The sequence below is a fragment of the Podarcis vaucheri genome (assembly GCF_965113315.1).
Source record: "Podarcis vaucheri genome assembly, chromosome: 4".
Lineage (NCBI taxonomy): Eukaryota > Metazoa > Chordata > Lepidosauria > Squamata > Lacertidae > Podarcis > Podarcis vaucheri.
In genome coordinates this window covers 10390099-10533579 of record NC_138762.1, presented here as the reverse complement: position 1 = coordinate 10533579, position 143481 = coordinate 10390099, and the positions used below count along the sequence as shown (strand labels likewise).

Genomic DNA, 143481 nt, shown 5'->3' with positions numbered 1-143481 from the left:
TACAAAAGAATGGCCAGGCTCCCCAGGAAATCCAATCAAGTAACCTGCCAGACAGGAGATAAACAACATTCAAAATTTCTGTTTTAGACTGCCTTTTCTGTGATGTAGGTGTGATTTATCTGAGGGGTGGTCTTAGGTCACACCCCTTCTGTGATGTATGTATGATGTTTCTGGGGGTGGTCTTGATCTACAGGGTGGCAATTTCAAAAGTCTTTATAAGGCCTTGCGCGCCATTTTTCTGGGTTCCTCCTCTCTCCTGCGTGTGAGGGGAGCACCCTGTTGCAACAGATCAATAAAGATCAGGCTTACTAGCTGCTTTGCTTCTCAATATTCTCTGGTTGGCTTCTGTCATTTTCTCCTACCAATAGGGAACCTATGTAAGGACTCTATATGGGCTCTTGGATACCCCATAAGGGAAAAGGGCAATTTTTGTTTACAACAGGAGGAAGGGCATATCTGGCTGGCTGGCTAGAATTCTGGACAAGGCAAATTTCTTTCTTTCTTTCTTTCTTTCTTTCTTTCTTTCTTTCTTTCTTTCTTTCTTTCTTGAATTTTATTGAGCTCTCCCCATAATACAATGATATTACAGCTGTCTAAATACAAAACAAGATAAAGAAAGCAAAGGAAAAGGGACAATAGAGATAAAGAGAGAGAAAAGGAGGGGGGAATCAAAGAAAGCAGAAACAGAGAAACATTAGGGAAAAACTACAAAAGAGAGGCTTCTGAATTTCCATCATCTGGTCACGTATCAGAAGAAAGTATAATGATTTAAAACATTTCCAGAAGGCACCCTGGCGATCGTCACAGGGACATGCCTGGGCAAAGATGCTTCAGACTGGCACATCCTTTTGAGGATTGCCGTGGAATTTGGGGCAATTGAAAATATTGGGAGGGGCCTCATTCCCCACCCACCCCTAGATGGGGCCCCTGCCATTAGCCAGGTTTCATCTGAAGGAGCGTCTCCACTGCCCAGACACTGAGGTCCAGCGCTGAGGGCCTTCTGGCGGTTCCCTCCCTGTGAGAAGTGAGGTTGCAGGGAACCAGGCAGAGGGCCTTTTCGGTGGTGGCACCTGCCCTGTGGAATGCGCTCCCATCCGATGTCAAGGAAATAAACAACTACAGTGGTTATGTACTTAATTTGTTCCGGAGGTCCATACTTAACCTGAAACTGTTCTCAACCTGAAGCACCACTTTAGCTAATGGGGCCTCCTGCTGCAGCCGTGCTGCTGCCGCTCAATTTCTGTTCTCATCCTGAAGCAAAGTTCTTAACCTGAGGTACTATTTCTGGGTTAGCGGAGTCTGTAACCTGAAGCGTATGTAACCTGAAGTGTATGTAACCCAAGGTACCACTGTATCTGACTTTTAGAAGACATCTGAAGGCAGCCCTGTTTAGGGAAGCTTTTAATGACTGATGTTTTAATGTACAGTGGTACCTCTGGTTACAAACACTTCGGGTTACAGACTCCGCTAACCCAGAAGTAGTACCTCGGGTTAAGAACTTTACCTCAGGATGAGAACAGAAATCGTGCAGCAGTGGGAAGCCCCATTAGCTAAAATGGTACCTCAGGTTAAGAATGGTTTCAGGTTAAGAACAGACCTGCAGAACTAATTAAGTTCGTAACCAGAGGTACCACTGTATTTTAAATCTCTTGTTGGAAGCCGCCCAGAGTGGCTGGGGAAACCCAGCCGGATGGGCGGGATATAAGTAATTATAAGTAATAAATAATAACAATAATAATAACAATAATAATAATAATAATAATAATAATAATAATAATAATAATAATATCTTCCCTGGACCACCTAACCTTATCTTCTGATGCGAAAGAACTGCCACACCCTCAGACGGGATATGGAGTAATATAGACCACACAGGTCTGTCCTAGTGCATTGGTGGAGAAGGGATCACTTTCACAAGAAAAATAATAGAATCATAGAGTTGGAAGAGACCACAAGGGCCATCGAGTCCAACCCCCTGCCAAGCAGGAAACACCATCAGAGCACTCCTGACATATGGTTGTCAAGCCTCTGCTTAAAGACCTCCAAAGTAGGAGACTCCACCACGCTCCTTGGCAGCAAATTCCACTGTCGAACAGCTCTTACTGTCAGGAAGTTCTTCCTGATGTTTAGGTGGAATCTTCTTTCTTGTAGTTTGGATCCATTGCTCTGTGTCCGATTCTCTGGAGCAGCAGAAAACAACCTTTCTCCCTCCTCTATGTGACATCCTTTTATATCTTTGAACATGGCTATCATATCACCCCTTAACCTCCTCTTCTCCAGGCTAAACATGCCCAGCTCCCTTAGCCGTTCCTCATAAGGCATCGTTTCCAGGCCTTTGACCATTTTGGTTGCCCTCCTCTGGACACGTTCCAGTTTGTCAGTGTCCTTCTTGAACTGTGGTGCCCAGAACTGGACACAGTACTCCAGGTGAGGTCTGACCAGAGCAGAATACAGTGGCACTATTACTTCCCTTGATCTAGATGCTATACTCCTATTGATGCAGCCCAGAATTGCATTGGCTTTTTTAGCTGCCGCGTCACACTGTTGGCTCATGTCAAGTTTGTGGTCAACCAAGACTCCTAGATCTTTTTCACAGGTACTGCTCTCAAGCCAGGTGTCACCCATCTTGTATTTGTGCCTCTCATTTTTTTTGCCCAAGAGCAATACTTTACATTTCTCCCTGTTAAAATTCATCTTGTTTGTTTTTGCCCAGTTCTCTAATCTGTCAAGGTCGTTTTGAAGTGTGATCCTGTCCTCTGGGGTGTTAGCCACCCCTCCCAGTTTGGTGTCATCTGCAAATTTGATCAGGATGCCCTTGAGTCCATCATCCAAGTCGTTGATAAAGATGTTGAATAAAACAGAACCCTGTGGCACCCCACTAGTCACTCTTCTCCAGGATGAAGAGGAACCATTGATGAGCACCCTTTGGGTTCGGTCAGTCAGTCAGCCAGCCAGTAATAATGAGCCATCCCTCCATGAACTTATGAATTGCGAGTCATTCCAGTTTTGGGAATTACGTGAAGTAGAGATCGGAGGCCTCTCTCGTTATACCAGCAGGCTGACACTGTGGTTTTGGTGCTCTGTGTACATGGGGCCTGTGGCTGGTTGAGGGAAAGTACTCATGTCTTTGGGGGGTTCAGTGATCCAAAAACAATGACAAATTGGTCCTTAATGAGATGCTGTGCATCAGTCTGCAGGGAAATAAATAAGTCATGTCGGACTAACCTGATCTCATTTTTTGACAGAATTACAAGCCTGGTAGATGAAGGGAACACAGTGGATGTAGCCTACCTTGATTTCAGCAAGGCATTTGACAAGGTGCCCCATGATATTCTTGTATTTTTTATTTTTTATTTTTTAAAATATTTTTATTACATTTTTCCAGATAAAGGCATACATTCAATTCAACAGCAAAAGAATAGAAAAAAGAAAAAGAAAAAAGAAAATATAGATCTTTTCAAAACTTGTTTCAATTTCCTGTTGGACTTCCCCACATCCCCTTCACAATGCATTCTTTACAATAAAAATATCAACAAATTATAATCTTGTTTCATGCGTTTCATTTTACTTTCATAAGCTTACGTTTTAGTTTAAATTACTTATTTTCAATTTAATCTAAAAAAAAAAAGCGAATATAATGTCATTTGCCACATTTAAACATTGGTTCAATCATTAATTTTTGTTTAATTTCATAAGTCCTCCACTCTCTTTGCTGGTGCTAATCTTTCCAGATCGTGCGGATTTTTATAGTTCATATAATTTGTAAAACTTTTGCAAATAGTCCTTAAATTTTTTCCAATCCTCCTCCATCGCTTCTTCCCCCAAGTCACGGATCCTGGCAGTCATCTCGGCTAATTCCATGTAGTCCATCAGCTGCGTTTGCCACTCTTCCAGTGTGGGCAAATCTTGAGTCTTCCAGTATTTGGCAATCAGAATCCTTGCTGCAGTGGTTGCATACATAAAAAAAGTTCTATCCTTCTTTAACACCTTTTGGCCGACAATGCCCAATAGGAAGGCCTCTGGTTTCTTAGGAAAGGTGTACTTAAACACCTTTTTAAACTCATTATATATCATTTCCCAGAATGCCTTCACTTTAGGGCACGTCCACCACAGGTGAAAGAATGTCCCTTCGGCCTCTTTACATTTCCAACATCTATTATCAGTCAAATGGTATATCTTTGCTAGTTTGGCTGGGGTCATGTACCACCTATATATCATTTTCATAATGTTTTCTTTCAAGGCATTACATGCCGTAAATTTCATACCGGTGGTCCATAACCTTTCCCAGTCTTCAAACATGATGTTGTACCCAATGTCTTGAGCCCACTTTATCATGGCCGATTTAACTGTCTCATCCTGAGTATTCCATTTAAGCAGCAAGTTGTACATTCTTGATAATAACTTAGTCTTTGGTTCTAACAATTCTGTCTCTAATTTCGATTTTTCCACCTGGAAGCCTGTTTTTTTTTTATCCATCTTAAATACCTCTTGAATCTGGGCATAATGAAACCAATCTTGCACCTTGTCCTTTAATTTTTCATAACTCTGTAACCTCCAATTATCTCCAATTTTTTCTATTATTTCCCCATATGTCGGCCAACCGACCTCCATATTGGGTCTTTTCCGCGCCTTGGCCTCCACTGGTGATAGCCACCTCGGGGTCTTATTTTCTAGCAAGTCCTTATATTTTGTCCAGACTATAAAGATTGCTTTTCTGACAATATGGTTTTTAAACATTTTGTGCGTTTTTACCTTGTCGTACCACAGATACGCATGCCATCCTAAAGAGTTGTTAAACCCTTCCAGATCTAGGACATCAGTGTTCTTAAGCAAGAACCAATCTTTCATCCAGCAGAAGGCGGCAGCTTCATAATATAGTCTTAAGTCTGGCAGGGCAAACCCCCCTCTTTCTTTTGCGTCAGTTAGTATTTTAAACTTTATTCGGGGCTTTTTGCCCTGCCAAACAAACTTTGAGATATCCTTCTGCCACTTTCCAAAACATTCCACTCTGTCCACGATCTGCAAGGTTTGAAACAAAAATAACATCTTTGGCAAAACATTCATTTTTATAGCTGCTATTCGGCCCAACAAGGAAAGTTTCAATCTTGACCAAATTTCTAAATCTTTTTTCACTTCTGTCCAACATTTTTCATAATTATCTTTGAATAAATTCAAATTTTTGGAAGACAAGTTTACCCCCAGGTATTTCACTTTTTTCACCACATTTAACTCTGTTTCCCTCTGAAACCCATCTGTTTCTAAAGATGTCAAGTTTTCACCCAATACCTTAGTTTTTTGTTTATTCAACTTAAAACCCGCCACCCGACCAAACTCCTGAATCAGTTCAAGAACTCTTTTTGTACTAGATTCTGGCTCCTGTAATGTCAAAACCAGGTCATCTGCAAAGGCTTTCAGTTTATATTGTTTCACTCCGACCTGTACTCCTTGTACCTGCTGGTCCTTCCTAATCATATTCAAGAGCACCTCCAGGACCGAAATAAATAGTAAGGGGGAGAGAGGGCACCCTTGGCGTGTCCCTTTTTCAATTTGAAACTCTTCTGTCACCACATTGTTCACTATCAATTTAGCTTTCTGTTCTGAATAGATTGCCTCTAAACCATTTTCAAACCCCCGTCCCACTCCCATCCCTTTCAAGTTCTTCTTCATAAACTTCCAGGAAATATTGTCAAAGGCCTTCTCCGCATCTATAAAAATTAACACTGCTTTAGTGTTAATATTAGTTTGCAAAAATTCCAAAATATCAATGATGTTCCTAGTATTGTCAAACAAATGTCTGCCCGGGAGAAAGCCTGCCTGGTCCTTATGAATTACTTCATTCAATACCTTTTTAAATCTATTTGCCAAAATGTCTGCAAATATTTTGTAATCCACATTAAGGAGTGAGATGGGACGGTAGTTCTTTAGTTGAGTCTTTTCAGTTTCCACCTTGGGTATCAATGTAATGAAAGCTTCTTTCCACGTTTCTGGTGCTCTCCCTCCATCCATAATCTGGTTACAAACCTCCATTAATGGTTGTATCAAATAGTCTTTTAATGTCTTATAATATTTGGAGGTAAGTCCATCCGGGCCTGGAGATTTGCCCAACTGCATATTCTGAATGGCAGCCTCAATTTCCTGTTGTGTTATTCTGTGGTTCAAGATTGATCTCTTTTCCTGAGAAAGTTCTGGTAGGCCATTAAGTTTCAAAAATTGGTCCATCTCAAACACTTCCTCGGGCCCTTGCGTATACAGTTTTTTAAAATATTTCTGGAAACACTTTCTAATTTCGCCTGGTTTCTGAATGTTTTTCCCTTCAACCTCTAGATTGGTAACATAGTTCAATTTTTGTCTTTTCTTCAACTGCCATGCTAGCAGTTTTCCACATTTATTTGCTGATTCAAAAGATCTTTGTTTCATTTGTTTTATTTTCCATTCCACTTCTTGATTTATCAATTTCGTATATTGTGATTGGTGGAATTTAATTTCTCTCAAAGTCTCTTTTGATTTTGGATTTAATCTCAATTTCTTCTCTCCATCTTTTATCTTCTCTAATATCTTATCCTTTTTTCCATTCCAGAGTTTTTTCTTTATTGTGTTCTGTTGTATCAGAAACCCTCTCATTACTGCTTTACTTGCGTCCCAGATTGTTCTCTTTTCCACCGAGGTGTTCAAGTTAATCTCAAAATAGTCCTTTAAAGCTTTTTGGCCCTTCTTTACAATCTCTTGATCTCTTAACAGGTTGTCATTCATTCTCCATCTGAAGGAACCAGCTGGAGTAAGTCTTAATTCCATTTTCAGAGCATTATGGTCGGAGCAAGTCTTTGGGCAGATTTCCACTCTTACCATCTTAGGTGCCAGTCCTCTAGTTACCCAAATCTGGTCGATTCTTGTCCATGACAGATGGGCCTCAGAGAAGAATGTTCCCTCCTTACCTAGGGGGTTCCTTGTCCTCCAAGTGTCAATCAAATCCATATTGTCAGTCAGTTCAAAAAAGGTTTTAGGTAGTCTGCCATCCTTAGTCAAATTTTGATTCTGGGACTTGTCCATTAGGGTAGAGACTACCCCATTCATGTCTCCCATCATAATGATGTTAGTATAGTCCAGATAATCAAGCAATATCTCATGCAGTTTCTTGTAAAATTCCGATTTCCCCTCATTTGGTGCATAAATTCCTAATATCAACACTTTTTCTCCTTGAATTTGTATTTCAATTGCCAAAATTCGTCCATGTTCATCTTTAAACAAAAGTTTTGGTGACAAATTCTCCTTTGCATAGATCACCACGCCTCTTTTCTTGACCCTGTCTGATGAAATAAATTCTTGGCCTAATCTTTTATTAATTAAAACTTTCCTTTGGAGTCTTGTCACGTGTGTTTCCTGCAGACAAATTATATCCAGATGTTCTTTTTTCAAAATATGGAAAATCCTTCTCCTTTTCTCCGGGGAATTTGCGCCGTTAATATTCCAACTATATAGCTGCAGAGACATCCTTGGTTATTCTGTTGCTACTCTATGATGGGGTGTCCTCTTTTTCCTCCGTAGCCGAGGCGGTAGGCGATGGTCCTGCTCCAGACAGTGGTTGTGGCCAGGGAGCTGCTATCCCTTTCTGTAAATCCTCTCCGTGGTCGTGCAGAAACTTCTGGCAGTCTTCTTGTATTTTGATTTTAATTTTCTTTCCTTTATATGTAAAAGATAGCCCTTGAGGGAACTCCCACCTGTAAGGTATCCCGTTGCCTCTCAATAGTCTCGCTAAGTCCGTATACACAGCTCTGAGGTCCAAGAGTTGTTTTGGTATATCCTTGTAAATTTCCACTCTCTTATTTTGGAACTCAAGTGATTTCTTAAAATGTAGGTCCAATATCTTGTCTCTCTCCTGTTTAGATCTCAAGATAATCAAACAGTCCCTGGGTCTGTCCTTCCTTGTCACTCTTCCCAATCTAAATGCTGTTGTTATTTTAAAATCTCGATCCCCATGATATTCTTGTAAAGAAGCTGGTAAAATGCAGTCTTGACTATGCTACCACTCAGTGGATTTGTAACTGGCTGACTGACCGAACCCAAAGGGTTCTCATCAATGGTTCCTCTTCATCCTGGAGAAGAGTGACTAGTGGGGTGCCACAGGGTTCTGTCTTGGGCCCGGTCTTATTCAACATCTTTATCAACGACTTGGATGATGGACTCAAGGGCATCCTGATCAAATTTGCAGATGACACCAAACTGGGAGGGGTGGCTAACACCCCAGAGGACAGGATCACACTTCAAAACGACCTTGACAGATTAGAGAACTGGGCCAAAACAAACAAGATGAATTTTAACAGGGAGAAATGTAAAGTATTGCACTTGGGCAAAAAAAATGAGAGGCACAAATACAAGATGGGTGACACCTGGCTTGAGAGCAGTACATGTGAAAAGGATCTAGGAGTCTTGGTTGACCACAAACTTGACATGAGCCAACAGTGTGACGCGGCAGCTAAAAAAGCCAATGCAATTCTGGGATGCATCAATAGGAGTATAGCATCTAGATCAAGGGAAGTAATAGTGCCACTGTATTCTGCTCTGGTCAGACCACACCTGGAGTACTGTGTCCAGTTCTGGGCACCACAATTCAAGAAGGACACTGACAAACTGGAACGTGTCCAGAGGAGGGCAACCAAAATGGTCAAAGGCCTGGAAACGATGCCTTATGAGGAACGGCTAAGGGAGCTGGGCATGTTTAGCCTGGAGAAGAGGAAGTTAAGGGGTGATATGATAGCCGTGTTCAAATATATAAAAGGATGTCACATAGAGGAGGGAGAAGGGTTGTTTTCTGCTGCTCCAGAGAAGCGAACACGGAGCAATGGATCCAAACTACAAGAAAGAAGATTCCACCTAAACATTAGGAAGAACTTCCTGACAGTAAGAGCTGTTTGACAGTGGAATTTGCTGCCAAGGAGTGTGGTGGAGTCTCCTACTTTGGAGGTCTTTAAGCAGAGGCTTGACCACCATATGTCAGGAGTGCTCTGATGGTGTTTCCTGCTTGGCAGGGGGTTGGACTCGATGGCCCTTGTGGTCTCTTCCAACTCTATGATTCTATGATTCTATGATTCTAAATCTATGAGGGCTGTTGGTTAGTCTTTCGTTGCTCCACGTCTCTGTCACACTAGAGACAGGGGCTTGAACTCAGAGACCTTTCTCTTGTCCCAACCCTTTTCTAAAGCAAACAAACCAACCCAGTGATTATTGAAGAAGGAATTCTCTCCCCTCATTGCGTCTCTCTGTTTCATCCTTTTGACCACTTCCCATATTGCAGCTACCCAATCTTCCAATATTGGTGCTTTCCAATTACTGCTAATTGCCATAAGAGCTGCCGTGAATAAATGAATTATCGTGTCTCTATCCCCAAGGAAGGCCCTTCATAGCTCAGTCGGTAGAGATTCTTAATCAGGGGTCAGCAAACTTTTTCAGCAGGGGGCCGGTCCACTGTCCCTCAGGCCTTGTGGGGGGCCGGACTATATTTTGGAAAAAGGAAAAAAGAGAATGAATTCCTATGTCCCACAAATAACCCAGAGATGCATTTTAAATTAAAGGACGCATTCTACTGTTATAAACAAAAATTGCCCTTTTCCCTTGTGGGGTATCCAAGAGCCCATATAGAGTCCTTACATAGGTTCCCTATTGGTAGGAGAGAATAACAGAGGCCAACCAGAGAATATTGAGAAGCAAAGCAGCTAGTAAGCCTGATCTTTATTGATCTGCTGCAACAGGGTGCTGCCCTCACCCGCAGGAGAGAGGAGGGACCCAGAACAATGGCGTGCAAGGCCTTATAAAGACTTTTGAAATTGCCACCCTGTAGATCAAGACCACCCCCAGAAACATCATACCTACATCACAGAAAAGGCGGTCTTAAAACAGAAATTTGAATGTTGTTTTTCTCCTGTCGTTGTTTATCTCCTGTCTGGCAGGTTACTTGATTGGATTTCCTGGGGAGCCTGGCTAGTCTTTTGTAATGATAAATACTTCGTTCCATAGGCTCACAACCTATTCAAACACAGACATACCCTTTCCCCCCCAATTCTTTTTATTAATTTTCAGTAACCAAACAACAAAAAAAGAAAAACAAATACACACACCAAAGAAAAAAGAAAGCATCAATCAAAACAGAAAGCATAAACAGACCAAAAGACAGACATTAATTAACAACAAATAATGGCTGACTTCCCTCCATCTTGGTTTTAGGTTATGTAAAATAATAGTTCCATTCTGCAGTTTTCAATTTATATCATCTACACATCGCAAGGATTAGGTTAGTGTCCCATTCTAATAACTGATTATACATTTTAGATAGGAGTTTGGTTTTACTTTCTATTATCTCTACCTGGAACCTAGATTTTTTCTCACAAAAAATAAATAAATCTGAGAATGAGACACCCTTAAGACAGGATTTGTGAAGGAAAAGACAATGGGGAGGCTTTTCCATTTTCCTTTGACCTTTCAGAGAAAACATTTGGTCAGTTTGGGACAGTTTGGGAATCAAAATGGTCCAGGTCGGTCTTCCTGTGCTGATCTGTGTATGTGCTTGGTTGGTACACTTATGAACATTTAACATATATCTAAGACCATAAAATTCCTATCACACTACTCATGTAAAAACATACTGATTCCCGGACCATCCTCAGGCCAGATTGATAAGGCAATTGGGCAGGATCCGACCCCCGGGCCTTAGTTTGCCTACCCATGCTCTTAATCCCAGGGTTGTGGGTTCGAGTTCTGTTTTGGGCAAAAGATTCCAGCATTGCAGAGGGTTGGACTAGATGACCCTCGCGGTTCCTTCCAACTCTACAATTCTGGGACCGTGATGTGGCACAAGAGGTTAACTAGCAGGTAGAAGAGCACAACAAATCCTGTAATACTCAGTTTTATCTGTTAACGTGCTCCAAAAGATAAAAACCGGCCTTATCTTTCCCAAAAGTGATTAGTGGGGAGCCATGATTTTTTCCAGTTGCTGCTTATGTTTTTTCTTGGAAGGAGAGACCCTGCTTTGCTTACAGGAATGCAAAAGCGAGTCTGAGGGATGATTTACAAGGTGCTTGAGAAGTGACCGGTGGTCTAACCCCTGAGCATTTTCCTTCTCGCCTTTAAGCCGGTCAGAATTCAAGGAATTCCAGCAGACACTCAGCTCCGAGGTGTTGCTTGGAAAAATGAACAAGAGATTTATTGTCAGTTGCATCAAATCTGAGACGCACCTCTCTGAGATACATTGGCATGTAATCGCAGGATTTTAAAAGCCGCAGTCCCAAGCATCCTTAACAGGAAAACCAGGAAAGATACTTTGGATGCCTGCCTGCCTTCCATAGAGTCTGACAATTTTCCCACTTAGACCAGTGCTTCCTACACTGATTGGCAGCTGCAGAAGTTCTCCCATGTTTCAGGAAGCAGACATTCCAGCTTTTCCTGGTCCAGGATTGAACCAAGGCCCTTCAGGAGGCAAAGCAGATGCTACTGAAAATGTTGACTCAGTGTGTGGCAGGTGAACTCAGTGTGTGACAATAGGAAAAAGGATTGAAAATAAAACAGACAATATGGTTTTCCCAGTAGTGATGTATGGAAATGAGTGCTGGACCATAAAGAAGGCTGATCGCCGAAGAATGGATGCTTTTGAATTCTGGTGCTGGAGGAGACTCTTGAGAGTCCCGTGGACTGCAAGAAGATCAAACGGATCCATTCTGAAGGAAATCAGCCCTGAATGCTCACTGGAAGGACAGATCCTGAAGCTGAGACTCCAATACTTTGGCCACCTCATGAGAAGAGAAGACTCCCTGGAAAAGACCCTGGTGTTGGGAAAGATGGAGGGCACAAGGAGAAGGGGACGACAGAGGACGAGATGGTTGGACAGTGTTCTCGAAGCTACCAACATGAGTTTGACCAAACTGTGGGAGGCAGTGGAAGACAGGAGTGCCTGGCGTGCTCTGGTCCATGGGGTCACGAAGAGTCGGACATGACTAAACAACCAAACAACAACAACAACATAATATAAATATACTGTATTTTTCAGTGTATAAGATGAGCTTTTTTGACCCAAAAATGAGGTTCAATATTTAGGCTCATCTTATACATGGGAAGCGCTGAGGGGGGACAGTTTTTTGGTGCGAGCCCGAGATTGTAAGTGGCGACCGGTCGCTTGATTGTTGGGGGGAGAATGCCGAAAATTGCTAACCCGCCAAAACAACCGCTTGCGTCACTTACGATTGCTGCTTCCAATCTCGGGCTTGCACTTCGTTCCGGCGGGTGAGCGATTTTCTGCATTCCCCCCAAATAACCTTCCCCCAAAGCTCAATCCCCCCGTTTTCTAAATTTTGAGGCCCCCCAAAATAAGGGTCGTCTTATACCTGGGGGAAGGGACGCGGGTGGCACTGGGTTTAGTATCGAATGACATCCCTAAGGATGCTGTCTGAGATCTTATCTCTCGTTTCCTACAAGCTCACTCGCCCCCCTTGGGAAAACATTGCAAGAATCTGCTCTCTCTTTGGCAGGGTTTCGTAATATATCCATTTATCCTTTTTCCTGGGCCTACAAGAGAGGGGAAGCATGCACACATCCTGGTTACTGACCCGTCCCCCCCCCTGCAAGCTCACACAGCAGACTAAAACAGGCATAGGCAAACTGGGCCCTCCAGATGTTTTGGGACTACAATTCCCATCATCCCTGACCACTGGTCCTGTTAGCTAGGGATGATGGGAGTTGTAGTCCCAAAACATCTGGAGGGCCCAGTTTGCCTATGCCTGGACTAAACTGTTCTCAGCCATTGCATTGGGACTGAGGCCAAGCTAAAGCCATTAGACTCGCAGGACTTAGATGATGGCACAACCCCTTTAAGAGCCTGCAGGATCCAGCCAATGGCCCATTAGTCCAGCATCCTGTTCTCGCAGTAGCCAACCCGATGTTTGTAGGAACCCTGGAAGCAGGACCTGAGCACAACACTACAGCGGTACCTCAGGTTACATATGCTTCAGGTTACATACGCTTCAGGAAACACACTCCGCTAACCCAGAAATAGTACCTCGGGTTAAGAACTTTGCTTCAGGATAAGAACAGAAATCGTACTCCGGCAGCGCGGCGGCAGCAGGAGGCCCCATTAGCTAAAGTGGTGCTTCAGGTTAAGAACAGTTTCAGGTTAAGAACGGACCTCCGGAACGAATTAAGTACTTAACCCGTATTCACTGTATTCTCCCCTCCTGAAATTTCAACTTTGGCTGAGATCCCTGCATTGCAGGGGGTTGGTCTAGATGACTTGATGGGTCCCTTCCAACTCTATGATTCTGTGATCTCCCAAATGGCAGCCGCTCCCCTCCAGGGAAGAAGGGGTGAGGGAAGATCTACACCGGGAACGAGGGGGAAGGAAGACCAACATTGGGATCTGTTGCTCCAGGAAATCCTGCTGCCCCAGGAAGCTGACTCCCCTTGATCATTTGAGTGGACTGGCCCAGTTTACAATGTCCCTTTTGAGGTGCAGGGATCAGAACCCTACACTTTATTCCAAGTGTGGTCGCACAATAGATTTACCATACTTTTCCGTCAATAGGACGCCCCCATGTATAAAAGGTAAAGGGACCCCTGACGATTAGGTCTAGTCATGGCCGACTCTGGGGTTGCGGTGCTTATCTTGCTTTATTGGCCGAGGGAGCCGGCGTATAGCTTCTGGGTCATGTGGCCAGCATGACTAAGCCACTTCTGGCGAACCAGAGCAGCGCACAGAAACGCCGTTTACCTTCCCGCCAGAGCGGTACCTATTTATCTACTTGCACTTTGACGTGCTTTCAAACTGATAGGTTGGCAGGAGCAGGGACTGAGCAACGGGAGCTCACCCCATCGTGGGGATTCGAACCACCGACCAACTGATCAGCAAGTCCTAGGCTCTGTGGTTTAACCCACAGCGCCACCCGCATCCTGCAAAGAATGTATCTTATGTGAATAAAACAATAAAGGATTTGGAAAGGGGGTGGGGGAGAATCTCAGACACCATCCCCACCTCATCGGAAAGGGACACGTTGTTAAAGCAAACCGTCGTTCTGCACAAATCCTTTCACGTTCCAGAAAAGGCAGACTCCTTCAGGGCCGGGCAAGAGACACTTCTCCACTGGCAAAACTCGTCAGCAAGCAATAGAGAGCTCACATCCTGTGGGGGCACATCTGGTTCTAGTAATGGAAAAAGATGGTACTCGGGAGCAGGACGCGTGAGTCAGCAGACGACTCAGCGAGAAAGCAGGGACAGGGAAAGGCTGCGGAGGACTCAGAGAAAGCGCAGTCGCTCCAGCCAAAAAGCGACTAAGAGGCAACATGATACAAGCTCATAAAATTCCTCCTCCTCTCTCGACGCTAGAACTCGTTGACCTCTCACAAAGCGGAACGTTGCAAGATTCAGGTCCATAGCTGTCAACCGTCCCTTATTTGGCGGGAAACTCCCTTATCCCAGCGCTGGGTCCCACTGCTGTCCCTTAAATTTCCCAGGTTTCAAAGGAAGCAGCTCCTCTCCCTCCCTCCCTGCCAGCCAGGGAGGAGGGAGGCTCCAACTGTGTTGCTTGGCTGCGTTGCTCACCCAACAAGGAGTCTAAGAACAACTGGGGGGGGGTGAAGCTTGCATGCCTTGTGCCTATCAAATCGGCCGCATTGCCTGGGGACTCGCCTTTGCTCAGCGCTTCCCAGCGGAGAGGTGACGATGGTTTTCTTTGCTGCATCCCCTTTGCCGGGTTGCTGCGCTGTGGGAACCACCGCTTGAGGCTTCGTTTGGCTGCTGGCTGGGCTTTCTGCCTTTGGTTCGGAGGGGCTCAGAAGTTGAACATACCTGTGCTCTGAAAATCCCTTATTTTGGCTGCTGATCCCTTATTTTCAAGGCTGCAGATCCCTTATTTTCAAGGCTGCAGATCCCTTATTTTCAAGACTGCTAGTCCCTTATTTTCAAATCTGTAAGTTGACAGCTATGTTCAGGTCAGGTAAAGGATAGCAATCCTTCACACAAAGTGGTGTTAATCTATGGAACTCACCGCCACAGGAGGCAGCGCCTGCCACCAACCTAGATGGTTTTGGAAGGATATGAGACAAATGCATGGAGGAGATGAGTGCTATGGAGGAGAGAGACTTTTATCTCTTCACTTTCTCCATCCCAAACAGAATTTTATAAACTTGTATCATGCCATGAAAATGTCCTGAATGTTGCGACCTTTGGGGAGTCGCTCCATCCTCTTCAACCAAACACTGGTGGAGATGGGCCTTTAAACGTTACAGCAATGCTGTGAGGTGACCCCATTAAACCATTAAAGAATATATATATATATATATATATATATATATATATATATATATATATATATATGCAGGTTTTGGTGTCTTCGGGTGTCTTCCCGTGTAAGAGTCGGGGTGTCTGTGCGACGTTTCGACGAGGTCTCACTCGTCATCTTCAGGCTGGTGCTTTCGGCTTCTTGTTACTGGAACAGAGCAGAGTCTGGTGTTTGAGTTCCTATAAATACTGTTGACCAACCACTGCCTAACCAACACGTACTTCATCCACAATGGACAAAGATACAAACAGATAGAAGGAGCACCCATGGGATTAATTACTTGAGGGATATCTTGGGTGATTTCATGAGTGATATTCTGGGTCTATGAAATACCCTGCAAAGTCTGCCCAGCCACGTACATTGGACAAACAAACAGACGAATAAATGCACGTATCGCAGAACACAAGAATGCCGTCAAAAAAGAAGAAAAAACTTCCTCTCTTTTCCAACACATGAAAGAAACAGGACACGAAATTAATTTTGCAGATTCCAAATTGCTCTTTAACATGGAACATCACCACAAGAGAATAATCATGGAAGCCATTGAGATAGAGAAACACCCTCACAACATGAACAAGCGTGACGACACGTCCCGCCTGCCAGACATCTGGAAATTAGCCCTCCCCACAAAAACCGACACCAGAACCAGAGGCACACAGAACGCCGTCACCAATCAACCACACCAGACCCAAACCCAGACCCTCTCCACAGACATATTACAGACTCCATCCAGCAACCAAACTATAGTGGCACCTCCGGATGCTGCACCCCCCTGCAATCCCTACACAGATCTGGCTGGCACAAGGCACAAAACCATAGCTCGCCCCTATACACGAAGCCAAGCCAGAGCACAACTAAATGCAGCACAGCCATCTTCTCAGAAAAACTCTTCACAAGCTCAAGAGGTCAAGACACGAGAGCTTTAGCAACTAATCTACACTTAATGACCCACCCAGTGATATTCAGAATATCACTCATGAAATCACCCAAGATATCCCTCAAGTAATTAATGACCCACCCAGTGATATTCAGAATATCACTCATGAAATCACCCAAGATATCCCTCAAGTAATTAAGGAACAAAAGAAGAAAAGGCACACTAATCTAGGAACTTCCTCTCTACCCAGAACGTTGGAGGCTATACACCACACCCCTCAACAGTATTTATAGGAACTCAAACACCAGACTCTGCTCTGTTCCAGTAACAAGAAGCCGAAAGCACCAGCCTGAAGATGACGAGTGAGACCTCGTCGAAACGTCGCACAGACACCCCGACTCTTACACGGGAAGACACCCGAAGACACCAAAACCTGCATATATATATATATATATATATGCTTTCGTAGATTTTCACGGGTACAGGAATGCAGGTTTTGGTGTCTTCGGGTGTCTTCCCGTGTAAGAGTCGGGGTGTCTGTGCGACGTTTCGACGAGGTCTCACTCGTCATCTTCAGGCTGGTGCTTTCGGCTTCTTGTTACTGGAACAGAGCAGAGTCTGGTGTTTGAGTTCCTATAAATACTGTTGAGGGGTGTGGTGTATAGCCTCCAACGTTCTGGGCAGAGAGGAAGTTCCTAGATTAGTGTGCCTTTTCTTCTTTTGTTCCTTAATTACTTGAGGGATATCTTGGGTGATTTCATGAGTGATATTCTGAATACCACTGGGTGGGTCATTAAGTGTAGATTAGTTGCTAAAGCTTTCGTGTCTTGACCTCTTGAGCTTGTGAAGAGTTTTTCTGAGAAGATGGCTGTGCTGCATTTAGTTGTGCTCTGGCTTGGCTTCGTGTATAGGGGCGAGCTATGGTTTTGTGCCTTGTACCAGCCAGATCTGTGTAGGGATTGCAGGGGGGTGCAGCATCCGGAGGTGCCACTATAGTTTGGCTACTGGATGGAGTCTGTAATATGTCTGTGGAGAGGGTCTGGGTTTGGGTCTGGTGTGGTTGATTGGTGACGGCGTTCTGTGTGCCTCTGGTTCTGGTGTCGGTTTTTGTGGGGAGGGCTAATTTCCAGATGTCTGGCAGGCGGGACGTGTCGTCACGCTTGTTCATGTTGTGAGGGTGTTTCTCTATCTCGATGGCTTCCATGATTATTCTCTTGTGGTGATGTTCCATGTTAAAGAGCAATTTGGAATTGGCTCAGATATGTTGACGACACCTTTGTAATTTGGCCACACGGGAAAGAAAAACTAGATAGCTTCCTCACACATCTCAACAGCCTACACCCCAAAATACAATTCACTATGGAAATAGAAGACAACAACCAACTCCCCTTTCTTGACGTCCTAATCTACAAAAAACCTGATGGCTCCCTAGGACACACTATCTACCGGAAAAAAACACACACCAACCGCTACTTACATGCACAATCACACCACCACCCTGCACAAATAAACTCCGTAGCCAAGACTCTCATCTCCAGAACCAAACGCCTGGCTGACAAAGACCACTTGACAACTGAGTTACAGAATCTCTCAAATGTGTTAATCGCCAATGGATACCAGAAAAACAGGGTTACGAAGCTAATCCAAAAAGAAACACCCCCCAAAAACCAAGACACAGAAGAAAACAATGGCATGGCCCTCCTTCCTTATATCAAGGGCACTACAGACAAAATCAGCAAAATCCTCCATAAACACAATATCAAAACAGCCTTCTGCACCAACCAAAAAATAGCCAATATCCTCAGAAACCCAAAAGACAAAATCCAGCTGGAAAACCAAGGGGTCTATGAAATACCCTGCAAAGTCTGCCCAGCCACGTACATTGGACAAACAAACAGACGAATAAATGCACGTATCGCAGAACACAAGAATGCCGTCAAAAAAGAAGAAAAAACTTCCTCTCTTTTCCAACACATGAAAGAAACAGGACACGAAATTAATTTTGCAGATTCCAAATTGCTCTTTAACATGGAACATCACCACAAGAGAATAATCATGGAAGCCATCGAGATAGAGAAACACCCTCACAACATGAACAAGCGTGACGACACGTCCCGCCTGCCAGACATCTGGAAATTAGCCCTCCCCACAAAAACCGACACCAGAACCAGAGGCACACAGAACGCCGTCACCAATCAACCACACCAGACCCAAACCCAGACCCTCTCCACAGACATATTACAGACTCCATCCAGTAGCCAAACTATAGTGGCACCTCCGGATGCTGCACCCCCCTGCAATCCCTACACAGATCTGGCTGGCACAAGACACAAAACCACAGCTCGCCCCTATACACGAAGCCAAGCCAGAGCACAACTAAATGCAGCACAGCCATCTTCTCAGAAAAACTCTTCACAAGCTCAAGAGGTCAAGACACGAAAGCTTTAGCAACTAATCTACACTTAATGACCCACCCAGTGGTATTCAGAATATCACTCATGAAATCACCCAAGATATCCCTCAAGTAATTAAGGAACAAAAGAAGAAAAGGCACACTAATCTAGGAACTTCCTCTCTGCCCAGAACGTTGGAGGCTATACACCACACCCCTCAACAGTATTTATAGGAACTCAAACACCAGACTCTGCTCTGTTCCAGTAACAAGAAGCCGAAAGCACCAGCCTGAAGATGACGAGTGAGACCTCGTCGAAACGTCGCACAGACACCCCGACTCTTACACGGGAAGACACCCGAAGACACCAAAACCTGCATATATATATATATATATATATATACACACACACACACCCACACACACACACCCACACACACACCCACACACCTATGGAGGCCATCAATGCCTTCGGTGGAAGCGAGTTCCACTTGTAATTTGCTGCCAACGGGCTGCATTTGTTATGTGTCGTTGCAGCCTTGGCCAAGCTGCCATTCTCCAGACGTTGTTGGACTACAACTCCCATCAGTGCTTGGGGATGGGCTGATGGGAGTTGTAGTGCAGCTACCTCTGGAGGTTGGTAGAGAAGGCTGTTTTTATAGCATTTCTCTAGCTGCTCAAGTCCCACTGGCGGAAAGGCAGGATACATGTCTGCATCTTGGAGAACATCATCTGAACAAAGCTTTAAAACCAGCACTGGAAACCCATTGACTGCACTGTAACTAGGAGTGTGAACACAGCAGCAGTTAGTTAAAATGGAGAGGGAAATGCAAGAACCAGGAGTTGTCTTTTTTCGGAGTCTTCCTTCATGCATGAAGCCCAAGAAATGAATCATTAGAACCAAAAAATGAAATTAACATCCCAGGCATGGAAGCCCAATAGGCTTGCATGTGCGTTAAGGGAGAAAAGTAAACGCACATATCCCTTTTGGAATTGCAAGATCTGAGAACAGCAAACGTCTCTCAAAATAAACACAGTCAGCCTGGGAAATTGGACATCAAAACAGGAATTTGGCTTCCCATCGCAATGCTCGTCGTCTGCTTTGAAGACAAGAAGCAAAGTTTATTTATTGGCTGTGGATAGACTGCTGAAGCTATTTCTGCAACCTATTTTGGACATTATCCTTTAAGTGGGGGATGGGGGAGAAATGCGGTTCAGTCTGCGTTGAACAGAGAACCGGCTTCATTTGCACTTCCCAGAACGAGACACAAATTGAAACACAGCCACCCCTTGAAAATTGCACTCCTCTGAATTTTGCACAGCTCAGTTCCCCGGCCTAGTAATGTGTTCTGATACGCACAGGCTAGGGAAAGGCACACCTATACCAGCAAAAATAATGATCAAAAATTAATTGTGTTAGGGAAACTTGTGTTGAATGGTCTCTTTAAATGTGAAGGTTCATTATTGTTCCACAAGATGTGTATGTCTTTAAGGGCCAGAGCAAATAACGAGACCCACTTTTACAGCTGTGAAACAGTATAGCAGGTGCTACTAAGTTGTGTTAATTAAGCTGTGTCAGCAATTGGGGATAGTATATAAAGAGCAGCACCTAGCTTTCTCAGTACCCTGGTGGATGGGTCATGCTTGTTGATATATTTAATGTAAAATGAGTTTTTGTTCTTCTTATTAAAACCTGGTTAAAGTTATTTTTGAGTTCCTTGTAATGCGTGGTCTCCCCAGCAAGCTTTCTGCAGCGCAACTAAACTGCAAATAGCCAACAACTTGCACACAAAAAGGTATGTAACAGAGACATTCTCAATCTGCAAAATGAACACAAAATTGGGAAAATGCAAAACAGAGTAACCGAAATCAACAAATTCACCCAATCCTTAGCTTCAACCCATGGCAGAAAGTTCTAGAAAAGCAAGGCTGTTTTCAGGTGTCACAAGAAACCACGGTTTGCTGTAAAAAGAACAATGTTTGATATTGAAAACACCGTATTTACCGGAACCTAGGAAGGTGTCTAATGGGTCAGACAACTGGTCCATTAAGCTCAGTACTGTCTACACTGGTGGACAGAAGCTTTTCATGGTTTCAGGGAGGGGGCATTGCCAGGCCTAACTGGAGATGCAGGAATTGAACCTGCAACCTTCTGCATGCAATGCAGGGTCTCTGCCACTGAGCTATAGCCTGTGAAAATGACAAGAAAGTACTATGTGCTGGTAAAAAGGTAAAGGGGCCCCTGACCATTAGGTCCAGTCGTGACCGACTCTGGGGTTGCAGCGCTCATCTCGCATTACTGGCCGAGGGAGCCGGCGTACAGCTTCCGGGTAATGTGGCCAGCATGACTAAGCCGCTTCTGGCGAACCAGAGCAGCGCACGGAAACACCGTTTTCCTTCCCGCTGGAGTGGTACCTATTTCTCTACTTGCACTTTGACGTGCTTTCGAATTGCTAGGTTGGCAGGAGCAGGGACCGGGAAACGGGAGCTCACCCCGTCGCGGGGATTCGAACCGCCGACCTTCTGATCTGCAAGTCCTAGGCTCTGTGGTTTAACCCACAGCGCCACCCGCGTCCCACTATGTGCTGGGACAGTGCCCCAGATGTAGTCACTTTACTGCTGCAAGAATATGGATTGTTTGCAAACAGATTATTTCTGGAACCAACTAACACGAAAATGAGCTCAAACAAAATATGGATATTAACCATCAGGGAAATGTCAAGGAAATGGAATAAACTGTCGTGGGAATGGAGCCACAGTGCATCCTGTAAGCCTGGGATCTGCCTGCCCTTGGTTTACAGTACACCGAATGACAGCAGCTGTCCGGGGCCTTTCCCAGTGCTAAGCAGAGAAGGCAAGACTGGAACTCAAGACCCTCTGCATGCAAAGCAATGTCTGCCTCTGGCAGGGGTGCAGACACATAAAAGTGTAGAATAATCTTGTTGATAACCACACTCCTTCCTTTAGCTTGTTGTTGTCATGAGGTTAATTGGGTTGTCTTCGCTTTTGAAATCCCATCCAAGCCTTCGAGCTGCAAAGCCCATAAAAACGACCAAGCCGAAGAGATTGTTTAGACTCCATATAAATGCAAACCATTTGTTCCAGGCATGTGATCCTCCTGTTTGTTAACCAGAGTGAAGCATTCCCCCTGCTCCGCTCCTAATCTCTGTGCGCTGCAAGACCCCCAGTCTTTGCAAAAAAAGATGCGATTTTTAGCTAAGCTTGGGCATATATCTGATAAGGTTTCTCCAACAGCCCCCCATTAAGTAGATCAAAAAGCTTCTGTTTCCCCAGAGATGAAGGCTCTTTAAGAAAAGATTCATGACTTAAACATCACTTTTCCCAAACGGAACAGCCGATGCAAAAGTTCTCCCAGATGTGCAATTTTCACAAATAAGAAACGAAGTGCTGTTTTGACAACAGACTCCCCCCAAAGTGTTACAATCCACTTCAATATATATTCAAAAGGCATGGGGAGGGGAGGAAGGAGTTTTCCAGGTATAAATGGATCAAAGCTGCCAACATGAGGATGGGTTGTATGTTGTTGGCACCTGTCTTGAGAGACAATGGAGTGTGTTTCCAAGGGTGAACTCAGACTGCAGCACTGAAGGTGCAAGTCTGGATGTCATGGGTCTAGCTAGCATGAGAATTGGGGTGAGTGAACCTCTCAACTTCGGTTTCTCAGTTTCTACATTTTTGCAACCGCAAAGTTCGGTTCCCCACAATTCCACGTCATTTTGTGTTTTCAAAATTATTTTAAAGCGCTCGCAGAAGTCCATCAGATTTTAAGTGTGAATTTCTCCTAACATATACGTTTTTGCAAACCATTTTTCCTAATGTATTTTCACGTTACTTTCACCAACGTATGAAAGTATGCCTTTTAAAAAGCACACCTGTGGCTCCTCAGATGTTCTTAAACTACAACTCCCATCACCCCTAGCTAGCAAGGCCAAAGCTCAGGGATGATGGGAGTTGTAGTCCATCAATGTCTGGGGACCCACAGGTTTGAGAACCGCTGCCCTAGAACATGGGTAGGCAAACTAAGGCTTGGGGGCTGGATCTGGCCCAATTGCCTTCTAAATCCTGCCCGCGGACAGTCCGGGAATCAGCGTGTTTTTACATGAGTAGAATGTGTGCTTTTATTTAAAATGCATCTCTGGGTTATTTGTGGGGCATAGGAATTTGTTTTTTTTTTCTTTTCAAAATATAGTCTGGCCCCCCACAAAGTCTGAGGGACAGTGGACTGGCCCCCTGCTGAAAACATTTGCTGACCCCTGCCCTAGAATATGCCGGTTTGTACACATCACCGGTTGCAGAACTGTACTGCAAAATTTGAAGGATGTCTGTATTCTGTCTTCTACCCAAGTTTGCTTCAATTTTTGCAAGCTTCCTCGAGTCCGGATTCTGGGGAGAAGGGCAGGGTATAAATAAACTAGGGTCGCCATACATTTCCAGGATTTCAAAGACGGAATTGATGTCTGGGGGGAATTCCCAAAAGGTGGCACTCTGTCCTGGATCTTAGGCAGGTCAATCTATTTTTTTCCCCTGGCGTTTTTGTAAAAAAAAAAACAGCTCAACAGCTCTCATGTTTTCCTTTTAAAAAAAACTCAACCATTTTGGGGGTTCCTTTAAAAAGTCCAACAATTTCGGGGGCTTCCTAAAAAAAAAGTTCAACAATTTTCGGGGTGTCCTGGCTTTTACTTTTTGAAATGTGGAAAAATAGGAAAAGGAGGAGGGAGATTTAAAGTTCTGTATCATTTGGGGAAAGGGACGCGGGTGGCACTGTTGGTTAAACCACAGAGCCCAGGACTTGCCGATCAGAAGGTCAGCGGTTCGAATCCCCACGACAGGGTGAGCTCCCGTTTCTCGGTCCCTGCTCCTGCCAATCTAGCAGTTTGAAAGCACGTCAAAGTGCAAGTAGATAAATAGGTACCGCTCCGGCAGGAAGGCAAACGGCGTTTCCGTGCACTGCTCTGGTTCGCCAGAAGCGGCTTAGTCATGCTGGCCACATGCCCCAGAAGCTGTACGCCGGCTCCCTCAGCCACTAAAGCGAGATGAGCGCCGCAACCCCAGAGTCGTCCACGACTGGACCTAATGGTCAGGGGTCCCTTTACCTTTATCATTTGGGGAAATGTGACTGAGGCAGGCTCACTTCTAAACATTAAGCGAACAGAATCCCCCACCCCGGGGGTGTCGAAAGATGTCAAACCTGTGACAGCCCCGCTGCACAATCAAGAGGGTGAGAGGAAGAGCAGAAATGAAAGCCAAGCGAGCATATGAGGCTACTTCAGCGGAGGCTGAAGGAAGGCTTGGAGAAAGTGAAAGCAGCCCATGCTGTCAGCCAGATATGGACCCCTAAAATGTGACAACGCCATAAGGCCCAGGGAGGAAATTGCAGCGGCTGCTATAATTAGATGCATAGCTGTCAACTTTTCCCTTTACTTCTGAGGAATCCTATTCAGAATAGGGGAATTTCTCTTTAAAAAGGGGAAACGTTGACAGCTATTATTAGATGCTGCGGAGGGGATGCAGTTTGTCAAATTAGGAACCATGCGACTGAAAGCTCTCTGTGGCGGGGGGAAATAATGTTGGATTTCCCCCAAAAGGGACCAATGGTTCCATGTGGCAGAAATTCCCTGCAGTTAAGGGTTTGCCACCTTTCCTGCTGGCCCTGTAACGGCGGCCTGACAGCCAGAAATCGAACGCAAAGCTTTTCCTTCCTCGCTTTTTACCCGCCGCAGGTGAAAAGCACCGGCAGTCTGATTTCTTTGCAGGAATCTGGTGGGGTTGTTCTAGGGCAAAACAAACCGACAGAGATGGGGCTCTGCAAATATAAGTAACACAAGACAAAGGTTTCAGGAAACGAAGCAACAACGAAATGATACAGAATAGGATGGCTATTTAAGCACGAACATCTAAGTGCATGTGCACGGAATTGCAAAACGCAAATGACAAAATACATTTGCTCCAAACCACAGCCACAATGTGGAGGACTATAGATCAATTTGCATGCAGAAGGTTCAATCCTCTAGCACCCCTTGGGAATGCCTAAAATCCTGGACAGTTGTTGCCAATCGGTGTAGACAATACTAAGGTAGATGGATCAATGGTCTGCCTCGACTTCCTGTGTTTCTATGACCACATTCACATCACATTTTAAAAAGCCATGGATCTCCCTCCCCCCAAGAATTATGGGAGCTATAGTTCATTAAGGATGCTGAGAATTGTTAGGAGGGTTCCTATTCTTCTCAAAGAGCTACAATTCCCAGAGCGGTTCACCACGCTAGGTGCATGCAGCCAGAGCCAATGGCAGGCAGAGAAAACTAAATCTAGCTTTGCCCCCTTGCAGAGTTCTGCAAGGGCAACGCTGAGAGCTCACCCAGATTTGTCCTTGCCCCGCTGTTTCCCTCCAAAGAAAACTGATCTTTATTGCTGAATCGGAGCAAACGTCAATGGGTTTTTTCCTCCAGGTTGACATGTGCTCAGATTTATCACTGTTGTTGTTTAGTTGTGTCTGACTCTTCGTGACCATGGACCAGAGCACACCAGGCACTCCTGTCTTCCACTGCCTCCCCCAGTTTGGTGAAACTCATGCTGGTAGCTTCGAGAACACTGTCCAACCATCTCGTCTTCTATCATCCCCTTCTCCTTGTGCCCTCCATCTTTCCCAACATCAGGCTCTTTTCCAGGGAGTCTTCTCTTCTCGTGAGGTGGCTAAAGTCTTGGAGCCTCAGGCCAAAGCCCTAACTAGCATGCCATCCGATAGGGTCACCATCATTTTGGGAGCGAGTTCCATGGATCAACTGTGCACTGTGTAAAGGAGTCCTTCCTTTTTGTCTGCCCTGAATTTCCCAGCAGCCAACCTCATTGCGTGTCCACAAGTTCCTAGTGTTTTGAGGGTGTGGAGAGACGCAAACCCGTATCTTAAGACCAGCGTTGGGTTAGCTTTTGATGCCGCAAGCATGGTGTGGTCATGCCGACGGAACTCTAAAACAGCCATGCTAGCTGAGGCTGATGGGAGTTGTAGTCCAAATGATCTGGAAGGCACCAGGTTAGTCTGGGGAACCACAGAACCAGGGGTTTCAAATGATATTCCCAGCCCATGCCAGAGTTACTCTTCAGGGATTCCTCCGTGAGAACATCAGTGGTGGCCAAAAAGCTGATACAACTTTCCCACTGTGACGGATCTTTCCCCTTGCCATGTGGAGCCCCAGAAAGTGCTTGGTGTGTCTAACTTATAAGTCGTGCTCTCAGTTTTTAGACTTAAGGGGTGGGAGACACGGCAAATAGGTTTGTGGTGTTGTTGTTGTTTAGTCGTTTAGTTGTGTCTGACTCTTCGTGATCCCATGGACCAGAGCACACTAGGCACTCCTGTCTTCCACTGCCTCCCGCAGTTTGGTCAAACTCATGCTGGTAGCTTCGAGAACACTGTCCAACCATCTCGTCCTCTGTCGTCCCATTCTCCTTGTGCCCTCCATCTTTCCCAACATCAGGGTCTTTTCCAGGGAGTCTTCTCTCGTCATGAGGTGGCCAAAGTATTGGAGCCTCAGCTTCAGGATCTGTCCTTCCAGTGAGCACTCAGGGCTGATTTCCTTCAGAATGGACCGGTTTGATCTTCTTGCAGTCCATGGGACTCTCAAGAGTCTCCTCCAGCACCATAATTCAAAAGCATCCATTCTTCCGCGATCAGCCTTCTTGATGGTCCAGCTCTCACTTCCGTACATCACTACTGGGAAAACCTTAGCTTTAACTATACAGACCTTTGTTGGCAAGGTGATGTCTGCTTTTTATCACTAGAGAGTGGGTTTTCCTGGGCACAGGGAGTGAACTGCTCAGACCTGAGCCTAGAAGGCATGGTAAAAGCAAAAAACCACTCAGACCCATGTTTTCCAGGCTTGAGACAAACAAATGCATCCCCGTCAACTGCCCAGAAAAGTTGGGACATCCCATTTTTCCCTGTGAGAGAATGGCAACCATTCTCGGGCGCCTTGGTCTAGCACGATTTCGGAGCGACATCTTGACCTGAAAAATGAGGGATTATTTCCAGGTCTACGATCTCGAACAGGTCACGTAACTCGCATGGCATTTCAGACCTGGAAGATGGCTTCCCAGATTTGGGCCACGTCGTGTCGGAGGGTGTGAAAGTGTGGACAGTTACCGCTACCCCCTAGATTGGTTGAAAGTAAGAAGGCAGGGCAAGTATGTACTAGCTAAGAGAGACTTAATTTGGCAAGGCTATGCCACACTATGGGCCAGACTCCACTGCCTCTTTGTGGGGTGGGGAAGATTGTGATAGTCACCGTTTCCTCTTCTGCAAAACGGTTATTCTGTGGTGCCCGCGACAGTTTTAAATTTCCAAACGTACCACAGCTCCCAGGCCCGAGAAAGGTTGGAGACTCCTGCAGACCTATTGAACACTCAGCAGCAGAAAACAATTAGTGGTACCTCGGGTTAAGTACTTAATTCGTTCCGGAGGTCTGTACTTAACCTGAAACTGTTCTTAACCTGAAGCACCACTTTAGCTAATGGGGCATCCTGCTGCCGCCGCGCAGCCAGAGCACAATTTCTGTTCTCATCCTGAAGCAAAGTTCTTAACCTGAAGCACTATTTCTGGGTTAGCAGAGTCTGTAACCTGAAGCATCTGTAACCCAAGGTACCACTGTACAGCTTATGGAACTGCGTCCACACAGGGCGCAAATGAACTTCTCATAACTGCATGCAAGGCGAAGTGCTAAGTGATTTCCGAGCCAGCCTTTTAAAAATAAAACAGACGCTGTTTTGCAGCCAGCAGATAAGGCGGCTGTTCTTCCTTACGAAGACACCTCTTCTTTCCAAACCTGCCTACACAACTCGGGTTTAGCCGTTGCAAGAGTGGAGGGGTTTTTGTTTTGCTTTTGGCTATGCCGATTCCGGTTTCCTGAGAAAGGCTGCAACCGGAGGAGAGACAGAAGACAAAAGTCCACCAAACCCACTCATCGCGAGGGGCCCTGCGGTGAACAGTGTGGGTGATGTTGAGAGAAGACACTGATTTAAACGGAGGTAGGAAAACTGGAGTGTCTTTGGCACACCCTGTAGGACAATGAAGGAATTTCAGTCTCAGCAAAAAGTACAGTGGTGCCTCGCAAGACGAAAAGAATCCATTCTGTGATTCTCTTCGTCTAGCGGTTTTTTCGTCTTGCAAAGCAAGCCCATTGACGGATTAGCGGATTAGCGGCTTTTAGCAGCTTATCGGATCAGCTGATAAGCAGCTTAGAAAAAGGGGGGAGGGGAAAAAACCAGCAGGAACTCGCAAGACATTTTCGTCTTGCGAAGCAAGCCCATAGGAGATTCGTTTTGCGAAGCACCTCCAAAACGGAAAACCCTTTCGTCTAGCGAGTTTTCCGTCTTGCGAGGCATTCGTCTTGCGGGGCACCACTGTACCTAATACCAGCATGATCGTGTTATTTTAGGATAAGGTGGCCACAACAAACACAGTGCCAAAATAATGATACTGGTGATGATGTATTAGCAGAATACAGAATACATAAAATCTGCTGTCAGGGGATTGGCTGGGTACTGAGAAAGAATGGCCAGATACTGAGGAGTGGGGCACTGGGAGAAAGGGGGTGTTCGAGACTGACTTGGGAGAAGGGATCAGGAGTAGATGCAAGCATCAGCAGTGGGTTTTACCAAGACAGTGGGGCCATGGCTTCTGCTTGAGGACACCAGGTCCTGCATTGTGGAATCAACTGATCTACACTTTAGACTGAACTAAAGGTAAAGGGACCCCTGACCATTAGGTCCAGTCGCAGACGGCTCTGGGGTTGCGGTGCTCACCTCACTTTATTGGCCAAGGGAGCCAGCGTACAGCTTCCGGGTCATGTAGCCAGCATGACTAAGCCGTCTCTGGCAAACCAGAGCAGTGCACAGAAACGCCGTTTACCTTCCCGCCGGAGAGGTACCTATTTATCTACTTGCACTTTGACGTGCTTTCGAACTGCTAGGTTGGCAGGAGCAGGGACCGGGCAACGGGAGCTCACCCCGTTGCAGGGATTCAAACCGCCAACCTTCTGATTGGCAAGCCCTAGGCTCTGTGGTTTAGACCACAGCGCCAACTGCGTCCCTAGACTGAACTAGCCTCCTATTTGAAAAGGTCCATCACATCTCTGTTTCCTTTCACCAATAACCTTTCCCTGCCCGTACATTTCGCAGCTTTCACTTTGCTCTTATCTCATCCCTCCCTCTCCAGCCCAATCTGTCCTCTAGTTCTTTACATTGGGTTGCCATCCTTTTTAGGCTTGTGGGCCAATTTGGGGTTTCAGAGTCTGTCCCCCCCAACCCTGCCCGATCGGCCACCCTCCCCCAAGAGATCACGCTGGGTAGGTGCACGGGCTTCGCTTTTCCGAGGGATCTCCGCAGAAGTTGAATCCGGAAGAACCGATATGAGCCTTGAAGTGAATAGAGCTGAAAGAGGAAGTGGGAAGGAGGGTCACACTCCTCCAACGTCCTCTTTCATCTCTACGTACTTTCAGGGGGAGAACAAAGGTAGCTGCTCTCATGACCAAGGGGGCAGTGAGCGGTATGTGTATGTGTGGGTGTTCAGAGCCTTCGTGGGTTTTAGGGGAAGCCTCAACAGCATCCGAAGGAGAAGCCGCGGTTTCTTATTGAAAGAAGCACAACCAGACTCATAAGGATAGCTGGCCAATCTTTCTTTCATAAGAACATGGGTAGGCAAACTGAGGCCCGGGGGCCAGATCCGGCCCAATCGCCTTCTCAATCCAGCCCGCGGATGGTCTGGCAATCAGCGTGTTTTTTCATTAGTAGAATGTGTGCTTTTATTTAAAATGCATCTCTGGGTTATTTGTGGGGCATAGGAATTTGTTCATTTCCCTCCCAAAATATAGTCCGGCCCCCCACAAGGTCTGAGGGACAGTGGACTGGCCCCCTGCTGAAAACGTTTTCTGGTCCCTGCATAAGAACATGAGAAGACCCTTGCAGGAACAGGCGAATGGCCTTTCTGTTCCAGAATCCTGTTCTCACAGCGGCGAACCAGATGACTGGGGGGAAAGTCGCAATCACGATTCGAACCCGAGCCTTCTCCCCTCCTGTGGTTTCCAGCGGATGTGGATGCAGAACGTAGCCATCCTGCCTAGTAGACATCAGCAGCCCTCTCCCTCTGTGTTCCTCACCTGTCCTAGAGCAATAAGGAGGATTATCGCAATAGGGGAGAGCGTTGTTGACTTTTTATAGAGATGTTAACAAGGGATGGTCAACAGTGCCACCTAGTGGGGAGAGCCAAGCAATACACACAGATACAAGATGCTTAAATGGACAACAGAGCGTTTTCGGTTATCATACTTCACTTTCCGGAGTGTTCTCTCAAGCGGCCATTTAATTACAAAACACTAAAATCACCATTTAGAAAATATTTGACACAAGTTGTATTAGAGCCTTCAGAGAATATCTACTTGAAGTAGTATTTCAGCACCAAAAAAAAACCAGGGCAGTTCAACTGATATGTATATACAGGATACATCAAAAATGCTTATTTATAATGAAATCTATACAAAAAAGAAAAAAGTCACGTTAAAAAACCAGTTCCTATATACAGTTCTTTCTCCCCCCCTTTTTTTAAAAAAGCAACATCTTCATTACTTAGTTGTACAGACCGTTTCTTACTTTTTACTACAGCTGATTCAGTCGATGCAACACACATACCTTTAAAAAAATTGTATTATTCGTTGTGCAAACAAAAATGGTAAGGCTTGGAAAAGGATCATCTCAGAAACAACAGAAGGTCAGTAATTTTAAGGTGTGTTTTCTTTGTAAAGTGTTTAAGGTGTGTGTTCTTTGTAAAGTCTCTTAACAGTCATAATTAAATTTCCTCTTTTTTAAAAAAGAAAAAAAGCACATAAGAACAAAAGAAATGTCTGGATGTCACAACCCACAACACAGTTCCTCTCTCGGATTATCAATGCCCTTTGTTCTGTTTTTGAGACGTATTTCTCCCACCCTGCAGCTTAAAGATCAAACCGTTTCTCTTTACAAAAAAGAAAAGAAAGTATTGAGGTTGCTGGGCCTGTTTAACAGGACCAAGGAGCGTGAAGCTGGAATTCTCTCTTCAGGTTTTCCTATTTTGAATAAATAAAAATAACTTTAAATGTGGGACGATTTCATCTATGCCCGGAAGAAATGTGATTTCTTGGTGTCTGATCCAGTAAGAGGATCTCCTCGAAGCATGTTTTCCCTGTGATCCTGAGTGTTCCTGGACAATACTGCTTTGTGTTTAGAAGCGGCCGATCTTCATAAGCTTATTTGAAAATAAAATGGCACATCAGTGCAGGGAAGCCACAACACACACCAGACAAAGTTTCTTAAGTGCTTTCCCAGCACCAAAGGACCTAGGCATGCTACGTTGTTGTTTTTTTAAAAAAAATTACAAACATCTTGTGATGGGAGTTTCATTCAACTACAAACGGAGAGCGCTGCTGCCTGTTTTCAACCAAGAACGTTTTTATCAGCCGGTCCAGAATGTCGTAGCAAACAAAAACTTCGGTGACGCCTTTAAGAAATAAAAACCGCCGCGTGTTTGTCTTCTTTGCTTGGAAAAAAAATACATTCCCACTGTCGTACGGCTAAACCGGCGTGGCAACACCATCTACCTCCGAAATCGTTTCGCGACCACTGCTGTTCTCCGCCAGCACCCCGATGCTTGGCGAGCCCCCCAAAAAAGTGCTTCTGGAGAATACTACAAGGGAGTCTTCGACACCAGCAGCTGAGTCTTTGCTTCGCCTTCCAGGGACCGTCATCCTTTTAAAGTGCACGCCAGGATCCCAGGCACACTACGAGTGTTCGGAGCTCTGCATTGGGCTGGGCTCGGTCCCGTCCTCGTTGCCGCTGTCGAGGTCCTGTTCCATCGCGGTCTCCTCCTCGTCGAGCCGCTGGCTGGTGAAGTTGTTGAGCTCAAGGAGGCCGCTGGGCTCCACAACCACGTTGGAGGTGGAATGGCAGGCCACGGAAAACTGAGGGATCGTCTGGAAGAGGAGGAGGGAAACTGTGCATTAACAGCCATACGAGAAATATGTAAAATAACTCAACAAGTATTAGACATCACCTCAGAATTGGCCTTACAGTAGTGCCCCGCAAGACAAACGCCTTGGAAGACGAAAAACTTGCTAGACGAAGGAGTTTTTCGTTTTCTTAGCCGCTTCGCAAGACGCATTTCCCTATGGGCTTGCTTCGCAAAACGAAGCTTGCACCACAAGCTCCGGGGATAGCGGGGAAGCGCAGCGCATCTTCCCCTCTCTCCACGGACCCCTTTTGAACCAAGGGGCTGCAACGGGGAGAAGCGATTCTCCCCGCTGCCCCTTCCCTTGCTTTAAAACAGGTCCGGGGACAGAGGGGATGGTGCGTGCGCCTTCCCCTCTGTCCCCGGAGATTGCGGGGCAGGCAACGGGGAGAAGCAATCTTCTCCCTGCTGCCCCTTGCTTTAAACAGGTCCGGGGACAGAGGGGAAGGCGCGCGGCGCTTCCTCTCTGTCCCCGGACGGTCTCCATAGGAACGCATTGATTGATTTTCAATGCATTCCTATGGGAAACCGTGCTTCGCAAGACGAAAAACTCGCAAGAAGAAAAAACTTGCGGAACGAATTAATTTCATCTTGCGAGGCACCACTGTACTAAACATCTTCTAAGACAACAATGCCCATTTACACCACAAAGAACTCATAACCCACCTACTTTCAGCAGCCAGAAACACCATAACCAGACACTGGAGAGACCTGTCAGGAGTAAGCATGGACCAATGGTACCAAATAGTATGGGAAACAGCCCTACTAGAAAAATTAGCCAGTAAACTGAAACTGGCACAGGGACAAACTGAAGAAGACGCCTTTATGGCTCCCCTTTATCACATACACAGCCCAACAAGACAATGTCAATCCTCCACCAACAGCATAAAAATCAATATGGCTAACCTGATCCAAAACACCCACCCACCCCACTCACACATGAAAACAAAGACCACCACAGCAAACCACAAATGAACAGCCACACCCTAGGCCAACCCCAACCTCTCTCACCACCAAAGAAACACAAGTGAACAGCAGAGAACCTGCGAGAACGCTGACACCAAACCCTACATACATTAAGCAAAATAGAAACATCGCCCCCCCATCTTTCCCCCCTCCACCCCTTTTCTTCCTAATGTCTCAACAAATGAAACTGATTTGTAAAAATGTTACATGGAAAAAATACGAGAGACATTACACATACTTCTGTAAAACAAAAAAACTTTAATAAAAAATAAAAACATAGCAAAGCTAAAGGGGAGCAAGGCGAAGAGAGCTTAAAGGCACTTTTTGTGACAGCTTTCTTTTTTTAATTTTTTTTTAATTTATACTTCTCAGGTACACAGTGGTACCTCTAGTTATGAACTTACCGTATTTTTCGCACCATAGGACGCACCGGACAATAGGACGCACTTTGTTTTAGAGGAGGGAGAACAAGAAAAAAAAATTCTCCTCTCTGCCCAGCGCCCCTTCAGTGAAGCGGCAGGAGGCGCTGCACAGAGAGGGGGAGAACTTTCCCCCTCTTGTTTTCCCGCTCTAAAACAAGGTGCTGTTTAAGGTGCGTTCAGGCGGCTACCTTGGAAGCCTGGAGAGCGAGAGGGGTCGGTGTGCACTGACCCCTCTCGCTCTTCAGGCTTCAGGTTCCTTTCGACCTGCTCTTTGGGGCTGGCGGGGGGAAGCCCACCACCAGCCCCAAAGAGCAGGTCAGGGAGCAGCGGAAAGGCGCAGCGGAGAGGCTCCTGCCATAGCCACGCGTCACCTCTCCAGCCAGGAGAGGATCGCGGGGGGCTGCTTTAGCCCCGCGAGTGCTCTCCCAGCTGCAGAGGTGACGCGAGGCTATAGAGGCTCCTGCCATAGCCGTGCGTCACCTCTCCAGCCGGGAGAGGGTCGCGGGGCTATGGCGTCTTCGCTCCATAGGACACACACACATTTCCCCTTCATTTTTGAAGGGGAAAAAGTGCGTCCTATAGAGCGAAAAATACAGTAATTCGTTCCGGAGGTCTGTTCTTAACCTGAAACTGTTCTTAACTAGAGGCGTGATTTTGCTAATGGGGCCCTTTACTGCCGCTGGCACGTGATTTCCGTTCTCTTCCTGGGGCAAAGTTCTCAACTTGAGATAACTCTTCCAGGTTAGCAGAGTTTGTAACCTGAAGCGTTTGTAACCTGAGGTACCACTGTACAGTGATACCTCGGGTTAAGTACTTAATTCGTTCCAGAGGTCCGTTCTTAACATGAAACTGTTCTTAACCTGAAGCACCACTTTAGCTAATGGGGCCTCACGCTGCCGCCGCACGATTTCTTTTCTTATCCTGAAGCAAAGTTCTTAACCCAAGGTACTATTTCTGGGTTAGCGAAGTCTGTAACCTGAAGCGTATGTAACCCAAAGCGTATGTAACCCGAGGTACCACTGTATACATTTCACTGATTTTACAATCATTCTGACATTTTAAAATGTGACTTCCTTCCTCCTCTTTCTGCGGTTCCTTAAACTTCTCTTTTATCTCCCCCCAGTTTACCTGGATCAAGATCTCCGCAGGAATCTCCTCCACTTTCTTTGGGGCGATGTTCTGGATGCGAATGAAGTGGTTGCCGGCAGCCGGGGTGCCCTGCTTCCTCTCTGGCAAGGGCAGCCTGACCGCAGGGGGGCTTGAGGCAGAGTCCAGGCGCTTGGGCTGCTGGAGGACCGACGCTGCCATCCCGACCGTGGCCACTCTCAGCACCGAGGCGGGCACCGATTCTGCTTCCCCGGGCGGCCCGCCGGCGGCGGGGGAGGCCTTGCTGTTTGGTGGGTCCGCCGCCACGCGGTCCGCGCTGGTGTCGATCTGGGCTTCCATCATGGACATTTTCAAAATGTCCGCCACCGCCGTCTTTGCGGACACCTGGGCGGGAAAGAGGTTCGGAAGAGGCGGCGCCAGCTTGGGTACCGCACTGATGCTGGTCACCTTAGAGACGGTGGGCGGCTGGTGGCCTTCAAAGGTTATCTTTGTAACAGAGGATCCTTGGGTTATGATGGGCTGGTGCACCTGGGAATTAAAAGGGGGTTTATGCGCGTTACAGGCAGGTTGGCGGGACGGATGGCGCTACTTAAACCTAAATGGCAGTAATAAACACCAGCAACGGGGGCGTGATTTTGAAAGTCAAAGTGCTGTGAGACAGAATAATCCATAGCAACATAAGGGGGGTAATAAGTTAAGAGGCAGGAGAGGCGTTCAGACTGCGAGGTGCCTTGCTTAGGCATCTACAACCAGCAGTCCCGTATTCCTTTGGGATTTACACCCCCCAAAGCATTTCCCTGCTCAATTCCACCCCTGCCCCCACCTCAAAAGGCTCAGAGAGCCAGTTTTTAAAAGAGAGGAGTGACTTTTTGCCCCTAAGCGTCTATGGCAATCGATACATGTTTTTGTCTGCTGATTCATTTTTTCGTGGTTTTGCACCCTTCCCCAAGGAAAAGGAGGTTTGCTCTTCTCAAAGAAAGCAGTTTTTACTAAGCTGAGGGTGATGTAAAACGACAAAGGAAGACGTACAATGGAGGTCCTTAGAGTGCCGCCGGGCCTTCGTCTTTACGTTCCACAGAAATTAACAAAAAAAGGTATTACGGGGACAGAAATCAATAACTTTATACCTAAAAAGAAGAACAAAACAAAAGTGAAAATGAAATAAAATCAGGAAATCGGTCCATGCAATGGCAGTTGCAAAAGATCTGTATTTAGAAAGCGTCTGAAACTAACAGAAATCACAAGCCTGGTGGGGCTTCTCTTCCTAGCACAAAGAGGGGTCGCTCCTTCCTTGCACCTAGCTCTGACTTTCAAAAAATACACTCCTGGCACAGCATATCTTAAACGTGAGCTTAATCACCGCACAACTATTAAGTTAAATGGGTGACCTTGGAGCCAGACACTCCCTCAGCCTAAGGGTCACAGCTCAGATCAGCTGCCTTGCATGCCAAAAGTCCCAATTTAAATCCCAAGCAGCATTCCCAGGAAGGGCTGAGAGAGACCTCTGAAACCACGGAGAGCCTCTGTCAGTCAGGGTAGATAATGCTGAGCTAGGGAGACTCACGGTCTGACTGCATATGAGACAGCTTTCTATGCTGGTCCCTTACCTTTCCCGCCCCGGCCACAGTGAACCATGAAACGGTCACCTCCAGGCTTGACTACTGTAATTCACTCTACGCGGGGCTGCCCTTGAAGCTGTCCCAGAAACTCCAGCGGGTTCAGAATGCTGCAGCGAGGCTCCTCACGGGGTCCTTGCCATGGGAGCATATTCACCCAGTGCTTTTCCAGCTGCACTGGCTCCCGGTGGAATACAGGGTCAGGTTCAAGGTGCTGGTTTTGACCTTTAAAGCCCTTCACGACCTAGGACCCTCGTACCTACGGGACCACCTCTCCCGGTATGCCCCACGGAGAGCCTCAAGGTCCATAAATAGCAACACCCTAGAGGTCCCGGGCCCTAAGGAAGTTTAGTTTAGCTTCAACCAGAGCCAGGGCCTTTTCAACACTGGCTCCGGCCTGGTGGAACGATCTGTCTCAAGAGACCAGGGCCCTGCGGGGTCTGATTTCTTTCCGCAGGGCGTGTAACACAGAGTTGTTCCACCTGGCCTTTGGCTTGGAGCCAATTTGATTCCCTCCCCCTCTTTCTTCTTTCTTTTCCTTTCTCCTCCTGCGATGAGGTTTCCATATTTTAATGTTGTATTTTAATTTTGTTTTTATGTTGTATTCATTCAATTTGTTTTTATTATTGCTTATTAGCCGCCCTGAGCCCGGCCTTGGCTGGGGAGGGGTATAAAAAAAATATAATAATAATAATAATGTTCTTCCTATGCTACCTCACAGGACTGTAGCGAGGATAAAATAGGGACAAGGAGAACCAAGATATCTACCTTGTGCTCCTTGGAGGAGAGAAGTCATTGTACATACAGAACGATCACAAGTTATGTGCATTTAACCTGCACAATTTCTACTACTACAGGTGGGTTGTTTGAAACCGTGCAACCGAGCAAGGTGGAGCATTTAAAAGTTCTTTTGGGCTTCCCTGGCACAGAAAGGGATGTGAAGCTTTCCGCCTTGCTATTGAGGTGGAGGGAGGGCAAAACCCTCTTGGAGCACGGATTATGGGAGGCTCTCAATGTCCCGTAAAGCTATCTGAGACCCGGCAAGATCTCACATAAGCATTGCTGTGTTACTTTTATTGTTGAGCCCGGCTTCGGCTGGGGAGGGTGGGATATAAATAAATTATTATTATTATTATTATTATCATCATCATCACCACCAGCATTCCAGAGTGGGCACACCGAATAGGCCTTGCCCCCCAAACATAGAATCAAAGAGTTGGACTAGGGTCATCTAGTCCAACCCCCAGCAATGCAAGAATCTCAGCTAAAGCATTCCATGGCAGATGGCCATCTAACCTTTGCTTAAAAACCTCCAAGGAAGGAGAGTTCCACTGACATCTCTAACTGTTAGAGCAATTCTTTCTGATGTTTAGTCAGAATCTCCATTCTTGTAACATGAAGCCACTGGTTCGAGTCCTACCGTCCAGGGCAGGAGAAAACAAGCTGGTTCTCTCTTCCATGTGACAACCCTTTAAGCTACAGTGGTGCCTCGCAAGACGAAATTAATTTGTTCCACGAGTTTTGTCGCCTTGCGATTTTTTTTCGTCTTGCGAAGCACAGTGTCGGGAAAGTTTTGGAAAAGCTTCAAAAATCACCAAAGTCTTTAAAAACCTCAAAAAGGCTACCACACCGCGTTCAATGAGTTGCTCCTCGAAGTCAAGTCGCAACTGTATTAACGGTGTTAAGAAAAAGGAAACAAACTTGCAAGACGTTTTCGTTTTTCGTCTTGCAAAGCAAGCCCATAGGGAAATTCGTCTTGCGAAGCAACTCAAAAAACCAAAAACCCTTTCGTTTTGCGAGTTTTCCGTCTTGCGAAGCAAGCTCATAGGAAAAATCGTCTTGTGAAGCAGCTCAAAAAACCCTTTCGTCTAGCGAGTTTTTTGTCTTGCGAGGCATTCGTCTTGCGAGGTACCACTGTATTTGAAGATGGCGGATATCTGAAGCAAGGCGGAGAGCTTAAAAGCTCTTTTTGCCCTGGGTTTACATGGAACGAAAAGAGCGTTTAGCCTTTCTGCTTTGCTTGGAGGGCAAGACTTGCTTGAAAGGCCTGGGCTCTGACAGTGCTGGTCACACTCTCTGTCTCCCACCCGACCCACGTTGCCAGACATGAGACGCTCTAAGGGTCTGAGTTCAGGCGGTTTTGGGGTTTAGTTGGAACCCTTGGACCCAACCCCCTGCAAAAGATGCAACTGTATTGTAATAAAAATTGTAAGAGCAGAGGGAAGGGTGCTTGGGAACAGGAGCACAAGCACGGAAAGCCTCAAAGGCCCTATATATTTGCCACTGGTTCTCTGCCCCCTTAGCTGTGTCCTTGCCAAAGCCTCAACCTCCTCACAGGCAAATCATACGAGTGCTACCAAGTGGCGGCCATCGACAGGAGGAGATGGTGGCTGCTCTGTTCAACATGGCATTACACAAAAGAAATTACTGTGAAAATCCCTGAAACGAGAAGTAATCGACTATAGAATAACAAACCCCCCCTAAAAAAGAAACAAACTAGAATTAAACAAATACTTTACGAGATGCCAGCTACAAAATTTGTTTCACTGAACTAATCAGTTTCCTCAGAAGGAAATAAAGAAACAAACTCAATTCTTATTACTACTGCTTGGTTCTCTTAAATAAGGTTCATGTTTTTTAAAAAATTGAGTTTCTGCCCTGTTTTTTGAGTTAGTTTGAAACTTTAAAACCTCAATTTCTTATCACTGCTGCTGGATTCTCTTAAATAAGGCTATGTTTAAAACCTGTCACTGAGGTTTTCATACCTTTTTTGTAAACTCGAGGAAGCATTTTTAGCCCTGCTCTTGTTTGATCCCACTTAAAATCTTTTAATTTCTTTATTCCCTTTTGAGGAAACGGATTAGTTCAGTGAAACGAGTTTTGTAGCCGGCATCTCGTAAAGTCTTTGTTTAATTCTAGTTTATTTTTGGATTTTTTGTTATTCGATAGTCGATTACCGTATTTTTTGCTCTATAAGACTCACTTTTTCCCTCCTAAAAAGTAAGGGGAAATGTGTGTGCGTCTTATGGAACGAATGCAGGCTGCGCAGCTATCCCAGAAGCCAGAAGAGCAAGAGGGATCGCTGCTTTCACTGCGCAGCGATCCCTCTTGCTGTTCTGGCTTCTGAGATTCAGAATATATTTTTTCTTATTTTCCTCCTCCAAAAACTAGGTGCGTCTTGTGGGCTGGTGCGACTTATAGAGCGAAAAATACGGTACTTCTCGTTCCAGGGATTTTCGCGGTTATTTCTTTTGTCTTGTGTAATTTCTTGGTTCCGTGACTGTCTTTTTTTCACTGTTCAACGTGGCAGCTTCCATGGGGCCCTCAAGGCAGGTGGAATTCTCCCCCCCCCCAACCCCTCGCAGCACCCCCAGCGCCCCGAATCCTTTACCTGGCTCGCCGGCTGCTTCTCAGGAGGGGTGGAGACCTGTATCTGTCCCTGGGGCGGCTGGGGCTGGACGTAGATCTTTTGGGCAGTGGGCGCCTGCTGCAGTTTAGGCAGCTGCTGGGTGGTCTTGACGGCCAGGACCTGGACCACCGTCTGCTGGGGCTGGGCCACCAAGGTGGGCAGCTGCCTCTCGCGGGCTATGGGGTGGTGGGGAGGAGGAGGAGGCGGCGCCGCCGCCGCCTGCGGGGCATCCAGCTTGGGCTGGGCCAGCTCCTGCGGCAGCGGGGCGAGCTTCTGGTGCCGGATGGAGAGCTGGGGCATCTGGGGCAGCTTGTGGGGCAGCTGCTCTGCCTGGAGGTGGATGGTCTGCTTCTGTTTGGCCTGGAAGCACTGGAGGGTCTTGACCTGAAGCTGTGTCTGCTCCAGCTGGGGCGGCTGGCTCAGTTTCTGCTGCTTCTGCGCCTGCACCAGCGCCGAGCGGTAGAAGAGGCCCGTCTGGGGGTCCAAGGTGTCCATCTCCTCTACCTCCCCTTCCTCTGTCCCCAGCTGCTCGCTGTGCTTGGTGAAGGCCGTGTGGCTGCTCAGGGCCTTGATGCACACAAAGGAGAGGGAGCAAAAAGACGTCAGTGTTCAATGTATTCATACGGGATACCACTCCCCATATGAACCAGCCTGGACCCTGCAATCATGATATGAGTGTTGGAATTCCTGCTCCATGACTGCAGTCATGGGATTTTTGTCTTTCACATGACGGTGCATGTTTTGACTCCACAGAGTGGGAAGTGACGGAGACAGGATGTTTTGTGTTACTGTGTTCTGTGAAGTGGGACTATTGTCCTTTGTTTTCTCTTTGCTGCCTGATGCTAGAGAGAGAAGGAGCCATGTTGCAGTGCTCTGTGTGTGTTTATGTGTAAATAAAGTAGATTAGCCAAAATGCTGAGTTGCTGAGGTCTGTTACGCAAAGCTGTGAAGACTCTGCAGATCTCTAAGTGTGCCAGTGTCTGTTGGCATCGGTTGCTGTGATGTTCCGGCAGAAGAAAGCTTTTGAAGCTCCCGAACGAAAGACCAGGAGGAAGGGAACATGCCAGTCGTGCATGTGCCTCTGCCAGGGTCCAACTCGAGTGTAGGCTGAACTCCTGACACTGAGGTCCTTCTTCACGTGCCTCCTCCATGAGAGGTCTGGAGGGAGGCAACACGAGAATGGATCTTATCTGAGCTGGATCCCCGTTTGTGCAATGCCCTCCCCAGGTATGCCTGCCTGGTGCCACCCTTACATATCCCCAGGTGCCAGGGGGGAAAAATTCCTTTTCTCCTAAAGTTTCGGCTGATTGAACAATCTGTGGTCTTTTAAATGTGTATATACGGGGTATTATTAATATTATTACAGTGGTAACTTCGTTCTCAAACTTAATCCGTTCTGGAAGTCCGTTCCAAAACCAAAGCGTTCCAAAACCAAGGCGCGCTTTCCCATAGAAAGTAATGCAAAACGGATTAATCCGTTCCAGACTTAAAACAACCCCTAAAACAGCAATTTAACATGAATTTTACGATCTAACGAGACCATTGACCCATAAAATGAAAGCAATAAACAATGTACTCCAGTTACACGATCAATCAATCAGTAGCTGAACTGAGTTCCACATAGTCACAAAAACAAAACAAAAAGAGCCAGAAAAACGCAAAATAAATAGCAAAACCAGAGAAACCTCAGGGTAACACTCAAAACAGAAGTGTGGCACTCAAATCGGAAGAATTACACTCAAAACGGAGCATGTTCCGCTTCCCCAAAAAAGTTTGCAAACCGGTACACTTACATCCGGGTTTGCAGTGTTTGGATTCCAAGTTGTTTGAGTACCAAGGCGTTTGAGAACCAAGGTACCACTGTATTAGCTTCTCCAGGGAGGGAGTTTCCAAATCTCTAGCATCACCACCTCAAGAGGGGAAACACAGCTAGACACCGGAGGCCCAATCACCAGAACCTCCCTGGAGCGAAAAAAGGCTGCGTTGGAGAGACGGTTACCGACCTGCTGCATGATGTGGGTGATGGCGCCCGTGGAGGAGGCTGGGATGGATTTCACGACGACCGACGTTTGCGTTGCTGTCTGGGACTGGGCCACGTGCTGCAGCAGAGTCCGCTGGGGCTGGGAGGACTGCTGGTGAGGCTGGGACCGGTGGCTAACTGGAAGTGAGAAAGGGAAGGAAGGACAGGAAGGAAGAAAGAAAGAAAGAAAAAGGTCAACGGTAGCCTCTCAGGGTGTGTCACAAAGCTGCCTGCTCCACTGGAATTCTCATGAAGCCATGGAAAAATTGGTGAGATTTAAAGTACAGTGGTGCCTCGCAAGACGAAAAGAATCCGTTCTGTGATTCTCTTCGTCTAGCGGTTTTTTTGTCTTGCGAAGCAAGCCCATTGACGGATTAGCGCTATTAGCGGCTTTTAGCGGCTTATCTGCTGATCGGATCAGCTGATAAGCGGCTTAGCGGCTTAGAAAAAGGGGGGGGGAGGAAAAAACTCCAGCAGGAACTCACAAGACATTGTCGTCTTGCGAAGCAAGCCCATAGGAAATTCGTTTTGCGAAGCACCTCCAAAACGGAAAACTCTTTCGTCTAGCGAGTTTTTCGTCTTGCGAGGCATTCGTCTTGCGGGGCACCACTGTATGTGTGTTCAGCAGCAGTACTAGTCTTACATGCTGGGGTCAAAGGGGCGTGGATCGGCCTTTGCCTCTAGGTGCTTTGAACTACAACTCCCCACAGCCCTAGGGCTGGTGAAGGCTGATGTACAGCTACAGGCAGGTGGGGAATGTCACCTAAAGTGACAGTGGAGGGGTGGGTGGGGCGGGAAGGAACAGACAGCACCGCTTCTAAGCAGCCACCATGTTCCAAATCTTGCTCAAGAAGGCCAAAGGGTACAGCACGGAGTGGGGTTGTACACTGCAAGGATCCCAGCCTGCACCTTTCTCCTACGTGCATAGACACACACACGGGATCTCCGTCAGCAAGTTTCCAGGGGAAAGAGCAGAGACTGCCCTTGCTGTATTGTTGGCTCCACCTGCAGAGCTTTAACTTCACCCACTATAAATGGAAAAGAGGGTTGTCGACAGCTACTAGCCATGATGGTTATTGCTCTGCCACCGCGGCTGGGAGGCAGGGATGCTCCTGAATGCCAGCTGCTGGAAACCACAGAAGGGGAGGGGGGGCACTTGCGTTTGAATCCTGCTTGCGCCTTTCCCATAACGAGCATCTGGTTGGCCACTGCAAGAGCAGAGTGCGGCACTACTTGGGTCATTGGCCTAATGCAGCAGGCTCTTCTTATGTTCTTATGGCCAATTGCTCTTGGCCATTTGTTCATTCCTACGGAGAAAAGCAAAGGGTGGGTGGAATGGGGCCAAATCTGCTCCCTGCCCTGGGATTCCAAGTCTCCTCCTGCCGCGTCTTTTGAGTCACAGTGGAGCTTGGGCACCACAATTCAAGAAGGACACTGACAAATTGGAACGTGTCCAGAGGAGGGCAACCAAAATGATGGTCAAAGGCCTGGAAACGATGCCTTATGAGGAACGGCTAAGGGAGCTGGGCATGTTTAGCCTGCAGAAGAGGAGGTTAAGGGGTGATATGATAGCCATGTTCAAATGTATAAAAGGATGTCACAAAGAGGAGGGAGAAAGGTTGTTTTCTGCTGCTCCAGAGAAGCGGACACGGAGCAATGGATCCAAACTACAAGAAAGAAGATTCCACCTAAACATTAGGAAGAACCTCCTGGCAGTAAGAGCTGTTTGACCGTGGAATTTGCTGCCAAGGAGTGTGGTGGAGTCTCCTTCTTTGGAGGTCTTTAAGCAGAGGCTTGACAACCATATGTCAGGAGTGCTCTGATGGTGTTTCCTGCTTGGCAGGGGGTTGGACTCGATGGCCCTTGTGGTCTCTTCCAACTCTATGATTCTATGATTCTATGACAGAAAGGTTGCAAGCTGGTTTTCCACAGCTATCCCCCAAACAGGTGGAGGCTTCTGAAGGCTCAGGAAAACAGAGTCCCCGTCAGAATGTCTCGTTTCCCCGTCCTTTGCAGTTCAAGTGAACACACAAGGTGTCTTCCAAAAGCCTACGCGCTAGTAAGGGTTAGGAACAAAACCACATTCTTAACACCCTGTGCAAATACACACAAGTGGATAACACAATGTTAAGAAAAGCCTGGCAGCTGGGTCAGGTCAAAGGTCCAACTAGCTGAGCATCTTGTTCTCACAGTGGCCAACCGGACGCCTGCCAGGAACCCTGTGGACTCGTCCTGGTTAAAGGTGCCATGTTTTGGGTCTTTTCTATCACCTTCTGTATCACAGCAATGGCACAAGTGAAACTCCCTCTTGAGTAATTGCTTTCAATAACTCTGCCCTCGCAGAAAATTCTGTACACCAAGAAACTCACAAGGAATCCTGGTTAATCATTGTGAGTAGGCAAAGGCCCAGAAATGTTATGCTTTAAAAAAACAAAAAACTAACGAGTAATTTGTTGGCACGCTCCGCTGAGAGAGGGAAAAAAGTCCTAAATCTTCAAAGGAAGTGTGGGAAATCAATAGGCTCATTAAAATCCAGCAACAGTTACCTAGGAATTTGCCCAGGCTAAGATCGAAACCATCTCCACGCCTCTTCCCCAGTTACATAGTTTACATAGATGCCTTGTGAACAAGCCTCTATGTGGTCAGAAGCCTCCATATGACTATTGAAGCTGTCAATTCTGACAACTGCTACAGTCACCCACAGAAAGCCTCCTTCCAGACCCTAGAGCAGCCTTTCTCAACCTGTGGGTCCCCAGATGTTGTTGGACTACAACTCCCATCATCCCTGAGCTCTGGCCTTGCTAGCTGGGGTGATGGGAGTTGTAGTTCAACAACATCTGGGGACCCACAAGTTGAGAGCCGCTGCCCTAGAGCCATCAGTCACATGCTTGCCCACTCCTTGCCAGGCTTTTCTTCACTTTTTGCAATGGTGCAGAGGAACAAGTAGTCACGGCAAAGTTCTGGTTCTCTCTGCTACCACAGAAAGGCTAAAACAAAGTGCCCATGGTTGACAGTAGCAGCTGTCATAACCAACAGCCAATACAATCAACTGGAGACTTCAAACTGCTAATCTATAAGCACTTGGGCAAAGCTTTCCAGTGTAAAAAATAAAATAAATTGGAAATATACTGATCCAGATAAAATAACGGATCCCAATGCTGACGCACACCAGCACTTCCATGCTGTATAAGGTCACTCCAAGGGCCTCCAGAACAGTCTATAAATTTTTTTTATGTCTTTTAGAAATAAAACATCTAACCTATGTGGCTTTGGAGGTATTCTTCCGAATGTGAAGGAATACAGTGCTGTCTTCCTGAGTCTGCAGATAGACAAAGATGTTAGAGATACGAGAAGAGGCGATTTGCTCTGCTCATCTCCAGCCAGCGCTTGCTCTAAAGCAAAACCAACTATTTATTGTGATCTGTCCTGGACAGGCGTCTTCCCCAGCCCTACCTGTAGACGCTGGGGCTTGAACCTGGGACCTTCTGCATGCAGAGCGAGCGCTCTAACCAGCATGCTGCAAAATGTTCCACAAACGCAACCAGAGTGCCGGCTAGATCAGAACGAAGACTAACCTACATCTAATCTAACACCCAATGCTAGCTTCAGCGCACGTTCTGCAGGAGTCAAGCCATGAAGTGGAGAGGAAGGGTAGGCTATAAAGCCACCAAGGAATTTTTTGAGCGTTAGGGAGGCAGACATCAACTGCTCTGCATTGCAGGGGGTCGGGCTTAAGGACGCTTTGGCTCCCACTCAACTCTACAATTCTATGGTTCTGTTTGACAAGAATCTGTGGCAAGCTATTCCACAGGCTCCAATATTTGGGCAGGGGTGTGTGTGAGAGGGAGAGTGGGCAAGACGGGAGGCAAACAGCAGCTGAGAAAAGCAGCCACATACAATCTTCCCAGATACACACCTTGGAGACGGCCTCATTCCCAAATACAATCCATAAAGCCAGGCAAAAACAGGATCTGCTAGGCATGAAGAAGGGATGGGAAATGGAGAGGCCTTCACAGTACTTCCAAATCCTGGAGTTGGGAGTTTGTTGTCACCGTTTTTCTTGGAGGGGATCAAGTGTGGGTAGTGAGAGAGGCACTCTGCATTTACTCAGAAGCTCCACTAATTCCTGAACGTGGTTCAGCTGCAGGCTCCAAGATGGAGCCGTAGTACAAATGACGCCCCAACTATTCTCTCTGGCCAATTCCCAGAGTTGGCACTTTCTTCTTCCCAAGATCTGTCAATGCTCAAAAGTAAGAATTTAACAGCAGCGCTGCTGCTCAGACCACAAGGCCTAGGACAGGGGTCTGCAACCTTTAAGACAAAAGGAGCCACTTGGACCCGTTTCTGAAGAAAAAACAACAACTGGGAGCCGCAAAACCATTGCGACATTTAAAGCATGTGCGCCGCTGCCCTCCGATCTGACAGCGGGCGGGAAGGTGACGTTGGGACGGTGCGTGACTAACGCACACACCGCCCCCATGTGACGTCACAGCCAGTACAGCGCCTGCCACAGTGGGGAGTGTCGGGGTGCACAATGCGCCTCCTCCCCTCGCTAGTATCCGCCCCGGAGCCGCGGCAAAGGTGTAAAAGAGCCACATGCGGCTCCGGAGCCGCGGGTTGCAGACCCCTGACCTAGGAAGACCTTCATTCTCTGCCCCAAAGTGGATAGCCAGCCCGCAAGCAGAGCATTAAAGCAACAGTCCACTTTCCACTGTTTGTCCCCAGGTAAAAAGGTAAAGGTAAAGGGACCCCTGACCATTAGGTCCAGTCGTTACCAACTCTGGGGTTGTGGCGCTCATCTCGCTTTACTGGCCGAGGGAGCCGGCGTACAGCTTCTGGGTCACGTGGCTGTATGACTAAGCCACTTCTGGTGAACCAGAGCAGCGCACGGAAACGCCGTTTACCTTCCCGCCGGAGCGGTACCTATTTATCTACTTGCACTTGACGTGCTTTCAAACTGCTAGGTTGGCAGGAGCAGGGACCGAGCAACGGGAGTTCACTCTGTCGCGGGGATTCGAACCGCCGACCTTCTGATCGCCAAGTCATAGGCTCTGCGGTTTAACCCACAGCGCCACCTCAGGCAGGTTGCCTCTAAACATGGAAGTTCCATTTAGCTATCATGGCTACTAGCAATTGGTGCGACTTCTCTTCCTCCAAGGATTTCTCTAATCCCCCCTCCAAACCAAGTGCCACAACCACAACCTGTGGCAGCAAGTTCCATGCTAATCATGTACTCTTCAGTGACAATCTACTTCAGGCACCCCCAAACTCGGCCCTCCAGATGTGTTGGGACTACAACTCCCATGATCCATAGCTAACAGGACCAGTGGTCAGGGATGATGGGAACTGTAGTCCCAAAACATCTGGAGGCCTGAGTTTGGGGGTGCCTGATCTATTCTCTCTGCCCTGCTCATTCATTCAGAGCTCTACTGCATCAAACCCGCTTCCCCAAGAGATTGGTTTTTTTGCGGTAAGGAAAGTGATGGGAATGCAGAGGAAAGCAAGGGATAGCACACCTTCTAAATCAGGATGGATGCTCAATGAATTGGTCGTTGGGAGGTCCCAAAAGTCTGTGAAGTTTTCCGCATCCTGCTTGCAATATATATATATATATATATATATGCTTTCGTAGATTTTCACGGGTACAGGAATGTAGGTTTTGGTGTCTTCGGGTGTCTTCCCGTGTAAGAGTCGGGGTGTCTGGGCGACGTTTCGACGAGGTCTCACTCGTCATCTTCAGGCTGGTGCTTTCGGCTTCTTGTTACTGGAACAGAGCTCTGTTCCAGTAACAAGAAGCCGAAAGCACCAGCCTGAAGATGACGAGTGAGACCTCGTCGAAACGTCGCCCAGACAGCTCTGTTCCAGTAACAAGAAGCCGAAAGCACCAGCCTGAAGATCTCCCCCTCCCATGTCTCCTACGTGACTCACCAGTGGTGATGTATTCTGCAACCAGTTCTGACTCCACCACAGCGATAGAGGGGCTTTCTGGAGAATGTCGCTTCTCTTGGGTCATCTGGATGGGAACGGCCATTTGGCTCAGATCAATCGTTGGCTGCCTTGGCTTGGATTCCAATTTCTCCTTCACTGCTCCGGCATAAAGGAGAAAAAAAGGAGCAGAGAACACTGTTGTTGCTTTTTGTTTTGGTCTCAAGACTAAGCACACAAGCCCCCCCAATGACGCATGCCCAAATTTTTATTTATTTATTTATTGCATATCTTCGCCACTTTGTAATTCAAGGAGATGTACAGGCAACCCCCCATTTTCATGCGCAACTGCACAGACGTGCATCGCTGCAAAGGGGCACGAAAGGGGCAAAGCGGGCCTAAAAGAGCACAAAAAGGGCAAAAATTGTGCGAAAACGGCGTCTAGTAATCCCATAAGCCTTTGCAAAGGCAATCCCAGGAGGCTTTGCACCGACACTTGAGGCTGTGGAGAGTTGGAGCTTGAGCAAGGACGTTTGGAGGGAGCGAATGTGTTGCTTTCAGGCTTTTTCAACGATGTTCCAAATATACGCAATTTCACTTAAACATGCATAACCTCAGTGCATAACCCCCGGGTAAATGGGGAGTTGCCTGTACATGGTTCTTGCTCTCCTCATTTAATCCCCACAACAACCCTTTGGGGTAGGTTAGGATGAGAGGTAGCGACTTTCCCAAGGTCGCTCAGAGAGCCGCATGGCCGAGTGGGGATTTGAACCCTGGTCCCTCAGAATCCAAGGGGGTGAGCAGCACACATAGACAGGACCAAAGCCTTTTCTGCCACTGAAATAAAAACGGCAGGCTAGTTGACGCAAGGGAGCCACAGACGCTCCGGGATCAAGAGCGCCCACCTGTTGTTTGCTGGAGCTCCAACAGCGCTTTAATTGTCGAAGTGGCCGACTGGGATTCACTGGAGACGTCCTGGTAGATTATGGTAGGGCTGGAGTCCACAGCAATCTCGTGTTCTGACCAATCCTGGCTTCGGGAGGCGATGACGTGAACCACAGGCTGGGAATCTGAGACGCAAAGGAACATAAGATCGTAAGGAGAGCCAGTGGTTCTCGCAACAGCCGAATAGATGCCTGTGGGAAACCTGGCAAGCAGGATTCGAGCATAATTGCCGCCTCCACTCCTGCATTTTCCAGCAACTGGTATTCGGACGCACTGCTGGCTCCAACAGTGGAGGCAGAGCATACTCACTGCGGCTCATAGCCATCGACAGCCCTCTCCTCCATGAATCTGTCTAATCCTCTTTTAAAGCCATCCAAGGTGGTGGCCACCACTGTGTGTTCTATTATTTTATCTGCCCTGAATCTTCCAACGTTCAGCTTCACTGGATGAAAAAATTATCTCTATCGATACAATATGATACAATAATCTTTATTGTCATTGTCCCATATAGAACAACAAAATTGAAAAAAAATCTACCTAAGACATTCAATAACCAACAATCCTGCTATCCCAACCTGGTTAGCCCCCTAAAAACTCTGATACCCCATAATTAAATACAATATACTCCTATAGAGACTAACTTACACTGCGTTTAAAACCAAAACCGCATTTGGATAGAAATTGTTTCTCAGGCGGCTAGTCCTAGTCTTTATAACCCTGTACCTTCTTCCAGAAGGCAGAAGCTGAAAGAGATCATTTCCGGGGTGCGCACTATCCTGCGCTATCCCTGCAGCTTTCTTATGGCACTTGGAAGCATAGATTTGATCCAAGGTGGGAAGAGTGCATCCAATTATTCTCTCTGCAGTCTGGACAGCACTTAGAGAACGGGGGCATCTCTAATGAATTGCTTTTGATCTTTACCCTAGCTAAGCCGCAGGCCCATCTTACAGCTTGGGAGCTTGTTGGATGCTAACTCTTCAAAACGAATTTCATATACAGTGGTGCCTCGCAAGACGAAAAGAATCCGTTCTGTGATTCTCTTCGTCTAGCGGTTTTTTCGTCTTGCAAAGCAAGACGATTGACAGATTAGCGGATTAGCGCTATTAGCGGCTTATCTGCTGATCGGATCAGCTGATAAGCAGCTTAGCGGCTTAGAAAAGGGGGGGGAGGGGGAAAAAACCAGCAGGAACTCGCAAGACATTGTCGTCTTGCGAAGCAAGCCCATGGGAAATTCGTTTTGCGAAGCACCTCCAAAATGGAAAACTCTTTCGTCTAGCGAGTTTTCCGTCTTGCGAGGCATTCGTCTTGCGGGGCACCACTGTAACTTCAGGGATGTCAAAGCTGCTGTTCCTCCCACCTCCTCCAATTTGCACTTTGCTGCTCCCTGTTGGCCATCAATCTAGGAGGCCATGTTCTCTTACGAAAATGATCACAGGCGAAGACAGAAACAGGAGGCAATCAAGCACCATTGCATTAGCAGGTGCGCGGGCTCTGTCGTGGGTGTGCATGGAGCTGCATGTCCTTTTAAGGCCACTGTGCTTGCATGCTATGATTAAGGAAACGTGGTAACTGGGACTAAGGGGCTGGCCACCAACAGGAACTGTCCAAGCCGTAGGATTTCATGATTCTAACTCCACGGACAGATGCACACTAACATGTTCAAAGGACATCTTATGAGCATGCAGAACAGTTGGGGATGCAGAGCTCAGAAGCCGAGCTCATGAAGCCAGCCAAGGCCGATCTGTTCCCAAAGCCCGAACCACAGAATCGTTTTGAGTTGCAAAGGAACCACTAGGATCATTTAGTCTCAGCTCGGAAGTCCCCAAAACGTGGGGACGCAACCTCCGGGAAAATATAAAAACCAACCCAAGCCGCATTACGCTAGGAGATCTATGCAGGTTTAACCTTGGGAACCCTGCGAGGATTCAGTTGAAGAGGAGCTGCTGTCTGTGTACGCCTGGGGCTCTTCTTTCACCTCTGGCAGCAAAGCGTTCCCCGCCTCCACCACCCGGGAAGCTTGCTGAAGGGTTTCGGTGACCAGCTGCCTTGTCTGCTCACTCACAACCGTTGCCTGGAAGGTCACTGGCTTTGGCTTGATAAGGACCTGAAAAGAGGGGGGGGCAGTTTACAGCAGGGGTGCACATTTGTTCACACCAAGGGCAAGGTTATCCCCATGCAAAGTTCTTGGGGCCCACATGCCGGAACCAGGTGGGACAAGACCCAGACCCAGTTCTTCCCACAGAAACAGAGGCATATGTTTAATTCCACTAAAGATTCGGCTTTCGTTTTTTCAGGCTTTTCTTTGGAAAGGCTTCTTTTGTGGGAGGGGGGAAGTGCTCTCCATCACCCTTTATCTCTCCCGATTGTGCACTCAGCAATCGAAGTGGAAGAATATAAATACAATCAATGCACAGCTGAACTACAACCCCAGACCCACAGTCAAGTCTAAGCCTCAAACTTCAAAATGCAATTGTGTCCTGGAAAACTGGAGGTTGCAAAATGCATGGACTAGTCTCTGCTTCTCAGTTTCTGTTGTATTGTTTTATGCACTGCGCCTTGCCATTGTTTTATTGATTATAGTTTAGAAATTATTTATCGTACTGTTAAGGGTGAATTTCTGTTTAACTTTTATATGCTGATATTATTTTATACTATTCTAATGATTGTTAAATGTTACTTTTTTGAAGCAGGCTGCTTATTTTAAAGTTATGTTTTATTATCACATTTTTGTGATATTACATTAGATTATTATAAGATGCACATTTTTTGTTTCTTCAGCTTGTAAACCGCCTTGAGTATTGTAAGATAGAAAGACGGTATGCAAATTAAAAATGATGATGATGATGACTACTTGTTGCACACAATATGATTTCAAACATATGCAGTTGAAGGATGCTGGCTGATATCCTGCAACGTAAACTGGGCGAAAAAGAGATGTTTAGCTCTCCACCTTACTGGGGAAGCAAGACTCTCTCCATACGCTGGCTCCAGAACCCAAGGGACGCTCTCACAAGATCTAGTGGCCACAACCCAGACCCAGTGTGCAGAGAAGGCCTTGCTCGCCAAAGCAAGGCAGAGAGTTAAAAGGCTATTTTTATGCTGGTGGTGAAACAGGTTTGCCCCCCCCCCCCCCGCCCAAACTTCTTAAGCGTACCTGCGTTTTACCCTGCTGCCCATAAACAATTTTGGTCGGGATGATTTTGGTAGCTGGCTGGACGGCAGACCCGATCCCTTTTGGCTGCGTGACGATCATTTTGGTAATGGGCCTGGTGGCAGTGATGATGGCTGGCTTCGCTCCAGCTGGCATCGCTTGGATCGTTTTCTCTCCCTGAGGACAAAACTTTCAGGTTTACCTCGGTGAGGCTGGGCCAGAAAATTAAAAAAATCACACGCATCACGTGACTTAACTCACTTGCTCTCATACTCCACCTGCACGGGACCAAGCAATTTCGCCCTATGCAATGCAAAGGGTTAAAAGCCCTGTAACTGCATGCTTAAAGGTAAAGGAACCCCTGAACATTAGGTCCAGTCGTGGCCGACTCTGGGGTTGCGGTGCTCATCTCGCTTTACTGGCTGAGGGAGCTGGCGTACAGCTTCCAGGTCATGTGGCCAGCATGACTAAGCCACTTCTGGCCAACCAGAGCAGCGCACGGAAACGCCGTTTACCTTCCCGCCAGAGCAGTACCTATTTATCTACTTGCACTTTGACGTGCTTTCGAACTGCTAGGTTGGCAGGAGCAGGGACCGAGCAACGGGAGCTCACTCCATCGCGGGGATTCGAACTGCCGACCTTCTGATTGGCAAGTCCTAGGCTCTGTGGTTTAACCCACAGCGCCACCCGCATCCCTAGTGCATGCTTAGTGGAGAGCAAACTATACACAAAACTTAAGCTGGACCATCCGAGTAATACATTTGGCACCAGCCTGGCTGCAGGAGTTGCCGGAAGGAGGGTCTACTCTTTAGCCTTTTCTTCTCTCAAAGGCATCTCCCGCAAGGCAGTGGGTATTGATGACGATGATGAAATAGCAATAATCACAGTTCCTCCCTCTTACCCCCGCATTTAGCAACGTCGTGACCACGTTTTTGCCCGGAAGCCCTTGGATGGTGGTTCCTTTCCCCGTCGTCTTCTGCACGACTATCACGTTGGGCTTGGACGTCACGGGGATGGTTGTGATTTTGGTCGTAGTTCCTTGGTTGCCCGAGTGGGAGGGGAAACAGAAAGGAGGTTCGGTTAGCAGCAGCAGTGCTTGCCCCATTACTGCTGTGGTTCCCCCATGGCATTACAATTTAAAACGGCCTCATCCAAGCACCATTTAGGGGGCACCAAGTACAAAAAAACACCAATGACGCCCTCCCCCCCATTCCAGGCAGAGAGACCCATAACCACTTCCCCACTCAATGCAATGGAGGGAGCTAAGCTGGTCAGCAGTCACTGGGGAGCTGTAGCTACAGGGGCTTCCAGACCATGCACCAGAGGGCACAGGGACCCTGGGAAGGGGACAGTTTTGCTAGGCCAGGGGCACAACCTCATATCAGGTCAGGTCCAACTGGAAAAACTGACTGGCAAAGCTGTTTTTTACCTGCCAGACCAGATCTCAGTTAAAAACAGGAGACCGTGTCATCTCATGTGGCTTTGCAGCTTCTCATCGGTAAAACGCCAGCAAAGTCACAGGGTGAGGGGTGCTGTGATACCTCATGGAGGGGGCTGGGGAATCATGCAAAGGTTTCTAGAGCATTGCAAGTTTTGGGTACCTTTTTGTTGGAAATAGGTCTTCATCAAGGAGTTACCTTTCAAAAAAAGCGAAAATACAACAGCTTGGTCTACACGCAGTGGTATTTGTTTGGAACATTACCAGCTTCCAGGGGGAGGGGGTTTGAATTAAAATACAGACTAAAAATATGCCACTGTTACAGATCAGCATTCATTTGTCTTTTCGACTATGAAGAAAAATGGAGTTTCCATGCGTGTGCCAGCGACTGCCGTTACCGCAAAGATTTATTGTTGCATTGCACAGGAAGCAGGGAAAGGCTTCCTCCATTTTTATTTTTTAAAAATTTATTTCGTTTTGCGACAAAAACAAGACAGCGTATATCATCATAAATGTACGAGTAACATATAGTCAAGTTAAGTCTCTGTCGTACTGTGATACATTTGCTCTTCTTTACTTACGACCGGAATTCTCCTTCTTTGTAAACAAAGATGATACTGTAAACAATCGTATTTCAGAGAAGGTCACTTGCTGGCAGTGGTGGGCAGTTACATTCCTTTTGTGCTATGTATTTAATAAACGTGGCTTGCAGCTTTTCTTTGTCATTCTTAAACTGTTCCTTGTACTTCACCTATTGCGTCAGTTTCCCCCTCAATGCAATGTTCAAGTTTGCTGGTATTATTCAGACAGCAAGTTGTCTCCTAAATCTTTCCACCTTCTAGCTATTGTCAAGCGTGCTGACGGTAAAATTTTTAATAAGTCCTTATTTGTAACATTGTGACTTCCCTCATCAAATTTGAGTAGTAATAACAACCCCATTCTCGGATTTAAGTCTAGTTTCTGACCAGTGACAAGTACCATTTCCTAACAGATACTTTCCCTGGAATTCCTCTATCTTTCCATCCTGGGACTATCTATCTATATCTATGTCAATATAACTCTATCTTATGTGTTGGAGTGTGTGTGATTTATTCAGCTGTTTCTGTTTCTATTTTGATTATGTATTTTGTGGATTTTGTATTGTAATTTTACCTTGTGAACTGCCCTGAGACCTGCGGGCATAAGGCAGCATATAAATATAATTCATCAATCATTATAACGATAATTCTTTCTTGCAGCCTACTGCTGGAACCCCCACTGTTCAAACATACAGCAGCAACACACAGACAACCCAGCCGAAGCTCCATTGACCCATCTGATCCCTGCATTTTTCGAGACACAGGTCTACCTACCGGAAACGATATTGCTGCTGATTATCTTGCCTCCCAGGGTGGCAAGCGATTTGGGGACGACCGTGATGATGCTGCCGCTGGTGGTTTTGACGTAAGTGGCGGCGCCCGGCGTGCCAGTCATGCGTGTCCCAATGGACGGGCTGACTGTCGGACGAGTGTAGGTCGCCTGAGTTCCTGGTTCAAAGGGGGGGAGGAGGGAAAGGAAGACAGCAGAGGCATCAGCGAGAGGAACCGATACCGCGAGCTGAGAATCAGAGCTCAGCCACTGTATGAGCCGCTGTTCAGAAAGTGGTGCCTGAGTTTCGATTCTTCTCCCGCCGTCGCTTTCCCCTTGTGTGTTGTGCTTTTTAGACTGCAAGCCTGTGGGGAGCGACGGCTTTGTTTTGATTGTATCCAAGCTGCTTCGGGAGCCTTTTTGGCTGAAGAGCAAGGGTACAAATGCTTTAAATGAACAGACACCAATGGGAGGTGAACACTGCCAAAACTGTGCGCATGCACATAAGCACACACAAACCCTGGACAGGTGGCAAGCCTAAGGTCTCGGCGAGGCCGACATGGGATCGCAGCACTTCAATGTCCCTCTCCGCAAATGCCAAATCCCTGCACACAGAAAATCAGCATGTCAGGGAGAAGGCTATAACTGTGCACGTTATATGCTCACATTTATTCCGTGAGCCACCCTGAGAGCTGCGGGTATAGGGCGTTATATAAATTCAATTAATCATCATCATCACCCCTTGCAAGTGGAGAGGTGTCTTGGCTGTTCCACAGGACTGAATGCTCCTCAACACAAACACACAAGTCTTTGGAAATCAGCAGGTCAGGGAGAAGACTAGGTAGGAATCCTTGTCTCTGACATGTTAATTTGGCAAAGTGTGGACCCCACGTCGTAACAAAGAGAAGAATGGAGGAATCGTGTTGTTGTTTTTAGTACACAAACTTACTTGTATTCTCATGTAAGTAGGCTAAAAATGATTCAAATATGTCAAACAATCTGTATTGTATGATCATCTTCACTGTGCCCTAGATACATCACCATTTAAGCTTGTTTCCCAAGTTTAAAATGCTTTCCACCCTCTATAGGAAAGAATCACTCACCAGCAGGGGCTGTGACCAGTTTGGTTGTCATGATGGTCCCATTACTGCTCACCACCATAATAGGGGAATTGCTACTGCTGGGCAAAGTTGCTGTGACTGGCTTGGGGAGGATTTTGCTGGGCTGCACTTGCTGGGTGATTATTTTGACCCCTAGGAAAGAAAAGAGGCATCACGAGTGGGAGGTGGACGTAAGAAGCAAACATTAAAAAGGAAGGCCAAATAGCTACAGAAAGACAGAACAAATCATTCCCCACAACACAGGGGAGCTGCATCAGAAGAGCATTTAACTTGTGCAAATTCAACGGTATATGCTTAGCTGAAGCTCCATTCCAGATTAATTCTAGTCGTTTTCTTCTGCCTGCACCTCTACCTGCCCCCTCCTTCTGCGTTTGTCTCTCCTCCTCTGTTTGATCAAATGAATAAATGCTTAAGTCAAGAAAGAACTTAGCATATGAAGTTGAATGTATGTAAATATACCAAAATCTTGAGGGAGAATTTCCTGAAGAAAGAAATTACAGTGGTGCCCCGCAAGACGAACGCCTCGCGAGACGAAAAACTCGCAAGACGAAAGGTTTTTTCGTTTTCAAGTTGCTTCGCAAGACGAATTTCCCTATGGGCTTGCTTCGCAAAATGAAGCTTGCCTCCGCACCCCGGACCTCTTTTGAAGCTAGGGGCGGCGGGGAGAAGATCGCTTCTCCCCGTTGCCAGCCCCGCAATCTCCGGGGACAGAGGGGAAGGCGTGTGCGCGCCTTCCCCTCTGTCCCCGGACCCCTTTTGAACCAAGGGGCGGCAACGGGGAGAAGCAATCTTCTCCCCTCCGCCCCTTGCTTCAAAAGAGGGGACAGAGGGGAAGGTGCGTGCGCGCCTTCCCCTCTCTCCCTGGACCCCTTTTGAACCAAGGGGTGGCAACGGGGAGAAGCGATTCTCCCTGCTGCCCCTTCCCTTGCTTTAAAACAGGTCCCCTCTGTCCCCGGACGGTCTCCATAGGAACGCAGATTGATTTTCAATGCATTCCTATGGGAAACCGTGCTTCGCAAGACGAAAAACTCGCAAGAAGAAAAAACTTGCGGAACGAATTAATTTTGTCTTGCGAGGCACCACTGTAAATATTGTAGCTTAATCTAAGAAGAAATGTAACATGTGGACTTGAATGTTTATAAATATATCAAAACGTGAGAGAGAATTTATTGAAGAAGCCTGAGACTCTTCATGGGCGAAACAGGTGACAAACGCTGGCACCCTGTCTAACTCTTGTGCGTAGCATCACTGACACTTCGTTTGATCAAACTTGTCCTTGCTGATATCTAACTCTCGATCGTAACATCACCGACACTTCGTTTGATCAAACTTACCTTTGTTGAAATCTACAGGAGCCTGGCTAAAGGAAGTTTAAAGACTGAATCTTCCTTTTGGACACAATTTGAATGAGTTTTCTGTTTGTGGCTTCTGTAGTAGATTTTGTACATAGCTCTCTCAATTGTTGGATTATTAATATGAGATTTAGAACGTAGAATGGTTTGGCAGCGTTTTGTGCGCCGCTTATGTGCTGCTTACTTTAAACTGGTCTACTATGTGAATTACAGTGGTGTCCCGCAAGACGAATGCCTCGCAAGACGGAAAACTCGCTAGACGAAAGAGTTTTCCATTTTGGAGGTGCTTCGCAAAACGAATCTCCTATGGGCTTGCTTCGCAAGATGACAATGTCTTGCGAGTTCCTGCTGGTTTCTTTTCCTTCCCCCCCTTTTTCTAAGACGCTAAGCCGCTAATAGCGCTAATAGTCTAATCCGTCAATGGGCTTGCTTCGCAAGACAAAAAAACCGCTAGACGAAGAGAATCACAGAACGGATTCTTTTCGTCTTGCGAGGCACCATGGTATAAGCATAGGTTCCTTTCCTCAATCCCTGACATGGAGGCCGGAGCAACCCATTTATCGGTACCTGATTCCTGCTTGATCTGGATGGTGGGCTTGATGCCTGGCGGAAGGGGAGACTGCTGGGGGTGCAGGCCTGGCTGCTGCTGCTGGGAAGGCTGTTGTTGCTGTTGCTGTTGCTGCTGCTGGGCGGCCACGGGGGAAGCCTGGGTTAGCTGCTGCTGCGGCTGGGCTTGCTGAAGCTGCTGCTTGGGAGACGGCTGTTGTTGCTGCTGCTGCTGCTGTTTAGGAAACGGTGTCAGGATCTGGGTCGGCGCCCCCACCAGGGTCTTGGGCGAAGGCAACCGGGCCGCTGCGACTTTAATGGCCGATGTGCAGACTCCTTGAAGAGAGGAGGAAGGCAAGCATTTGGTGCTTTGTCCTTTGTTTTGGATCATTACCAACCTCTGAGTCACAGCCACGGCCCACTCCCACACTGAGTTCACGTGACCCGAGTAATAATAATACAGTCAAACCCTGGGTTAGTCGCTTCAGGTTAAATCTTTTCAGGTTGCGTCCCACAGCGACCCAGAAGTAACGGAACAGGTTACTTCCGGATTTCGCCGCTTGCACATGCGCAGATGCTTAGAATGGCGTCAGCACATGCGCAGCAAATCGCGACCCGCGCAGACACGGGTTGCGTTCTGCTCATGATGCGAACAGGGCTCCGGAACGGATCCCGTTCACATCCAGAGGTACCACTGTAATAATAATAATAATAATAATAATAATAATAATAATAATAATAATTTATTTATACCCCACCCATCTGGCTGAGTTTCCCCAGCCACTCTGGGCAGCTCCCAACACAATATTTAAAACATGATAAAAAAGCAAACATTAAAAGCTTCCCTAAACAGGGCTGCCTTCAGATGTCTTCTAAAAGTCAGATAGTTGTTTATTTCCTTGACATCTGATGGGAGGGCATTCCACAGGGCGGGCGCCACCACCAAGAAGGCCCTCTGCCTGGTTCCCTGTAACCTCACTTCTCGCAGTGAGGGAACCGCCAGAAGGCCCTCGGAGCTGGACCTCAGTGTCCGGGTCGAACGATGGGAGTGGAGACACTCCTTCAGGTATACTGGGCCAAGGCTTCCCAAACTGCAGCCATTGAGTTTCATTCGCGTGGCATGTCTGGGGCTTTGTGGCTGAAGACGTCCCACCCGTTGCATCCAGCACCCATTTATACAGGCAACCCCCAATTTGCATGGGGATTACATTCCAGGTCACAGCGTGCGATGGTAGAGCACGCATAAGCCAATTTCCCCCCCATTCCCGGCCACTTCCAGGTTGTAGCGATGCACATGGAGGCGGTCGCATGTCGACTAGACATACGCAAATCTGTCGTTGCCTACAGTTGCATTTTCACCACTTCCTCTATTTCTTATATTGTTGTTGTTTTTAACGTATTGCAGATTAGAATATGGAAGAAACAAAAGGAGTAATAAAAAGGCGACTGGAAAGAATACAGCACCTAGCGTGGCACTTGACCGTTTCTGCAACAGCCAGAAGTTATGGGACATGCGCAGAGTGGAAATGAAGCAGTGCGCTGCCCCAGGATTTTTGCAGCACTGAAAGTGGGGTTGTCTCTAACTGCCCCATTACCAACATTAGTAAGTACAGTGGTACCTCGGGTTACATGCGCCTCAGGTTACATACGCTTCAGGTTACATACGCTTCAGGTTACAGACTCCGCTAACCCAGAAATAGTACCTCAGGTTAAGAACTTTGCTTCAGGATGAGAACAGAAATTGTGCTCCGGCGGCGCGGCGGCAGCAGGAGGCCCCATTAGCTAAAGTGGTGCTTCAGGTTAAGAACAGTTTCAGGTTAAGAATGGACCTCCAGAACCAATTAAGTACTTAACCTGAGGTACCACTGTACAACTCATCATTACCCTGTTTCCCCGAAAATAAGATAGTGTCTTATATTAATTTTTGCTCCCAAAGATGCGCTAGGTCTTATTTTCAGGGGATATCTTATTTTTTCCATGAAGAAGAATATGGTACACATTTATTGTCTAATTGCGAGTCAGCCAGACTCCGTCAGGGCAGAGCGAGCAGCAGGCGACAGCTTGTCCTGGCGGTGGCGTGGGCTCTCTGATTTAAAGAGACCTCGCACTGCCTGAACAGCTCTGGCTGCACTGTGGCCAATCAGTGAGCTGCGTGGCGGCGCCCACCGCTATGGTCCAGAGGAGTCAAACGCCTTACGGTAGTTTCGGGGGCCTTATATTCCGGGGAGGCCTTATGTTCGGGGAAGGCCTTATTATGGGGGAGGTCTTATTTTCGGGAGATGTCTTACTGTATTTTTCGCTGTATAGGATGCACTTTTCCCCCTCCAAAATTAAGGGGAAATATGCGTGTGTCCTATGGAGCGAATGCAGGCTCCTTGGCTTCAGTGATAGCAACACGAAGCCCCCAAAGCGCAGAGGGAGCGTTCCCTCCGCGCTCCTTGGCTTCACGTTGCTTTCGCTGAAGCCTGGAGAGAGGGGTCGGTGAGCACCTCTCTCACTCTCCAGGCTTCAGGGATAGCCGTCTGAAGCCTTTGGAGCTCAGTGCGAGGTCTCGCTGCGCTCCAAAGGCTTCAGGCGGCTATCCCTGAAGCCTTTGGAGCGCGGCAGGAACTCGCGCTGCGCTCCAAAGGCTTCACAACCTTGCCGCTGCTCCCGGACCTGTTCTGGGAGCTGGGGAAGCTCGGGCTTCCCCTGCCCCAGCACCGCGGCTAAAAATGAAGCCAAAACTTGGCTTCTGCCAAAGCCACGCGCAGCCTCTCCCGGCTGGAAAGGTTGCGTGTGACTGAAGAGGAAGCCAAGACAGCCAGCGGAATGGATCCCGCATGCTGTCTTGGCTTCTTTGCTCTTTGGGGCTGGGAGGGGGAAATAATATTTTTTTTCTTGATTTCCCCCCCCCCAAAAAAAAACTAGGTACGCCCTATGGTCCGGTGTGCCTTATGGAGCGAAAAATACGGTACTTTCGGGGAAAGACGGTAAGTGCAACACACAAAGGAAGCCTGGAAGACCCTAATGAGATGTAGCATGCAGTTTTCAGCTGCGCCTGTCTTTTCACCCGAGGCAGTGGGGGTCGCAATCTCAGAACCTTCCCCATGCAAAGCCAACGTCTCACCCTGTGCAACTGTGGACATAACCACGGAGGGCGTCGAGGAGACCACGGTGGTCACAGCAACCGTGCTGGGAGCGGAGGAAAGGGTGGAGCAGCCCCCGGTGGAGGCGCTGGTAGAGGTGCTGGTGGAGCTGCTAACCAAAGAGGACTGGGAAGCGGTGATGACCACTGGCTGCTTCTGGGTGGTCGAGGCAATGACCGACGTCGGGACGAGCTTGGTGACGGCCGCGTAGTTGTGAGACTTGGAGAGGATGTTGGGGACAAAGGTGGAGCTGGGAGACGTGGTGACTATGATCACCTGGAAAAGGGAGCACACAAAAAGGTTTCGATCATCACCCCTTGTGCCGACAGCCCCTCACTGCTCCCTAAAGGAGCACTTGCCCATTCAGAGTAAGGGTAACGCTGCCATCGCTCTCAACTGGCTTTGTGGCAATAAATCGTGTAGCCCAAACTGACTGGTTATTATTGCATTCGCTATCGATATGCGATTGAATGAGAACCTCCAAATTGATGCCGCAACAGCCAAACGTGGATGAGGCTTGAGGTTCACTAAAACTTATTTACAGCCTTCCATTTCTCTTGGGAGCAGCTCTTGAGGTTGCACCCGCAGACAAGGCTATCTCATTTCCCTGCACAGCCACCCTATGAGACAGGCTGTTAGGGGAGTTGGCAGCCTGTGACTCTGCCCCATTTCTGGGACCAATCGTGTGCTGCACTATCTTCTGAAATGTGGTGGATGGGGTTTTACTGAAGTGGAGAAGACATCAGCACATAACAGAGGAATTCCGGGAGAAAAAACGACAATTAAACAGAACTGGTGTTGCAGGGTGGTGTCAATAGCAGTTTCCAGTCTGTAGACTGGGACTGGGCTTAGCCTCTACCCCAGTTTTGGGGTGAAACAGCCTCCCCACATTTGTGAGCGTACTGCAATGTGAGTGGCAAACTTATTGGAGCTCCTCACACTTCTGATTGGCTGGCCCCCGCTATTCTTTCCCAGACTGGGAAAGCCAAAATGGCAACAGCAGGTAAGCTCTAAAGGGTCACCTGCCAGAAATATATGCTCCTCAATTTCACAGTGGCTGGGATTGCACAGGGACTGTAGACCAGACACCCCCAAACTCAGCCCTCCAGATGTTTTGGGACTACAGTTCCCATCATTCGTGACCACTGGTCCTGTTAGCTAGGGATCATTGGAGTTGTAGTCCCAAAACATCTGGAGGGCCGAGTTGTTGTTTTATTGGAAATTTCAACGCAGTGGTTTTATCAAAAATACATCCTCCACATTATTATTATTATTTTTCCTCCATTCCCCGCCTCCCCCCTCAACAAAAAACCCCAACCTCCCACCCCACCCCCGGATTTCCCTCAGCTCCATTCTCTGGTTTCTCAACACGTATTTCTAGCTGCGTGTTATAAAATTGTAAAGATCCTCAAGTTGTCTATCCATATATTACAATAAACAGTTTGTGAATCTTTATTGGAGGGCCGAGTTTGGGGGTGCCTGCTGTAGGCTAAGGAAACCTCTCGTTCTCAGCCGCACATACCGCAAAGCCCTACCCACCTTCTGGGTTGTGGTGTTGGTCGTCTGTGTCGACGGCTTCGTGAAGGTGATCTTCACAGGGGACATGTGGGGCGGCAAGGAGTTGGCTATGCTCTGCATGATGCTGCTCATCTTGGGGCTGCCGCTGACAGGCACCGTAATGGTCTTGGTGACCGGCGTGGCGGCCTTGGGGACCTCCTTCAGGAGGACTGGGGAGGAGCTGGAGGAGTTGGTGCGGCGCCGTTTGCGGGGCTTCTCGTCGTCATCTGAGCAGCTCACGCCTGCCAACGAGAGAGACGCCTCAGTCCGGTAGCCTCCCCTGCACTGATGCACCCAGAGCACTGCTCAAACCTCCCCAGCCCAAGCTGGCCCACACGCCAAGACACAACTTGTTGACCACTGACCTCTTCAACTGCTACTCTCGGGGGGGGGGTGAGCTCTTAATATGTCGCTATATTTGCATTTCAAGTTTGATTTGGTAAATCTCCCCTGGAAAGGCTAATGTTTGATGCAACCGGTCTGGGAAAATTAATGAGCAGGCGCCTAGAATTGTTTCATCGGAACTGAGAGAAAACGGCGGCTGCCAGCAGCGAAAAGACTTTTGGATGGATTCGGCAGAAATGCCAACAGTGTGAGGAGATGTTGCATGGACAGAGGGGTATCATACAATTAAATCCACACAGAATTTATTTTACTTCATCTTGCTTGTGGAAACAACTCAGAGGCAGTGAAAGAAGGAAAACGACAGGAAGAATTAAAGGAACAATAAGAAATGACGATTAAAAACAGCAGAGATATGAGATGATCAGAGCCTCCCCCAAACTCAAAGCATGGGAAGCCCCAGCAAAAAAAATATAATTCGGCAGAATATTTGGATTATTTGAAATGTATACGTATAATTTGGAATATTTAATGTGATTTGATTGTTAAAATGGAAAACTCAACAATTTTTTTTAAAACTGCTACTCTCTAGGTGGTCATTTGGAGACACCCCTCCCCCCGAGCTGTGGGGCCCTGGACTTTGGCTGCAGGAGACCAGGAGACTGACCAATGTTTACCAATCAGCATCTCTGAATTTACCCATTTACCCATTTACCCAGCTCAAACTGCTGGCTGTTTCAAACACATTCTTACATTCATCCATTCATTTTTGCCAAGCCCAAAGGGCGGCTACCAAGGCTTGCAGGACATTGTGAGCAGTGGTGGGGAAGGCCTGGCATATGGCGTTCAAAATCAAAGACCCGTCAGGCCATGCTCGAGACCTCGGCTGCCTCTGGAGGAGCCTGGCCCTCCTTTTCCTTGGTGTCACTTACTCTTGACGTAAACGGCGCTCCCACTTGGCAAGACAACGACGTTGGAAGCCGGGCTGGCAGGCCTGGGGGATTTCACGGTCGCGACGCTGCCGCTCGGGACTGGGGTGGACGTTGGGGTTGAGGTGGTGCTTGTGTAGGAATAGCAAACCACCACTGAAGAGAGCGAGAGAGAAGAATAGGATGATGCGTAAACTGAAGCGTTTTCATCTGTCTACTTCATTCATCTCCATCCTACACTCCAAGGGGCTAGAGGTGGAATACACACTCTGCCTCCACAATAACCCTGTGAAGTATGTTAGGCTGAGAGGCAGTGACTGGCTCAAGGATACTGCCACCCGCCAGACGTCTTGTGGAGGAAGCAAACGATAAAGGGCCTGAGATGATGATCACAGGGTCCAGTTTCGATCATATAGGGAGAAGCAGTCCTGAGCCGTTTAAGACTATACAGGTCAAAACTACCACTTCAAATTGGGCCCGGAAACTAATTGGCAGCCAGTGCAGTTGGGTCGAGGTTGGGGCCTTCTATACAAGTAGTAAGTGGGGCCCTGATATAGGTGACAAAGGTTTAAGGAGCGAGAGTCCAGCTCCCATCAGCCCCACGGGAGGCAGTGATGGTTACGATGGCTTTAAAGGAGGATTAGACAAATAAATAATAGCAATAATAATTTATTATTTTTACCCTGCCCATCTGGCTGGGTTTCCCCAGCCACTCTGGATGGCTTGCAACTGAATATTAAAAACAATACAGCATCAAACATTAAAAACTTCCCTAAACAGGGCCGCCTTCAGTTGTCTTTTAAAAGTAAAATAGTTGTTTATTGCCTTGACATCTGTTGGGAGGGCGTTCCACAGGGCAGGCACCACTACCAAAAAGGCCCTCTGCTTGGTTCCCTGTAACCTCACCTATCACAGCGAGGGAACCACCAGAAGGCCCCAGGTGCTGGACCTCAGTGTCTGGGCTGGATGATGGGGTGGAGATGCTCCTTCAGGTCTACTGGGCTGAGGCCATTTAGGGCTTTCAATGTCAGCCCCAACACTTTGAATTGTGCTCGGAAACGTACTGGGAGCCAATGAAGATCTTTCAGAACCGGTGTTATATGGTCTGGGGGCCACTCCCAGTCACCAGTCTAGCTGCCGCATTCTGGATTAATTGCAGCTTCCGAGTCACCTTCAAAGGTAGCCCCATGTAGAGCGCATTGCAGTAGTCCAAGCGGGAGATAACTAGAGAATGCACCACTCTGGCGAGACAAATTTCTGGAGGAGAGGGCTATCGATGGCTACTGGCCATGAGCGCTCTGCCCTGCCTCCACAGCTGGAGGCAGCAATGCTTTTGAATGCCCAGTTGCTGGAAACTTGTGGATTTCCCACAGGCATTTGTGAGAACAGGAAGCCAAAAGAGATGGGCCATTAGTTTGATCCAGCAGGCTTCTCTGATGTTCTCAGAGGCCATCATCAGGGTTGCTGGGGCCTGTATCCCAGCAGCAGCTTGAGGAAGTGAGGTTCCCCATCCCGGGTTGAAGGCCTAAGGACGGTGTCCCTTTTGAAGCATTAAGAGCATCCTTCTCCCATTCCCAATATCCAAAAGAGAGGAAGGCCACCTACCCTCACCTTCTTTGCTTCCTGTCTCTGCTGGGGAAGGGAGGGCTGCGTTGTGCTGGAGCGCCGCGTTGGCAACAGCATTTGCCGTGACGGTGAAAGCGGTTTGGGGAACCAGCCGGGGCATCAGAGGGACGAGGCGGCGGCCTTCAATCGACCACTCAGAAGAACTGTTGGGCCCAGACATACTAAGGAGAAACACGCAGGTCTGTAAACTGTCCGTTCCAAGTCGTTCTCCCATTCCTAAATAGGTCTTTCAAACCAGAAAATCTCTCTCCAGACAGGTATCGTGAACCTTCCCGAATCTACCGCCAGGTGGGGTGGATTGTAAATTCACCCAGAAATGGAAAACATTTAGCTACTGGGTAGAGCACACACTTTGTTGACAGTCCCGGATCCTAGAAGCTTCTGCTCAAAATTGATCTCCATCATAGCTGTCAATGTTTTCCCTTTTTTAAGGGAAATTCCCTTCTTCCGAATAAGATTCCTCGCAAGGAAAGGGAAATGTTGACAGCTATGATCTCCATTAGCATGGCGTCTGACCGAAACCTTGGTGAGAGGTCAAAGTATAATTTACTGGGTGAAAGAGACCAATGGGCTTATTCAGAATATGGTCATTTCATGGGATGGGAAGGGTCCATAGCTCAGCTGCAGGGCACCTGTTTTGCATGTGGACGGTCCTTCGCTTTTCCGGTTAAAAGGATCAGGTCACAGGTGCTGAGCACTTTTTTTTATTTTTGAGATATTCCGAGAGGGAATTGATCAAGTCCAAATGTCCTGGGTCCTAGTCCAAGTACTTCAGCGAATACACCATAGTTTAAAAGTGCATTGTTTAGTGGATTGCAAGTGTCAATTACCACGGGGCAAAATACACTGAAAAGAGACATCTAGAGATGTCCCTTTTTATTAATTGAGAGTAGGTTTGAAAGAACCAGAAGCAGTGTTCTTGCAGAAAAACTGGCCCATTGGAGTTAACCAGAGGTAGAGCCCAGCAATGGTAATGCTAATGACAGTTCTCAATCATTTCTCCTCTAAAAAAGTCACCGTCTGTCACTCAAACCTCATTCTGGAAGGACATAGCTGTATGTATTTAGCTTATGCTCTCACCCCTCCTAAAACCTGCTCCCAAGGTTCAGTTGGCTTTTACCAGGGGCAAAGCCTTTAGTGTGGCAAGCGCTGGGTCTGCGAAACTCCTTGTCACTAGAGGTTCAGCAGGAACCATCCTTGCTCATTTTCAGACACCTTCTAAAAACTGTGTTATTCAGATGGGCCTTTCGAACCGAAAATTCCTTGTCAACCAGCTCTCACAGGTGTGCCTGCTTTTTTTATTGTAATACTGTTACATCTTGTGATATTTTATATGAAAACGTGGCTTATAAAAACAAACAAATAAAGCAATGGCATACCAACTCATTCTTTCCAAATCCTAAATATGCAGTCTTATTTTTGTGATATTACCCGTTCATGCACGGCTGCAGGTTTAGCGTCTGAAAACCAAAGATGGTATTCAATTTGCTCATTTCAGATATTTGTATATCACTTAATTGTTTGCATTTCTTAATTAAAAAAAAAATTCCTTACTTGTGAGCAATCGTCGTCAATCGCTCATCATTGACCGCCCTTCGAACTTCAGCTCGATGCCTTTCTGTTGAAATGCTGTTGAAAGACACCAAAGTGTTAGACACAGAGGTACAGGCCAGAAGCAAGACAAGGCTTTGAAGGCCTTAAAAATCAAAGTGAAATGGACAGCTGTCAAAAGCAATGCTATAATGGGACTTAATTAGCCCTGCCAGCAGAGACTGATTCACCTGCCCAGACTTCAATGCGATATATATCGTCCCCCAATGCCCTTCTGTTTCGTCAAACAAACAAACTTGTCTCTGCACAAAAATAACGAGCGGAACAAACCTAACATTCAATAGCCCAGGGCACTCTGTGGCCAACTTGGAAGTCATCCTTCTGCAGCAAAAGAGCTTCCCTGAGATTGTTCAACTGGAGTTCTGAAAATACATTTCAGTCTATACATTTTGTGGACCTTTATCGAGACCAAGTTTTTATTCCCCATCTAGTCTTCTTGAGTACCATGTGGTCCCTTTCTCCTCAAATGGACTTCTGCAAGTTTCCATCGCCATCAACAACCAGCCATTGCCTTTGGGACGCATCAACAGCCGGACAGTGGATTGTATCCAACATAGTGCAAAATATCGCATTCTGTCAATGTAAAGATTTCTGCTTGCACCCCAAAATCTGTTCTGGGGTTTCCACCAACCCTCTGGAGCAGATCTGGAAAGGGCACAGGGTGCACATGGGGAAAGGAAGGCGAGAAATTATCTCTGCAGAAGCATAAATCCTTGCACTGACAGAACCACTGGATACTGCTGACTGCATTTGGGAAATAAATAGACACCATGGTTTGCCAAGGATTCACCATCCTTAACGGACACTGTCTTCCTTTATATTGTAACTGATGGTCATGTTTAATTTTCTCAAGGTCAGCAACAAAGACAGTACCCGCTGGGAGCAGACAGCTTCACTTAACATCTTCTAAAAAGCGTTTTGCCCTGAATTGGCTTTGTGCTGCACTGGCTGCTGTTTTTGTTTTTTCCTGTGGTGTGTTATTTTATGATGATATTTTAATTGACCATTGTGCATGCCACGCTATATATTACTTAAAGGGGAGGTTCTAAATTTAATAAAGAGAAGCTTTCATGTGGCATCTGCCAAAGTCAGGCACTGTATCAATAAATAGGAAAGAAAGGAAAAGCAGGGCCTTTTTGGTGATGGCGCTTGTTCTGCGGAACTCTCTGCTACCTCCTATTGAAAAGAACAGCAATCCATAGCAAACTAAGCTATTCTGCCAGTCCGTTGGCTGTTAGATATATGTGCTTATTTTTTGGTGCTGTTCGTTGCAGCTTTTAAACTTGCATGAATTAATGGGCTGCAAGCATTTAAGGTTTGTAGTACTTTGCTGTATTGCAAGCCACTCCTTGTGGAGTTGAATGGGCAGGGCACAAATGAGTACGTTCCATCTACCTAAGCACTTTGGAGAGTTCTCCAAGGATGTCTTTCTTGTCCTTTGTGAGATCCCCCTGAGCGCGCAAGGCACTGATGACACCGGCATATGCCTCCAATTCTATAAAAGAAAGGAGAAAGATTAAAAGTGAACAATACATGGGAGGGGGGAAGAGAGCTCAATAAAAAGATCACAGAACCATAGAGTTGTAAGGGACCTCAGAAGCCTTCTAGTCTAACCAGGTGTGGAAAAATCTGCCTCTGCAACATCAGAGCCTATGGCCCTCAAGGTGTTACCAGACTATAATTCCCATTCCTTCTAACCACTGGTCATGCTGGCCGGGGATGAAGGAGTCCCCCAACATCTGCAGGGCCATAGGTTCACTACCCGTGATCTCCGGCATCCCTGATAAGTGGCTGTCCAGCTTGTGATTGGAAACCTTTAATGAAGCGAAAATACAGTAGTGGGGAAATTTTCACCACATGCTTACTGTCACTAAGACAACATAATATCCAAAAAGGGGACAATAATAATAATTTATTATTTATACCCCGCCCATCTGGCTGGGTTTCCCCAGCCACTCTGGGCGGCTTCCAACAAAACACTAAAATACAATAACCTATTAAAAATTAAAAGCTTCCCTAAACAGGGCTGCCTTCAGATGTCTTCTAAAAGTTTGGTAGTTACTTTTCTCTTTGACATCTCGTGGGAGGGCGTTCCACAGGGCGGGTGCCACTACGGAGAAGGCCCTCTGCCTGGTTCCCTGTAACTTGGCTTTTCGCAGTGAGGGAACCGCCAGAAGGCCCTCGGCGCTGGACCTCAGTGTCCGGGCAGAACAATGGGGGTGGAGACGCTCCTTCAGGTATACTGGACCGAGGCCGTTTAGGGCTTTAAAGGTCAGCACCAACACTTTGAATTGTGCTCGGAAACGTACAACAACCCTCAAAGCTTTTCTGATTAACATAGTGTCAGCTAGCACAGGGAAAAGTCCCTACTGAGACAGACTTACTACAGTGGTACCTCGGGTTAAGAACTTAATTCATTCTGGAGGTCCATACTTAACCTAAAACTGTTCTTAACCTGAAGCACTACTTTAGCTAATGACGCCTCCCACTGCCACTGCACCACCGCCACACGATTTCTGTTCTCATCCTGAAGCAAAGTTCTTAACTTGAGGTACTATTTCTGGGTTAGTGGAGTCTGTAACCTGAAGCGTCTGTAACCCGAGGTACCACTGTACTGACATTGATTAAGATGAAACATTTTTGGGGGGGTTCCTCTAGAATTACCCTAGAAGGTCCCTTCATTCCTACAGTCCATCTTGGGGACCCAGGTCTAATTCAGACATGTGTAGCAAGTGTCAGGTCAGTGTAAAGAAGATGGCCCACCCCCCACCCCCCAGCAAATAACCCCGTAGGCATACCGAGTTTGCGAAGGATCCTTTTGCATTCATCCCTGCTGAGATCCAACAGGGTCGGCCACACCACAGGCATTGTTCCCCGGTCGGTTTGCTCCCACGGAGCTCAACCTCCCTGTAAATGGACAAAAATCAAGGGAAGAGAAAAGCAGGCTGACGTTGCAGATTCCAAACGCTAACCCACCAAAGCAATACCAGGCGCCTGTGCCACTTGGAGGGGGGACCAAAGTTTGAAGAATTTAACAGTGGTTAACAAAGTCCCTGGTGCACAAAGGTAAAGAGTTTCTCTGCCTTGCTTTCTCCAAGGGCATGTTGGGACCAGAAGGAAGTGGGCTGCAGAAATCTGGTCTGCGTAGACTCTCTGGGACTGGGGAACCACCTCAAAAGGGGTATGTTCCATAAAAACATGAGTTAGAGAACACAGGAAGCTGGCCTTATACTGCGACAGACCATTGGTCCGCCTAGCTCAGTTACCAATATATGGACAACTGTGGCCAGATTCTCTCTCTATCCAGGAATGGGCACAGACGTAAAGTAAGTCACTTTCATTATCCTCCAAACTGCAGATAGGAAGACAGAGGCAGAGATGCAGAGAGAAAGAGACAGAGTGAAATTGGCTTGACTAAGGCCACCATGTGAATTCATGATAGAGGCAAGATCTGAACTGGGACTTCATCATTCATGGCTCAGTCTATGAGCCTCTATGCTACACCAGGTCACAAGCCAGGAAGGGGACTGAGGCACATGAGAGGAGCAAATCAAGTCAAAAGCTCAGGGCACAAATGGCTGCTACACCCACAAACCGAAATTGTGATCGGTCCTTTGTACAGTGGACGCTCGGGTTGAGAACGTGATCCATGCGGGATGCACGTGTGCAACCTGCAGCGTTCGCGATCCATGGCTGTGCACATGCGGGTTGCGATTTGGCACTTCTGTGCATGCGCAAAGCATGATTTAGCGCTTCTGCGCATATGCAACTGCCAAAACCCGGAAGTAACCCATTCCGGTATTTCCAGGTTTCGGCGGTCCGCAACCCGAAAAAACACAACCTGAAGCAGCTGTAACCTGAGGCATGACTGTACAGTACTGAACTTTCTCTGCTTGTGCAGTTTAAATGCTGTGCCTTCACCCTACGTTTATTTTCCCAAGGCAGCTAGCAGAGCAGTAAAAACAAGAAGCGTACTGTTTCAAATAAATGAATATGAAGCATTAAAAATTAATGCAGCACATTAAAACAAACTAAACAAAAAATAATGGATTTACCTAGAGCAGGAGGGCGGGATCATTTGTCTCTTTACTTTAGAGCTTTTCATTGGGTTGGTTATATTATATATTAGATTGTAAAGCCGGAATGGCAAATCAGTGAGCCTCAAACTTCCATCAGCCCCAAATCAGGAGGTGGTGATGATGGCAGTTGCAGTCTTGCTTTGTTGTGCAAGGTCACAAGTCCCTAATTTTCTTTCCTTTAATTCCCACACAGACACTTCATGTAGAAAATATATATACCATTGCTTCTTGTTCATGTACCATCATCATGCTTATTTCTGCTCAATCGGAGGCGGGAGGTCAGAGGGGTCAGATTGGAGCAGGAACAGCCGGTGCATTCGTTTATCAGAAGTGAAAAACTGGGCTGCTCTGAAACACCAAAAGACTCAATTCTAAACCAATTAAGAAATCAAATCCCCAAACAATCAATTATTTACAGCCAACAATGTTGAGCAAATAAAACACTGGTGCAAATGAGATGCAGGAGATTTAACAGGCCTTGCCTGCCTTTTATCTCAAAACTCAGGGGGGTGGGAGGGGGGAGAGAACTAGGGAGTTATAATATTTCTTAAGAGGAAATTAAAGGCATATATAACATAGAGAGAGAAAATGGAGGTGATGAGACTATTGCTGTTTTTGAAATGGTGCTCCAATGGTGCTTTAGGTTGGGTCAACCTAAAAGACCTGTTTTACATGGCACCAGACTCCCAAAGTGTTGGGGAAGCAAGGAGACCCATCTCATGTCCGCTCATCTTACTTGGACCCCCAAGACAGCAAAAGAAAAAGAAAAAAACCCTCACAAAACTAGCCACTGGAATGCAGGAAGGAAATGCCAGCAACAGGACCGGTGCTAAATGGTAAGAGCTGGAAATGTCATCTAAGGCCATCTAGCCCAAAGCCCTGGCTCACAGCAGAAGTCCGCAACTGCAGGATCCCTGGTAGATTGTCACCAACCTTCTGTCTGGTTCAAAAGCGCAAGTGAAAAAGAGCCCATCGCCTCCTGAAGATAACCGTTCCACAGCTGAATAGTTCATACCATTAGCAGGTTCCCCCTAATGCTTAGCCAAAATCAGATTCCTTGCTATCTTCCACCCATTTGGTCTGGTCCAGAGCAACAAGTTTGCTCCACCCTCTGGTCCTCTAGGTAAGGACCCCTTGATCAGGTCTCCCCTTAAACTTTTGTTCTCCAGATGAAAACCATGCCCAGCTCTTTCAACCGCTCCCCCTAGGACTTTGGCTTCCAGATACAGCAGCATCCTAGTTTCCCCCTCTGGACACGCTCCCTCTGACTGCAGGACACACGACGACATCAGGACTGTTGCCCTACAAAACTCTGAGGAAAGCCAGTGCCAAGTGTCTCGTGGCAGGGAAGGATTTGTTCATTAATTTTATTAAGACAGCAGACTCGAGGCAGCACACGAGATATAAAAATAGAATGCATCAATAGAGGCGAAATACAATAGTAAAACAGCTGAAAATCGGGCAGTGGGGCGCCCAGATGACAGGGCACCCCTCTCAGCCTCGCTGATGTGGTCCAAAGGAAAGGCAAGCCATTCGTAAGGCACCAGTTAGGCACCAGTTTGGCAGCAGGGGTTGCCAGAAGGAAGAGTACAAGTACCATCCAACCATCCTAGGGACTCCACTCCTGATTCGTGTAGGGCTTTTACTCCTTAGCCTTTTCTTCTCCGAAGATATCCCGCAAGACAGAAGAGGTTTAGGATCAGAGTTTTCCTTCCTTCTCTAAGATGGGCTCCCTTCCCAAGAAGACAAGCCCCCAACTGCCCCTCACTTTCCTCTACAGCAGGGGTTGTCAACCTGGTCCCTACCGCCCACTAGTGGGCGATTCAGGATTCTAGGTGGGCGGTAGGGGTTTCTACGGCACAAGCTGAATCCTCCTTCCATCGAGCACTGGTGGGCGGAAAGGGAATTGAATTTTATTATTTCGGTCAGAGACCAGTTCCAGCCCACATACAATATCAAGCAAGTCATAAAACACGATAGGGGTACATTTGAATTTGCAATTAGGTATAACAGGGGCACTAAAGATATAGCAACAGTTAAAAAATATATGAATTAAAAATTACGTTACTAACATATAACCTAAAATTATCATTTAAGGCCTTAATCATTATGATAGCACAGCTTGTTCCCTACATTTTATGGCAATCGTACAGAATTTGGCTACCCTTAACGTGATCTCAGGGTCCTTGTCCTCTACCAGGGATTTTAGACATTAAAGTTTGGATTCATTTGGAGATTTATGCATAGCAGGGATAATAAATATAAAGTGTATATCCCCATAGAAATGGCAGTGTAACAAGGCATGAGAGACAGTTTCTACCTCCATCAAGCCGCAGGGGCAGACTCATTCCGCGTATGGTTTATCCTCAAACCTGCCCTGCAGTAAGGCAGATGGCAGCACGTTGAATCTAGCGAGGGTAAATGACCGTCTGTATTTAGGTTGTAATTTTGACATATACGGTAATTTGCTGGGGTAAGCAAAGAAGACAAGCCCCATCTACCCCTCACTTCCCTCTACAGAAGGGGTTGTCAACCTGGTCCCTACCGCCCACTAGTGGGCGTTTCAGGATCCTAGGTGGGCGGTAAGGGGTTCAACGGCACAAGCTGAATCCTCCTTCCATCGAGCACTGGTGAGCGGAAAGGAAATTTTACCATCAAGACAGATGCATTAGTGGGCGGTAGGTATAAAAAGGTTGACTACCCCTGCTCTACAGCACATGCAGAAAATGCCTTCTTGACAACTGGACCCACTACTGGCCTCGTCCGCTCGATCCGCCAGAGCCTGTCTCCACATGCAGGGGAGGTCCCCAACATACCAAGGGTTTGACACCCATCAGCTACCCTCACTTGGTTTAGCTGGTCAGTCAAATCTATTTCCCATGGTGTGGCCGATGTCACATGCTAACAGCTTCTAAACGGCCTCCGTCCTGTATAACTGAAGGAGTGTCTCTACCCCCATCATCCAGCCGGTACACTGAGGTCCAGCTCCGAGGGCCTTCTGGCGGTTCCCTCGCTGTGAGAAACGAGGTTACAGGGAACCAGGCAGAGGGCCTTCTTGGTAGTGACGCCTGCCCTGTGGAACACCCTCCCAGCAGATGTCAAGGCAATAAATAACTATTTTACTTTTAAGACAATTGAAGGAGGCCCTGTTTAGGGAAGTTTTTAATGTCTGATGCTGTATTGTTTTTAATATTCAGTTGGAAGCTGCCCAGAGTGGCTGGGGAAACCCAGCCAGATGGGCGGGGTATAAACAATAAATTATTATTATTATTATTATTATTATTATTATTATTATTATTATTACTCTAAGAGCCACAGGTGGAGGCTGAGTGCAGGGTGGGGACCAAAGGTACCCCTGAGAAGCACAACATGTCCCCCACCAGAGATACTCCCCCTCCCCTGAAACCCCATACACCCTAACTTTTGATACTAACATAGTACAATCACAGTCCTCATTAAGCCACTGCCAACCTGGCTGGGGCCCTCCTCCACAAAGCAATGAATTAATGGTTACTTCGGCCTTAATAGCCCCCCCTGGAGCTATCTAAACAGCATATCCACACCCACACACTGGCAGCAAGGCCCTCAGGTCACGGATAAACGTTCAGCGCAAAAACAGTTACCACCAGGAAAGCAGGTGACGCCAAACTGGTTTGTCAACCGATCTAAGGATTTTGATTTTAAAACAGATCAGCTACATCTTAACTAGTTGAGCAATTAAACTTGAATACATTTGCCTGTTTTCAAAACCTTCTTTATGACACGTGGAAGGAAGAGATGACTTAATGAACAAGATGCTACTTGTGCAGAGAAGAAAAGGTCAGCTTTCGTATTTGCCTTTTCTTCTTCCCATTTTTTTTAAAGTAATAAACCAGAGCCAAAGCGAGTGTCAAAAATTACCGTATTTTTCCATGTATAAGACACCCCCATGTATAAGAATCCAATTTAGGGACTCCAATTTAAGAAAATAGGGGGGAGATTGCCCCGTGTATAAGACGAGCACAGTTTTTCACATAATTTTTAAGTAAAAAAAACCCCTGGTCTTATACATGGAAAAGGATGGTAATTGTGTGTCCTTAATTCCAAGCCTTACAGATTCAAGTTTACCCTCTCTGAATACCAATTACCGTATTTTTCGCTCTATAACACACACTCGGCCATAACACGCACATAGTTTTTAGAGGAGGAAAATCCGTAGGCATGCCACCCGTAGGCATTCCCTCCATAACACACACAGACATTTCTCTTTACTTTTTAGGAGGAAAAAAGTGAGTGTTATGGTGCAAAAAATACAGTAGTTAACAAACAGTGCAATTCTGTGCATATCAAACATTAAGCCCATCTGAGTTCAATGGGACTTACTCTCTGGAAAGTGTGGTCAGGATTGCAGCCTAATTAATACTTTTAATTGAAGGATCTCAGAAGAGTTTGCCACTCTTCCCTACCCCAAATTTATACATGTTCTGTTCTGGACAGAACCAGAAAACAAAGCAAAAAAAAACTTTGATGAGAAGAATAAGAGGAACACACAAACTGTACATGCAGGACAGGAAAAGTGCCATCTGATTGATGTTGCTGAACTACAACTTCCATCAGGCCCTGCCTGGAAGGTCAAGGGTCAGGAAAGATGGAAGCTGCAAGCCAATAACATCTGGAGGACCACAAGCTTTCCATCCCTGGTCTGGTGGGCCCATCATGCTACGTAGGAACTGGCCGCTGGGGCATTAAAACTTGATGGCCATAAAAACAGACGCCCAAGATGGAAAATGAATCACTGAATTTGTGCGTGCACGCTGCTGATTCGTGCAGAACCAGATCCTATTTTACTTAAGAGTCAAATCAACCAAGAGCAACACAACTTCCTCACAAGTAGGCAAACTCAAGGCTGCAGGCTTGGTGAGGAAAAGGGTTCAAAATGGGCTGCCACATTGAGAATGAATCTGTCAAAGCGGGAAAAAGGGGCATATTTCATTCGACAACTACCCACTACTATTTGCAATGGTGGACAATGAGGATTAAGGGGAGAAGGAAAGGGGCCAACAAAAGCAGACCCCAGAGAAGACAGGCCGGAAAAGGGGGCAGGGAGGAGGGGGTGCCACAGAGGAATATCCAGTGGGAAAGAAAGAAATGGGTCCACTTGGCAAGAACCCCTTGGAGGAAAGGGAAGAGAATCAGAGGCAGGAACAGAAAAAGCAGCTAAGCAAATCAATCAAACGGCGGGCAAGGAGGAGGGAGATGGGACACAGAAAAGCTCTTTCTTTCCTGCTCTTAAAAACAAGATAAAAACCACAGAGATGAATTGGGGAAGAGGGAGGCAGGCATGCAAAGTAGCACCTACCAAGGAGTGCTAAACAAGGGGGGGGGGGCAGTTATTTCCTTATAGCACCCCACACAAAGGTGTGTGTGAGTATAGATATATACAGGAAGGGAAAGTGCTGGGGAAAAGGAATGCATGTAAAGATCATCAGATGGGGAGGCTGAAGAGAAGAAAGGCAGGGAGAAATGTAACAGTCACAGCTCCAAATTACTCCCCGCCACCCCGCTTTTTTTTATGGGGAAGGGAGACACATGGGAAAGGAGGAGAAATAATCCAAAATCAAGGAAGAGGAAAAGGAAGCTGGGAGGAAGGGAGAGCAAAGGTAGCAAGAGCCCAAACGCACATAAATTGAGAAGCAGGCACCAACCAATCAGCCGTGGAATCCGATGAGAGGCGACGCAAAACAATATACACAAATATTACATGATATGGAAAAGAAGGCAATGGGGGGGGGAGAGAGTCTTGAGAGGTGGAGAATATCAGTCAAATTGAACAACTGGAAGACGGAGAAAGATGGGGGGGGGCAGATAGAGAAAATTACAGTTCTCCGTCTGTTTTTGACCCTCCTCCGAAAGCAGAGGGTGGGAGGCAGGAATGAGGAAATTACAGATAACCCACATATATTCTCTTCTGTGCCCCACTAGCACACCCACAACCCAAAAAAAATCCAAGGGGGAGGGGAAAGGAAATAAATTAATAAAGCAGCCAATCAATGGGGAAGGGGGGTAGTAAATAGAAGAGACGGAAAGGAAAGAGGGGCGATGGTGTTTGTATCTCTATTTTCTCTTCTTCCCAAATATTGGGGGGGGGGTTTTGAAGAGAGCCAGGCGGAAAAGGAGCGGTCCTATATAATTGAGGGTAATGAACTCCTTCGATGTAGGAAGCGGGCCCATCCACCTTGAAACAACGGTAGATGTAGATGCAAAGAGGTGGAAGGAAGGAAGGAAGGAAGGAAGGAAGGAAGGAAGGAAGAAAGGAAGGTGGCCATTATTTCTCTCTCCCCCCCACACACACAAAAGAGACGAGGGAAGGAGGGGGATGAAGAGAGGCTTGCAGAGGAGCCGCCACAACCAGTCCTGGAACTGAGGCAACTCAGCTCCCATTCAAACTGGGGATGGGATGGAAAGAGGGAGGCGATCCTTTATTTCACACACAAGAAGGGAAATCAAATCTCCCTGAGAGAACAGGGAGCTGCCTATTATCCCACTGAGACTGGAGGGAAAAGCGAATTATTATTATTTATTTTTCTCCCACCACCCCGCCAAAAAAGAAAAAAAGACGAGATGTCGTAAGCGAAAAATAGCTCATCTCCCGAGTTTACGCCAAGGAAACTCAGAAACGTGAGGAGAGGCAAGCAGGGGAGGAGAGACCTGAGGAACTCCCTGCGACAGGCCTGCCCTCCCCCCCCCTTTCAGAGGAGGAGGAGGAAGAAGAGGGTCTTGCTCTTCCTCCTCTTCTTCCTCGCTCTCTTCCCTCCCCCCCCCTCAATTCCCTCCTCCTCCTTCTCCTCCTCCCCGGGAGACCCACCTGCCGCTCCTCCCCCGGGGAAACCATGGGTCCTCCCGCGCCGCCCGAGCTCGGCGGGCACCTTCGGCGTCTGAGGCGGCGGGTTTGTTTGGCGTCGGCGCCAGCTGAAGGGAGCCAAGATGGCGGGCAGAAAAGGGCGCCGCGCGCAGGCGCGGGGAGCACGCGCAGAAGGGAGGGGTGGGGAAAGGAGGCCGGCGCCCGAGGCATTCTGGGGGGTGTAGTTTTTCGGTCGCGCTCCCGAGCCTCTGCTTCGAACGCCAGCGGGTTGGAATCAAACGAAGCGCTTCCGGCTCCCGAGCGCAGCGCTCTGGCGGAGGGCGGCTGAAAAGGAGGGGGGGGGGGTTGGGAAATAATAGAGTCGTGGAGCTGGAAGGGCACCTCGAAGGACATCTAGTCCAGCCCCCGCTCTTGCCAATGCAGGGGTCTCGGCTAAGATCATCCGTGGCGCTACCGCCTCCAGTGGCGGGCTGTTTCACAGTCGAACGGTGTAATGTTAGTATCAGGCGCATTGCAATGTTTTGTGCTACGTTTATGCTGTTATATAGGAATCGATGGGGTGGTGGTGGAGGAAGAGCTCGTATGAATCAGGCGGGGATGAGCAGCTCTTTTGAGGCCATCCGAATTGGTGGTCCTCATCGTTCCCTCTTGTGGCGGTGAGTTCCACAGATCCGCTCTGTGCTGCGTGGGGAAGTCCTTTCTTTTTCTTGCCCTCCAGCTGTCAGGACTCTTGCAATGCTCAGATTCGTTGGATGTCCCCGAGCTCCAGCATTTACGAGAGAGAAAAACTCCCTGCCCTTCCAGAAATCTTCATTTGTTTGCTTGATGGAATGTTTACACTGCTTTATCGTTGTTGCTGCTGCTGCTTTAAAAAAACAACAACCCTCAAAGCGGTTTACAGGAAGATAAAACAATAAGATGCACTGAAACACGCACACTAGAATGGGTTAAATTTTACACCAGCATTTCTAAGCATCTGGTTTTTTTATATAAGATATTTATTAAAGTTTCACAAATTATATAATCAAACACAACAATACAAACAAACACAAACAAGAAAAAAACAAGTATAATTTCAAATCCTTATTTTCATAAAACTTACTTCACCGACCTCATACCTCCCCTTTCTGCATTCCAATTTCAAATATTTAGTTCAGCAAATCCTCACCCTTAATTTTATCTAATTGTTAACCTTTCTTTTCTTTTAACTTAATCTTTACAGCTGTAATCCACTTACTTTCTAAAGCCGCATCATTTTAACACTCATTAATTTTACAATGTTTCTTAAGATAGTTCTTAAATTTCTTCCAATCTTCTTCCGCCGTCTCTTTTCCCTGGTCTCGGATTCTGCCAGTCATTTCTGCCAATCCCATATAGTCTATCACCTTCATCTGCCATTCTTCCAAGGTGGGTAGATCTTGTGTCTTCCAATACTTTGCGATGAGTATTCTTGCTGCTGTTGTAGCATACATAAAGAATGTTCTGTCTTTCTTTGGCACCAATTGGCATTTCTAAGCATCTGGGTGGGCTTTTCTAAACAAGAATGTGTTTTTGGGCAGACACTTGTGCCTGTTTGCTATCAATAGGCAGGGAGTTCCGAAATGTAAGTGCTGCCACACAAAACACTCAAGCTCTTACCAATATGTGGTGGTGGTGTTTAGTCATTTAGTTGTGTCCGACTCTTTGTGACCCCCTTGACCAGAGCATGCCAGGCACTCCACTGCCTCCCGCAGTTTGGTCAAACTCATGCTGGTAGCTTCAAGATCACTGTCCAACCATCTTGTCCTCTGTCGTCCCCTTCTCCTTGTGCCCTCCATCTTTCCCAACATCAGGGTCTTTTCCAGGGAGTCTTCTCTTCTCATGAGATGGCCAAAGTATCGGAGCCTCAGCTTCAGGATCTGTCCTTCCAGTGAGCACCCAGGGCTGATTTCCTTCAGAATGGAGAGGTTTGATCTTGCAGTCCATGGGACTCTCCAGAGTCTCCTCCACCACCATAATTCAATATATATATATATGACCTTAAATTTTGTATTTCATCAGATTTGCTATGTCCACCCTGTGCACACTGGCTGCAGCCGGGGGCTCCTTCCGGATAATGCTATGACCCCCCCCCTGATTATGTTCCAGATGTGTTCCTCTCTCCCTCTCCCAGTCCAAAGTGCTGACATCAGGCACAACGGACCAGACATTAGCCATGGAAGCCACAGATCAGAGAGCAATGCACAATGCTCATTTAAAGCAGAGGGGGGAAGCCCATCTCGCTGACAGCTTCTCAGTGTCGGGCTTGACTCAGGCCAATTTTTTTCCACGGAAATTACCAGGTTGGGGTTCCCTGCAAATGCTGCAGGGACCTCGGCACTAATGGAGCCTGGAGGAAAAAGCAATAAAATTAGGAAGCGCCTGTCAGAAACCTGGAGCTCAGCAACTTCTCATTCCTGCCACGGGGCGAGTCTTTGGTTCACGACTGTCATCAAGCCGTCAGGCAAACCTGTTTTCCATTCTTAGAAAAACAGTGAAGGATCCGTCCCCCCCCCCCATCACCCTGGTTTTTCTCTGTATGCATCGCTCCCAACAGCATGTTGAAATTATCTGCTATTTTCCAATTGGATTGCGTGAACAGGGAAGAAGAGAAAACGTATAACTTAGCTACAGCACAGGGAAAGAATGCTGTTCCTCTTCTCTGGTTTAAATTCAGTCCTTGTTTAAGTTTAGGTTTAGACCACCAGTGTTGCAATACCAGCTTTTTGTATTTGTGTGCCGGGTGATTGTTGGAATGTTGTGTTTGTGCAGGTGTCCCTACTCTCCAGGGACAGTCCTGGATTTACAGAAGCTGTCCCAGTTTCTGAGTTGATCCTGAAACTGCAGGGGTGAAGGTCAGGATGACCAATGGAGAGCCAGGCTAAGAACCTCTGACACCATTTTAGAGAGCAAACTAGAAGCTAAAAGCACAAAGCCATTTTAGAAAGCTAAAGACTACTTCTCTGTCTCCTGTTTACCACTTTGCCACCTTTTGTAACCTGCAGGAAGTTTGCCAGTTGAGGTTAAGCCATTTCTCAGAAATGACCCCTGACAAGCAGGACGTAGCTAACCGCTTCGAATCCAGATATAACTCTTAGGTGTGAAGTTGCTAAACCACAAGGACATTTCTGGGAAGCAGCGGGTTCAGGGGTACTTCCTGGAACTAGTGAATAGGTTAATTAGTTTATAAGCTTCTAGCGCCACCTAGTGGAATAGGCAATTTGGAACCGAAAGGACACACCAATTTATTGATTGGTAGAGCTATGATGAATATGCAATAGATGGGGAGTGGTGAGGGGCTGAACTATGCTTAGCAAGAAAGGTATATAGGTAGGCTGCCCCTAAGGAGGGGTGGGCATTTTTTCATTTTACTGAAATGCACCCTTTTGCTTTTGTCTGACAAAACCAAATAAAAACTTTTTCTTTAAGAAACTTTGCTGCCTGGTTTTACATTCCTGGTCTGAATACCGATGTCCCTTTCAAAACGTCCCACTTTTTCTTAAAAAGGTAAAGGGATCCCTGACCATTAGGTCCAGTCGTGACCGACTCTGGGGTTGTGCGCTCATCTCACTCTATAGGCCGAGGGAGCCAGCGTTTGTCCACAGACAGCTTCCGGGTCATGTGGCCAGCATGACTAAGCCGCTTCTGGCGAACCAGAGCAGCACACGGAAACGCCGTTTACCTTCCCGCCGGAGTGGTACCTATTTCTCTACTTGGACTTTGTGCTTTCGAACTGCTAGGTTGGCAAGAGCAGGAACCGAGCAACGGGAGCTCACCCCGTCACGGGGATTCGAACTGCCAACCTTCTGATCGGCAAGTCATAGGCTCTGCGGTTTAACCCACAGCGCCACCTCAGGCAGGTTACCTGCGTCCCGGGTGGGGTTTTCCTTAAGTTTTCCTTAGGGCACCCCTATTTTCATTGGAAAAGTGTTGGAGGGTATGGAGTTTTGTGGCCCCCCGAGCCAAGGAGATACAACCTTTAGAAGACATCTGTTTGCAAAAGAGAGAGAGGGGAAGGACAGATTTACCAATTTGTTCTTTCCTCCCGCCAAAAAATAATCGGGTGGCCTTGACAAAAAAACCACCATTGAGCCATGAGCTGAAAACAGGATGCAGCTGTTAAACAATGAATTTGAAGCACCTTATTTTCCCCAAAGATTCCTGAGAACTGTAGCTTCTTAAGCATGCTGAGAATTGTAGCTCAGTTAGGGGATAAACTACAGTTCCCAAGATCCTTTGTTGGAAAACAAGGTGCTTTAAATGTATGGCATATGCTCTCTGGCATAAGTTTAGCCCATGGGTCGGCAGACTAAGGCCTGCGGGCCGAATCAAGCCCAATTGCCTTCTAGATCCAATATAAGACATGAAGGAAAACCCACCCACCCCCCAAAAAAATTCACATCTGGGCAACGTTGAGGTTCCAAGAAGGGTTTTTGCCAAAAATGTGGGTCGTATAATCATGGCAACATATAGTCCGGCCCCCCACAAGGTCGGGGGGACAGTGGACCAGCCCCCTGCTGAAAAAGTTTGCTGACCCCTGGTTTAGCTTTCTGTGGTTACTGGTTCCGGTGCTGAATAGTGATATACAGTGGTACCTTGGGTTAAGTACTTACTGTAATTCGTTCCGGAGGTCTGTTCTTAACCTGAAACTGTTCTTAACCAGAAGCACCACTTTAGCTAATGGGGCCTCCTGCTGCCGACACGCTGCTGGAGCACAATTTCTGTTCTCATCCTGAAGCAAAGTTCTTAACCTAAAGCACTATTTCTGGGTTAGCGGAGTCTGTAACCTGAACCGTCTGTAACCTGAAGTGTATGTAATAATAATAATAATAATAATAATAATAATAATAATAATAATAATAATAATTTATTATTTATATCCCGCTCATCTGGCTTCCCGCAATGAGGGAACCACCAGAAGGCCCTCGGCGCTGGACCTCAGCGTCCGGGTAGAATGATGGGGGTGGAGACGCTCCTTCAGGTATACTGGACCGAGGCCGTTTAGGGCTTTAAAGGTCAGCACCAACACTTTGAATTGTGCTTGGAAACGTACTGGGAGCCAATGTAGGTCTTTCAAGACCGGTGTTATATGGTCTCGGCGGCCGCCCCCAGTCAGCAGTCTAGCTGCCGCATTCTGGATTAGTTGTAGTTTCCGGATCACCTTCAAAGGTAGCCCCACGTAGAGCGCATTGCAGTAGTCCAAGCGGGAGATAACTAGATCATGCACCACTCTGGCGAGACAGTCTGCAGGCAGGTAGGGTCTCAGCCTACATACCAGATGGAGCTGGTAAACAGCTGCCCTGGACACAGATTTGACCTGTGCCTCCATGGACAGCTGTGAGTCCAGAATGACTCCCAGGCTGTGCACCTGGTCCTTCAGGGGCACAGTTACCCCATTCAGGACCAGGGAATCCTCCACACCCACCCACCTCCTGTCCCCCCAAAACAGTACTTCTGTCTTGTCAGGATTCAACCTCAATCTGTTAGCCGCCATCCATCCTCCAACCGCCTCCAGGCACTCACACAGGACCTTCACCGCCTTCACTGGTTCTGATTTAAAAGAGAGGTAGAGCTGGGTATCATCCGCATACTGATGGACACCCAGTCCAAACCTCCTGATGATCTCTCCCAGCGGCCGCATGTAGATGTTGAAAAGCATGGGGGAGAGGACAGAACCCTGAGGCACCCCACAAGTGAGAGCCCAGGGGTCTGAACACTCATCCCCCACCACCATTTTCTGAACATGGCCCAGGAGGAAGGAGCGGAACCACTGTATAACAGTGCCCCCAGCTCCCAGCCCCTCAAGACGGTCCAGAAGGATGTTATGGTCGATGGTATCAAACGCTGCTGAGAGATCCAGCAGAACTAGGAAACAGCTCTCACCTTTGTCCCTAGCCCGCCGGAGATCATCAACCAGTGCGACCAAGGCAGTTTCAGTCCCATGATGAGGCCTGAATCCCGACTGGAAGGGATCCAAATGGTCCGCTTCTTCCAGGCGTGCCTGGAGTTGTTCAGCAACCGCTCGCTCAATCAGCTTGCCCAAGAATGGAAGATTTGAGACTGGGCGATAGTTGGCCATTGTGGTTGCATCTAAAGATGGTTTTTTAAGAAGCGGTTTAATAACCGCCTCTTTCAGCAGGTCTGGGAAGGCTCCCTTACGGAGGGAAGCTTTCACCACCCCACGAAGCCCATCGCCAAGTCCTTCCCGGCTAGCTTTTATAAGCCAGGATGGGCAAGGATCCAGGAGACAGGTGGTTGGTTTCACTCGTCCAAGCAGCCTGTCCACATCCTCGGAGGTAACAGATTGGAATTGATCCCATGTAACAGGACCAGACAGGGCTCTAGCACTCTGCCGCCCCAGCCCTGCTCCCACGGTGGTGTCTAGCTCCTTCCGAATATGAGTGATTTTATCTGCAAAAAACTTTGCAAAATCGTTGCAGGAGATCTTGGGGTCTTTACAAGGCCCCGGTGGTAAAGGTGGTTCCGTTAAATTGCGGGCCACCTGAGAGAGTCTCCTGCTACTATTTTCTGCAAATGCAATAGAGGCGGTGAAGAAAGTCTTCTTCGCCGTCGCTATCGCCACTTGGTAGGCTCGACGTTGAGCTCTAACCTGTGTCTGGTCAGATTCGGAGTGAGTTTTCTGCCACCGACGCTCTAGCCGTCTCAGTGATTGTTTCATCTCCCTCAGCTCCAAAGAAAACCACGGGGCTGTCCGGGCTCCATGCAATCGGAGAGGGCGCTTCGGAGCCAGACAGTCGATAGCCCTGATTAACTCCGCATTCCAGCGTGCCACCAGGGAATCAGCTGAAAGGCCATCAACATGGGATAAAGAATCCCCTACCACTCTCTGGAAACCATTTGGATCCATTAAGTGGCGGGGGTGGACCATCCGAATTGGTCCCACCTCCCTGCAGAGGGGATGGGTCGCAGAGAAGTCCAGTTGCACCAGGAAGTGATCCGACCATGGCACTTCTTTCGTTTCGCTTTTACTTAGTGTCAGATCACCAACATCCATAGAGGTAAACACCAGGTCCAAGGCATGTCCACGGCTATGGGTTGGGCCAGACTTATTCAGGGACAGCCCCATGGAGGCCATGCTTTCCATGAATTCCCAAGCAGCCCCTTGTAAGGTCGTGTCGGCATGGATGTTAAAATCTCCCATGACGACCAAGCTAGGTGTCTCCAGGAGAACATCCGCCACGACCTGAAGCAGCTTGGGCAGGGAATCCTTGGTGCAGCGGGGAGGTCAGTACACCAGTAGGAATCCTGTACTGCCCCTATTGCCCAACTTCCAGAACATGCACTCAGAGAACTGGGTCTTCCCAATAGGACGCCTGGTGCAAACTAATGACTTCCTAAAAATCACTGCAACCCCCCCTCCCCGCCCACGTGACCTGGGTTGCTGTGCGTAAGAGAAACCTGGTGGGCAAGCAGCGGCAAGGACAGGCCCATCTGCTTCACCCAACCAAGTCTCTGTCACACATGCCAGGTCAAATCCTCCATCCATGATCAAGTCATGGATGGCAGTGGTCTTATGAATCATTGACCTGGCATTACACAGCAACACTTTCAGGTCATGTGGGTAACCCGAGGTACCACTGTATTGTTGGAGAGAGACTGAGTTGAGAAATAAGACCAAGGGTACGTGTTGATATAGGAATCTATTAGATAAAATGTAAAGAAATATACAATAATAAGAGTACATTCACTTGTAAAAAAGGAGTATACAACGGGACAGACAGGAAGTCCAAAGTGTTGGTACATATATGATTTTGGAATAGTTTTTTGTCCTTGTTTTTTTCCTCTTTAGGTATATAAACTTCGTATTGTGGTAAGAGAGTCAGGGACAGTATACATGCTGAAAATTGTATTATAATAAGACTTGTAATGTAATATGATAACGTTTACCGATGTAACATAAGAATGTTAATAAATAAATAAAACTCAAAAAAGAAGAATAGTCATATATTGCTTGTGAATGGATGCGTGTGTCAGAGAGAGAAAATGAACAGAGAGAAATTAAGTTATACACACATACAAATTTATGCAGTTCTTATTTCTTTATGTCCGCAGGAGAAATTCAGGAATGAAAATGATCTACTTGTGGCCACTGATCTCTCACTATTACCACCTGTATGTGGCTCCGTCAGCATGGTAGGAATTGCACGGCCATTTTAATATTAATCCACACAACAAGGAACTCTAGCAGAATTCCTACTCGCCTGCCCCAGAGGGAAGATAGAAACCAATAATGTTCCTTGGACTGTGCCATGATGCAGCTCTGAGCCTCCCAACACGCTAAAAACATAAAATTAAATGTGAGAGTACATCTGGATAGCTCTTTAGAAAAACATACAGCAAATGAATATTTGAATGCTGAAGGTTTCAAAGGCAGAGACGTACTAATATTAACAGTATGCACGTAGAGGGATTTTTTGCAATGTAAAGGGGGATTCTCTCAGTTAATCTAAAGCACGCATATACTTAAAAACTCATTACCAAACAGGAAAAAGTCTTTTTAATGGATCAGCTCTGGATATTTTATTATACAAGAGCCATTTCCAGGACACTTGGGGTGAGTGTGAATGTCTGGAAGCTTTATCACAAAGGAGTTTTGTTTGTTTTTTAAGTTGGGTTTTGCCCTGGTCTCTTTGCTAAAACAATGGGATGGAGGCTGTAATGGAACAAATCCTTTTAAAAAAAAAATCAGGCAGGGTGAAATGGGAATAAATAAATATGCGGCAATAAACTCCAGAGCAGATTTCTGAAGGAGTTCAGCTCGCCACACTCTCAGTAATCAAACCTATATTTCAAACTGCATTCCTCAGAGGAATCGCATACCCTGTGGGATTTTTCAAAGGAAGGAACCTTTTTTCCTTGCAACCCAGGGCAGTGAATGAAGCCTCCGTCCAAGCCTTCTTCAGCTCACACAAACGGCTGCAAGTTTACTTCAGCATAAGCTTCCTTGAAGACAGTGGGGCTTGCTTTTGAGTGAACACGGTTAGGAGGATGTCAAAAAAAAAAATACTGCCTTCTATCAGGAAAAGCAGGGCTGCTCTGACTTCCCTCAAATTAGCCGAAGGATTATTGTTCAGTGGATTATTATTATAATACATTTATTTATATGCCTTTTTCCCTGTCCAGGGACAAGGTGACTTACAGATAAGATCATAAGCAATCCCCTTTCTTACCATCATCTAAAAATAATAATCAATAAAATCAATAATTATTTATTAAATTTGTATACCACCCTATTATACCCGCAGGTCTCGGGGCGGTTACAACATAAAATCAGAATATAAAAAACAAATTATCAAAATGAAAACACAAAATCAATATCCCTTCCTCTCTCACTTCCCAATGTAATGTTGGTGTGCTCAGCCCCCTAAGTGTCCAGGATGAGCTTGGTGTGCTCCAAACCTATTCTTATTCTTATTAATTAAATTTCTATACTGCCTTTCATCCAAGGACCACAAGGCAGTTTTCAAACTAAAAATATTGGTGAGAGCCTGTTGGGCTTTTGCACATTCTACTGCTCCTCTGAAATGTGGTAGTAGGACACTGCAAAAGTCCATCACCTTTCTGCTGTCCTCGACCTCGTCTTACTATTGTATTATCCCCCCTGCTCCGACCATCCATTTGTCTGGTTTGCCTTTAAAAATCACGTTATTTTCTAGCTCTCCCAACCCTCTCCTTGCGCATGCGGACAACCTTCCCGCTTCAGGCTCCTCCAAGGCGCAGGCGCGTTTGAACGTCCCGCGACAGAAGAGAGGGGCGGGACTCCTTCTTATTTGCATAGCAGAAAGTGCGCAGGCGCAGGAGCTCTGCATCCGGGTATCCCGCGGGAGACCTGAGTCCGCACAGTTAAAGAGAGACAGACAGAAAGCTCCACAGGCAAAGGGCACCAGGGGTTATGGGAATCGTGAGATAATTCCGGTTGCCAGTCAACAACGCAAGTGGCTGTACCACTTGCTTTCCTCTTCCCTCCCCGTTCGTTTTTCCTCTTATGCGGTGTTTTTTTTAGGTTCCTTCACATCCTTTCTCCCTTTCCTTTAAAAATAAAGTAAAAGCATCGAGTTGTGCTGAGCTAAAGAAATATAATTGTCTGGTGGGAGGGACAGGGAAGGCTGCAATGCAGGAATCTCAACTAAAGCACCAGGCATCATCATCATCATTATATCTAATAAATACAATAATAAATAATATCAGTGCCAATTCCAACCACCCCTCCTGTCTCCTTCTGCTCTGTGCCTTGACAGGGACTCATGGCGGCTTGCTGATAAAAGATAAGGCACAGAGTTTGGGGGGGGGAGGAAGGCAACAAAATCCATTTTAAATAAACATTATTATTTACTTTCATTTATTTATTTCATTTACATAAAACCTTTATTGTCCAAGGGTCTCAAGGCTGGTGTACATGACTCTCCTAACTATTTCATCCCCACAACCAACCCTATAGGCTAGACTGGACCAAGCTCATTCAGCGAGCACAGAAAATCCATTTTTTTAAAAAGAAAACTGAAATATACTAGGAGTCGAGTGTGGATTTCATGCTCTTTATTCAGCTCGTAGTAGTGAGGAATGGAAGTTCCCCCGAAATGTCTGCTTTGTATACATTATTTACACAATGGGCCCCACGTGATTGGCTAATTCCGGGATTCTCCTGTAGGCCAATCAGGTTGCAGATTCACTTCCACCTGGAGCTGGATTGGGTGGCTCCTGCGGACCAATCAGACTGCTGCATTCTGGATCCTATTGTTCTGGGACCAATCAGACTGCTGCATTCTGAATCCTATTGTTCTGGGACCAATCAGACTGCTGCATTCTGGATCCTATTCAACTCAGTACATAACAAAAACCAACCAATCAAACAGCGGCAGAATTAAAACCATACGCGTTACAGTATAAATTTATTCGTAATTATTATTCAGCGCCCCGCACATGACGGCGCTCCGAAAGGAATCCGGAAGTCTGGTTCTCCTTAACCACTCTAAAGGGCGACGTCGTGCGGCGCAGCGGAGGCGTGGCTTGCGTGGGGAAAAGGGTGAGTTCTTAGAAATGGTCTTCGCTGTGCGCAGGCGCGCGCGCCTCTCCGCGCCTGCGCGGCCGCCTCGATGGTGGTTGGTTCTCCAGAGGGGGCGGCGCGGTGCATGGTGGGAAGGAGGCGGGAGGGCGGGCGGCGGCGGCGGCAGGGTTCCCTCGCTCTCCTCAGTCCGCGCCGAGGGCCGCGCTCGCGGGGCGTCCCGAGGAGCCGCCGCCGAGGATGCCGAATTTCTGCGCCGCCCCGAACTGCACCCGCAAGAGCACCCAGAGCGACCTGGCCTTCTTTCGCTTCCCGCGGGACCCCGCCCGGTCAGTTTCCTTTTTGGGGGGGGGGCAAGAGGATGGAGATTATATTGGGGGGGGTCCCACGGCCGAGAAACCGCGGGCCCGTGCCTGGGTCAGCGCGGAAGCGCGCTCACACGTTACGCAGCGGCGGACACGTGTTCGTCCTGGAACACGTGCGTGCGGGAACGGTAAATCCCAGTCCCTGGATGAGCCCCGCGCATTCTGGCCGTATGCGTGTGTGTGCCGCGAACCTGCAGGTGGGGGTGCGTTTAAGCATCAGAGGCGTGTTCACACGTTACGCAGCGGCAAACCCGTGTTCACCGTGGAACACGTGCGTGCGAGAACGGGGAACCCCAGTCCCTGGATGAGCACCGCGCATTCTGGCCGTATGCGTGTGTGTGCCGCGAACCTGAAGGTGGGAATGCGTTTAGGCATCAGAGCCGGGTTCACACGTTACGCAGCGGCAGACCCGTGTTTGTCATGGAACACGTCCGTGCGAGAAGGGGGAATGCCATTTCTTTTTAATTTCCTTTATTGCAAAACAATTTACATATAGAACATAACTAACAACACAAACGAACCAGTACAGAACCAACATACCAACTAGACATTAACTAACAACACATCAGACACACTTTTGACTTCCGATTCACTTCCTTGTGCTTTTTACACGTTATTGGTCTTATATACGCACTTCCTTTTTTTATCTGATATGTATCAAGAGAGATTTTTACTTTTGTAGTTTCCTTAATATTCAAGATTCAATCTAGACCTGTCAAGAGATTTGCAATTATCACAGTACTTTTTTAGATATTCTTTAAATATTGTCCAGTCTTTGCTCACTTTCTGTTTTGAGTTTCCTTTAATTCTCCCAGTCATTTTTGCAAGTTCCAAATATTCTATCTTCTCCTGCCATGCAATTTTTGTGGGGATTACCTTTCCAGTTTTTTGCTATTAAAATTCTAGCCGCCGTGGTTGCGTGCATAAAAAAGGTTCTAAAATGTTTTTGAATTTCTAGGCGTATACGTGTGTTTGCCGCGAACCTGAAGGTGGGGATGCATTTGGGCGTTATTCAGTGGCGGACATGGTTTTGCGTTGGGCGAAGGCGAAATTTAGCTCCCCTTCTCCCATACTTCTTATTTTCCCTTAATTCCTCTGGGTGCAGTTGTTTTGTTTCGGATCTTTTCAGAAGATGAAAATATATGTGTAGATTTTATTGTCATTATTACTTTATGCCCCCTCAGCTCAGCACCCAAAACGCTCTAGTGCTGCTGCTTCACACATGTGATGGCTGTGCCCTCAAAGGCAGGTTTCCTGCTTGGCAGGGGGTTGGACTCGATGGCCCTTGTGGTCTCTTCCAACTCTATGATTCTATGATTCAAGGTTTGCAGACCTGTGTGCAGCACTTTGCGTCCAAGAATAGGTTCACACATGGGTGGGGCGCATGGTCCTTGGTTACTTAAGGACAGAAGAAACCTGCAGCCTCCTCTGTAAAGTTGATGGACTGCAACAACCTCCTCCCCCCCCCTCTGTGACCACTGGCCATGCTGGCTGGGACTGGGGGGGGATCTGGGAGTCCAGCGACTAAACCAGCCCCCATAGTCCCATCCCTTTCTTGAAGGACAGGCTCACCTGTATACAGTCATACCTCATGTTACGTCCGCTTCATGTTACAGTGGTGCCCCGCAAGACAAATGCCTCACAAGACGGAAAACTCGCTAGACGAAAGAGTTTTCCGTTATGGAGGTGCTTCGCAAAACGAATTTCCTATGGGCTTGCTTCGCAAGACGACAATGTCTTCCGAGTTCCTGCTGGTTTTTTTTCCTTTTTCTAAGCCGCTAAGCCGCTTATCAGCTGATCCGATCAGCAGATAAGCCGCTAATCCGCCAGTGGGCTTGCTTCGCAAGACGAAAAAACCGCTAGACGAAGAGAATCACAGAACGGATTCTTTTCGTCTTGCGAGGCACCACTGTACGTTCCTTCAGGTTACGTCCCGCGGTGACCCGGAAGTACCAGAAAGGGTTAATTCTGGTATCGCTACCCGTGCATGCGCAGAAGCACAAAATGACGTCACACACATGTGCAGAAGCGGCGAATCACAACCTGCACGTGCACAGATGCACTGCTGCGGGTTGCGTTCTTTTCATGTTGCGAATGGGCCTCCGGAACGGATCCCATTCTCAACCAGAGGTACCACTGTATTTGCTGCTGCACGCTTTTATACTGCCCTTTGGCCGTATCACTGGGCAGTTCGCCACACACACACACAAAACAAGAACACAAGAATACAGTGGACGCTCGGGTCGCGAATGTGATCCGTGCGGGAAGCATGTTCACAACCCGCAGTGCCACGTCTGCGCGTGCGCAGGTTGTGATCTGGCACTTCTGTGCATGCGCAAAGCACGATTTAGCGCTTCTGCACAAGCGCTGAAACTCAGAAGTAACCCGTTCCAGGTTCAGCACAGTGCGCAACCCGAAATCGTGCAACCCGAAGCGTCTGTAACACGAGGTTTGATGTGCATCACTAAAAACAAGACAGAAGATCAAAAACAGACCAATAACCTAACCCCCCAAAAACACATTTAAAAGGTCATTTAATGCATTCACTGCTATATTACTGTTCCCCTTAGCGAAGCATTCGAAACTCACCTTGTTCCAGGCGCATTTTGCGACAGGGAATTTCATTGGCGTGAGCAGTTTCTCAGCTCTGTGCACCTAAGATTTCAGATTAAAACTGCAGAGTGGAAGGAAAGGAGGACGCTTTTCTGCCTCCCGACTTCCAGCTACTCTCTGAAGAGTGGAGAAGAGATCCTCTTAGGAAGATTAGAGGGGTGGGCAGAGGAAGGACTAGACCATGAAGAAAATGAACATAGTATTTTACCTGCAGTTCATTCGTTTTCAGCTTTGTATATTATTAAAAAGCGCGCCTAGACATTCTGTTGTTGCGCCTGTAACCTCGGTTTAAGGTGCCATTTAGCTGCTAGCTTTCATATCTCAGTTTCTAACACTGCCTTAGGGACACATTTTGCTCATGACAATACTGCTGTCACTTGAGTAATAATATTAATTGTGTGTGTATATGTGTGTGTGTGTATTAAAATTTATATTTATTTATACCCTACCATTTTCCCTGACAGAAAGTCAACTTGGCTTACAGTTAAAATAAAAGCATTTACTTTTTTGTACCGCTTTGCCCAACATCCTTTGACAGACCCACAACCCTTGGATTAAGAGTCCCGTGCTCTAACCAACTGAGCTATCCCAAAATACACATGGATATATTGCTGTTCAGTTGAGGATAGCTTCAGGGACACATTCACATATATGGGTGTACACAGTTTGATTACTGTGCTCTTGCAGCTCAGTTTTCCTGTAATGGTACCTCGGATTACGAACTTAATTGGTTCCGGAAGTCTGTTCTTACACCGAAACCGTTCTTAAACCGAGGTGCACTTTCCCTAATGAGGCCTCCCGCTGCCGGTGCCCTTCCACCGTTCAGATTCCGTTCTTAGACCGAGGTAAAGTTCGCAGACTGGGACGGGACACTACTTCCGGTTTTGTGGAGATTTTTGGTTCTCTTTCCAGCCAAGAATATTTTGAAACCATTTAAACACATTTATCGGGAGACACTTCATGAATTAGAGGTTGAATAATTGTTTCATCTTTGGTTTCTCAAGCCGCCTTATAGTGTCAAAAAGAATTTCCACAGCTGTACAAAATAGCAGATGTGGTTTAGTATGAAAATCATATATGTAGTTTGTTTTACACAGGCTTAGTTTCACAGCTGAACCTTCCGAGATGTGGGCAATCGTCCAAAACATACGTGCTGATGTGGCTCCTTAGAATATATTTTGCATGTTTCATCACGGCTTTTGCTTGAAAATGTCAACATCTGTCAATCCAGAAATAGCATGATAAGTGTGACTTCATTAGGATTTGAAAAACTGCACGGATCTTCTTCCTATTTACCCCCCACTCACCCCAAAAACATATTGACCATTCTTCTTATTGGATCTACTGTTCAGAATTTATAAAATTGTTCCTTAGAGGGCCATCTGGCAACAAGAAAATAATTGAAAATGTCATGTCAGCATCATAGTTCTCTGGGATACCTTCCTGCCATTAAGCCGTTGCTCATTCATTAGCAGGTGCAAGATGGAAATAAATTCTCTCTTGAGATGCTTTCCTTTTTCTATACCTTTCTCACAGGAGGAAGGAACATTATTTGAGGCAATGAATAATCAGACAGAAGGCTGTTTGTTTATTCATTCATACATATACCCCACCATTCCTTCTAGTGAGAGCTTTTTGCCCCAGTGGCGTGAGCCTTTAAGCAAGGGTTGGTTTGTGCTTCATTCCTGTTTCACGAAAGTCAGATGGTTAAAGCTGACTGAACAACCAAGCTAATTCCAGACCTTGACTATGAAAGTGCATTTTTACCCTGACCGTCTTAACTGAGATTTTTATTAAAAAGTTGGTGTTTCCTAAATTTCTGATACCAGTGGCACTACTTTCTGAATTAACAGTGAAGTGAATCTCCAATTTTAATGCTTCCCAAAAGGTTTACATTTATATCAGCCTTGTAAACAAGCTGCCAAAAGTTACTGTCCCAAAAAATGGACTAGCAGGCTCCATCAGCAGCCTGCTGCATTTCTGCCTTGGGCTTGGGGTTCCTCTATCTTGTTGTTTAGTCGTGTCCGACTCTTCGTGACCCCCTGGACCAGAGCACGCCAGGCACTCCTGTCTTCCATTGCCTCCCGCAGTTTGGTCAAGCTCATGCTGGTAGCTTCGAGAACACTGTCCAGCCATCTTGTCCTCTGCCGTCCCCTTCTCCTTGTGCCCTCCATCTTTCCCAACATCAGGGTCTTTTCCAGGGAGTCTTCTCTTCTCATGAGGTGGCCAAAGTCTTGGAGCCTCAGCTTCAGGATCTGTCCTTCCAGTGAGGACTCCGGGCTGATTTCCTTAAGAATGGATAGGTTTGATCTTCTTGCAGTCCATGGGACTCTCAAGAGTCTCCTCCAGCACCATAATTCAAAAGCATCAATTCTTCGGCGATCAGCCTTCTTTATGGTCCAGCTCTCACTTCCATACATCACTACTGAGAAAACCAGAGCTTTAACTAGACGGACCTTTGTCGGCAAGGTGATGTCTCTGCTTTTTAAGATGCTGTCTAGGTTTGTCATTGCCTTTCTCCCAAGAAGCAGGCGCCTTTTAATTTCGTGACTGCTGTCACCATCTGCAGTGATCATGGAACCCAAGAAAGTAAAATCTCTCACTGCCTCTGTCTTACCTTCATGCAATTCCTTGTTGCCTCTGACTACCAGGTAAATGCATAGGTCAGGCATAGGCAAACTCTGGCCCTCTAGATGTTTGGGACTACAATTCCCATCATCCCTAGCTAACAGGACCAGTGGTCAGTAATGGTGGGAATTGTAGTCCCAAACATCTGGAGGGCCAGAGTTTGCCTATGCCTGGCATAGGTATTCTTTTGAGCGCATTAGAGGAGGAGTTACCTACCTGACCTGTGAGAAGTCCACGCCTTGTGTTTCCGCGCCATTCACTGGCCTGGCCTCCTGATTTATGCGGAGAGGCAACAGGTAGCCTCACCTGAGCCCAGGTAATCCCACTGCTTGCCTGCACCGAATGGTCCAGTCATGCCCAATATAAAGGAGTAACTCTAAAAAATCACAAGCAACACGCGGCTAATAATGTTTTAACCAAATCTTTGTAACGTATTATTTCACATTTCTTAAACAGAAAATATATAATGGAGTCACAGAGGCAAACAAGCCCTTCAACAGTCACAATCCTGTAGTCGTGCAATAATGGAAGCTCCAAGCGTAGTAATTCTTAAACAGAAAGTATGTAATAGAATCACAGATAATAAAAGTCTAACACTGTTGCATGCCCAACATAAGGCAATACAGTGGTACCTCAGGTTAAAGACACTATTTAGGTTGCAGACGCTTCAGGTTACATACTCCGCTAACCCAGAAATAGTACCTCAGGTTAAGAACTTCGCTTCAGGATGAGAACAGAAATTGTGCAGCAGCAGCGGGAGGCCCCATTAGCTAAAGTGGTACCTCAGGTGAAGAACAGTTTCAGGTTAAAAACGGACCTCCAGAACGAATTAAGTACTTAACCCAAGGTACTACTGTATAGTCCATAAGCGTCAAAAGAGGCAAACAAGCCTTTCAACCGTCAAAGTCCTGTGACCGTGCGACAATGGATGCCCCAAAACGTGGAGAACGGAACAGTTCTTCCGGATGATGAACTGTTTCGATAGTAACTCTTCACCAGCAGTTAAATGGTCCTAACGGGTACATCAAGTAGCATAGGATCAGCGCTCACTAAGACGCGTAGAAAGCAATATAAAGGAGTGGCAGAGTCCTAGTTCCTGCAGAGACTTGGTTGGACTTTTTCTCTTCCCAGAGCCGTCTTGCATAAACGCAGCGGGTACTGTCTTTCGTGGCTCACAGGCACCTCTAAATAATAATAATAATAATAATAATAATAATAATAATAATAATTTATTTGTACCCCGCCCATCTGGCTGGGTTTCCCCAGCCACTCTGGGCGGCTTCCATAGAAACCAAAAATACAGTAAAATATCACAGATTAAAAACTTCCCTGAACAGGGCTGCCTTAAGATGTCTTCTGAATGTCAGGTAGTTATTTATCTCTTTGACATCTGATGGGAGGGCGTTCCACAGGGCGGGCGCCACTACCGAGAAGGCCCTCTGCCTGGTTCCCTGTAGCTTTGCTTCTCGCAGTGAGGGAACCGCCAGAAGGCCCTCGGCGCTGGACCTCAGCGTCCGGGCAGAACGATGGGGGTGGAGACGCTCCTTCAGGTATACTGGACCGAGGCCGTTTAGGGCTTTAAAGGTCAACACCAGCACTTTGAATTGTGCTCGGAAACGTACTGGGAGCCAATGTAGGTCTTTCAAGACCGGTGTTATGTGGTCTCAGCGGCTGCTCTCAGTCACCAGTCTAGCTGCCGCATTCTGGATTAGTTGGCTTTATCTGTTTGGTGGAGGAGCAGCGCCTTCTCTGGCAACTATTGTTTTGGGAGCTAATGACCTGTTATCTCTCGCAGATGTCAGCGTTGGGTTGAGAACTGCCGAAGGGCCGATTTGGAAGATAAGACGCCCGACCAATTGAACAAGCACTACAGGCTGTGCGCGAAGCACTTTGAAACCTCGATGATATGTCGGAGTGTAAGTAAAAGGAATCGGCAGTAATTGTCTCCTGCTTCCTATGCGACATGCAACTGGATTCCGCTTTCCTCCTGCGTTAACTCGTGTCGGAAGCAGGAGTCCCAGGAACGTCTTATCAAACAAAATGCTTTTCGCGACTTGATTTACTGCCTGTTGCTAATTGACTGGCTCTTCCCGCCAGCTGGAATGTGTGGGTTGCCTTCTGCCCTCTCCTGTGCGTGCCTAACCTGTGTGCTTTCAGTGCTTTTAAGCCTTGCAGGATGACTTAAATATGAAAAAATGCAGGGGGGTGTATTGGTGTTCTGGGAATCGGCACTGTACGTGTCGGAGAAAAGCAGCGATTGGGCTCTCCCATTGAAAATACTGGGTTTCCTTGAAGAGGCCTTGCCTGAAACTCTGCAGGGGAGAATTCCATCTCTAAAATCAAATTGCGTTTTATGTCCTCAAAAACGTTTTTAGAATAATATTTTAAATAGCCAAGTGGATTGTGGATTAACTTGCACATGGGATGCAGAAGCAGCTGGCTTCACTTTTGCTACGTTGGTGTAGAATTTTCCTTTAAAACATCGGGTGCCTCCCCCTGAACCCCCCCGGATTGGCAGGTAGCCTTTTGAGGAAGGGCTTGTGTGAGAATCACATATGCATTAATATAATTCCCTGAAAGCAGCTGTTTCCCCCGCATGTAAAAAAACCCCCACTAGTTGCCTTTTAAAATCCTCTCTCCAAGAGTGCTGGATGTTGGGAGGGGATTCAAAGTACAGTCATACCTCGGGTTACAGACGCTTCAGGTTGTGCGTTTTCGGGTTGCGCACTGCGCTGAACCCAGAAGTACCGGAATTGGGTTACGTCCGGGTTTCAGTGCATGTGCAGAAGCTCTGAATCGCAGCCCGCCTGTGCGCAGACACGGCACTGTGGGTTGCAAACGCTGCGGGTTGCGAACGTGACTCCCGCACGGATCACGTTCGCAACCCAAGCACCCACTGTATAAGTATGGCAACATTTTGCTGGGTACCTTCCTTGTTGTCTCAGAACTCCAGCATAACAATCACATAAATGAAACTGGGACCAGAAACTGTTCATTACTTGCTCGTCTGAGAACCCTAGACTATAACCCAGCAGGGTTCATCCTCTCCTCCAAACATGGTTGCAAACTCATGTCTGCCGTTAAAAGGACACTCCACAGAGAGCTGTAGCGGACTGCATGGATGAGTATACCCACAGAATACAGTGGTACCTCCGGATGCGAACGGCATCCATTCCAGAGCCCTGTTTGCATCCTGAGTAAGACGTGACTGCGCATGCACGGGTCACATTTTGCCATTTCCATGCATGCGCGTGATGTCATTTTGAGCGTCTGCGAGCGGCGAAACCCGGAAGTAACGTGCTCTGTTACTTACGGGTCGCCGCGGAGCATAACTTGAAAACGCTCAACCTGAAGCACATCTAACCCGAGGTATGACTGTATACACATTTTACAATTGTGTTTGTCTCATTCATTGGTTGCACTTTGTAGGAGTGCAACTGGTGCATTAAAAGTATGCCTCTTATGTAACTTCAACTTGCTTGGTCCCAACATAAAAATACTCTTTCTCCCTGCTGGTGTCTTGGCAGGGAGGCAGCTTGCCAAACCTTCTTCTAAGAGCAGTTTGGTTTCAATAGCCTCCCATTATCTGGATTGTTTGGTTCCCTGGTCTGACCTGGGGGCAGGGCAGGTGGGAAGAGTTTTTCTGGGATGGGTTTGGGGGGACAGGAACCCAGTTGCCCTGTTAAGTGCCATGCACCCAGAAATGTCAGTGACATCTGTGAGGAGTTGCTACTTTTAGTGGGATTTATAAGAACTGTTAACTTCAAAAACGTGTGTTGTAGCCTCTCTCTCCCCCAGCTCCTTTTTCCTTGTGTGTTGTGTCCCTTTTGCTTGCATGCTGATTTTGTAAGCTGATTTAATACTGATTTTGTAAGCTGCTCTTGAGAGTTTTTGGTCTACAGGGTGGGGTATAAATGCCCTAAACGAATTTATTTGTCTCCGTGGCCAGGCAGTTCTGAGAGTTCGCAATATCAAAAGCAACACAATGGCCAGAAACAATAACAATGTGAAAAACTTTATGGAATAATTCAGAACATCAAAACTAACAAACTGAAGTCTCTGAAAGTCCTTAAATGAATCACGGTGCCAGACTTTACCCGGTGTAAGTAGAACGATATGTAATTTCTTCATTAACCAATCTTTTTTAGAATAGATATAATGAAAAATGAAAAATACTCTGGAACAGTGCTCATGCGATTATGTAGTCACTGTGCTACTTAACGAGTGTTGAATTAATTGGCTGATGAAGAATTCAACGAAACAATAGTTGTTATCCGGAAACACTGTTCAGCAGAGTTCAGAGTTGGACATCAGAATTGGACATTTTCTGATTATACAAAGCTTCACAGCTTGCTCTCTGCTGGGAAAAGCCTGGCACCGTGATTCATTTAAGGACTTTCAGAGACTTCAGTTTGTTAGTTTTGATGTTTTGAATTATTCCAGAAAGTTTTTCACATTGTTATTGTTTCTGGCGATCGTGTTGGTTCTGAGAGTTGATCAGAATCATACTTAACTGTACTTGGCAGGGATGGATAAGAGCTAACATAAATCCAAAATCTAAGGTATATAAAAGCAGATTCGCCACATGCTCTCTTGGTGGTTTGCCATTTTCCAGAAGGCTCCCTCCTGATTCTAAATGAAGGATAGTAACCTAGGCTGAGAAATCCCTCTGCACCTTCCCTGGGAACTTATTTTCCCCCACATAAAGAAACATGCTGTAAAACAATGAGAGATGAAGACTTTTGCTTTTTTCTTTGCAGAGTCCCTACAGGACTGTTTTACGAGACAACGCCGTGCCAACAATTTTCGACCTCACGAGCCATTTGAACAACCCACATAGCAGACACAGGAAGAGAATTAAAGAGCTGGTAGGTTTGCGTTGGACTGAGATGCTACAACTAAGCCGACCAGTCAGTCTTTGTTCCCTGTTGTGGCTTGAAGTCAACACAATAAAGAAGTAAGAAAGGAATTATAACAAGACAATATACTCCCAGTAGCAGAAAAATATAATTTATTTACTATACCACTGTGGAGGCAGAAAACTGGCTCAAACTTCAGAAACTGCCAAGTCGAGTCCCACCACTGCTAATAGCGCCACCCTATTTTGTGAAAGAGGGACACGTGTGGCGCTGTGGTCTAAACCACAGAGCCTAGGGCTTGCTGATCAGAAGGTCGGCGGTTTGAATCCCTGCAACGGGGTGAGCTCCTGTTGTTCGGTCCCAGCTCCTGCCCACCTAGCAGTTCAAAAGCACGTCAGAGTGCAAGTAGATAAATTGGTATCGCTCCGGCGGGAAGGTAAACGGCGTTTCCGTGTCCTGCTCTGGTTCGCCAGAAGTGGCTTAGTCATGCTGGCCACATGACCCAGAAGCTGTCTATGGACAAATGCCAGCTCCCTTGGCCTATAGAGCGAGATGAGTGCCTCAACCCCAGAGTCGTCTGCAACTGGACCTAACGGTCAGGGGTACCTTTACCTTTATTTTGTGAAAACATGGCAGAAATTTGTTTTGGGTTTGTTTGTTTTGCAATTCAGATTAATTTGCTTTTACCTCCACAACTGGGTCTAAAAAATGGTGGAAATTTGCAGAAGAAAAATAAGGCAACAGATTGGAAAAAATGAGGTACGTCCTCTACATAACCACAGCCACAAAGACGGAGTCTAAAGTCGCAAAGCGTTTTGACACCTGTTAACATCCTGAGAGAAGTTAGCGCTGTTAAGTGATTTCAGAGAGGCTAGCGATACAGTTATGCCCAAACGATCTAGTTCAGTACAAGAGGAATGGGAATAGCCCAGGTTTTCTTCTGCACTGTATGTTTTGCCGTGTCTTCAATTACAAATCTCTTGTTTGTTTTAGCATCCTCGGTCTTCTGAGAAATTGATGGTTTGATGGGTCTCTTCCAAATGCAGGGTTGAATATTTATTTATTTATTGGAATATATATATATATAAAGGCAACAGAGGAAAGCACTCATTTCCTCCACTTCCACCTGGGCCGGTGGTGCTCTTCAGGGGCGCACAAGACTTTGCTGAGTTGCCTGTTACTATTGTGGTTGGCACTGTCAACGTCCCGTCCCCCAAACTCTCAGGTATGCTTGCAGAGTGCAGACTGGCTTCTTAGTTTGTGGAAGGAAGCCAGAGGTGGAGCAAGTCCCTCTTGCCATTTCTCCAAAACCCAGCATAATATGAGGCACGACCCCCTCTCAGCATTCCCCAGCTCTCTGTGGACTTGGAAAGTGAGGAGGGTTTGGTTTTTGTGCCTTGCAGTGTGAAATACAGTGGTACCTTGAGTTACATACGCTTCAGGTTACAAACGCTTCAGGTTACAGACTCAGCTAACCCAGAAATAGTACCTCGGGTTAAGAACTTTGCTTCAGGATGAGAACAGAAATCGTGCTCCGGCGGCAGTGGGAGGCCCCATTAGCTAAAGTGGTGCTTCAGGTGAAGAACAGTTTCAGGTTAAATACAGACCTCTGGAACGAATTAAGTACTTAACCCGAGGTACCACTGTATTCTTCCTCCTCTGTGCAGTTCTCTGAACACTTCCTGGAGGTACTATTATGAAATAAAGCCCCATTTCTTTCTGTAGGCTTCCGAAGCCACGCAGGCAAAGACAGTTTTATCCCTAATGGACCGGAATATACGTTTGGATTCAAAAGACTCCTGCTTACAAAATTAGTAGATTTCTAGTGACTTGTCGGTGCCTCATAGAATTTCTTGTTTTTCTCTCTCTTCAGAGTGAAGAAGAAATAAGAACATTAAAGCAGCAAAAGAGTAAGTTGATCGGACAATTGAAGGAGGGAAAAACCTCTGGAGGCAATTAGCTTATCATTAGAAAATACCATATTTTGGTCCTGTTTCTCCAGGAAGCCGTTTCCTCCTTGCGTAAAAGGCTGAATGCAAATGTCCTACGTCAATACAATGACTTGATGGTATTAAACGCTCTCTTAACTCCTGGGATTGCGACTTGTGCACAATCCAGCCAAGCCCTATTGGTATCAGTGGAAGAATTTAGCATATGATTTTTAAGTCTCTTCTCTCCCTTTAAATCAATGGGACTTTGGCTGAATCGTGTCTGCTGTGTGGTGAACGGTGAAGAGGTCCAAAGCTTTCATACGCTGTATTCTTAGCCATACACCAAAAGTAGTCCTTGGACGACCATGTGGTTGCAAACACACACAGCCTACAGCAGCCTTCACAAACCATATATTTGGGACTACAGCCCCAAAGAACATGGAGGGTACCAGGTTGACATAGGCCGGCCTACAGAGACACTCACCAACAGTGTTAGAAACTCAGATATATAAGCTAGGCACCAAATGGCTCCTTAAACCAGGGTTACAGTAGCCAAAACGGAATGTCTAGTTGCTATTTTGGGGCTTGAAAGTCGTATTTTTCAGCTATGACTTTTGGGTTCCTGAAATTCAGTCTGATGGTTCAGATAAAAATATAATGGGTAGAATTCTACAGGCTGTGTTGTTAGTGTGTGAAAATGTTCCAGATCCAATGATCCTCAGGTATCCACCTCCAGATGGTGGAGATGTCAGGTTAGCCCTGTCTTAAAGTGTGCAATGGGCCTGAGTCCCTCATTGGGATAAGAGAAATTTATTACATGTATATTGTGTTCTTCCTAGAAAGTTAATATGCCCTCTCACCGTTGAGTGGTTTACAATCTAAAATAGTCATTAAACATGCAAATAAAAAGAAACAAGTTACATGTACGTGTATACCAAAATCACATTGCAATATTAATCAAAAAGTATGTGCAGCTGTTAATATTGTTATACATGCAGTGCTGTCAATTGGCTAAGGCAGTACATCTTTCTCAGCCATTGTTGGGCTACAGCTCCCATCATCCCTGACCACTGGTCCTGCTAGCTAGGGATGATGGGAGTTGTAGTCCAACAATATCTGGGGGGCCCATGTTTGAGGAAACACCGATCCAAGGGGGTCACCAGCATAGTGCGCTTTTGGTGTTCTGATCTCCAACTCCCAGCAGCCCCTGTCAACCTGGCCAGTTGCTAGGAATGATGGGAGTTGTAGTCTATGTCATCTGGAGGGGGCACCATGGTTGACTACCCATGGTCCAAGAGTTCTGGAGCGCCGCAGATGATGAGTTGGTGTTGCTGGCGTTTCCATATTAAATATATCTTTATCTCCTCTCGTAGTTGATGAAGCCTTTGAGCAGGAAAAGATGAACCAGGAATCTGTCGACAACGACATGCGGAACCCAGCCTCTGAGGAAGGAGGCAACGAGCCGGTCGAAGACGATGTCCCTTTAACGCAAGAGGAGAGGGAAAACAAAGATTACCTTAAATCTCTGTTTGAGATTTTAATCCTGATGGGGAAGCAGAACATCCCTTTGGACGGCCACAGCGCTGACGAACTCCCTGAGGGGATCTTTACTCCAGACAACTTCCAGTCTCTCTTGGAATTCAGGATAAATTCCGGAGATGAGGTTCTGCGGAAGCGGTTTGAGACCACGGCCGTGAACCTCGCCTACTGCTCCAAAGCCCAGCAGAAGCAAATGCTGGAGATATGCGAAAGCTGCGTCCGGGAAGAGACCCTCCGCGAGGTCAGGGACTCTCACTTCTTCTCCATCATCACAGAAGAAGTGGTGGATCTCGCCGGCGAGGAACACTTGCCGGTGCTGGTGAGATTTGTGGACGATTCTCACAACCTAAAGGAGGAATTCATAGGGTTCTTGCCCTACGAGGCGGACCCCGAAATCCTGTCCGTTAAGTTCCACACGACCATTACCGAAAAGTGGGGCTTGAACATGGAGTACTGTCGAGGCCAAGCCTATATCGTCTCCAGTGGGTTTGCCTCGAAAATGAAGACTGTGGCTACAAGGATCTTAGAGAAATACCCTCAGGCTGTTTATACGCTGTCGTCTTCCTGTGCCTTGAACATTTGGCTAGCCAAATCTATTCCAGTCCTGGGCATTTCCATCGCCCTTGGAAAGATAGAGGAGGTTTGCACGTTTTTCCATCAGTCGCCCCAGTTGCTAGCCGATTTGGACAATGTCATCTCCATTCTCTTTCCGAACAGCGAAGAACGGGGGAACGAGCTGAAGGAAGTGGTGCGTTCCCACTGGACGGGCCGCCACGACACCTTTGAGATTGTCGTGGACCTCATGCAAGCCCTGGTGCTGTGCCTGGACTCCATAAACGACACTTCCGTCCGGTGGAACAGCTCGGTTGCCAGCCGGGCCTGCACGCTTTCCACCGCCCTGTCGGATTTCGACTTTGTGGTCACCGTCGTGATCATCAAAAACATTCTCTCTTTCACCAGGGCCTTTGGCAAGAACCTCCAAGGCCAGACCTCGGACGTCTTCTTTGCGGCCAGCAGTTTGACGGCAGTCTTGCATTCCCTGAACGAGGTGATGGAGAACATCGAGGTGTACCACGAGTTCTGGTTTGAGGAAGCCACCACTTTGGCCACCAAGCTGGACCTGCCCATCAAACTGCCCGGCAAATTCAGCCGTGCCCAGCAAGGGAGCTTGGACTCCGAAATCACCCCGGAAAACTACTACAAGGAAGCCCTTAGCATCCCCACCATGGAGCACATCATTCAGGAGCTGAAAGACATCTTCTCCGAGCAGCACCTGAGGGCTCTGAAGTGCTTGTCTCTGGTGCCCTCGGTCATGGGGCAGCTCAAATTCAACACCTCCGAGGAGCACCATGCCGACATGCACAAAAACGACCTCCCCAATCCTGACACGCTCTCCGCGGAGCTTCATTGCTGGAGAATCAAGTGGAAGCACAGAGGGAAGGACATTGAGCTCCCCACCACCATTTACGAAGCCCTCCATTTGCCCGACATCAAGTTTTTCCCCAACGTGTACGCCTTGCTCAAGGTCCTCTCCATCCTGCCGATAATGAAGGTGGAGAACGAGAAATTTGAGGTGGGCCGGAGGCGCTTGAAGGCCTACCTAAGGAACACCTTGACCCAGCAGAGGTCAAGCCACCTGGCCCTGCTCAACATCAACTTTGACATTAAGCACGACTTGGATATGATGGTTGACACCTACATCAAGCAGTACCCCGAGAAAGTAGAGGAGGATTTCCTTCCCCCTAACAGTTCAGAAGCGACGGAAGAGACTTAACACAGGAACGGGGCAGTTCTCCCTCGTCTGTTTTGGAGACTTGGTTTTGCCTTAAAAAAAGGCAGGGTTGGGGGTTCCTAACTGAAAGAGGAGTAGCTGGGGCCATAGCAAGCAACTTTCTGTTTCTACGGCGTGTTTCCTCAACAAGCCCTGAGCAATTGCTCAGGTTTTGTTGCTTCTTGCCCTCCCCACCCCCTCCTGCCCCGATTTACCGTTCTGTAAAGCTTTTATTATTTAAAACTGCACAGAGTCTGCAGTTGCTGCAACTGTGCACCTGCTCTCTCTCCCCCACCTGCTGTCCCTTACAATACGACGCAGTTTAATCTCTTCGCTTTAGGGAAACCCAGTTCATGGGTTGCCATACTTCTGCCCAGATAACTAAAAAATGCCCTTTAAAAATGAACAAAATGTGCCGGGTTGTTGCTGTTTCGGCTTATGGGTCTTCCTGAACCCCAGACAGGAAAATCTTCTAAAATGGTATACATTTAAATGAACTATTTAGAGCAGTTTGAGTTGGGTCTAATCCATGCCTTCCTAATGTTACTGGACTCCAGCTTCCATCATCCTTGCTGGCTGGGGCTGATAGGCATTGGAGTCTGCGGTACAAGGACAACCCTACGATGGTTGCCCCTGTCCTAAACTAATCTGTTGTCGAAATTCTTTTATGTGTCTGGAGTTCAATTCCCCTGAGACTTGCAGGACTTTCCACAACACTGCACAGAGGATTTTAGACAAGGGCTTTTGGCCCCTTCTCATTTCGGCGATCCTAGTCCGGCCGTTCCGGAGGAATGTGTCTTTTTTTTCAAAGTGGTGCGCTAACTTCATCTTGTTTCATCTTGCTGCCCTTGTTTCCCTCCTGTTCCACTGACTGTTAGATGGCCCTCTTTGGCCTCTCCTCTACTTTTAGGACTGGAAGAGAGCTCTCCACCCCCCAGAAATGAAGCTATCTTGTAAAAGGAACAACAACAGAAAACTATATTCCAAGAGCATCTAAAACTGTGCGTCGGCCAGACTTGCATCTATAGGTTTTTACTAGCCTCCAGAATATGAATTGCAAGCCTAGTAGAGCAAAGTGGAGGATATGTTCTGTTTTGGTTTGGGTTTTTTTAAAGAAAAATGTAGAAGTCCTATGAAGATTTTTTTCCTGCTGGTATTTTTTTGGCAAACAAAGGAAATGTTTTTGTATAGTTTTATTTCCATCCAGAATAAAATGTGAATTTGCTATTTTGGTATTATATGTGTGCTGTGGCCGTAGAGCAGTCTGTCTTTCTCTCTCTCTCTCTCTGTGTACACAAATGATTGGTCTTTTTACAGGGCCCAGGAAAGAGTCTGCTGTTGAAGCAATGGTTTTTCAAACTCTCCCATCCAGGAACACTTTGTGTGTTGGGTCACCTGCCAAGCAAAACCCTGAGTGTCTGCCACAGACCTTGTGTGCAGAGAGGATTCTGGTACTTCAGGTTGTGCGTTTGATTCATGGGGAGGTACTAGCAAGGCCTGTTATAAACCTGAGAAGAGCCTTTCTGGATCAGGCCAATGGCCCGTCTAGCCCATCATCTATGACCAGATCGTAGAATTGTACAGTCATACCTTGGAAGTTGATCGTAATCAACAACAACAATCTTTATTACAGTCCAGAGATCCAACAAATCGTTACAAAGCAATACACAATTCATACAGCCTACCTCCAGGTTAAACAAGCATTTTGTTCAGAATATAGGGATCATTGGTTCTTGCCGATAAAAACTTTGCCACGGCTAATGTTCTAGCATTTTCCGGTCTTCCAATAGGTCGTAATCTGTACCAGAAGTCTATTCAACTTCTGAAACATTTGGAAACCAAAGCGCAGCTTCTGATTGGCTGCAGGAAGCTCCTGCAGCCAATCGGAAGCTGTTGAACATTTGGCTTCAGAAAGAACGTTCAAAAACTGGAACACTCACTTCCAGTTTTCGGTTGTTCGGAAGCCGGTATGTTCGACTCCCAAGGTATTTGGAAGCTGAGGTATGACTGTACAGTTTAAAAATAAAAAGTGTGATTCTGAAGTAGCTTCTGGACTTCAGAGGGTAGGGTTGGGAGATATGATTTTGACAGAAGCATTCCCAGAAAATGTGGATTCCCATAAACAGCTTGTCAGAAGATGCCAGAGGGTGTCACGAGGCATCTAAAAACTTTCTCCAGAGTCTGGAATCTGGCACTGGGATCTTTGGAAGCACTTTGAAAGAGTTTTTTTGGCATGGGGAACACTTTGCATAAAATCCAAAAACAACCTGAATGCTTGTGTCACTTAAAAATAAATACAGTATTTATATATTGCTTTTCAGATGGACCTCCCAAAGTGGTTTGCATAAGATTATTAAAATTGGAAACATTTATTTTTTAAAATGGTTGCAGAAGAATAGTAACATGAAGTTTTGCACCCCCAAAGCGCAACGGTTTTGCACCCCCGTTTTGTTTTATTTTTAAATTCCCGGAGGGAATGGAAAGAGTTGCTCTCAGCGGTGCAGGTGCTGTTGTGTTTTGAAAGTGCTTAGCATAAATCCGAGGATTAGTTTCTTAGTGTGCTCTGTGTGCTAATTTCCTGCTGCTCCTGAGCCGAATTGAGTGCCATAACCGATTCTCCAGATGCTGTAGTGAGAGTGATCATCTTGTAAGGTTCTGCTGAATGGCATGGCTCTTTTCGCAAGCTGCAGAAACTGTACAGTGGACGAGAAGTGACGTTTTATTAATTGAGCTATTTCTGGAGCTTACATGGAGGTCTTGTGGGTTAAAGTTCTGCATGGCTGTCAAGTGGCTCCGTGGATGTTTGACAACGGAACAGCCTCCAGTAGAGAGAGACTGCAAAAATGGAGTTGCAGACAGACAGCTGGAATATCAGAACAGTGCAGTATATTTAGTAGGGTGGGCAATCTCTTGTGTTCCAAATGCTTGTTATTGTTTAGTCGTTTAGTCGTGTCCGACTCTTTGTGACCCCCTGGACCAGAGCACACCAGGCACTCCTGTCTTCCACTGCCTCCCGCAGTTTGGTCAAACTCATGCTGGTAGCTTCGAGAACAATATCCAGCCATCTCGTCCTCTGTCGTCCCCTTCTCCTTGTGCCCTCCATCTTTCCCAGCATCAGGGTCTTTTCCAGGGAGTCTTCTCATGAGGTGGCCAAAGTATTGGAGCCTCAGCTTCAGGATCTGTCCTTCCAGTGAGCACTCAGGACTCATTTCCTTCAGAATGGAGAGGTTGGATCTTCTTGCAGTCCATGGGACTCTCAAGAGTTTCCTCCAGCACCATAATTCAAAAGCATCCATTCTTCGGCGATCAGCCTTCTTTAGGGTCCAGCTCTCACTTCCATACATCACTACTGGGAAAACCATAGCTTTAACTATATGGACCTTTGTCGCCAAGGTGATGTTTCTGCTTTTTAAGATGCTAGCTTTCTATATAGCTGGGCTGGGGAGCCAGTGTTAGAAACTCAGATATATAAGCTAGGGGCCAAATGGCTCTTTAAACCAAAGTTGCAGTCACCAAAATGGAATGTCTAGTTGCCATTTTGGGTTAAGACTGCTCTAAAGTCTTATTTTTTAAATGATGGACTGACTGATTCTCAGTTAAATATCTGGCTAGTTCAGAGGAAAACCTTGAGCTAGAACTTTGAGAACTTAAAAGCGACTTGATCCGGAGACAGTCCACATATATATTGGCCTATTCCGACCTCTCTTTCTTAATGGTGACATGGACCATTCATAGCATAAGAATATTATTCACAATTGTGAGCAGGGAGGTGTATTAGGGGGTAAGTGAAGACAAGCTACAACAATTACCGTATTTTTCGCTCCATAAGATGCACCTGACCTTAAGACGCACCCAGTTTTTAGAGGAGGAAAATAAGAAAAAAAAATATTCTGAACACAACAGTGGATGTATGATTTTTGTGGTTCATGCTGTGGCCACAGACATGTGATCTGATGGTGAATTTGGGGTGACCCAATGCAAAAATCCTGTGGATCCATGCTTTGTAATCACATTTTTGCACCACTGCAGCCCCAGGAAACAGTGGATGCGTGATTTTTTTGGTGCAGGCTGTAGCCATGGACATGCTATGTGATCTGATGGTGAATTTGGGGTGACTCAATGTAAAAATTCTGAGGATCCATGGGCTTTTACCTCCCCCCTCCCAGGCAGCCTCCGCTAGCGTCCTTTATCTCTCTCCCGATCCCACCGATCAGCTGCTTCCTTTCAACACTCCCTTCCCTCTTGTTTGTCTTTGTGTCTTTTCCTTACCTGGAACAGTTTTTTGCTCCTCCTTTTCTAATTTTTCTCCTTATTGCTTTAGTTTTCCTGTTTCCCCCCTTTGCAAGTTTGTTGTCTTTACCTCCCCGCTCCCAGGCAGCCTCCTTTATCTCTAGTGTCCCTTATCTCTCTACCCGATCGGCAAACGATCAGCGGCTTTGTTTCAACACCCCCTTCCCTCTTTCAAAAGAAAAAAGCATGATCTGCTTTTTGCCCCTGGACAATTCAACTCCAGGGACCACGCATTCGCTCCATAAGATGCACAGACATTTCCCCTTACTTTTTAGGAAGAAAAAAGTGTGTATTAAGGAGCCAAAAATACGGTAACTGTAATGTCGTTCACTGCCCCTGCTCAGGCTGCACAGAAAAAGCATTTTGGTTCTGGAAATTCATTCCAGGTGTGCAGATAAAATATAACTGATAGAATTCTACAGGATGGGGTATTGGTGTGTGAAAACATTGGCCCCCTAGACATGCACCTTCAGATGGTGGAGATGTCAGATGCCCTCCTGGCCAATAGCCAGGTGCAAAATGCTCCTGGCCCCTGGCTAATTTCGAACACGGGGGGAGGGGGCTTTGATCCTCCTGGTGCTGCCAGGCTGCAACTCCCATCAGCTCCTGCAAGCATAGCCAATGGACAGTGGGAGTTGTAGTTCAAATCTGGCAGTTTAAACAAGAGATATGTCATTGGCATCTGTCTCAGGAGACAGTGGAGGTGCTTTTGCAGGTGAAGTCAAGTTGCTGGAAGGTTGCAGCACCTGTGGCTGTAGAGACTGCTATGGGAGCGACATGTTTTGTTGCAGCTGGGGCAGATGAAGGCGTCCGGTTGTGCTGCTGTAGATGCGCCATGGCGCTTTTTCTCTGCACACCGCCAGCAGTCATTCCTCCTCTGGTCACTGCTATGAATGGATGACCTGACGGTCTGTCTCCTGATGGTCTGTCTCCTGCCATCTTCCATTCTGTGGACGTAACTAAGCCAGCATAGACATCACTGTGCCGGGATAAAGCACAGGTTGGGGCTGATGGGAATTGTAGTCTTAAACATATGGAGGAAATGAAGGCTAGGATTAATCTTGGAGACGAATTGCAGTACAGTGGTGCCCTGCAGGACGAATGCCTCGCAAGACGGAAAACTCGCTAGACGAAAGAGTTTTCCGTTTTGGAGGTGCTTCGTAAACCGAATCTCCTATGGGCTTGCTTCGCAAGACAACAATGTCTTGCGAGTTCCTGCTGGTTTTTTCCCCTTTCCCCTCCCTTTTTCTAAGCCGCTAAGCCGCTTATCAGCTGATCCTATCAGCAGATAAGCCGCTAAAAGCCGCTAATAGCGCTAATCCGCTAATCCGTCAATGGGCTTGCTTCACAAGATGAAAAAACCGCTAGACGAAGAGAATCACAGAACAGATTATTTTCGTCTTGCGAGGCACCACTGTAGCTCGCAGCACCAAAGTACTAGGGTTATATTCCAGGCAGCCGAAGTGTGTTTTAGCAGGCGAGGTTAATTGCTCTTGCCATTTTGTTAAATTTGTAAGCTCTCGTTTTCCCTCAAACAAAACAAAACCCCACCCTGAACTGGTTTGCAACCAGCAACGCATGGGGGGGGTGGAGTTAGAAATTAAAGTGGAATAGCTGCCTTTGGCGCAACGGGTAATGCAAAAGGAGCAAAGAGTGCCAAGCACCGTCAAAGCGTGATCTGAAAAGTTCCTAACGAAAACCATATTGGCACAGGGGAGCTGAGGAGGGAGGAGAAACCTGTTTTGGAGTGGGGGAAGAATATCCCATCAATCAGCAAGGAATAGATGCATGTGGCCAAAACTTAAGTGGAAGCAGGCCTGAAACAGGCAGCTCTAAAGACCTCGATAATGAGATCCCATAAAGATCCGGATGGGAAGCCTGTGACCCACTGGATCAGCAGTTCTCAACCTGTGGGTCCCCAGATGTTGTTGGACTACAACTCCCATCATCCCTAATCTCTGGCCTTGCTAGCTAGGGGTGATGGGAGTTGTAGTTCAACAACATCTGGGGACCCACAGGTTGAGAAAGCCTGCACTAGATGATTGTTGTTTTAGGTAAAGGTAAAGGGACCCCTGGCCATTAGGTCCAGTCGTAGCTGACTCTGGGGTTGTGGCGCTCAATTCGCTTTATTGGCCGAGGGAGCCAGCATACAGCTTCCCAGTCATGTGGCCGGCATCACTAAGTCGCTTCTGATGAACAGAAACATGGAAACACAGTTTACCTTCCCGCCGGAGCGGTACCTATTTATCTACTTGCACTTTGAAATGCTTTCGAACTGCTAGGTTGCGTTTAGACGTTTAGGATTAGTCATTTAGTCGTGTCCCGCCCTTCGTGACCCCATGGACCAGAGCACGCCAGGCACTCCTGTCTTCCACTGCCTCCTGCAGTTTGGTCAAACTCATGCTGGTAGCTTCGAGAACATTGTCCAACCATCTTGTCCTCTTTCGCCCCCTTCTTCTTGTTTCGTCCCCTTGTTTCCTGCTTGGCAGGGGGTTGGACTCGATGGCCCTTGTGGTCTCTTCCAACTCTATGATTCTATGATTCTATCCTTTCGCCCTCCATCTTTCCCAACATCAGGGTCTTTTCCAGGGAGTCTTCTCATGAGGTGGCCAAAGTCTTGGAGCCTCAGCCTCAGGATCTGTCCTTCCAGTGAGCACTCGGGGCTGATTCCCTTAAGAATGGAGAGGTGTGATTTTCTTGCAGTCCATGGGACTCTCAAGAGTCTCCTCCAGCACCAGAATTCAAAAGCATCATTTCTCCGGCGATCAGCCTTCTTTATGGTCCAGCTCTCACTTCCATACATCACTACTGGGAAAGCCGTAGCTTTAACTATACGGACCTTTGTTGGCAAGGTGATGTCTCTGCTTTTTAAGATGCTGTCTAGGTTTGTCATTGCTTTTCTCCCAAGAAGCAGGTGTCTTTTAATTTCGTGACTGCTGTCACCATCTGCAGTGATCATGGAGCCCAAGAAAGTAAAATCTCTCACTGCCTCCATTTCTTCCCCTTCTATTTGCCAGGAGGTGATGGGCCCAGTGGCCACGATCTTCGCACTAGATGATACCAGACTATGCTGTCCATGCTGATGGGAGCTGAGGTCCAACAATGCCTGGAGCCTATTGACAGCTGTCGTCAAGGCAGCACCAAGCAGACACCCAAATCTCCTAGTCATCGTCTTCCTTGCTGCACTGAGATGGATTGAGTTTCTATTTAAATGACATTGAGGGTTTCTAAATTTGCATGTAGGTGTTTAAATTAGCCTATGCAAATTTCTTGTCTCTGTTTTTGAACTACATGAAAGTAAGTTGAGTGATACATGTGGCTTTACCCCTTGACCTAGTGTATTTCCCATGTAAGGAAGAGAGCCAGCAGGTTATACGGAGCCATTTCCAGATTTTGCCAGCAGAACGGGAGGAAGGCTGGACGAGCTTCTCTAGAACATGCCATACTTAAACCATTAAACGATGAAACCTCAAGATCAATACAGTGGTGCCTTGGTTCTCAAATGCCTTGGTACCCAAACATCTTGGAACCCAAACACTGCAAACCCGGAAGTAAGTGTTCCGGTTTGTGAACTTTTTATCAGAAGCGGAATGTGCTCCATTTTGAGTGTTACACTTCCAATTTGAGTGTTACACGTCTGTTTTTGCTTTTTTGTGTTTTTGTGGCTCTTTGTTTTTGTATCTGTGGAACTCAGTTCAGCTATTAATTTATTGATTGTGTGACTGCAGTACATTGTTTATTGCTTTCATTTTATGGATCAATGGCCTTGTTAGATAGATAGATTGCTGTTTTAGGGGTTGTTTTTTAAAAGTCTGAACGGATGAATCCATTTTGCATTACTTCCTATGGGGAAGCGCGCCTTGGTTTTGGAACGCTTTTGGTTTTGGAATGGACTTCCGGAACGGATTAAGTTTGAGAACCAAGGTGCCACTGTAAAGGTCACAATTTTAACACTTGCTCCCTCTAATAGCAAACCCAGCTGATAAGTGCCAACAAAATTGGAGCCAAACCAGGGTCGCAGATGTCTCTTCCAGAAGGCCACTGGTAGTTTTCAATCTGTTGCTCGTATCCGTCTGTCTTGAGAGACAATGGAGTGCACCTCCAGGGGCAAAGTCAAACCGCTGTTTTGAGCAGCACGGAAGTGACCTCCCCAGGACTGTGTGTCTGGACCGTGTGTCTGGAGGTCCTGGGCTGCCCAGATGACCTGTGGTCCAAAGGTCCAAAGGTCTCAGCCTGTGGTCCAAAGGATACCTTTAGCACCAGCTTGGTTGCTGGAGTTGCCAGAAGGTTTCATCCAACTGTCTTAGAGACTCCACTCTGGATTGGTGTAGGGCAGGCATAGGCAAACTCGGCCCTCTATATGTTTTGAGACTACAACTCCTTTTAAAGCCCTTTGTGGCTTAGGGCCCTCGTATTTATGGGACCACCTCTCCTGGTCTGCCCCACAGAGGACCTTAAGGTCCATGAATAATCATAGTTTAGAGGTCCCGAGCCCTAAGGAAGTCAAGACTATCCTCCACCAGGGCCAGGGTCTTTTCAGTGATGGCTCCGACCTGGTGGAATGCTCTGCCCCATGAGACTAGGGTCCTTCAGGATTTAACCTTCCGTCGGGCCTGTAAGACAGAGCTATTCCGCCTGGCCTTTAATTTGAATTCACTCTGATTTTTATTTCCCTTCTCTTCCCTCCCCCTCCACTTTTATGAAGATTACCCACTCTGAGACCCCACAGCTAATTCTCCCCTGGCCTCCTCGCTGGCCCAAGTAGGACCAATTCAGCCAGCTAGCCCTGGTGACTATCTAATGCTTATTAGATGGATTTCCCCTAAATTGATTTCTGAACTTTGAATTTTATTGTTATTCATGTTTTTATACTGTATTTTATGCTGTTTTTACAATTAAGTGTTTTAAATTTGTTGTTAGCTGCCCTGAGTCCGGTTTTTGAACCGGGGAGGGCGGGGTATTAATTATTATTATTATTATTATTATTATTATTATTATTATTATTATTATTATTAATTATCCCTAGCTAACAGGACCAGTGATCAGGGATGATGGGAGTTGTAGTCCGAAAACATCTGGAGGGCCAAGTTTGCCTATGCCTGGTACATGGTTTAAACCTTAACCTTTTCTTCTTTTCAGATGTCCTGCAAGGACCAGGCAAGTTTGGCAGTTTCTCCAACGCAAAGAGAAACATACCTGCACATTCAGGTTGCACAATTAAAATTGATGCTGCGCTCTTGCAAAAGATACCCACTACCCCTTGCCAATTTTTTTTAAATTTATTTTTTTTGCAATGTGGAAGGTATGGGGAAATGCTTCCTTGATGCAATATCATCTAAGCTCCCCCCACAACTTCCCCAAGTCCACCATAAACCTTTTGGGTGCTATTTCAGTCCTAACAATAGCTTCCCATCCACCCCAACCGTGGGGATCTTGGAAGCATTCTTTTGGCATCGGAAGAAGCCCACCCCTCTGCCTCTCCCCGATCATCCCTGCTTTTCACCTCTCCGTTGAGCAGCTCCTTTGTCGAGACACCTCTTGGCCTGCCGGAAAGTGCTGGATGGATTTGCCAGCTCTCCTGCTGGGCTCTGTTGAACCCAGAGCCTCCAGAGACACATCTAAGCATTATAACTTGGTCTCCAAGACGGAGGATCTCGGCCAACAGAAATGGAAACCGTTTGATCCAGATGCACCAGCTCCAGCAAGGGTTCCCTATAAGATAATTAACTGTGATAATCCAACAGCCCTCGCATTTTATAGGTTTAGTTGCTGGGCAGAAAGTGTGCAGGAGAAAACTACGTTAAAAGCTCCCCTCGGGCGTGTATATATTTTCTGGTCCTCTGCTGGTTCTTGGCCCAGCTACTGCATGGTTTGTTTAAGCAATCTATCCCCACCCATAATTTATCTCCAGCTCCACTTGTCACCAACATCTCACCTTCGGTTCTGCTGTACTTTTAGCCAACTTGCTTTGGCTAAAACCATGAGGACAAGTGGGCTATCTGGCCAGTCTGCAATTTACCCACAGCTTGGCTCAGTTTAGACGTGGGTGGCGATGTGGTCTAAACCACTGAGCCTCTTGGGCTTGCCGATCAAAAGGTTGGCAGTTCGAATCCCCGCAACAGGGTGAGCTCCCGTTGCTCGGTCCCTGCTCCTGCCAACCTAGCAGTTCAAAAGCAGGCCAGTGCAAGTAGATAAATAGGTACCACTGCGGCGGGAAGGTAAACAGCGTTTCCGTGCGCTCTGGTTTCCGTCACAGTGTCCCATTGCATCAGAAGCAGTTTAGTCCTGCTTGCCACATGACCCAGAAAGCTGTCTGTGGACAAATGCCAGCTCCCTCAGCCTGAAAGCGAGATGAGCGACGCAACCCCATAATTGCCTTTGGCTGGACTTAACCGTCCAGGGGTCCTTTACCTTTTACCTTACAGTAGCACAGGCGTTTATCTGCTAACTAGCAGGTGGAATTATTCCATGTTCATTATCTTAGTGCAGTTGGTATTGTTCTCAGCAGGAACGCGGGTGGCCCTGTGGTCTGAGCCTCTTGGGCTTGCCAATCAGAACGTTGGCGGTTCGAATCCCCATGACGGGGTGAGCTCCTGTTGCTCTGTCCCAGCTCCTGCCAACCTAGCAGTTCGAAAGCATGCCAGCGCAAGTAAATAAACAGGTACCACTGTGGCAGGAAGGTAAACAGCGTTTCTGTGCGCTTTGGTTTACGTCACGGTGTCCCGTTACATCGGAAGCGGTTTGGTCATGCTGGCCACATGACCCAGAAAGCTGTCTGTGGACAAATGCCAGCTCCCTCGGCCTGAAAGCGAGATGAGTGCCACAACCCTATTTGAGTGGACTTAACCATCCAGGGGTCCTTTACCTAATCATAATTACCAAGGGTGTGCTGTCAGTGGACTAGGGGAACTAGGCTAGCCCCCTAAATGTTCTACTGATGCTTCCTTCCCAAAGCCTGGGAAGCTTTTGCCCAGCTGAGGGGGAAGGCATGAAGTGGATGAGTCCAAGAGCCCTTCCGCCACATTCCCAAAGCCCACCTGTCTTTGGGAAGGAGGCAAGAAGAGTTTGAGGAAGAAGAGTTTGGATTTGATATCCCGTTTTATCACTACCCGAAGGAGTCTCAAAGCGGCAAACAATCTCCTTTCCCTTCCTCCCCCACAACAAACACTTTGTGAGGTTAGTGAGGCTGAGAGACTTCAGAGAAGTGTGACTGGCCCAAAGTCACCCAGCAGCTGCATGTGGAGGAGCAGGGAAGCGAACCCGGTTCACCAGATTATGAGTCCATCGTTCTTAACCACTACACCACACTGGGTCTCTGAAGAGTCCTTTCAGAGGCCTGGCATCTCCTTCACAAAGCCCAGGAAGTTTCTGCCCAGCTTAGGAAGGGGTGATGCTCACATGAGTGGCATCAAGACATCACAAGGGAGATGCCCACCCTCTGGCCTTGCAACCTTGCACCTCTGGCCGAAACTGTACCCCCAGGAAAAATTTCGTCTCACGCCACTGATAATCATACTGATGGCCCAATCTAGTTCAAGTCCATAGTTTGGAATTTTAGGGAAACTATAACAGTGGTGCTAAGCAGGAAATATTGGCAAAGGGCAATTTAGTTTCCATTAGCAGACACCAATACCAACAATATTTTGCTGCAAATAATAAACCACCCTTTCTTCGTAAAATCTTTAAACCTGCCCGGTGGGGCTTTTCATCCCCATTTAGAAACAAGTTTTCCATTAAATCCTTCATGCAGATAACTCCTGTACGAGGAAGGATATATATTTAGGCTCAGGTAACGCGAATGCACTTTCCAGAGCCATATAATGAAATCACCGTTTTTATTCCCGAGCTGAGCTTGTGTCCGATTCGCCTCCAGAGACCATAAAAATCGTTCAACGGAGTTCTGAAGCCTCCTTTTTTAAGAAAAGAAAGGAATTGAGCCATTAATCGGTACAGCAAAAAAAACTATCTTCCACTTTTGGAAAGATCACTTCCCCTTCCCTAATAAACTTGTGCAAAATGTATTTATTCTTTAGCGGGTGGGGGGGTGGGGGGTATCGCCCCTATAAATTTCACTATGAAGTCATCCTTTTCTTTGTCGATCTTCCGGGAGGACTTGCTAATAGAAGGCATTGAAACAGGCACCAAAAACGGGGGCATGAAATTCACTTTTATGTGTTCCATCCTGGATAAAACCAGGTTTAATAAACCAGGTTTCAATAAAACCAGATTTAACTGTGCCCTTGTTACATGGTTTTCACTGCATTTTCCTAAGGGTATACAATCTATCTGAGATCAATTTTCCTTTTCTCTTAAAATTTCTTGCGAGGAATCCTATTCTGAATAAGGGAATTTCCCTTTAAAAAAGGGAAGCGTTGACAGCTATGGGTCCCATTCAATTCTACGATTCTATGATTCTAAATAGAGAACTGTCCTCTGGCAGCCCTTCAAAATAGAAGACTGCCTCCCCCATCCCAAAGGGACCAGTGAAATTGCTTTTAGATTCGCTCGCTGCTTATTTTACCACTGAGTAGCCTCTTGGGCTGCCTGGAGGGATGCTTAATCCATATTTCCATAGGCAGCAAAATCCATTTCATTGCTGCAATCCCATCCAGACTCTCCTACCTGCTCCTAAATCACCTGCAGGGCACCCACAATCTGGTTTTGCAGTTTGCCTGGATCAGGTTTCCACAGTGCAGATGTCCAGTATCGATTCCCTGCCAGCTGCAAGGTTCAGAAGTGTCAACTTGATACAGGCAGAATTGCGCCGTAATTCTTTGGCGCTGTTTGCAGCCGAAGTTTGGGGAGATTGCAAGACACAATTGAGAAAGTTTGTTTTGTTTCACTGATCTTAGCTTTAAACGCAAGAGAACTATTTTTCATCATCATCATCTTGTGCAGTCCTTCTCTCATAGCACTAGAACTCATGGCCCATGAAATGGAATAATACTAATATTTTTATTATCTACATAATATTATAGAATATACATTTATTATCTATATAATTTTATTATCTGTTATCTATTTTATAATCTATATGGTGAACGCTCCTTCCTTGGAGGTTGTTAAGCAGAGGTTGGACGGCCATCTGTCATGGATGCTTTAGCTGAGATTCCAGCATTGCAGAGGGTTGGACTAAATGGCCTTTGAGGTCCCTTCCACCTCTAAGGTGCTATGATTCTGTGTTGTTCATCTGACTGTGTTTCAAGACAGTGAGCATAACATACGACAATACAAACAACCACATAAAAGACTGCCTTTATCCTGCATCTGGCCTCCTTATTTACTTCTTATAAGCTGTTTCCTCTATGAATAATTATTAAGATTTTTTCTAATTATAACTTAAATATCCACAAAGTCTCCTGCAGACATGAATCGAAACAAGTCCAGGTATGTATTTTAGGGCACTGTTTTGTGACGTATTCTCTGCATATGCTTATTTTATGTTATGTTCACGTTTAATGAGGGTGGATTTCTGTATTGGGGGTGGGGTGGGGGTTTATGTTATGTTGTAAATAAAACTTCCAATAAACACTGGCCTGCGAGCGCTCCAACTGGAGAACAGCCTTTCCCAAAGGTGTCATGGGCTTTGAAGACACTTGAACTCAGGACACAAGGGAGAAACGTGCTAAGAGGAAGGCACGCTTGACAAACCCTCACCGTGATCAACTCCCACCCAGAAACCTATGTCCCCACTGTGGTAGAATGTGTGGATCCAGAAATGGCCTCCACAGTCACTCACAGACTCACTGTTAAGACCAGTCAAAATAAAGAAATTCCTTCCAGTAGCACCTTAAAGACCAACTAAGTTAGTTCTTGGTATGAGCTTTCATGTGCATGCACACTTCTTCAGATACACACTTCTTCAGATTTTTCGTGTGCATGCACACGAAAGCTCATACCAAGAACTAACTTAGTTGGTCTTTAAGGTGCTACTGGAAGGAATTTCTTTATTTTGACTATGGCAGACCAACACGGCTACCTATCTGTAACTGTTAAGACCAGGTTCATGGAAGACAATCTTATTCGGCTACGAGTGATCGCCAAAGAAGAAGAAGACCCCTGTCTTTATTGAACATTTCTCACTCCTGGCAGTGCACTCCATTGTATCTCAAGACAGATGGATGCCAACAAAAACCATTCTTGAACATGTGGTCAGGAGCGGGAGGGAAAAGGGGTGCAGACAGAGTGCCTCCACCTCCTTTTTGTCCCCCCCTCCCCAATTCCCAATTGACAGCCCTGGATTGCTCTGTGCGGACCTTATCCTTCCCTGGGTGAAGTGGAATTGCCTCAAGCTGCTGCATCCAAATCGTGGGCCAAACTGAATTAGGCTGATTTGGTTTAGAATCTGGGATTTGGCTCCAGTGTTTGCACAGCCATAGTTATTCTGCATTTTAGGATTTTATATATATATATTTAAAAAAATAATACATTTTATTAGTATTTTCCAAACAACAACAACAACAACAAATAACGGAAAATAACAATACACAAAACCAAGCATGCAGAAAAATTAATCCAAATCTTACAAGTTAATAATATAAACACTAAAAAGAAAAACAAACATTGACTTCCACCAATCCCACAGCACCTCCTTTACCTCTCATTGTATCTTCCTGTCTTCCTGTTTTCCTTATCATCTCTATCCTAGCATCCAGATATAAATCCCTCTTTCTTATCCTTTCACTTCACAAGGTTATTCGAGACTCAGCCAGATTTCTGTCCTCAAACCTTGGCTTTTAAGGTATTCATTTAGGCACTCCCATTCCCTTTTCACTTCACTTTTTGGTTTTTATAATTTTATTATGTGCTAATGGTTTTTATTATACACCACCGTGATTTTTTTTTCTTTTTTGAATGACTTGGTGGTTCAGAACTACCTGTATAAACTCATAAACAAAGAAGTTGAGATCTGTATTCTGCTCTGGTCAGACCTCACCTGGAGTACTGTGTCCAGTTCTGGGCACCATAGTTCAAGAAGGACACTGACAAACTGGAACGTGTCCAGAGGAGGGCAACCAAAATGGTCAAAGGCCTGGAAACGATGCCTTATGAGGAACGGCTAAGGGAGCTGGGCATGTTTAGCCTGGAGAAGAGGAGGTTAAGGGGTGATATGATAGCCATGTTCAAATATATAAAAGGATGTCACATAGAGGAGGGAGAAAGGTTGTTTTCTGCTGCTCCAGAGAAGCGGACACGGAGCAATGGATCCAAACTACAAGAAAGAAGATTCCACCTAAACATTAGGAAGAACTTCCTGACAGTAAGAGCTGTTTGACAGTGAAATTTGCTGCCAAGGAGTGTGGTGGAGTCTCCTGCTTTGGAGGTCTTTAAGCAGAGGCTTGACAACCATATCTCAGGAGTGCTCTGATGGTGTTTCCTGCTTGGCAGGGGGTTGGACTCGCTGGCCCTTGTGGTCTCTTCCAACTCTATGATTCTATGATTCTATGATTCTAGGTACTCCTCCCAGAATTACAATTCAGAGGGAAGGTCAAATATTTTGTAGTTTTAACACGTTCTTTATGCTGCATCATCAAACTCTCACGCACAAACCCTCGAACGCAGTTTCCATAAGAATAATATAAAATATGCACGAGAAAATGGCGATAACAATCTTTCAAAACAAGCAGACATAATAAAGTTACCAAACCGTAGATAAAACTGACAGACTCTCCAAACAAGCAGACATAATAAAATGATCAAAATGCAGATAAAAATCAAGGAACTTTGAAGGCAAACAGACATAATAAAATTACGTGTCTGGTGAGGCATGCCTAGACGGAGGAGTTTTTCGTAGGGATCAAAAATGATATGTTGAAGGGGCTTGACTAATATTAATATTAATGTCTTGTTATTTACATATTTCATTTATGAACTGCTTTCTGTGATGCCTCTTGAAGCAATTTCACAATATGGTAAAAAAAAACCTATTGACAAAACAATTGCATGCATATATGAAAACAATTGCACATCTAAGAATAAAATTATGCCCGTTGCATATCTCAAAACATTGGTGTGTGTTAGAACAATTTGAAAAATGTCCAGATCCTGGCTGGGATAAACTGAATAATAATCTCCACTTATTGAAAGAGAAAAATGGAAGAGAAACTCAGGACCTTTTGTTTCTCCTTTTCAGCAAGCGTTGTGGATTGCATAAACTGATTTTCCCCACATAGAACCATGAGGTGGCAGAATACTCCTAGTAATCGGCTCATGACAGAGCAAAGCAAAGACCTCAAGATACCTGCTTGATCCTGGGGAAACACCCCAACATTTCTTTTTTTTAAAAAAAAATAATTATTGGATTTTCAAGATTTATATAAACACACACAATACACAATACAAACATACAAACACAAAAAACATGTATAATTTCAAATCCTTTCTTTCTTAAAACTTATTTCACCGACCTCCTCATACCTCCCCTTTCTGCATTCCAATTTCAAAATTTATTTCAGCAAATCCTCCCCCTTAATTTTATCTAATTGTTTCCTTTTCTTTTCCTCTACTTAATCTTTACAGCTGTAAAACACCCCAACATTTCTCCCTACGGAGTTTTGTGTCCTCCTCTCGAACTCCGATTGCTTCAAATCCCAAAACGAAACAGTCTCTCAAAGTGGGAATGCTGGAAATAAAATGGAATCTATAATGACCACTGCAAGAAGCTTCAAGCCAGAACGTCTCTGAGGGTTTATTTCCATCTTTCGGCTTTCAGTTCTGCCTCAGATCACAAGAGTAATGGCCGGCTCACCTATGGGGCAAGGGGAAGCAACCGCCTTTTGTGGTAGGAGCCACAGGGGCCTCCAAGGAAAGCATCGTGGCAGCAATGGCTGCCGCAAACTTCTTGGAGACAGGATCTGCAGCCTAGGGTTAAAAAAGGTAAAAGGTAAAGGACTCGTGGACGGTTGATACACTATTTCTGGTCCATACTGAAGCGTTGATGAGACCTTACAGGCAGTGCGGGATATATGTATAAGCTAAACAAGCTATAGCTTGGGGCCCCACTCTCTTGGGGCCCCCCAAAAAAATTAAAAGGAAAAAACCCTGGATGTACATTTCCAAAATATAAGATAAAGAACAAAATAAAACCTACATACAGCAACAGTGTTTTGTGTTGTGTAGGCTCCTATGATGTAAGTCATGGGCCCCACCTGCTAGCCTGCTCCCTAAAATATCACTGGTTTGCTCCTTTCTATATCTAGGGTGCCTACATTCTGCATGGACTGTTTGCACGGCAACATGTGCAAATGGCTTGAGATACCTATTGTTGTTTAGTGGTGTCCGACTCTTCGTGACCCCATGGACCAGAGCACACCAGGCACTCCTGTCTTCCACTGCCTCCTGCAGTTTGGTCAAACTCCTGCTGGTAGCTTCAAGAACACTGTCCAACCATCTCGTCCTCTGTTGTCCCCTTCTCCTTGTGCCCTCCATCTTTCCCAACATCAGGGTCTTTTCCAGGGAGTCTTCTCTTCTCATGAGGTGGCCAAAGTCTTGGAGCCTCAGCTTCAGGATCTGTCCTTCCAGTGAGCACTCAGGGCTGATTTCCTTCAGAATGGAGAGGTTTGATCTTCTTGCCGTCCATGGGACTCTCAAGAGTCTCCTCCAGCTCCATAATTCAGAAGCATCAATTCTTCACCGACCAGCTTCCTTTGTGGTCCAGCTCTCACTTCCATACATCACTACTGGGGAAACCATGGCTTTAACTATACGGGCCTTTGTCGGCAAGGTGATGTCTCTGCTTTTTAAGATGCTGTCTAGGTTTGTCATTGCTTTTCTCCCAAGAAGCAGGTGTCTTTTAATTTCGTGACTGCTTAATTATTATTTTTAAATAACTTTTTTTCTCATTTCCAAAAAAAAAAAGTGTCCCCGGATTCTTTGAAAAAAATCTGGTAACCTTATGATAGGCAGGATTGTGATACTCATACTCCACAGTAGGGGGCAGCAGTGCTTCTGAGTCCCAGTTGCTGGAAACCACAGGTGGTGAGAGTTGCTCATGTGCTCAGATCCTGCTTACAAGGTTTCCCATCTGGTTGTCCACTGGAGAACAGGATGCTGGACGAGACGGATCATTGGTCAGATCTGGCAGGGCTTTTCTGAGGTCCTTCCTGCCAACAGTGCCACTGTATTCTGCTCTGGTCAGACCTCACCTGGAGTACTGTGTCCAGTTCTGGGCGCCACAGTTCAAGAAGGACACTGACAAACTGGAACGTGTCCAGAGGAGGGCAACCAAAATGGTCAAAGGCCTGGAAACGATGCCTTATGAGGAACGGCTAAGGGAGCTGGGCATTTTTAGCCTGGAGAAGAGGAGGTTAAGGGGTGATATGATAGCCATGTTCAAATATATAAAAGGATGTCACATAGAGGAGGGAGAAAGGTTGTTTTCTGCTGCTCCAGAGAAGCGGACACGGAGCAATGCATCCAAACTACAAGAAAGAAGATTCCACCTAAACATTAGGAAGAACTTCCTGACAGTAAGAGCTGTTCGACAGTTGAATTTGCTGCCAAGGAGTGTGGTGGAGTCTCCTACTTTGGAGGTCTTTAAGCAGAGGCTTGACAACCATATGTCAGGAGTGCTCTGATGGTGTTTCCTGCTTGGCAGGGGGTTGGACTCGATGGCCCTTGTGGTCTCTTCCAACTCTATGATTCTATGATTCTATGATTCTATGATTCTATGATTCTATGATTCTATGATTCTATGATTCTAACAGCTGTGGAGTCAGAGCAGAGGACAGCTTCCAAGGCTCCCGATCTGAGATGGATGTGTCATGACATGCCACGTTGTGGGCAGCAGAGACCACCCAGCCTTGCACGCTCCGTTCACAAGATGCCCTTGGCTGGTGCGCACGAGCCGAAATGAGGGACACGTTGGAACATATGTGTCAGGGAACTGACATCAGAGGAAAGGGAGGTGGTAGGGCTCCCAAAGACTGGGAGAGAGTCAGCAGCTAAAGCAGGGACAAGGAGGGGGAGCGAGGGGTCTCTGGAGGAGGATCTCAGTAATGCTGAGAGAGACGCAGCAGCCCAGGCAGGAAACAGCAGGGGAGAGAAAGGGGTGAGAGACACGTCCAGCGAAAATAGCGGGGAGGTGTCAGAAGCAACTGCAGGGAGACCCTTGCTTCGCCGGAAGCTGCCACGTCGTGAGTCCAGGAGACGCGTTTCCGTTAAGGAACTTCTTTGCTGGAAGCGCTTCCGCAGGCAGCCACTGTCAGACTCTACTAGTGACTAGAGCAGACATGTCTGAGGAGCTCTGTCACACACAGAGGTTTGTGGGGCCGCACAAACTCTGAAGGGGCACTATTTTAAGCACAAGCAGCTAATCATCCCCTGACAGCAGTCTGACAGTCTCTGTACGCTGCCTGTGCAGGAGAAAGCATCATGAGCGACCCAGCCGGAGACGGAGCCGGAGGAGCAGGGGGTGGAGCTGGTCCAAGCTTGGAAGAAAGATACCGAGCGTTGGAGGTCCAACTTGCGCTGCAGACGGCGAGGCTCGAGGAGAGAAGGGCTCAGGATGCTGACAAAAAGGGGAGAACCACTCAGTTCCCCAGAAAGGTACCAGGATTGGTGCAGAAGTTTGGGGGGGACCCCAAGGATTACCATGCCTTTAGGACTGAGATGCAATATGCTCTGAATGTGCAGTTTGATGAGTTCCCTGATGAGGAATCGCGAGTTGCTTTCGTAATTGGGCATCTTGAGAAGGGGGCGCGGGACTGGGTTCGACCCCTGATGGCAACGCACAACGATATCCTAAAGGACACTATGAAATTCTTTCGTGCAATGGATATCATGTTTTCCAGCGATATTGAGGAAGGGGTGGTGCGCAGACAGCTAATGGCTTGCAAGCAGGGAAGCAGATCTGTCCGTGAGTACTGGACTGAATTTACCATGCTGATTCACAGATTGGGGTGGGATTTATCGGCAGCACCAATTCAGATGCTATTTGAAGAAGGTCTTTCTTCAGCTGTGAAGGACGAGCTGGCCAGGAGCCCCAGGGCGGTGTCTATGGATCAGCTGACCAAATCTGCGCTGACCATTGGAGCGCGCCAGGAGGCAAGAGCCTTGGAGAGGCGGGAAGGGAGAGGGGAACGTTGGAAGGAGTTACGCATTCCAGACATTCCTGAGCCAGCTTTCCCGCCGGCAGAGCCGATGGAAATCGGAACAGCCCGCGCGCGCGCAGTTTCAAAGCCCAGTGAGGGGGCGAAGAAGGAGGGAAAGGGAGCCCGGAAATGCTATCTCTGCCAACAGCCAGGCCACTTTGCCAGAGTCTGCCCCCAGAGGAAGGAATGGCAAGGGATGGTGGGAGCAGTTGAGGGGGAAGAGCAGGGAGAAACGGAGCAGGTAAAAGCCAACGCCTGGTTGCCAGAGTCAGGGCACTGCAGCCAGGCCAAAGAGCAGTGAAAGTGCCCGTGCCAGAAGCTCCTCGACCTGCTCTAGTGATTGAAGTGTCGCTAGAGCTGCAAAATGGACACCCCCTAAAAATAAAGGCGCTGTTGGACTCAGGCAGCTCCTGCAATTTTATGAGCAAGGAGTTTGCTGCTGAACATCAGATACAGACTATCCCTTTAAGCAACCCCCTGCAGGTGACCACGATCGATGGCAGGGAACTGTTGGGAGGAGGAGTCAGCTTGCAGACCGTCCCAATGATAATGAGGGTGGCAAGGCACACAGAACTGATAGCGTTTAATGTGGCCACCTTGGGAGGCGCTCCCATTATTTTGGGAATGAGCTGGCTAGCCTTACATGATCCGCTGGTGGGCTGGCATCAAAGAGTGGTTTCCTTCGGTTCAGCACATTGCTTAGAACACTGCAGGGGGGAAACGGGGTCAGCAGGGGCCCAAGCCACCCTAGCAGGGACTGAAGTAATGGAGAAGGGGAAGGTGCCACCACAGTATGCTGATCTCAGCGACGTGTTCAGCGAGAAGGAAGCTGACCAACTACCCCCGCATAGGCCCTTTGATTGCCAGATCAATTTACTCCCTGGAGCACAGCTTCCTGTAGGCAAGTTGTATGCCATGTCAGACAGGGAAATGCAGGAGTTGCGAGCGTTCATTGACAAGAACCTGAAGAGAGGCTTCATCAGAGAGTCCAAGGCAGCGGGGGGTAGCCCAGTGTTTTTTGTGGATAAAAAAAACACGGACAAGCCGAGGCTGGTATGTGACTTTCGGCGCCTAAATGCAGTGACAGAGCCGGCGGCTTTTCCTATGCCCAGGATTGATGATATTTTGACCAGGGTGCGAAAAGGAAAGATTTTTACAAAGCTGGACCTAAGGGGGGCGTACAACCTGATACGTATAAGGAAAGGGGATGAATGGAAGACCACCATGTTCACCCCTTTGGGGGCATTTGAATACCTCGTTATGCCTTTTGGATTACAAACAGGCTCCGCGTGTTTTCAAGCCTTCATGAACCACGTACTGGGGCCTTTGCTCTACAAGAATTGCGTGGCCTTCTTAGATGACGTGTTGGTGTATTCGGAGAATGAGGAGCAACATGTGAGAGACGTCAGAGAAGTGTTGAGCAGGCTGCAAGCCAACAGACTGTGGGTGAAACTGGAGAAGTGTCAGTTTCATACCAAGGAGGTGGAATTCCTGGGGTACCGCTTGTCAGACAAGGGGTTGGCCATGGACCCCGGCAAGGTTCAAGCGGTGCTGGAATGGAAAACACCCAAGACCAAGAAGGATGTGCAGAGGTTCCTAGGGTTTGGAAACTTTTATCGTAAGTTCATCCGAAACTTCGCCCACCTGACGGCGCCCATCACGGACTGTCTCAGCAGTAAAAAGAAATTTGTTTGGACGGGGGAGGCGGAGCGAGCGTTTGAGGAACTGAAAAGGGCCTTCGCCTCGGATGAACAACTTCTACATGTGGATTTACAAAAAAAGCTGAGGGTCGAAACAGACGCTTCTGACAGAGCCATAGGGGCGGTGCTTCTTCTGCAGCCAGGGAAGGAGGGGTCAGAGTGGCGACCGTGTGCCTTCTTTTCGCGAAAGCTGAACAAATCCGAGAGGAACTACACGGTGTACGACCGGGAACTTCTTGCGATTTATGAGGCCTTCCGGAGATGGAGGCACCTGCTAATTGGTGCACAACAGAAGGTGCAAGTGTGCACGGACCATAAGAATCTAGAGTATTGGAGAACTGCGCGAGTGCTCAACCAACGGCAGTTGAGATGGGCCCAGGAGTTCTCCAAATTTAACTTTGAGATTTGTTACGTACCAGGCCCGGAGAACGTTAGGGCGGACGCTCTCTCACGCAAACCTGAATATTTGGAGGGAGAGGGTGCACCCGAAGAGACCCATGTCATTCCCGAGGACCGCTGGGTGTGTGGGGCGGCATTGGTGGGGCAAAGGGAACTGGTAGAGGGAACGGTGCAGGATGAATACGCCCAGGACAAACTCAGGGGTCTCAGGAGGGAGGGAGACAAACCCGGGGGTTTTGAGGAGAGAGATGGGGCGTTGTACTACAAGGGAGCGTTATACATACCTGAAGGGGAATTGAGGGAAAAGGTACTCAAGCAACTGCACGATAGCCCCACAGCAGGGCATTTTGGGCAACACAAAACCATGTGGCTGGTTACCAGGGAATTCTGGTGGCCCAAGGTCAGGGAAGATGTGCGGGAATATGTGAGAGGGTGTGACCGATGCCAACGAGCCAAGGGGGAGAGGCGGGCACCGGCAGGTTTATTAGAACCACTACCCACGCCGGAAAGGCCATGGGAGGCAGTGGCAATAGATTTCATGACTGATCTGCCCAGGTCCAAAGGGAAAACAGCCATCATGGTTGTGGTAGACCTGTTAACCAAGATGGCCCACTTTATAGCCTGCTCACATGCGGTCACAGCGGAAGAAACCGCTAAATTGTTTGTGGAAAATGTGTTTAGGCTGCATGGCGCCCCCTTGAGGGTGGTTTCTGACCGAGGGAAACAATTTACTTCCAGGTTCTGGAGGAAGCTCATGAGCTTATTGCATGTAGAGGTGAATTTCTCTACTGCCCGTCATCCAGAAACCAACGGGCAGGCGGAAAGAGCTAATGGTGTCCTCCAGCAATATTTGAGGTGTTATGTGAATGACAGAGAGAATGATTGGGTGGAGAAGCTGGCGTTGGCAGAATTTGCCTACAACAATGCAGAGAACGTGTCCACGGGGATGAGCCCTTTTTTGGCTAATCACGGGTGTCATCCCCGAGCCTTCCCAGGGGGGGAAGGGGAGAACTGGAGCGTTCCAGCCGCAGAACAGTTCGTTGAAGAAATGGAAGCGATCCATCGCCAGCTCCAACTTAATTTAAACAGGGCGAAGGAGGAATATAAGAGGCAGGCAGACAAAACCAGAAGGGAAGGGGAAAGCATTAGGGTGGGGGACCAGGTGTGGCTGTCCACCCAAGGGTTACCATTTAAAGGAGGTTGTAAGAAGTTAAGACCCAAAAGACTGGGCCCATTTGAAGTCACGCAACAGGTCAACCCAGTGGCTTTCAGACTCCGGTTACCGAACCACATGAAGTTGCACCCAGTGTTCCACAGGTTGCTGTCACCGTATATAGGGGACAGAGAGGGGAGGGTCAATAGGGGACCAGCTATGGAGGAAAAAGAACACAGCTACCATGTAGCGGAGATTCTCGATTCCAGGTGGAAGGGAGAGCAAGTAGAGTATTTGGTAATGTGGGAAGGGGAGCCGGAGTCGGAAAACACCTGGGTCAGGGCAGAGGATGTAGATGACGAGGTTTTGATTGAAACTTTTCATCAGAGATTCCCTCGTAAACCCCAGCCAGTGGCGAGGTTCCGGAGGGAATACTTCGCCACCACCGACGAAGAAGAAGAGTTGGAGGGGTTCTCTGATTCCGAGGTGGAGGAGGATTCAGCGAGTCGGAACGAAGACCGATGGAGGGAAATGTTCGAGACGTCTGAAGATGAAGAGGATTCTTTTCGGGGTTTCAGCTCCTCACCGCCCAGAGGAGAGAGTAGGGGCGGGGAAGAAGGGGGCCCTGGAGGGGAGGTGGATGTCAGGGAACTGACATCAGAGGAAAGGGAGTTGGTAGGGCTCCCAGAGACTGGGAGAGAGTCAGCAGCCAAAGCAGGGACAAGGAGGGGGAGCGAGGGGTCTCTGGAGGAGGATCTCAGTAATGCTGAGAGAGACGCAGCAGCCCAGGCAGGAAACAGCAGGGGAGAGAAAGGGGTGAGAGACACGTCCAGCGAAAATAGCGGGGAGGTGTCAGAAGCAACTGCAGGGAGACCCTTGCTTCGCCGGAAGCTGCCACGTCGTGAGTCCAGGAGACGCGTTTCCGTTAAGGAACTTCTTTGCTGGAAGCGCTTCCGCAGGCAGCCACTGTCAGACTCTACTAGTGACTAGAGCAGACATGTCTGAGGAGCTCTGTCACACACAGAGGTTTGTGGGGCCGCACAAACTCTGAAGGGGCACTATTTTAAGCACAAGCAGCTAATCATCCCCTGACAGCATGTCAACATGAGTTTCAGCCCGTCCATTCCCAGCCTCCTTGGGCACCCGAGTCCTGAATGGCGTCATGCTCACTGGCAGAACCCCCGGCAATTAGCGGTGTTTGTCTGAGGAAACTCATAACTCTTCACTTGCCGGTGATTTATGAGTTCCCCCCGGTTCCGGCCTTGGCTGGAAGCAAGAGAGGTTTCCCAGGCAAATTTCCAGTCCGTCGTCCTTTGCTGGAGCTGAGGTGGCCCAGCGGGGGAACTGTGGACCAGAGAGGCCGTGACTCTCTTCCCCGGCTCTGACAGCCTGGAGAAGCCCGAGGCGCTGTGCTTTAAGCCAATTTATTGCCGTGGAAGTCGGAGGGGATGAGATCGACTTAAATCCAAGACCTCTGGCTTCGGGAGATTAGGAATGGGGTCGTGGAAAGCCCAGAAATCTGCAGCGATGACAGACGGCTAGGCTGAATGTTGTTTTGCCTTAGAAAAATAACAGCAAGGGAAGCATTTGGTGCGAGGAATGAGGGGAAGATCAGCAGCAAGGCTCCTTCAAGTGGAGCAGATGTTTCCGAGCACAATTCAAAGTGTTGGTGCTGACCTTTAAAGCCCTAAACAGCCTCGGCCCTGTATACCTGAAGGAGCGTCTCCACCTCCATAGTTCTGCCCAGACACAGAGGTCCAGCTCTGAGGGCCTTCTGGCGGTTCCCTCATTGCGACAAGTGAGGTTACAGGGAACCAGACAGAGGGCCTTCTCGGTAGTGGCACCAGCCCTGTGGAACGCCCTCCCACCAGATGTCAAGGCAATAAACAACTACTGTATTTTTCCGTCTATAAGATACTCCCATGTATAAGACACCCCTTATTTTTGGGGACTCAGATTTAAGAAAACGGAAGGAAGTTGTATCTGTGTATAAGACGCCCTCTAATTTTTGACATTATTTTTTAGGGGGAAAACCTAGTCTTATACATGGAAAAATACGGTATTTTCCTTTTAAAAGACAACTGAAGGCGGCCCTGTTTAGGGAAGTTTTTAATGTCTGGTGCTGTATTGTTTTTAATATTCGGTTGGAAGCTGCCCAGAGTTGCTGGGGAACCCAGCCAGATGGGCAGGGTATAAATAATAAATTATTATTTTTGTTGTTATTTTTGTTGTTATTTTTATTATTATGGAGCTAATGATATACCTGCCTTGGAAGAACGTATTTTGGGCAGCTGGATGGAGTCTAGGAACACCTCTATTCAGGACTTCTTGGCCAGTGTTTGATGGCCACCTCCTTTGATTAAGAGCATGATACAAGATGGGTGACACCTGGCTTGAGAGCAGTACATGTGAAAAGGATCTAGGAGTCTTGGTTGACCACAAACTTGACATGAGCCAACAGTGTGACGCGCAAGCTAAAAAAGCCAATGCAATTCTGGGCTGCATCAATAGGAGTATAGCATCTAGATCAAGGGAAGTAATAGTGCCACTGTATTCTGCTCTGGTCAGACCTCACCTGGAGTACTGTGTCCAGTTCTGGGCACCACAATTCAAGAAGGACACTGACAAACTGGAACGTGTCCAGAGGAGGGCAACCAAAATGGTCAAAGGCCTGGAAACGATGCCTTCTGAGGAACGGCTAAGGGAGCTGGGCATGTTTAGCCTGGAGAAGAGGAGGTTCAGGGGTGATATGATAGCCATGTTCAAATATATAAAAGGATGTCACATAGAGGAGGGAGAAAGGTTGTTTTCTGCTGCTCCAGAGAAGCGGACACGGAGCAATGGATCCAAACTACACGAAAGAAGATTCCACCTAAACATTAGGAAGAACTTCCTGACAGTAAGAGCTGTTCGACTGTGGAATTTGCTGCCAAGGAGTGTGGTGGAATCTCCTCCTTTGGAGGTCTTTAAGCAGAGGCTTGACAACCATATGTCAGGAGTGCTCTGATGGTGTTTCCTGCTTGGCAGGGGGTTGGACTCGATGGCCCTTGTGGTCTCTTCCATGATTCTATGAGGGAAGCCCTATAGCATCACGCCAATGGCCCTTCTAGTCCAGCCTCTTCCTCTCACAGTGACCGATCAGATGTTCCTAGAAAGCCTGCAACCTTGGGTCTACCTGCCAAAACTGACCTTCCCGGCCTCTTCACCTGGCTCTTAGGACCTTCCAAGAACAGGCCTCCTCCCCAGGCTACATCCCTCTCTTGCCCAGCTCTGTGCTCTGTGTGGGATAACCAGCTTCATAGAACCATCATGCTTAAGTCTAGTTGATGCACGAAGGGGTTAAGACCACAGAGTAAGCTCTCCTACCAGGCTTGGCTCACCTTCGGAGGAACTGGGTAATCAAGCTGTTGTTCCCCCTTCCAGTCTACTTGTGAAGCTCAGCATGTGAAGAGACTCAGCTGGTTACTCCAGCCCAGCTGCATGGCTTTCACAAGCCATTCTTTAGTTCCTAGACCAATAATTTAGGAACTTTCACTGCTCTAACTAAGCCAAGTTTTACTGCCTGTGCAACGTTTTCCGAATGCTGTATGGAAAAGCACATGAATCTGACCTTTGGAGATTTTGTAAGTAAACCATGTTAAACTTACCAAATACAGTGGTGCCCTGCAAGACGAATGCCTCGCAAGACGAAAAACACGCTAGACGAAAGAGTTTTCCATTTTTTGAGTCGTTCCGCAAGACGAATTTCCCTATGGGCTTGCTTCACAAGACGAAACGTCTTGCGAGTTCTTGCGAGTTTGTTTCCTTTTTCTTAAAGCCACTAAACCGCTAAGCCCCTAATAGCCGTGCTTCGCAAGACGAAAAAACCGCAAGATGAAGAGACTCGCGGAATGAATTAATTTCGTCTTGCGAGGCACCACTGTATGTAGTCTTTTTCTACACTAAGGAAAGAGGGAAGTTTTGGAACTCACAAGGGTATATTTTAAAGATCTAGCAGCCTATATTTCCAGGCTTTACTTTGCTGCCTATTTTGTGATTTTAAATCTCTGCTGGGCTTCTTTCACCAAAGAGGACTTCCCCCAACTGTGGATCTCGGCATCCAGGAAGTCTCTTTTCTCCTTCTCTATTTTTCCCCCTTGCACCAACCTTCTGGGACAACTGCGACTTCCAAACACTTTTGCTCTTTCTAAGCAGAAGAAAAAGACACGTGCTCTGTGGGCGTACGTGTTTAGATTTCTTCAGAGGGGCAATTTCTTTCCAGCAATGCTAATAAAAGTACAACCTCCTTGGCTGTGGAACTGTCAAACTGCAGCCACTCTGAGGAAAGTTACCTGGGGGAAATTGGCTGAGGAAAAAGGAGTGTGGAGTCTTTTTAATTGGGGCCTATTATCACCTCTCTCAGAGCCTGCGAGGAGAATGGAGCGTGCTGAAGTAATTAATTGGGTGTCAAATCACTACCCATGCCAAAACTTGCTTGCTCAGAAGGAAACTCAGAATCTCAACCGGGAATCTACCTGTAAGGCCAGTCAGATGTCTGCAAATGTGACTTAAGGTAAAGGGTAAAGGGACCCCTGACCATTAGGTCCAGTCGTGGCCGACTCTGGGGTTGCGGCGCTCATCTTGCTTTATTGGTCGAGGGAGCTGGCATACAGCTTCTGGGTCATGTGGCCAGCATGACTAAGCCACTTCTGGCGAACCAGAGCAGCACACAGAAACACCGTTTACCTTCCCGCCAGAGCGGTACCTATTTATCTACTTGCACTTTGGCGTGCTTTCGAACTGCTAGGTTGGCAGGAGCAGGGACGGAACAACGGGAGCTCACCCCGTTGCGGGGATTCGAACCGCCGACCTTCTGATTGGCAAGTCCTAGGCTCTGTGGTTTAACCCACAGCGCCACCCGCGTCCCGCAAATGTGACTTGAAGGCTGACAATATTCACTCCTCTGTGTGGGAATCCCTTGCAGATGACCGTAGTGCCTGGAGACAGACCGTCAAGTCGTACATCCACAGAAATGACCAGAGGAGGAATGGCTGCTAGGAGGAGCGCAGAGAGAAGAAACGTCATGGCGTGTCTGCAGCAGCACAACTGGACTCCTTCACCTGCCCCAGCTGCAACAAAACATGTCTCTCCTGCATCAGTCTCTACAGCCACAGCAGGCGCTGTAACTCTCCCATGGTTTGACTCCATCCCAGAAGGTTCACTCCTCCATTGTCTCCCAAGACAGATGGATGCCAATCCCCCCCCACCCAAATATTATCGCCTTTCTCAGAGCCTGCGAGGAGAACTGAGTGTGCTGAGGTAATTAATAGGGTGTCAAGTCGCTACCATGCCAAATCCTGCTTACTCAAAACGATGATTCTTCAACATCGACTTCGTTGGACTGGTCATGTTGTGCGGATGCCTGATTATCGTCTTCCAAAGCAACTGCTCTATTCCGAACTCAAAAATGGAAAGCGTAACGCTGGTGGTCAACAAAAGAGGTTCAAAGGCTCTCTCACGGCAAATTTTAAAAAATGTAGTATAAACACCAACAATTGGGAAACACTGGCCTGCAAACGCTCCAATTGAGAACAGCCTTTATACCAAAGGTGTCATGGGCTTTGAAGACGCTCGAACTCAGGACGAAAGGGAGAAACGCACTGAGAGGAAGGCACGCTTGGCAAACCCTCACCGTGATCAACTCCTGCCCGGAAACCTGTGTCCCCACTGTGGAAGGACGTGTGAATCCAGAATTGGCTTCCACAGTCACTTATGAACTCACTGTTAAAACCGTGTTCATGGAAGACCATCTTACTCGGCTCTGAGTGATCACCAAAGAAAAAGAAGAAGACACAAGACATCTTGACCGGGAATCTTCCTGCTAGATTATTCAGAAGGTCCTTTTTGCTAACTGCTGGATCAGGCCAAACCCTCTTCTTCTCACCATGGTCAACCAGATGGAAAGCCCTCTAAAATGAGAAGTATGTATGTCAGGTGTGGAGGACTGCAGGCCGTGTGGTCAAAGGTGGCCCTTGATGTCTCTCTGCCTGGCCCTCAGGCTTCTCCTGCAGGCCACGCCCCCTCCCTAGACCACACCCCTCATCAGCCCTTCTTGGTGCCCTCCTTGAGGGTATCTGCCTGGCTGGGATGTGTCCTTGAATGATGATCCTAAGCACTAGCCAGCTGGGGCTGACGGGACTCAGAGTCCAACCACTTCTGGGCTGCCACAGGGTCCTGATCCGAGCCTGCCGCGACTTGCTCTCGATTGCAGCTGGGGCAGGAGAGATCTCCCCTCCAAAAGCACTTCACCATCACAGCTCGACAAAAGCTTTCTGAGTTATTATCCCAGTTTTGGATCAGACCTTTGAGCAGCTGTTAGGCTGGGCGTAGATTTCTACCAGATGTGGAGGAGCTTAAAAAAAAGTCTGCGCGCAGGGCTGAAAATGGAGGTCAGCAGAGATAAGATTTATGGATTGAATTATCCTTGAACCGAGCTATTGTATGGGCTGGGGGAGAGGGATTTAATATAGAAATATTGCCCATAATGCTAAACTTCTGTTCCTCTCGCTCCATGAGACCCTGGGTACATTGGGGTTATCTCAGAGGGCTTGGCATTAAGCTTCAAGGACGGGGGGGGGGCTCTAACATCTTGCCTTGGCTCCTCCACCAGCCCACCTCCCCCAAACAGAGCCTTGCTTGCTCCCATCACCTCCAAGTGAGCCCTGGGTTTCTGCAGCCATTACGTTAGCAGCAAATACTTGCGTAAAGGTAAAGGGACCCCTGACCATTAGGTCCAGTCGTGGCTGACTCCGGGGTTGCGGCGCTCATCTCGCTTTATTGGCCGAGGGGAGTCAGTGTACAGCTTCCGGGTCATGTGGCCAGTATGACTAAGCCGCTTCTGGCGAACCTGAGCAGCGCATGGAAACGCCGTTTACCTTTCCGCCGGAGTGGTACCTATTTATCTACTTGCACTTTGACGTGCTTTTGAACTGGCAGGAGCAGGGACCGAGCAACGGGAGCTCACCCCGCTGCGGGGATTCGAACCGCCAACCTTCTGATCGGCAAGTCCTAGGCTCTGTGGTTTAACCCACAGAGCCACCTGCGCCCCAAATACTTGCATGGCTGTAGGTAAATATTGGCCACCTTTATCATAGAAGAAAAAGAGAGGAGTGTTCCAGTGCTGCTTTGAGCATTTGCAATGGCGAATCCCAAATGACTGAAAGGTTACACCTAGGTATTTATAGGAGGCAACCTGCTCAGTCTGGTGTCCATTGATCTGCCAAGACCTTAGTTTGGGTGTAATTTGTTGCCAGCAGTTCATTGTTGCAGAAGGAAGCTAGGGCACTTAAAAGATGTCTCAGGCCTGTGCTTGGCAATGAAAGGAGCTCTACATTGTCAGCATAGGTAAAAGGTAAAGGACTCCTCGCTGGTTAAGTCCAGTCAAAGGTGACTATGGGGTTGTGGCGCTCATCTTGCTTTCAGGCCGAGGGAGCCGGCGTTTGTCTGCAGACAGCTTTCCGGGTCATGTGGCCAGCAGGACTGAACCACTTCTGGCGCAACAGGACACCGTGATGGAAACCAGAGTGCAGGAAAATGCTGATTATCTTCCCGCTGCAGTGGTACCTATTTATCTACTTGCACTGGTGTGCTTTTGCAGTGCTAGGTTGGTAGAAGCTGAGTGTCAGGAGTCCAGGTCCCCAGCTTGATAACACAGTAAGCGTAGGTAATTAAAAAGGAGGATTTATTGCAAAAACAAACAGATAACTCCGGATGGCTCTAACAAAGGGAGCCGGCGTTTGTCCACAGACAGCTTTGTGGGTCATGTGGCCAGCATGACTAAACCACTTCTGACGCAATGGGACACTGTGACGCAGGCCTGAGCGCATGGAAACGCCATTTACCTTCCCGCCGGAGTGGTACCTATTTATCTACTTGCACTGGCGTGCTTTCAAACTGCTAGGTGGGCAGGAGCTGGGATCGAACAACAGGAGCTCCCTCCGTCGCAGGGATTTGAACCGCTGACCTCCTGATCAGCAAGTCCAGGAGGCTCAGTGTTTTAGATCACAGCGCCATCTGCGTACCTATAGGTGGATTGTGAGCGGTCTATTTGCCAGTTTGGGAAGATGTGAATTTATCTTTTTCAAGGACTGGACCAGAGAACTGATATAAAAATTGAACCAAGTGGGGGCCAGGACACACACCTGTCTTAGGTAAAGGTAAAGGGACCCCTGACCATTAGGTCCAGTTGTGGCTGACTCTGGGGTTGCGGCGCTCATCTTGCTTTACTGGCCAAGGGAGCCGGCGTACAGCTTCTGGGTCATGTGGCCAGCAGGACTAAGCCACTTCTGGCGAACCAGAGCAGCACATGGAAACACCATTTACCTTCCCGCCGGAGCGGTACCTATTTATCTACATGCACTTTGACGTGCTTTCGAACTGCTAGGTGGGCAGGAGCAGGGACCGAGCAACGGGAGCTCACCCAGTCGCGGGGATTTGAACCGCCGACCTTTTGATTGGCAAGTTCTAGGCTCTGTGGTTTAACCCACAGCGCCACTCGCGTCCCCCGTCTTATAAGTGGGTATAAATCCTGTTGAATGACCAGCACGACTGCATCTGACTCTCAGATGCGTGTTTTCATAGAGACTCCACGTGAGTGTGAGCAATCGCCTATCGATGTTAGCAGCCTCAAACGTTTCCCATAACCTGCTTCTGGGAATTGAAGCAAAGGCTGATTCAAAGTTGATGAATGCAGTGTGCAGGCTTTCTTTGGTTGTTGACGCAAACTTTTCAGCAATAGCTGCAGCTATTTGGAGTCCCACAAGAGCATGTCATACAATCATGTTTTTGTTAGTATATTCCTCCTGGCCTTGGGTGGCCATCAGGTAAAAAGGTAGGGTGTAAATGAAATAATAATAATAATAATAATAATAATAATAATAATAATAATAATAATAAAATTTATGTTGGAAATGTAAAGAAAAAGAACCATATGTGGTGGACGCGTCCAAAGGTGAAAGACTTCTGGGAAAAGATATATAATGAACTGAAAAAAAATGTTGAAATACATTTATTAAGAAACCAGAAGCCTTTTTACTTGGGATAACAGGAATGGAATTGCCCAAAACAGACGTTAGATTGTTTTTGTATGCCACAACTGCAGTGAGAATTTTATTAGCCAAAAATTGGAAATCACAAGAAATACCAACAGTGGAAGATTGGCAGATGAAAATGTTGGACTTTTCGGAGCTGGCTGACCTGACTGGAAGAATCCCCGATCAGAAAGAGGAGAAATATCAAAAAGATTGGAAGAAATTTAAGGAATATCTAGCTAAATTTTATAATAGAACATAAGTGGAAATACTTGCAAGTATTAAATTGGTTTAGGATTAAAGTATGTTGAATTGTATAACACTATGGATGGATATTATGAAGAAAAGAAGGGAAGTTAGTAATTTGAACTAGTTAATTATATTAGAAAGTGAATATTGGAAAATTGCTAAAATGAGATTTAATGAAAATCAGTTAGGAAGGATTCGAGGAAGTCAATAATGGAAATTAATTTGGACTTCGATTGGAAGAAATTTTATATGTGTGTTTGTTTTTCTTTTTGTATGTTTTGTTTTTTGTGTTGTGTTGTATTTGTTATAAACTTGGAAAATTAATTTTTTAAAAATTGAAAAATAAAATAAAAATAATAATAGTAAGGTTGTCAGCCAATCAACGTTGTGCCAACCAGCCAGCAAAGCGTCAGTGCTCCCAAACCTGCAGAACTGATATTTCCTTTGCAGTCTGAAGAGGGAATAAGCATGTATTTTAATATAATGGCATGTTTGCAGAGCACAGCAACTCCCATTTCATACATATACGCCTGTATATGTAAGGAAATGAGAGCAAGAATGTTAAGTATTGCAAGCAGATTTAAATGAGTATTTCTTTCCTTTTTTTGGTTTTAAAAAAATAAAATTCCCCTCTGACTCATTTCAGTTCTGAAGATGATCGGGGCCAACACTCCAAGGCAAGGGGCATTTTATTCATTTGGGAGTTTGCACCATAAAATCATAATATCCCAGCATCTCATCTTCCCAAACCGTAAAGCTGTCAGAGGCCTTCACAGTCCACGTTCCCCGACGCCAGCAACGAGTTCATTAAGAGCTCTCCTTGCGCCGCTGCAGGAGTCGACAATAACCGCGCAGAGCTTTCATCTTGCCGTTCCTCTGTGTCTGTGTCACGCTGTGCAGAAGGAGCCATCGCTTTGAAAAGCATCTCTCTGCCACTTTGGGCTCCCCTGCCGGCTTCTGGGGTTGTTGCTCTGTCAGAATGCAGCAGCAGCAGAAGCAGCAACAATCTGTAAGGATGCCAAGTTCAAAGTTGCTCTCTCTCTCGCCGGGGGCTTTGAAGTTTCGGAGATTGAAGCTGGGTTTATGTCTCCGAGCTCCTGAACATCCGGTCCATGTCTACTGCCCTGGCATCAGGAAAATGCACACAGTGGAAGGGCTTGCCTTTCAGGTGAGTTACAAGTGTGCCCAAAATATCGGGCCAGATGGAAGACATGGGCAAACTCCCATCAGCCCCAGCGAGTGTGGTTTTTGGTCAGGTATGATGGGAGTTGTAGTCCAGCAACTTCTGAAGGGTGTCATGTTCAGGGCCGGATTTGAAGGAGCGTCTCCACCCCCATCGTTCTATCCGGACACTGAGGTCCAGTGCTGAGGGCCTTCTGGCGGTTCCCTCACTGCGAGAAGCCAAGTTACAGGGAACCAGGCAGAGGGCCTTCTCGGTGGTGGCACCCGCCCTGTGGAATGCTCTCCCAACAGATGTCAAAGAGAACAACAACTACCAGACTTTTAGAAGACATCTGAAGGCAGCCCTGTTTAGGGAAGCTTTTAATGTTTGATGTATTATGGCATTTTAATATTTTGTTAGAAGCCGCCCAGAGTAGCAGGGGAAGCCCAGCCAGATGGGTGGGGTATAAATAATAAATTATTATTATTATTATTATTATTATTATTATTATTAATGAGGCCCTAAGCTACTGAAGGTCTTGGGGCCCTTTATACGTCCCGCTGTCCTTTGCCAACAACAAATGGTCACTGTTTTTTTGTGTTGAATATATGCTATATGGTAATTTATGGACCTAATAGGTATCTAAAGATATTTGCACATAACAGATAGGAACCCACACAACACAAAACACTGTTGCTGTATGTAGGTTTTATTTTATTTGTTTTTTATCTTATATTTTGGAAATGTACATCCAATTTTTCCCCTTTATTTTTTTGGGGGCCCCTAAGAGAGTGTGGCCCTAAGCTATAGCTTGTTTAGCTTATATGTAAATCCGGCACGGGTCATGCTGACTGCTCCCTGGGTTTGATGGAAGGATTTTTTTGTATGTGTTTCCTATTGGTGCTTTGCCGGTAGGGATGGACGGAAAGAAAATCTGGTTTCTTTCAGTTCCTCGTTTTTGCATCCAGCTGATTCACTTTTTGTTCTTTTCAGGTTTTTATTGAAATTTGTAAATTATGACAAGAAAGGGAAAACTTTACGTGCAAACGAAAGAAAGCAACAAGAAAGCACTAAAATCACAAAACAATTGCAATATTTTCCTTGCAAGTGGGCATTTCCTTAAACTAAGGAATTCATATACAGACTTGCCAAATGAAGGAATGAAGAACTAACTTCATTGTTTCCCTTTCTCCCCAATTACTAATAGTCCAATGTAAATATAAAGAGCCCATGTCTGCCTCAACATGCTTTCACAAAATCCACATCGGTTTGCAGCAGTTCAATTGGCACTTTAAAAACAAAAACAAAAAGGCTTCATAAAAAACCAGCTTTTCTCCTTTTTTGTAACCTGTTTCCCCTAACCGAATGCAGTTTATCTGCTCACTAATAAATGCATTTTCACACACACAAACTTTCCTGTCACACACACCTGCTTTTTGCTGGCTATTTTCGGCTGGTGGAACTGTGTCACGAAATTTGCAGCAATGTGAATTTCAAAGTGCACCTGCATCTTGGCTCGCCTATTGCTCTGTGAACTGCGAATTGGTTAGATCTGCCTTCAAAAGCAGAGCCAAACCAAATTCCTGCCCCATCCCTCCTTGCAGGGAAGATCAGGCAAGCCGCTTTTTGACCCTTAAGGACAACTGTAGAAAGGTATTGACTGTGTACACCAGGCATAGGCAAACTTGGCCCGCCAGATGTTTTGGGACTACAACTCCCATGATCCCTAGCTAACAGGACCAGTGGTCAGGGCTGATGGGAATTGTAGTCCCCAAACAGCTGGAGGGCTGTTTCCCCTCTGGGCACTGTAGTTTACCTGTCGCAGCGTTGCAGTTCCCAGAAGCCCTTGATGAACTACAGTACCCAGAATTCTTTGAGGCGAGGAATGTACCTTGAATCGGCTTTAAAGGTACAGTGGTACCTCGGGTTAAGACAGACAGAGGGCCTTCTTGGTGGTGGCGCCCACCCTATGGAATGCCCTCTCTTCAGATGTAAAGGAAATAAGTAGCTATCTTATCTTTAAAAGACATTTGAAGGCAGCCCTGTTTATGGAAGTTTTTAATATTTAATGCTGTATTGTTTTTAGCACTTGATTGGGAGCTGTCCAGAGTGGCTGGGGAAACTCAGCCAGATGGGCGGGCTATAAATAATAAATTATTATTATTATTATTATTATTCGTTCTGGGGGTCTGTTCTTAACCTGAAACTGTTCTTAACCTGAAGCACCACTTTAGCTAATGGGGCCTCCTGCTGCTGCGACTGCGCCACCACTGCACGATTTCTGTTCTCATCCTGAAGCAAAGTTCTTAACCTGAGGTAATATTTCTGGGTGAGTGGAGTCTGTAACCTGAAGCGTATGTAACCTGAAGCATATGTAACCCAAGGTACCACTGTCTAGTGCATACTCAGGATTAAAGCAGATGGAACAAACCATAGTCAGTTACTGGTTGCACAAGGAGACCAGCTTACAAACACATATACAAGGTGTGATCAGAAAGTTCGGGGAATGGTCACAGAAATCAGACAGCGAGAAGTATTCAAACATACAATCAGCATCGGAAACCCACAAAATGCTCACAATTGTGTACAGAGATGAAGCTGTAACTCAAAAGACAGTGTATGAGTGGTTTAAGAATTTCCATGATGGGTGGCAAACCATCGAAGATAACCCTCAGTCTGGCAGACTGTCGATGAGCAGAAAGGCAGCAAATGTCGACAGAGTTCGTGAGTTACTCATGTGGGATCGGCGTTTGTCTGTCTGAATAATGGCGGAAGAATTGCATATTCCGTGTGAAATCATTCCTGAGGTTACTGAGCTGTCCCACCCTCCATATTCTCCCCATCTGGCCCCACTGGATTTCTTTCTTTTTCCAAAACTGAAATCTGCACCGAAAGGGCACAGATTTTCCAACATTTCATACATCCAAGCTGCTGTGACGAGGGAACTGAAAGCAGTACAAAAAGAGGACTTCTACAGAAGTTTCCAGGACGCGGGTGGCGCTGTGGGTTAAACCACTGAGCCTAGGACTTGCCAATCAGAAGGTCGGCAGTTCGAATTCCCGCGACGGAGTGAGCTCCCATTGCTCCGTCCCAGCTCCTGCCAACCTAGCAGTTCGAAAGCATGTCAAAGTGCAAGTAGATAAATAGGTACTGCTCTGGCAGGAAGGTAAACGGCATTTCTGTGCGCTGCTCTGGTTCGCCAGAAGCGGCTTAGTCATGCTGGCCACATGCCCGGAAGCTGTACACTGGCTCCCTCAGACAATAAAGCGAGATGAGTGCCGCAACCCCAGAGTCAGCTACAACTGGACCTGATGGTCAGGGGTCCCTTTACCTTTACAGAAGTTTCCAATAGTTCTACGAACGTTGTCAGCGGTACATCATATCAAGGGGGACTACTTTGAAGGCTTGTAAGGCAAATATGTTCAAATACTTTTCGCTGTCTGATTTCTGTGACCATTCACTGAACCTTCCGGTCACACCTTGTACAGTGGTACCCCAGGTTACGTACTTAATTTGTTCCGGAGGTCCGTTCTTTACCTGAAACTGTTCTTAACCTGAAGCACCACTTTAGCTAATGGGGCCTCCCGCTGCTGCCGCCGCACGATTTCTGTTCTCATCCTGAAGCAAAGTTATTAACCCGAGGTATTATTTCTGGGTTAGCGGAGTCTGTAACCTGAAGTGTCTGTAACCTGAAGCGTATGTAACCCAAAGTACCACTGTATATCCAAGCCCATGATAATCTGCCATTCCTTTCCCCATCTCAGCCAGGTTTAAATCTACCAAGAGAACTTTTCCATCAGATGACCGACGCTGATATTGGGTGATCTCTTCCCTCCGTCGCAAACCTCATCATGCCTGGTGGGTCCCTTTCGATTAGCTCATGGAAACTGAGACACAGATCGCTTCCTTCTGCGTAGGACAGTCTTGTCAGCACCTTCTTCAGCCGGGATGGTTCTCAGGCACTCGGCGGCCCTCGCTAACACTCGCTCCCAGATGCCAAGGGGAGTTTAAACCGTCTGCCGATAAGCAGACAGCATCTCTGGCATCCTTTTGCCCTCCTCCCTCATCTTAGGTGGGTCGAATGCCCCCCCCCCAAAAAAGGTGCAAATGGTGCACGGGAAATTGTGTGTTTTCACGGATGTGGAGGCGTGCCAGAATTTTGCAAGGTCGGCCTGCAGCGAGCCGGATTCCTTCCAGCCTCCGTAAATTAAAACTCAATCAGGTCCGAACATCCCCTTGCGTTCCCCAACCCACACTCTCTGGAGGGGGTCCCCCCTCCCTCTGCATGTGCTGTTTTGTCAGAGGGAAGATGTTGGCCCATAATTATAAACCAATCCTGATGAGCACCCCAGGCCTTCAGCTCAGTTCCTGTTCCTTGTTGTAATGCTCGCCGATTCCGGAACAGCCCGGTCCAAAGAAAACAAGCAACCGTTAGCACTTAGCCGCCTGCAAAGAGCAACTTTCCGCTCCTCTCTTGATTTCGTCAGCTCAGATCCATCCTAGCGTAGATCGGGGTGACGAGGAGTTTATAACGCTCCTCAATCTCCATTTTCCCAGGGTGTCCAGAACTTTCTGACGGTCACCGCAGAAGTATTGCTCCCCGGTGAGGAAAAGTCCTGAAACCCACAACAATAATCTGTATAGCTGAATGCTCAGGATCAGCACCTATGATGTGCAAAAGGCGCAAGCCGGCCACCAGAAATAAATAATTTTATTGAGTTTCAGAACAAACGCACGGAATTTGCAGCGTAAAACCATGCTGTATCCAGAACTAAAAAAAACCCATTTCCCCTGAATATTCACTGTCTCTCCCACCACGCCTTTCCAAGACAGCGTAATGTCATCAGCATATCCAAAGCATATTTGGTTACAGCAAGTCAGATTAAAGAAAGGGAATTAAATATATACATACATGCCAAACAGATTTGCTCACGGTTGGAACGAGGCTGTTACTGTCTTGTGTATTCATGTATTCCATGAAGGTCCCCACAAATGGATCTCACTTTCTTTTACCTTTAACTACTCCCATCTTGGGACGCGAGTGGCGCTGTGGGTTAAACCACAGAGCCTAGGACTTGCCGATCAGAAGGCCGGCAGTTCAAATCCCCACAACGGGGTGAGCTCCTGTTGCTCGGTCCCTGCTCCTGCCAACCTAGCAGTTGGATAGCATGAAGTGCAAGTAAATAAATAGGTACCACTCTGGCGGGAAGGTAAACGGCGTTTCCGTGCGCTGCTCTGGTTTCGCCAGAAGCGGCTTAGTCGTGCTGGCCACATGACCCGGAAAAACTGTCTGCAGACAAATGTCGGCTCCCTCGGCCAGTAAAGCGAGATGAGCACCACAACCCCAGAGTCGTCCGCGACTGGACCTAATGGTCAGGGGTCCCTTTATCTTTACCTTTTGGTTGATCTTATTGACATCCAACACCCTTTTAGAATGTGGCTTTTTGGGGGGATGGTTATTGGGTTACAGCTTTTGGCTTGATTTTATATGTTGGGGTCTTGTTGTGAACTGCCCT

The 143481-nt window shown here is 47.0% G+C and overlaps 2 protein-coding genes across 10 annotated transcripts; one reads left to right on the top strand and one right to left on the bottom strand.

The window, feature by feature from the left end:
* Positions 1-29787: 29787 nt before the first annotated feature.
* On the bottom strand, positions 29788-77247 carry EMSY (EMSY transcriptional repressor, BRCA2 interacting). 9 transcript variants are annotated; one of them, XM_082218987.1, is made up of 24 exons: positions 77110-77236; positions 70485-70613; positions 68985-69093; positions 67582-67681; positions 66130-66204; positions 64555-64736; positions 62953-63105; positions 61661-61920; positions 60103-60397; positions 57015-57329; positions 55078-55227; positions 53980-54153; positions 52791-52826; positions 52091-52227; positions 51193-51366; positions 49944-50142; positions 47999-48163; positions 47097-47252; positions 44428-44487; positions 42325-42475; positions 41152-41302; positions 39131-39715; positions 34145-34651; positions 29788-31593 (listed from the first exon to the last, which is right to left on the bottom strand). In XM_082218987.1, exons 3-24 carry the CDS (start codon positions 69052-69054, stop codon positions 31402-31404), a joined length of 4287 nt encoding a protein of 1428 aa, XP_082075113.1. In that variant the 5' UTR covers positions 69055-69093; positions 70485-70613; positions 77110-77236; the 3' UTR covers positions 29788-31401. The 9 variants fall into 9 exon arrangements, 8 of the variants coding, with proteins under 8 accessions (XP_082075113.1, XP_082075112.1, XP_082075114.1 ...); XM_082218986.1 differs by lacking the exon at positions 70485-70613 and having other exon boundaries at positions 77110-77247; XM_082218988.1 differs by lacking the exon at positions 70485-70613 and having other exon boundaries at positions 64561-64736; positions 77110-77247.
* Positions 77248-88290: 11043 nt separating this feature from the next.
* THAP12 (THAP domain containing 12) lies at positions 88291-105078 on the top strand. Its single transcript, XM_082219238.1, has 5 exons — positions 88291-88476; positions 95549-95669; positions 98514-98621; positions 100486-100522; positions 101917-105078. Exons 1-5 carry the CDS (start codon positions 88388-88390, stop codon positions 103854-103856), a joined length of 2295 nt encoding a protein of 764 aa, XP_082075364.1. The 5' UTR covers positions 88291-88387; the 3' UTR covers positions 103857-105078.
* The last annotated feature ends 38403 nt before the right edge of the window (positions 105079-143481 follow it).

Excerpts from the sequence above, each read along its gene's own strand:
- EMSY (XM_082218986.1), bottom strand. The coding sequence starts at position 69,054 with ATGCCTGTGGTGTGGCCGACCCTGTTGGATCTCAGCAGGGATGAATGC. Across the intron at positions 50,143-51,192 it reads GGCAGCAGGGTAAAACGCAG|GTCCTTATCAAGCCAAAGCC; the intron begins GTACGCTTAAGA and ends CCCTCTTTTCAG. Across the intron at positions 34,652-39,130 it reads AGAAGCAGCCGGCGAGCCAG|GTGCACCAGCCCATCATAAC; the intron begins GTAAAGGATTCG and ends TTTAATTCCCAG.
- THAP12 (XM_082219238.1), top strand. The coding sequence starts at position 88,388 with ATGCCGAATTTCTGCGCCGCCCCGAACTGCACCCGCAAGAGCACCCAG. Across the intron at positions 88,477-95,548 it reads TTCCCGCGGGACCCCGCCCG|ATGTCAGCGTTGGGTTGAGA; the intron begins GTCAGTTTCCTT and ends TATCTCTCGCAG. Across the intron at positions 98,622-100,485 it reads GGAAGAGAATTAAAGAGCTG|AGTGAAGAAGAAATAAGAAC; the intron begins GTAGGTTTGCGT and ends CTCTCTCTTCAG.